The sequence below is a fragment of the Gymnodraco acuticeps genome, unplaced genomic scaffold (genome assembly GCF_902827175.1).
Source record: "Gymnodraco acuticeps unplaced genomic scaffold, fGymAcu1.1, whole genome shotgun sequence".
Lineage (NCBI taxonomy): Eukaryota > Metazoa > Chordata > Actinopteri > Perciformes > Bathydraconidae > Gymnodraco > Gymnodraco acuticeps.
The window spans coordinates 1-134,029 of NW_022991397.1; the positions used below are offsets into that span (position 1 = coordinate 1).

At 41.0% G+C, this 134,029-nt stretch overlaps 5 protein-coding genes across 5 annotated transcripts; 3 read left to right on the forward strand and 2 right to left on the reverse strand.

The window, feature by feature from the left end:
* Window positions 1-10,686: 10,686 nt before the first annotated feature.
* Window positions 10,687-26,082, reverse strand: LOC117563198 (cathepsin S-like). The gene is made up of 8 exons (XM_034241384.1): window positions 25,938-26,082; window positions 22,970-23,094; window positions 22,742-22,864; window positions 20,078-20,230; window positions 17,424-17,648; window positions 13,477-13,642; window positions 12,251-12,353; window positions 10,687-11,028 (listed from the first exon to the last, which is right to left on the reverse strand). The coding sequence occupies exons 1-8, from the start codon at window positions 25,954-25,956 to the stop codon at window positions 10,929-10,931; spliced, it is 1,014 nt and encodes a 337-aa protein (XP_034097275.1). The 5' UTR covers window positions 25,957-26,082; the 3' UTR covers window positions 10,687-10,928.
* Window positions 26,083-31,271: 5,189 nt separating this feature from the next.
* On the forward strand, window positions 31,272-56,712 carry LOC117563194 (NACHT, LRR and PYD domains-containing protein 12-like). The gene is made up of 9 exons (XM_034241379.1): window positions 31,272-31,351; window positions 37,246-37,401; window positions 44,331-44,417; window positions 50,225-50,398; window positions 51,819-51,992; window positions 52,547-52,720; window positions 53,684-53,860; window positions 56,032-56,149; window positions 56,707-56,712. Exons 2-9 carry the CDS (start codon window positions 37,277-37,279, stop codon window positions 56,710-56,712), a joined length of 1,035 nt encoding a protein of 344 aa, XP_034097270.1. The 5' UTR covers window positions 31,272-31,351; window positions 37,246-37,276.
* Window positions 56,713-56,763: 51 nt separating this feature from the next.
* LOC117563195 (NACHT, LRR and PYD domains-containing protein 12-like) lies at window positions 56,764-68,673 on the forward strand. The gene is made up of 6 exons (XM_034241380.1): window positions 56,764-56,954; window positions 63,432-63,605; window positions 64,380-64,553; window positions 65,107-65,280; window positions 66,244-66,420; window positions 68,649-68,673. The coding sequence occupies exons 1-6, from the start codon at window positions 56,764-56,766 to the stop codon at window positions 68,671-68,673; spliced, it is 915 nt and encodes a 304-aa protein (XP_034097271.1).
* Window positions 68,674-69,380: 707 nt separating this feature from the next.
* LOC117563196 (NACHT, LRR and PYD domains-containing protein 14-like) lies at window positions 69,381-83,017 on the forward strand (the record flags this gene model as incomplete). Its single annotated transcript, XM_034241381.1, has 6 exons — window positions 69,381-69,505; window positions 70,062-70,235; window positions 77,757-77,930; window positions 79,685-79,861; window positions 81,909-81,949; window positions 82,980-83,017. Coding segments are annotated over 6 exons (729 nt in total), but the record flags the coding sequence as incomplete, so codon positions are not given.
* Window positions 83,018-88,332: 5,315 nt separating this feature from the next.
* ctsk (cathepsin K) lies at window positions 88,333-106,272 on the reverse strand. The gene is made up of 8 exons (XM_034241385.1): window positions 106,112-106,272; window positions 104,030-104,153; window positions 99,188-99,310; window positions 95,789-95,944; window positions 91,807-92,025; window positions 90,745-90,910; window positions 89,240-89,348; window positions 88,333-89,037 (listed from the first exon to the last, which is right to left on the reverse strand). Exons 2-8 carry the CDS (start codon window positions 104,150-104,152, stop codon window positions 88,938-88,940), a joined length of 996 nt encoding a protein of 331 aa, XP_034097276.1. The 5' UTR covers window position 104,153; window positions 106,112-106,272; the 3' UTR covers window positions 88,333-88,937.
* Between the last annotated feature and the right edge of the window lie 27,757 nt (window positions 106,273-134,029).

Consider the following 134,029-nt stretch of genomic DNA (forward strand, 5'->3'; position numbering starts at 1 on the left):
ATGATGGCCGAAGCCCTTGACTAAAGGTCTAAATGAATAAGAAAGGTCAATGCGGTTTACGTGTCGGCTCAGTGCCTGCACCACCCCACAGTAATGAAAGCCACAGCGCTGCGTACAGTTCACATTCTCCCAGCGAGGCTCAAAGGTCAACGCCGATTCCATTTGCATATCGGGAACTGTAAACAGGCCTTAGCCGCGCAACACCTAACACAAACACGGTTGTTTTTTTGGTTGTGTTTTTGTTTATTTTATCTTGCTCTTGCAGCTCCCCCCACTCCGGCGCTGAAGGGGTTAACCAGCCTCTGTGGGTCGAGGAGTCTGAGCTGCACAGATTTAATCAATAATTTCTATCAGCCCCTGGCCCAAGAAATCAGCAGGGGGTGGGCTGGGGGCTGCGGGGTGGGGGCGTTGAGAGGGGGGGGGGGGGGTGGTGTTCTGGCTGGGAGGGGGGGTGTAGGTTTTAGACGCCGGGGGGTAGGGAAAGGGCTTTCGATCACGTTTCAGCAACACGAGGCAGGGGCATACATCATGATTAGGGGCTGTTCCCACGATCATAAGAAGCCTATAGGGGAATATTTATGTCTGCAGGAGTAGCCCCGGCGCAAAGGATTTATAGCATGGTAATTGTGAGCCTTTTACACATGATTACAGCATAAGGAAGCATTTACTTAATGGCCGGCGTTATGATCGTCAGGAAGGGAGAGAGCCGGGGATGGGATGGAGGCGAGGAGGAGGAGGAGGAGGAGGAGGAGGAGGACACCGCGACTCCAACAAGCCATAAATCCACGCTACAAGCAAGCTTTCCAGCACTATCATGTCATTCCTTTCATTACTACACGAGCTGAGAGTGCTCCACTGTATACCTCTTCCATAGATACCTCCCAACCCCCAGCCCAGAAATATTGATGTTGGGGATGGTGTAACGCCCGTGAAAAATGTAGCATTTGGAGTGAAAAATAATAATAATTTCACTTGTAGTGATATTGACATGCCGCTGACATCTGGGCCTGTTCAGATTTTAATGAGACAGGGTTCGATAACTCTCAGAAATGCAAACGAGCTACGGATGCCTTAAAAGCTAACAGGCACCTGTACATCTCGAGTTGACAAGGGTGCATCCCCGAGTCAAAACATTTCCTTCGGATAATGATTTCAGAGGAGGAAAGGGGAAATCACAGCGAGATTTATTCATGTCCATTCGATGTGCTTAAGTTTCAGAACTCGCTGGATGTCAGAGCAATCAAGGGTTGCAGGACACACCCACACACACCACACACAACACACACACACACACACACACCACACACACACCCACACACACACACTGCTGTTGTGATGGCACTCGTGTGGAAACAGAACGGCAGTAAGGTCACACTTATTTCTCAAGCGCTGTGCTAATGAGAGGAATTTGCAGCTGTGAGTTTGAGGAGTGAGGAGCGGTCATACAGTAAACATCGGCCCCTCGGCTGTGTGAGATGTTTCTCAATGGGAAGATTTAAGCCAAATCGAACGTGTGCAGCGCTGTTTGAGAGCAAAAGCAGCTTCTTACGGTTTATATAATGTACTGTTCTGTAGCGTGTGTGAGTGTGTGTGTGTGTGTGTGTGTGTGTTAGGGGTTTCGTATGTGGGAATTCAAGGTTATTGCTAGCTGATATTTGTATTTAATCAAGCCATTTCGGTTAATAATAGAGTACTATAGAGCTTGTTTACCAGTGAAGGAAATCTGCCAGTGCAGCAGGATTCCTATTTATTTCAAGGTCCAACACAAGATTGTTTCATGAGTATTCTTTGCAGCATTCTGCTTTATTTCTAAAGAAATACAAATCTAATTTGAGTAGAAAACAGGTGACATAATTTGATGTTCTTGCAGATGTTGTACATATTAGTCATTCTAGGACCTTTTTCAAAAACTAAAATGACTTCTAATGGATTATTATTATTATATTTATTTTTATATATTTATTTCATTACTAATTTTGTTTACGAGCACGTCTCCGGACCAGTGCTCAACCCACATTTGTATTATTCAAATGGTGTTAAACGTTCTAATACAGCAGGTAAATATACCACAATTTCAAATGTAACGTCCCAATTTAAATATACACCAAATAAAATAATCATTTTAATACTGAAAAAATAATAGTGCCAATCACATTAGTTAGCAATAAACGAAAGAAAGTGCATTTCTGTTTACAGGCTTAAAGGCCAGTACAGTCCAGCGTCTGCACCTATTTCTCCCTGAGTGTGTGTGTGTGTTTGAGTGTGTGTGTGTATTTGTGTTTGTCTGCACATACACCAATGCTTACACTTAGAAAAGCCATTTGATACCATCAGCAAACAGTCGCCTCAGCCGCACAGTGCTGATTGAAACCTCTTAAAAGTGTGCATTTAGGTAATTGCACGACTCCCCCCAAATATGTTTTAGTCCACTTAAGGCTTCTAAACACCGAGGGCAATGCCGACGCTGCTTGTTTCACTCACCCCTGACGTAACCCGCCTTTAATAGAAAATAAAATTAGTTCCCCCCTAAAGTGATTATTACTCACTCCCTGCCGCCCAATGTAAATGACTTTTAGAGAAACTAATGATGTTGAAGTGTCCACTAAGGGAAAGGGGCAGGAGACGGTAGTGGAAGGAGATGACACAGAAAGAGAGAAAGGGGGAGGAAGAGGAGGGGGAGTTGGCTCGGTACACAAAGGCAGAGGTTGGTGTTGTTGTTCCTGTAATACAGAATTACAGCGTGTTCGATGGTGGAGGGGTTCGCGACTGGATATGCAGAACGGGAAACAGCCATTCAAAATGCTGTCTGACTCTCAAAATGGATCCGAGCTAACCCACACACATCAGGCTGTTGCTTCTTCCTCACTGAACAAAACCGTCTTCTTTCAAAATAAATAATATTACAGACTTTTCATAAGGAACTATTGATCTATATAATTGGACGGGTTGCCGCAGCTACAGCGGTGTTTAACCCGGAGCCTGCGTTTTTTCTTTTGGAGGTTGGTGTAAGCAAGACTTTATCGCCCCTATCACCGCTTACAAAGCTTATAATATGGAAAGTGTTGACATTGAGCTTGATTTGTCCTCTGTGGTACAAAAGAAAATGCAGCAAATAAAGAAAGGCAGTGTCCGGGTAAAATGTGGCAAATATATCTAGGAAGTTTTAAGTGCAGTCACAAAATGTGGAAAAATCTAATGCATATGTTTTAATAGTGATGTTCTAGTCTTTCATTTTAATGTTTCCTTTTTAAAAAAATTGTTTTAGTCTGAGTAGCATTTTTCATTGTGCTTGTAAATCGCAGTTTAATATTTAAACCCAGCATCCATCAAGACTGTAATCGTTTTTAGGACACATTTGATTGTAGCAAAAGAAAAAAGATGACCTATAATGACCACGTGTCCTTTTGCAAAATAAGAGCTTAACTGTGCATAAAATGCATTATAAATGTTTTTGGAAGACCTTATTATGGATGAAAACACCAGATTTAGCTCTTGAGTGAAAAAAGAGCATAATGAAAAGCATGGAGAGCTTTGGCCTGGATGCACTTTCTCCCAGCAGCCCTTCAGCAGCTCACTGGCAACACCATGTGAGACATCTTCCTTTGCTGCACGATGGAACAAGTTGCTGATTCATCTCTTTTAACTAATCAAAGTTGCTTCGCTAATCTGTTTTCTTTCAACAAATCCACTTTCCCTCGGCTTAATCCATTTGTCCTAGTTAGCCATCCAATCTGTTAGCCACCCTCTGTTCCCCCTTTTCCCTTTATGTAATGTGTCTTTTTGTGTGCCTGCAGCCTGCAAGAGGAAGGAGCAGGAACAGAGCAAGCTGGAGCGAAACCAGGGCCCGAAACGCACCAGACTGGTTTTCACGGACCTGCAGCGGCGCACCCTGTTGGCCATCTTCAGGGAGAACCACCGGCCCACCAAAGAGCTGCAGATCACCATCTCCCAGCAGCTGGGCCTGGAGCTGACCACCGTCAGCAACTTCTTCATGAACGCCCGGCGACGCAACGTCAACAAGTGGGCCGAAGAGGGCCGTCCCTCCTCCACGGGTTCCTCGGGCTCCAGCGTTCCTCCTCCGCAGTTTCCTGCAGCACGGCATGATGACGGACCGCAGATTTTGGGGAAGGCGCCGAGGGAGCAAGGGGGCAATAGACTGGTCTAGGCAGAGATCAGCCGTCATAATGTCCTCCTCGTTATCAGAAGGAGCGACGGAGCCAGCTATTATAGATGATTTTATGAAGATGAAGCATTTTCCCAAAACCCAAAGTTGATCGCCCCTTGAAATAGTGAAAAGGGGGCCAGAGTGATATGATCGCGGGATGTGAGGTCCTGCTTGTACAGTCGAGGGTTGCAAGATGATTTGACTCAAAGAAGAGTCGCGCCCTTACATAGACACCATCTCATTGCATTATTTTGATTATCTAGATTAGAGATAATGAGGGTATTGCAAATCAGGAGGATGCATATGTTGGTGTACCTTCTAATCTATAGTCATCTCTCCAAACGTGAAGAATCAAGAGGTGCCGTTTTGCTCACATGTGGAGAGCTCCATTGTGTAATTTTCTTAATCAAAAGTGTTCACCACCATCCAAAGACGTTAATCCTCCCCCAATGTTCTTATGGTCCTGTTTTTTCCTCAAGAATCAAGGTGAACGAGGAAGAAAAAGGCTTTTTTTTTGTTACTTCCCATTTTTTTCTGAAGCACCTAATTCTCCTTTCTTAGCATGTGTTTCCATGGTGATGGTTCCCAGGACTGTATGGCATTGTTCCAAGTTCGGAGCCTGGATTTATCCGGAGGTTTCTGTAGCGTCCGCGACTCCCAGCTGTCAATCATTAACCATCCACAGGAGCCTTTTCCTGTACATTGTGAAGATGGTCCCGCCTTGAATGAATCAGAGTTTTCGAGGGGGGACGAGCGGTGCTTCTCGCCGTACGCCGGGGACAGAATCAATAAACACAAGTAGGACGCAGAAAGAGACTTGTTGGTGCAACTGTCTAGCTTTAAGACTCTCACTGAGCTTCCAGATGAAAGCTCAACAGCCATTTTTTCACTCGAAATCAAGCCAAAAAAATGAAAAACAACCTTTGAACACAAAGGCTCCACGGGAAGAGCTGCACCTGACACAATGTATAGTGACATTGTAGTATTTTGTTCCACTCATTACCAAACAACTGTACACACCTCTACTCCATTACGAAATCTTTTTTTTACAGATGTCTAGAAAATGGAGGAATGTGATTCTTTCAGCCCTTTTGTACAGATTTCAAGCACATCGCTCTATTATAGAAACACGATGGAGGAGTGGGGCGGTTTGTTTCAGCCCTGCTGACGTACAAGGTCATTTTTTTGGTCCACAAAGGAAAGGCTTTAACATGCCTCCTTATAGCCAATAGATAAATCAAACCAAGAACGTTTCAAATGCAATTTGCTGATCTGATCAATGTATTTATTACTGCATTGTGTATTTATTTGTTCCCTTTTTATTTCCTCTCTATTTATTGGTTATTTATTTATGCTATCTATATACTGTAAGTATTTATTTAACAATGCTCTGTATGTCTGTGTGAAACTGAAGACTTTTTCTGATGGGCACTTTTAGCTGTAGAATCCCATCGTAATACAAAGATTAACATTGCCTCCCTGAATGTACGGCCTGAATCCCTAAACCCTGTACCCCATCCCGTCCTGACCCCAACCCGATTCAGCCCGACCCACCCCAGTGATGTTGCGTATCTCTCTCTATCTTTAAGGCCAGGCCTTTGTTTTTGTTTTGTTTTGTAGAATAACGGGGGATTTCTTTACTCTTGCAAATGTCTCTGCGGTCAGCTCTTAACGCCAAGGCCAAAGCTTGTTTGAATGTTGTGATAATATTTATAATTATTAATACTATGAATAATAACAATAATGTTAATAATAACAATGATGTGGCATTCCCATTGGTTCACAGGTTGCTTGTAAAGTTGTGTTCAGACCAATGCCATCTGGCGGAGTGTGTAAAGTGTCTGGGGATCCACTTAAAGCGCCGTCTGAAAGCCTCATTGAGTGCAAGTCCTTCAGGGTCACATGCAAACATGCATACTGTGTGTCTGCCTGGGGAAATGCATGGTTGTGACCCCCCCACCTCCCCGACATCTCCCCCACTTGCCCCCCTCCCCGGTGCAGTGCAGACTCTCCTGTCCATATCCAACTCAGTGTGATCTCACCGTCCTCCACATGCCAAGCCCTTCTGCCAGTTGTCTCAGTTCCCAGACGGTACTTAGGGGTCCTTCCTGGACCTTTTTGGGTCTTTCAGGAGTGTTTCTTGTCTTCTAGGGATCGTGGGTTATATTCCCTGGGTTCCAAAGGTCTTAGGGTTCGTTACTTGACCTTTTGGGATCCTCAGGTGTGGTCCTTTTCTTCTGGGGATCTAGGGAGTCTGATTACCGGGGATCTTAAGATCTTAGGGTTCGTTCCTGGACATTTGAGTCCTTCGGGCGTATTCCTCTTCTTCTGGGGATCTTGGATGCTGGTTCCCTTGGTGTTCGAAAGGTCTTAGAGTGTGTTCCTGGTCTTCTAGGGTTGTTTTGGTTTGTTCCTTATTTCTTGGCATTCACCTTTGGATGTGAAGCCCTCTTAGTGCTTGTAAGATGTGTCCCTGGACCCTTATTGGCCTAAGAAGCCGGCCTAATCAGTGATTTTAGATTGTGTTGCAAGGCTTCTTAGAACCATCATCTGGGTTTTTTGTAGTTGGTTCCAGGTTTTCTAGGGTTGTTAGGGTCCCCCAGCAACTTGCACAGGCACAAGGGATTTGACTTTCCAGTATTGTATGTTGTGAATGATTAAATCAAGAAAAACACCAAAGATCTGACACCTGTGTAAATGCTGCCGTGCCAAAGAGTGGCTTGGCTTTTTCCACCTTTTCTCCCCCTCCCTCTTTCTGTCTTTAACGGTAGAAGGGGGCGGATTGCCGGGCCCCCTTCACAGCGTGCACTTGAAAGAGGCCATCGACTTTTTCACTGACTTCAAAGGGGAGGCTTTTTTCATCCCGTCTCCTCTCTGGGTATCTGGTCTGGGGTCCGCTCTTGGCCAGACCTGTGGGCCTTAGGGGGCATTCAAAGGGGGCGGGGGGAGATCAGAGAGGAGGCTGAATCATCCAGAATGAGGATGGTGGTACTGGTGTTTGTGTAGGAAAGGTGGGAGGGAGGATGTGTAGGAGGTGTTGGAGTAGTGGGGCATGGAGCTGAATTAAACTTTAATGAGCAACAATTGTAAGCATGCTGAGAGCGAAGGGGGGCGGTGGCAGGGGTGTCTGTACAGGTGGGGGGGGATACCAAAAAAAAGAGCTTTGAGGCTCCTCTGCCGACCCCTGCTCACTACTGTCATTGTATCAAAGCAGAGGTGACACCCTTTCAGGTTTCCCTTTGTCCGTGTGACTGAGAGCCTAAAATGGAGACAGAGCTGTTTGTATTGAGCCACCTTCTGCTTCGTGTCAAGCAGCCTCTTCCCTCTCTGTACAGATACAGGAGGGAGGAGGGAGGAGGGAGGGGGGAGGAGGGAGGGGAAGTGCTGCTGCAGGTGATCAGCTTTGCCCTTTTAGCCTGCGGCACCCCCTAGTGGCTTTTCTAGAAACTTGACCCTAAAGCAAGTCTGGCAGCCGAGGCCATTGCAGAGCAAGTCTGAGGAGAGCGTAAATAATGAAAAAGAAGAACTGAAAGCAAGTGCATACTTTCAAGAAAAAAAAAAAAAAAAAGGTAATTTTTTTGATAATGTTTAAACCAAAAAAACAACCAAAGATTGATGGGTAACTGCTGGATCATTATGTATCATGGGTAGTTTTAGCAGTTCCCTATCAGAGCTACCGTAGCACTCAGAGGATTCAAAAAGCACCAGTGGGGTTCCGCGTGCTGAATATTTATGTTGCATAAAACAGTATTATGTTGAGCTGGAACTGAGAAACTGACATGAGGCAGTGTCTTCAGATGGAAGTCTTTTGACTCTGTAAACCCCAGTGTCCCCCTGTCTGTCCTCCCCTCCTCCCCATGTGTGTACATGAAGACTTTACCCATCTACCTCAACTGTGTGAGATGTTGTGTGGCAAAGATATTCCTTAACCAAAGAATCCATCCTGTCAGGGTGTCTGTCTATCTATCTATCGATCTATCTATCTTGTCTGTCCATCCGTCTCTTCTTCATGCCTTTTACTCCAAACCAAATGTGCTGGAATCAATCCGTAACAGGAGCCGAACGCGGCCCCCGTCCAGCCAAAGCTTTAAGTATGCTAGTGTCCCATCGATCCATGTTCTGTATATAAATAAAATCATTCTCAAGACCAAAAAAGAAGGAGGTGACAATCCAAGCAAGGAGGATCTTGCTGTAATCAACGTTGCCTATTCCTTTTTTTCCCAAAAAACTAGTATCATGTGACTCGCTGTAACAGAAAAAGCCCAAGAATCAAGCGCTCATCCAAAAATAAAAAAGGTCGGAGGAGACAGAAGCTATTTTTCCACATTTGTAAGCCACCCCTCCCACCCCTGTTTTTTCCAAAATGTTTAGTGTAGTTGAAATACTGTTCGATCCCACTGTTGTAAGTAGGAATTAATGAAATCCATACAAAAGCTTTAAACGGGGACGAGCTGAGGGAAATATTATATTTGACTGAGTCTGAGTTTCCTCAGCTTGGACTCGACCCACCATGCTTTATCGTGCCATTCTTGTCCATGTGTTAGACTTACTGATGAATGTGGCTAACCAACCAAAGGCTTTAAAAAAAAAAAGATACACAACACTTTAAACGTCAATCATGGTGGGACATTTTGTATCAACAACTAAAGAAAATCCCTTTGAATACCTCATGTGAAAATTGTTTGTTGTGATGTTGCACTAAAAAAATAAAAATGACTCATTTGTAACCCAACCCTGTTTTCTGTTGACTTCATTCTGACCTTGCTGGACGTGTTAGCGGGCAATACTGACAATGATATTATATATATACTGTATTCTTGAATGAAATGTTAGCCATCCAATCAAACTGAAAGGAATAACCCTCATAAAACCTGGTATTGCCTTTAAAGTATGCATATATATTTAATACCTGCTTATTTTAGCCTTCTATGGTTCTCCATAAAACCTTTTTTTTCCCTCAGCATCAAAATGCAATTTCTTTTGGCTTTGTGGTTTAAAATGATCAAATGTACCCAAATTCAGCCTTACGTATTGGTATTCTTTGAAGGTTTTAGATGTTTTTGGGGTTTAAACAATGCTTGTCAACACTGTAGGTTTGTAAAATAGACTGTATATAAAAAATATACGTTTCTAGGATCACTATTGTACCCGGAGATATTCAGTTTATTGCTGAGAAGTCTGTATGCTAAATGTGAAGCTGCACCCAGAAGCAAGTTAGCTTAGCATAATGACTGCAACCCGGCCCTCTGCGTCGTAAAACTGCACTCTCTACAGTTGAGTTTTTTGTGTTACTTAATACCGTTAATGAAAAGAGACATGCCACGTAATCAGTAAGCATTTTCTAATGATAGATACATTTTGTTATCCTGGATTTAGCTTCAAGTTTAAACGACATTATGAGAGGTATGTATCTCCTTTTTAAATTCTAAAAAGCATATAAGCTTTAAATAGAAAACAGTTTCAACCGACTCCTTGGACTTGGCTAAGTGTTTGATGAGAGGGTGCACACACACACACACACACACACACACACACACACACACACACACACACACACACACACACACACACACACACACACACACACACACACACACACACACACACACACACACACACACACACACACACACACACACACACACACACACACACACACACACACACACACACAACACACACACACACACACACACACACACACACACACACACACACACACACACACACACACACACACACACACACACATCACTTCAGGGGACATTACATTGACTTGCATGCATTTCCTGGAGACTTATCCTAACCTTAACCATAACCAACACATGCCTAACCCTTAACCTAACCCTAACCTTACCCTAATCTTAAACCTAACCAAGTCTTCACCCTAAAATTAATGATTCCCCTCATGGGGACCTCCAATTTGTCTCCATAAGGGCGGCGAGTCCCCACACATGACTGTGTAAACAGATGTAGGTCCCCACAAGTATAGTAATGCTAGGCCACACACACACACACACACACACACACACACACACACACACACACACACACACACACACACACACACACACACACACACACACACACACACACACACACACACACACACACACACACACACACACACACACACACACACACACACACACACACACACACACACACACACACACACACACACACACACACACAAAACAACAACAACATATCAGAAAGCTGTTCTACTTCAAGACAATGTAACTTGCCAGCAGGCTGCATTATGTCATGCTATACCGTCAGCATGTGCACAGGACAGAGATTTTACCAGAGACACAGGTATTGATTTTGGCGTTCCTTCTGTCGTAACATGTGAAAGCTAAATTGACCAACAAGCCAATTTCCCAAAGAGTCAATGGAATCCTTTCAGGCAGTTTTCATGGCAGATTTAACAGAGTGAAAAGCCTGAAACAGCCGGTGTAAAATCAGATATTCGCTGTCATCACGTCTACGGCACAGAAGACAGATCTGAAAGGGCAAGATTACACAGTACATGTCTCTTTATTAAAGATTCAAGCACACAGTAAAGACAAGATCAATGATAAAACTGTAGTATTTAAAGATGTACTGTTCTTGGCTTTTCCCCTCAGACGGTGCATTACATGGAATTTCCCAAAACCAAATCTGAAGAAAACTGTTATGCTCATTATAAAACGTAACTTTAAAAATAGTGGATATATAAAACTGAAGGGGACGTTAATTATCCAGCCTGTTTCTTCTGCAGCTACATAACGGGGTAGCAGGCGTACAGAGCGATGCCACACTGGTTCTGCTTGTTGCGTGCCATCCGGATGTAGCCCTGTTCTCCGTAGGACGTTCCCCAGCTGGGCAGAAAGAGCAGAGACACAAGTTAATGCAAATACAATCATATTTATATCATTGATATCCTTATTGAGTGATTAGAACTAGACCAGAACAGTCATCCACATGCATTAAGTCGACCAATAGCGCCCCCATGCATGCACGATTTTCATTCTTGGACTTATAATGAGCTTGAAATTGAGAACATTGAGAACAAGCTAGAATAACAGCTACGTTTAATGACCTATTGGTTAATTTAAACACATCAGAAGTGCAGAATACAAACTCAGTGATGTAGCTCCAAATACATTGTTGGTGTCTTGATACTGACACACAAGTAAAGACACGGTTTTAATTAACTCCAGGAGTAACACATCCACCTTAGAGAAATGGAAGACCGAAAGTCTACTGGGTTCAAACAACACACGACATTTAGCCATGAGACGCATTCGTATCTCATGTTAAACCAAATGTTGAGATATTTTTCCGGGCGACATGTCATGTAATGTTACGTCACTGCGTAACAAGATATCTGCCGCTTATTCTAACAAAGCATGCTTGTTATTCAGAGCCAGACCAAGTGGCTTTGTTGCCTAAACCCAACCCCAACATCCGTGATTCTACATCAAAGATCCATGTGTTTCAACTTTAACAACACCTGAGTCAAGACACTGCACAAAAGGCTTTTCAAAATGTAATAGACAATAATCTACTGGGAAAACGTTGGCGTTACAGGTGTTTCATGGGTTGTCTCATTACTTAAACTCAAAATGAAACGACCAATCTCACGGTTTATACATCAAAATCATTTAGGAGGAATACATAAGTCACTGTGTGGCAGAGGCATATCAAGAGGATTAAAACAAGCTAAAACAGGTCTGATGGGATCATGTTTTTCACACAGTAATGAGAAAGGAAACTTCTTCTCTTTTACACACAAAGGATTTCCTGACGTCGTCTGATTAAGACCGTAACTGCAGTTTTGACTGAGAGGCAGCTGTTTGTGGACTTTTAAGTCAACCACTAAACTCGTGTCAGCAGAATACCCAAACCCTTTCTGCTTATTGAAACCGAGTACTTTCAGACACAGTATTGACTTCCCCGTTTCACTTCCCCTCCACCACACAGGGACTCAGATGGGGAAGGAACATACAGGAACTACTGTGCTAAGTAAGTCATAAATCGGTGTGTTTATATGAACTAAATGGGGATGTAGGGGAGATCAGGGCAGAGAGAAGGTCTCACCTGTTCTTCACCAGCCAGTAGTCTTGTCCGTTCAGAGAGCCGTAGCCCACAGCTAACACAGCGTGGTTAATTTTCTGGGTGCAGCTTGGGTCATCGTACACCCCTGAAACAGCAGGGCTCAGGGAATTATTGTGAAATATTGCGTTTAAATCAATTCTATGTATGCATAGCTGGTGAATCAATCAGTAGTTTCAATCTGACATTTGTTCATTTTTCTAGTATTACTGTTGCAGTTGTTTCAACAACAAAAAAACGAAATGCTTTACATTTTCCTCAGAGTCTAACATTTCACAGGAGACACACTTTGTTTTCCACGGCTACTTTAGTTGTTCTGCCATTTCTCCTAGAGGGGATATACAAATGTAAATGTATACTTTTTTAACTGAGGATAACTACTGATAGATACCTGGGGAACATCATTGTTTGTAGATCGAATTTCACGAGTCATTTAGGGAACCAATCTAAACTTCTATGTTGTATTTTGATATGTGTGTATGTGTGTATATGTATATGTGCATATATGTGTATGTATGTGTGTATGTACATATGTGTATATGTATATATGTCAATCAACAGGTAAAGCCGATTAATAATAATAACAACAATAATAATTAATAATAATTATTGCAGATTATAGATTATAAATAAATCATTTAGGGACAAGGGGGTGAGATTAAATACATTATACTTCTTCTCACTCCTTTTCAAACACTAGATGTGGCACTGTTTATGTTGCTAATGCTGTTGTTGTTGTAAATGTAATTTTTTGTTTTGATTTATCTTACATAACTATGCACTGCAACATTTGTTTTGTTTTGTAATTATTTATTTTAAATGTCAATTGCATTGTGCAATCAGCATTTTCTCAATGGAGATAAATTAAAGCAAACAGCTTGAAGAGTAACGTCAAAGCTGCATCTTGCTGTCCTCATTGGTAAACCTTTAGCTACGCTCAACAGTGATACATTGGGTCCTCGAGTACACCTGCACATGCAGCAAGGTGACACATTTACCCAGGTGTGCACAAACAAGACTTTTAGAGGGTGTTAACTTGACTTTTTTGCAAGTATAAGTGTTAAAAATCACTCTCCCTCTGTGACCTTTTGTCAGCAACCTTTTACGAGTCCACCGCCACCCTTCACTAAACACATCTGGATCTTTCTGCATCTATTTAAGTCATGTGAGTAAAGAAAAAGAGCCTGTGGAGCTCATGATGTGAAACGTACCGCTCCTGTAAAAGCGGAATGTGGGCCGCTCGGCGTCAATCGCCACTGAAATGGGTCCAATGTTGGCGATCGCCTCCTTCAAAGAGGCCTCGTTCCCCTCAGGCAGGAAGCTGTAGCTGGAGCAGTTAGCAGCGCGGAACGAAGGGTTGTACTGACACTGCTGGTCCTGAAGTCAGAGGACAAACTGGGGTTAAAAGTGCTGATTTATACTGGATGGAACATACCTGATGGGACTCGAAAAGCAACTCAACGTATAACTTGAAGTTGGCTTACCTCTGGTGTCGTCCATGTAGGTAAAAAGATAACCTCTTCATTTTCCTAAGCGCTAAATATATGCGTTTTCTATCCAGAGCCAGAAACGTTCAATCATTTTCTTTATTTTGTGGGTAAATCACGACCAAAACACCTCTGTGAGGCTGCAACAGTGTCCTTCCTCCTCCTCTTCCACACAAACAGATGCAGCCTGGAGGACAAACACGCTGTCCGCTCACATTCATTTATTGTTGCTCCAAAGAGACATTAACAGCGGACCACAGATGAGTGAAGCGAGTGTTGCCGTCTACAGCCTGCAGGGGTGAGCTCAACTTCTTCTACACCCACATTGTTTGCTCATACAGGAATGTGTTGACTATAAAGCTGAGCTTGCACTCCTAAATGCTTCCACCGAAAACACCACGTTCTAATTGTCTTTTAAAGTTCATTTCAGGCTGAGGTTTTGATCGAGTAGGGTCTACTCGATGAAGTAGGGTCTACTCGATGAAGTAGGGCCTACTCGATGAAGTAGGCCCTACTCGAAGAAGTAGGGTCTACTCGATGAAGTAGGTCCTACTCGATGAAGTAGGGCCTACTCGATGAAGTAGGGCCTACTCGATGAAGTAGGGTCTACTCGATGAAGTAGGTCCTACTCGATGAAGTAGGGCCTACTCGATGAAGTAGGGCCTACTCGATGAAGTAGGGCCTACTCGATGAAGTAGGGTCTACTCGATGAAGTAGGTCCTACTCGATGAAGTAGGGCCTACTCGATGAAGTAGGGCCTACTCGATGAAGTAGGGCCTACTCGATGAAGTAGGGTCTACTCGATGAAGTAGGGCCTACTCGATGAAGTAGGGTCTACTCGATGAAGTAGGGCCTACTCGATGAAGTAGGGTCTACTCGATGAAGTAGGTCCTACTCGATGAAGTAGGGCCTACTCGATGAAGTAGGGCCTACTCGATGAAGTAGGGCCTACTCGATGAAGTAGGGCCTACTCGATGAAGTAGGGCTTACTTCATCGAGTAGGGTCTACTCGATGAAGTAGGGCCTACTCGATGAAGTAGGGCCTACTCGATGTCTATAGCCCACTTGGGCTATAGACCCCTCCGGTGTCGAGGAAGTTCTGACTGATAAAGCTAATTGCAATACAAGTCACCTTTAATGCAGATCACAAGTTCCCTAAGTCTGAGGTCATGTCTATTTTTTGGAAACCAATATGCATTTAATTGTAACAGGTGTGTAGGAACACACATTTTCACATTTAAAAGTTGGAACATGTAAACTTTTAAAATGTTTGCTAAAAGAAACTATTAATTAAAACAATTTGTGTTTTAATTGAACTCAAACAGATTCAGTGTATCTGATATCTGACACTACATACTGATATACACCTGAGCATCAGCAGGAGAGGACTCTTTAAAGTAGAGACACTACATACTGATATACACCTGAACATCAGCAGGAGAGGACTCTTTAAAGTAGAGACACTACATACTGATATACACCTGAACATCTGCAGGAGAGGACTCTTTAAAGTAGAGACACTACATACTGATATACACCTGAACATCAGCAGGAGAGGACTCTTTAAAGTAGAGGCACTACATACTGATATACACCTGAACATCAGCAGGAGAGGACTCTTTAAAGTAGAGACACTACATACTGATAAACACCTGAACATCAGCAGGAGAGGACTCTTTAAAGTAGAGACACTACATACTGATATACACCTGAACATCAGCAGGAGAGGACTCTTTAAAGTAGAGACACTACATACTGATATACACCTGAACATCAACAGGAGAGGACTCTTTAAAGTAGAGACACTACATACTGATATACACCTGAACATCAGCAGGAGAGGACTCTTTAAAGTAGAGACACTACATACTGATATACACCTGATCATCAGCAGGAGAGGACTCTTTAAAGTAGAGACACTACATACTGATATACACCTGAACATCAGCAGGAGAGGACTCTTTTAAAGTAGAGACACTACATACTGATATACACCTGAACATCAGCAGGAGAGGACTCTTTAAAGTAGATACACTATATACTGATATACACCTGAACATCAGCAGGAGAGGACTCTTTAAAGTAGAGACACTACATACTGATATACACCTGAACATCAGCAGGAGAGGACTCTTTAAAGTAGATACACTACATACTGATATACACCTGAACATCAGCAGGAGAGGACTCTTTAAAGTAGAGACACTACATACTGATATACACCTGAACATCAGCAGGAGAGGACTCTTTAAAGTAGAGACACTACATACTGATATACACCTGAACATCAGCAGGAGAGGACTCTTTAAAGTAGAGACACTACATACTGATATACACCTGAACATCAGCAGGAGAGGACTCTTTAAAGTAGAGACACTACATACTGATATACACCTGAACATCAGCAGGAGAGGACTCTTTAAAGTAGAGACACTACATACTGATATACACCTGAGCATCAGCAGGAGAGGACTCTTTAAAGTAGAGACACTACATACTGATATACACCTGAGCATCAGCAGGAGAGGACTCTTTAAAGTCGAGACACTACATACTGATATACACCTGAACATCAGCAGGAGAGGACTCTTTAAAGTAGAGACACTACATACTGATATACACCTGAACATCAGCAGGAGAGGACTCTTTAAAGTAGAGACACTACATACTGATATACACCTGAACATCAGCAAGAGAGGACTCTTTAAAGTAGAGACACTACATACTGATATACACCTGAACATCAGCAGGAGAGGACTCTTTAAAGTAGAGACACTACATACTGATATACACCTGAACATCAACAGGAGAGGACTCTTTAAAGTAGAGACACTACATACTGATATACACCTGAACATCAGCAGGAGAGGACTCTTTAAAGTAGAGACACTACATACTGATATACACCTGAACATCAGCAGGAGAGGACTCTTTAAAGTAGAGACACTACATACTGATATACACCTGAACATCAGCAGGAGAGGACTCTTTAAAGTAGAGACACTACATACTGATATACATCTGAACATCAGCAGGAGAGGACTCTTTAAAGTAGAGACACTACATACTGATATACACCTGAACATCAGCAGGAGAGGACTCTTTAAAGTAGAGACACTACATACTGATATACACCTGAACATCAGCTGGAGAGGACTCTTTAAAGTAGAGACACTACATACTGATATACACCTGAATATCAGCAGGAGAGGACTCTTTAAAGTAGAGACACTTAATACTGATATACACCTGAACATCAGCAGGAGAGGACTCTTTAAAGTAGAGACACTACATACTGATATACACCTGAACATCAGCAGGAGAGGACTCTTTAAAGTAGAGACACTACATACTGATATACACCTGAACATCAGCAGGAGAGGACTCTTTAAAGTAGAGACACTACATACTGATATACACCTGAACATCAGCAGGAGAGGACTCTTTAAAGTAGAGACACTACATACTGATATACACCTGAACATCAGCAGGAGAGGACTCTTTAAAGTAGATACACTACATACTGATATACACCTGAACATCAGCAGGAGAGGACTCTTTAAAGTAGAGACACTTAATACTGATATACACCTGAACATCAGCAGGAGAGGACTCTTTAAAGTAGAGACACTACATACTGATATACACCTGAACATCAGCAGGATGCTCACCTGTCCTTTGTACGGGTACGACGCCTCAGAGTCGATCCCCTGGTTGTCGATGACGTACTTGAAGGCCTGGTTCATGAAGCCCCCGTTGCAGCCGCGGTTTCCGTATTTTCCAGAACAGTCCACCAGGTTTTGGGGACTCAGGTCCACCAGCTTCCCTGTGGTCCTGGCTAACTGGCCCTCCAAGGCCCCTGCAGCACTGAAGGCCCAGCAGGAGCCACAGGAACCCTGGGTGTTAAACAAGATCAAGATTCAAGATGCAAGGCTTTTAATGTCATGTGTGCATAGCTACAGTGTAGATCAGGGGTGCCCAATACGTCAATCGCAAAGGTAGTGTGGGGAGATCGCATTTTTTTTAAGTTAGCCTATCATCTATCCTTACTATGATAAATGGACTGTACTTATATAGCGCTTTATCCAGTCTTTAAGGATATATCAATGAAAATCTTAGGTCACAGGCTCCTCCAACAGCGCAACACAATAACATAGTGCAAGTAAATACAAAAATTGAATACACATAGTGCCATAAGAGTTTATATACAAGTATTTGGAATATGATATGTTAGATAAATAATGTGTAAGTAGCAAACAGATGAATGTTATGGATGTTCTTTCAAAAGTTCAGTGACTCAATGAACCCAGAATAGGAACAGAGAACTGTGTCTTAACAGTGAGGCAATAAACTGTCATCCTCCCACACCGTCCTCCTTTAATTCCTGTAAGCAGCTGTTGTTTTCTTTACAGGAAGTCGTCACCACAACTGCCAGTTTTGTAAGTTTTTTTGCCACATCCACTGGGTTGTTAGTGTGGAAGATGTGTCACATGCATTACCAAAACCAAATCTATAGCTCATCACCTGACCTGCATACATAAGCACATAAGCTGTAGAAAACATATCACATTTAGAACTATACAACTATTTTAAATGTATAAAAATAATTCACAACAAATGTAAATATAGAAAAAGAGTAAGTACATATATAATATTATATTAGGACAATATATATGAAGAATAACTGATGTGCTTCATATCAGAATTTAAAAGGGATGTCTGTGCAGTTTTATACCTTTGTACAAAATGTGCAAAATATACAGTTTTTTATGTTTGACCTAATTACTTTTAATTGGCCGCCGATAAAATAATAATAACTTTGATCTTCATTTGATTCTTTACTGTATCATACAACTAAAGTATGTCAATAATATGTGTGTCAAGTGAAGAGGAATAAGGGATGCAGATTAATATCATTCAACCAAACTCACAAGTATTGAAAGACTTCAGTTCTGTGCAACATGTTAGATATAATAGACAAACAAGGAAAGTGAGTTGTTAAACCTCTTAAACACCACAAATATCTTCTTCTTACACTATTTCTATTTTATTTGTATTTACTTGCACTATTTTGTCTGTTTTATTGTGTTGGAGGAGCCTGAGACCTAAGAGTTTCATTGATATATCTACACTGTAGCTATGTAAGCCTTGCATCTTGAATCTTGATAGAAATACATCCAAGATGGACACTCATGATGTACTGGAAACTACTGTTGGGTTGTGTGCAACAGCATTACATTGAAAAACTAAAGTGAAAGTCCTTCAAAATTGAACACTACTTGAGTAAGTCTACTTATGGCGCGTTTCCACTGCAGGCCTCGCTCGGCCTCGCTCGGTTTGGTTAGGCCTTATTAGGCCCGGGTCACTTTAATGCTGCGCTTCCATTACAGTTTAGGAACTGGGGTAGTTACTATAGTAACGCAGTGTAGGCGGGTAGGTTTTGTTTATTTAACTTTGGGAATTTTGTTTGTTTGTTATGAGTTTAAATAGATTTTGAAAGTGGAGGTAGAGAGAGAGAGAAGCAGCGCTGTCTGCTTAGTTGCAATACTGTAGCTTATGCAATTTAGGCCTATACATTGTTTATGTGCCAGTGGGTCCATGGTTTTGAGTCTGTGTGTGTGTTGAGCGCAGCGACGTCTGCTTTTTGCAGTACAGTAACTAAAGTAGGACTAAGCATACCGGTAGTTTCTGTGGACCTGTCTGCCCGTTTTGTGAGTGCATTGCGCACTTGAGTGGCATTGTTTGGGATGACCTAATTAAAATAAAGTAAACAAATCCCCACTACACCACTGTATATAACGTTAGCTTAGCCAAGCTACATTTAAGAAAACACGCATTTTAAAAAGGTTTTTCACCTGCCGTCTGTCTGCAGACTTGTCAAAGCATTAATTCATGGTTTTTACTAACCGGTATCAGTATGTTGTTACTTCGGCATCATTTTGAAACGTGTATTACAATTAAATCACGGTCAAATATGTTCATCTTGTTGTAGTTGTAGCCCCCTTGCCAGCGATTCTCTCTCTAGTTTAGCATACTCAGCCCGACTCAGCCTGGTTGTTCCTGGCCCTAGAACCACGATTTAGTCGGGCCAGAAAAAAGGTGAAAAAGTAGCCCCGGGCCAAAACTACGCCAAGTGGAAACGCAACCAAAAACGGGCCCCGCACGGCTCGGCACGCTTAAAGCGAGCTACCCGCTGCAGTGGAAACGCGCCATTAGTTACTTTACACCACTGACTAGAATACATCACTATGGGGAACCCTGGTTGTATGTAGAGCTATGTGCAAATGAGAATAAAAGCCTTGAATCCACTGGAGGTCCCCCTCACCTGCATCTTGACCCTGGTCACACAGCCCTTGTCTCTCCAGTCCATGGTGTCGGGGGCTTTAGCGCCTGAAGCCCCTCTGAAGGCTAACGGTGCCCTCTGGATGTCGTTGGGAGGAGTGAGCATGGCGTACGACTGCAGGATCTCCTCTGCTGTCTGTCAGGAAGAACAACAAATACAATTATATTAATATAGCCCAGTATCACAAACTACACATGTGTCTCAGGGGTCACGTTTGACCTTCGCCTGTGCTGTCTCTGTGTTGTGATGCAAGTAGAAAGTAGAAATAGTCAATAAGAAATATGTTTATTCTCATCACTGCCCAATTATTAATGAGATGAGATGCCAAGTATCTGAACTAGCATCACAGAGCAGCACACTGAGTTTACATGGATGTTTCCTTCTGCACTTTGTTTCTCACGACAACAGGACATGTTTGGTTTGTCCTTTGAGGGAAATAGTTTTGTTGAAGCTGTTGTTGGCCTGTGGAAAAATGTCATCATAAGAAATGACTCTGCAGATTTGATTATTTAATGTTGTTTTTATAGGCAATCATTTAAGCTTTGTTAGTTCCAGGTTTAATATGTGCAATAAGTTCATTTCAATAAGTTCTGCAATAAACATTGAACCAGTCCGGCCCTCGACTTGTACCCATTTCTAAATGTTGGCCCTCTGTGTATTTGAGTTTGACAGCCCTTGTTTAGAGTTACAATCGATGAAACTGTAATGTAAAAATGAATAATCTTGATTAGTTTTTCCCTTTTGCTCTCCGGGTTTCCTGTGTTCTTTGGAAAACATTTGAACAAAGGTTTGGAAAGTTAGAAGATTAATGTGGGTTTAGAATACAAACCCAAAAGCCTCTACATTGTAAACTAAAACATAGAGTAACGTTTTCACTGTGTGAGTGTGTGTGAGAGTTCAGTTCTCAGGAATAAGCTATGGTATAATTACTCCAATTCAGCTTGAATATCTCCAAAGACCCTCGGACACAGATTGAGGCGAGGCAGGTTAAAGGACGCAAACCAAACACCACGTAGTTAATATTCCAGTATGCAGCGTGGTTTCTTTAGACACTCATTATACACCCAGAACATACTGCAGGCTATTCTCCACATACAGTAAGTGCTGAATGCATCCTGCAGGAGCCGTGGATCAGTGGTCGAGCTGAGAGCAGAAACCATCTCATTACTCCAGTCTCAAAGGCTTGAACCAGAGGACGGGCCAAAGGGTGAAAAGACGAAGTCTAATGCTCAGCGTCCAAATATACAAATGTACATTCTGCCTGTGGGTATTTGTTTCCTGATTACAGGAACTTTCACGGGACTTCAGCTGAAATGATCAGTTAAAGCAGCTATGATCGATATTGTTAGAATAACAAAGTGTCAAATAAGTGAGAAACGTTTGTCAACAGGCTCAATGAGTTTTTAAAAGTACAATGGAAGCCAGAGCCTTTTCTTATCAAGCTCCACATTTGTGGAATCAGCTTCCAGTTTGTGTTCGGGCGGCAGACACCCTATCCGTTTTTAAGAGTGCGCTTAAGACCTTCCTTTTTGATAAAGCTTATAGTTAGGGCTGATTAGATTCAGCCCCTAGTTTTGCTGATATAGGCTTAGTTTGTCGGGGGACATCTTACTTCTTCCTTCTCTCTGTCTATACCTGTGTACTCTCATGTTCCGATTAACCCAGCTTCCCCAAATGTCTTTCCTTTTGGTGTCTATATACGCTGGGATCCGGAGACATGGCTGATCCTGAGTCCTGATCTGAGTCCTGGACTTCGTGTCGTGGCTGAACCTGTCTCTGCGGTCCTGCCTGACTCTCATCATACTACTTCCCTGATGGCTCCCACAGGATTGCTGACATCTTCGTGGATTCATCTTCTTATTATACAGACACATGCATTTCCTAACATTCGGTACTACTATGCTGTCAAATGTATTATCTCTTCGATTTACACACGGCATCTATTGCACGTCTGTCCGTCCTGGGAGAGGGATCCCTCCTCTGTTGCTCTCCCTGAGGTTTCTCCCATGTTTCCCTTTAAACTGTGGGTTTTCTCTGGAAGTGTTTCCTTGTACGATGTGAGGGTCTAAGGACAGAGGGTCTAAGGACAGAGGGTGTCGTATTGCCATACTGATATTCTGTACACACTGTGAAGACCACTGAGACAATGTAACATGTGTGATGTTGGGCTATATAAATAAACATTGATTGATTGATCAAAAGACCTGCAAATGAAGAAATATCTTCACCAACTCCTAATAGAAGTGTTTTGGGACGTTGTTGCGTGTTTGCACCTGTCGGCCAACGTAACATCCCGCTTATCCGAGTCGGGTTTGCGGAGGTAGCAGTTCTAGTTTTTCCCAACTCCTTACGCCCTAATTTGGTGCTTTCGTTCTCATTTCCATTGATAGAATGATTGCAACATACATACGGGCCTTCTTTTGAGATCCAGTTGCCATCTATTCATCCAACATATTTCAAAAAGTAATATATAACATTATTATAATGAATAACTGTTGAGAATCAAAGTTCAAAACCAATCATAAGCTGCATCTTTCTGACCTATAACCATTATAAAAACTGTTGTTAGATGAATGAATACATGTGCTTATCATAACAACAGTTCCCTAAACCTTTCCCTTCATTATACACGCTGTAGTTTCTCACCAAGTCTCCCATGTGGTTCATGCTCAGATCGTAGGTGTGCAGCCCCATGGAGGCCTCCAGGTTGTGCATGCTAATGAGCATCAAGTTTTTCTCCCACAATTCCCGGCGGTGCATATCCTCCACCTCAAAACAAAGATATACAGTAAGAGAGCGTAAGGTCAAAGACTGCTACATTATGGATTTTGCGCCTACAAATACATTTACATCCCTTTTTTATTTTTAGACTACCTCATTTCTGTACTTCTTCTCGTGCGTCTTCTTCCACAGCTCCCAGTGGCCGTCCAGCTGGCTTTCAAACATGGCCGCCGCGCCGACACACACGAAGACGAGCAGAAGGCTCCCCAACATCATACCTGCGCACACACACACACACACACCACACACACACACACACACACACACACACACACACACACACACACACACACACACCACCACACACAACACCACACACACACACACACACACCACACCACACACACACATCACCACACACACACACACACACACACACACACACACACACACACACACGGTCAGGATGTCGTGTGACCTTTTCTTGCAGAGAAAACAAAGCTTTGAGTCACAAACAGGCGAGCGGTGTTCGCTTCAAAACAACCACACGCAGAGGATCGTCGTGTGTTTCAGTTATTCTTCTCACAGCGGGGAAACACAACAATAGAAATAGAGCAGTAACAGAAAGTGCAAATGAAAGACAACAGTTAAAATATTGAACAAAATAGGCCAACACACTTTTAATACAATTAAATAAGTAACCAACCATGGTAGAAGTACAATAACTGTACATTCACTTTTTTATTTAAACAACTATTCAAAATGTACACTGCCCTGTACATTTTATTTTTGTATATATACCTTTCATATTCTATTAAAACACGTTTTATTTGTGTTTTATTGGCTTATTTCTGCTTTTAAATGCCTTAATGTCAATCCAAAAGTCAAAAGCTAACAACAAACATTGCGAAATAATGTTGTTTTTAAAATGTTATTTGTTTATTCAAGGCCTTGACTCATCACCTGTATACCTTTCACGAATAAGTGTATGTCATTTTAAGGTCAGACTTAAATTCTTACCTGTCCAACGCTTTGAATACAACTAGTTTAAGTGTTAATTGTGTCTATGTCATGCTATTCGTGTGTGACTCTCTGTAACACATATCCAGGAACTGTATATAGCATTTTGGCTTTTTAAATCTGGCACTTTTCAGCAATTAACAAGCAAGTTAACCAATAAATATTACTTGTTTTAAACGTATGTTTTGTGTGTTAACTTAAACACTATAAATTATAAATCTGATTAAGTTGATAACTAGCTTATTGTTCTACCTTATGCTTAAGTTTATACACTTATACAATCTAAGAAAACATCAAAGTGTGAAGCTCATGATGTTGAGCTTCTTCACCAATATGTGTGGCCGTGATAATGCTGATGTTGTATCAGGAGGTTTAAGACAATCTGATAATGCACACAGACTATTACCACACTTCTGCTTAAATGTATCTGACGTGTTTGTGGTGAAGATGTTTCGGCAGGTCAGCAGAAGTCTATGTATTACTTATCTTAATGTAAAGCTATTGAACTATAGCAGAACTGGAACTAATAAACAAGCAAGATATGTTTTCAAACGCAGTTGTTGTTGAATCAAAACCATGTAGAGAATGTTGTTCAGCAGCTTCAGATGATGGGAAGTGTGTGCAGCGAGAGCGATGATTCGGCAATTTAAAAAGGAACTAAAAAGCACTTAATATAATTCAATATTTGAATTAGTTTCAACCGGTCATGGTGTTCAGTATTGGTTCTTTTCATCTGATTTATGGAGAATGATGAACACTTTAAAATAAGTAGAGGATAACAATCTATTCTTAAGGTAGACAACAAGTGTCACCTGATACCTGACTGACGCACTTAACAACTAATAGTTATAAAAGCAAAACGTTATACAAACTCCCAGAACATCTGCGAATGGCTAGCAATTTAGAATCATTTAAATCAGGTCTAAAAACATTTCTTTTTAATATGGCTTTTCAAATTTAAATGTTCCAATTTTTGAACTGTTAAACATGGCTTTCTTTCTTTTAATTAATTGTGTTTTCTCTGTTTGATCCTGTAAAGCACTTTGAATTGCATTACTGTATGAATTGTGCTATACAAATAATTTGCCTTGCCTATAACTTTTAATCTACCCCTTCAATATTTGTGATCATTCACTTTAATCTGAACTGTAGACGTTCAAGCCGCTAACATTAAGCTCAAAAGAAGAATTATTCAAAAACATTTTATAATTAACTTAAGTCAAGTTCAAGTGTATTTACCAAGGACACTCCTTTTCTCATCAACTCATATAATGTATTACTTATTGGGACTAAATTGGCCCAATCGTTTGTACAACAATAAACTTCCAAGTATAGTTTGAGTGTAGGAGTAGAGTACACACATTGTATTACTTAACTGTGACTATATTATGAGTGAACTTCTTGGTATAATGTGTAGTAGTTGTTTACTTCTAGCTGTCTCTTACAAACAAAAGTACACTTTAAAGTTACTATTTAATAGTTTTGGTAGTGCTACTTTACTGCTATTTGTGTTTTCTATGGACTGGTACTTTTGTTTCCGAAATCGGGATCAATAAAGTACAATTGTATCTTATCTTATAAACACCTGAACACACTTAAAAACTAAAATATGTCATATATTTTGTGCAGATCAAGTCATTAATATAACTCTCAGTGAATTAGTAATTGTTATGTGAGTTTTAAGTGTATCCAAGTTACCCAAAGAAGGTTTCGTTGAATGGTCTCTTTTGTTTATCTTAAATTACTTCCAAAATTACTCTTTACAAAAATACATAATTCATGTTTAAAAGGGGAAACTGCAGCAAAAAGTACATCCATTTATAGTTGTCACCATAGAGAACAACCTGAGCTAAAGTCCTTTTAAATCACCACAGACTCACTAAACCACAGTTTAATAACCTTACAGATATGTAACTAATGGTTTGTTATTTATCGTCACTTTGATAACCTCACCTGCAGCATGAACACAAAGAAACTCCTCACAAACATAGAAACGAAAGTAGAAGCAAAGCCAAAGGGTTTTGATATCATTTTCATTCATATAAAACGCATTATGTTTTGATAAAAGCTTAAATTAAATGATGAGAAGTGTAAAACTCGCCTTGATCAGTGTGTCTCATCGCTGCTTCTCTGCTGAACACTGACAGGTTTTCCTGGTTTGTTAGTTATGAAGAAAGAGTCACATGATGAGTCGCTCTTCTTCCTCTTTAGAAACAGAAAGCTGCAACGCGACGATGTGTGAGGAAATCACCTGAGACTGAGCAGAGATAGAATAATACAAGAGAAACTAAAAGTATGAAGAAACAACAAGGAACATGTGATTTATGTATGTAGTTTGACCTGAAAGCCTCAACACGAGACGAGAAGAGATGGTTTGTTTTTATTCAGTGTCTAAATACATTAAACATGTGTAAAAAAAGTACGTTTTATAAAAAGTCTAATTATCAGCATCTAGTGGCGGTGATGTGAATTACACATCTCAATACAAACTGGTTGGAGACATTTTTTTTTCTCAAAATCCAAAGAACTGAGAGAGCAGTGAATATAAGAGAAACTAAATGTGAAGAAAAGGTGATTTAATGGTCTATTTTTAAAGCTTTGAAGACACAACCAGAGAGAGACTAGAAGAGAGAGTTATGTCATGTTGTGTCCAAACACATTCAAACAACAACATTTGTACAAAATAAAGTAAACACAAAAAAAGCTTCTAGTGGCAATGATGTGAATTACACCTTGTTGGATCAAAAATGATTAAAACATCCAAAGGTTTTACTGTTAGCAGTGCCGATTCTAGAGTCGGTGGGGGCTCTAGACAAACATTCACTGGGGGCCCCTCGAACCAGCTTTTCATCACCACGCACAGCCGACAGCACCCCCCCCCCCCACGTTTTGTAAAAAGTCTCATTAGCAGCATCTAGTGGCTGTTCTGTGAATTACACCTATTTATACAAATTTGTTGGATGAAACATGATAGCACAATTCTAAGGTTTTATTGTAATTTGCACAATAAATAGCTACAGTGTAGTTATAGGAAATTAAAATGTTAAGTCTTAGGCTCCTCCTACAGTGTAACATGCAATATACTTAACATAAAAGGTAAGAGAAATAAACTAATGCAATGAAATCAAAGTGCAAGTGGAGGGAAAATGTAGGAATCAGAAACTCAAATTTAATGTTCGGAAAAATGTAATGCAGTTAACACTAGCACTTATGTCACATGGCAATGTATTTTTAATTGTTCATTATTGCATGGTTTTTAAGTGTCTTTTATACCCTTTTTATTGTGTGCTTTTACTCTGAAATGTGTTTGCTTTTCAACTGGTTTTACTTCCTCCTGCATGCTTTTATTTTGAAATGTTTGGATCGGATTTGAACCCCTTCTGCCATGCCGATTGACAATACTCAATACTGATTCTCAATACTCAAATGTCCCCTCCTCGACTCCTCGGTCCTCTGGTAGTGACCCGGAAATGAATTTCAGCGTGCCATTTTGAAGGACGTCTAATTTCTCTAAATGCACACCGAGGACCGAGGATCGAGCGTCGAGGAGGCTCTCAGGAGGAGCTATAACCGAGGATACACTGATGGTTCCTCCACGGCTCCTCCGCGGATGCATTTCCGGGAACGGTGGAGGCATGACGCACGGCCGGACTTATCTCAGCCAATGACAGCTCTGCATGCATTCCCTGGATATTATTTTAGGAACTGCTTTCATCGTGTCGCGATGTTTCCAGAGAGAACAGCTGTGAGGTCCGTGCAGAAAGCAGAGCAGTGTGTATAATATATATCACTCAGTATAACAGGCCTACTCTCTTTATTTGCTTTAGTTTAGTAGATATCTAAAAACAAAGAGTCGATATTTTTCTAAGACCATTTAGTGCTTCACATAATAAAATACACAACGGCTGTAGCCTGATTATGCTTTAGGACAGTGTTTCTCAAACTTTTTCATACCAAGGACCACTTAACCAATAAAAAAACACTCGCGGACCACCTCACTCCACAAATATCCAAAATCACATCGTTTTTCTAGAACAGATTACAAATCGCCTGAAAATGGTACAAACAAGTACAACATGTCTGATGAAGGTGTTGCGCTGGGCTATTTCATACAATCAAAAGTGAAACTTACGCTCGCTCCATTGCGGAGATGTTCCCGCGAGAGTGCGGAGAGCTTAAATGTATTTATTTATTTCAAATGTGAAATGTTACCAATATACTCACGGACCGGGGGCGCTCACGGACCACCAGTGGTCCGCGGACCACACAATGCCTCTTTCACACCAGCGCTTTTTCAGCTCCGGCTCGGAGCTGGAGCCTGAAAAGCGCCGGTTTTTCCTGTTCACACCGCAGCGGCGCCGGCTCTTAGCTCCGGAATCTGGTTCACTTCCAGCTCCAAAAAATTGTCGGTCTAGACTCTAGAGGCAAGAGCTTCGGAGCTAAGAGGTGGCGTCGCTTACGTCTCTCTACGTCGAGGCGTGCAGGAAACTAAACCCACCTCCCCTGAACATGGGTCGACTGTCATGCCTGCCTACAAGCAGTAGTGCTTATAAACACACTTTATAAAGTCAGGCAACACTAACCAGGCTTCGTGTGATTCTGTTTATTTGTACCTTACTTTGACCATCCGTTCACTGTTATTGATCATTGTGGAGAGGGGCAGACGTGTTGCAAGTATTATAGCAGCTATCGGATGGAATCAATACATGGGCTGCACAGGTTGTCGTGTCCGACTATCACAAGTAGAATCATAATAAAAATACGCCGGTAAAATGTGCCTGTAGAAAACGGTTTATGCCACAATAGGATAGCAATAGCAAGTAGTCAGTTTAGCTTCGGTTGCTATGCTAACAGCACCCATTTTATACCAGAGAAACTTTCATAACAGCGTTGTGATACCAAACAGCGTCAATTCAGACTGACACACATTCACTTAGGCTAAGGGGAACTGGGGATATGTATCAGCTGCTTGTGTGAGTCGGACAGTGAATACTTTAGAGCGGCCGCTGCAGTGTGAGCTAACCGGGAGCTAACGGAGGAGAATAAACTCCCGTGGAAGAGCAGCCAACACTGCAGCGGTCGGTAAATGCTGCAGAAACACATTAATAAACAATGAACCACGGCACTCTGGAGCAAAGTATAAGGTTGGAGAAGTCGTTATTTAATTTAATCTGGCTTCATGTGATTAAAAGCAACACGATCATCAACCCGACGCAGTTGTTGTTGTTGTGAGCGCCGTAATGCCGTTGGGGAGCAAATCATCGATGTAAACGGTGACGTCATGACGCAGCAGCGGCAGCACCAGTCGGGCTCTGGGCGGTGTGAACAGAGCGGGAGCAGAAAAGGGAAACCGGAGCTGAACCAGAAAAGCTCTAGCTCGGAGCTAGAAAGGGAAAAGCGCTGGTGTGAAAGCCGCAAAAGAAGCACTGCTTTAGGAGCTGTAGGTGTGTGTGTGTGTGTGTGTGGCAGTGTGTAGGTGTGTGTGTTGTACAGTGCGTAGATGCGGCGGACAGACGGGTCTCAGTTGGTTTGGTGTCCTCTGCTTACTTTTAATACTTGTAAATACAACTTTTGGCCCGTAATTTCAATTCCCCATTTCAGCGACCAGAGAGAGGGGCGGATATATCCAGTCTCTGATTGTGTTACGTTATTATGAGAGTGCTCTCATACTTTAAATTGTATATATTATTTATATAAATATATTTATGTGTGTGTGTGTCCGCATCTGTAGCCCGTTTCTCAATCGCGAGGAAACTGGCTTCCAAGCCAATATTTCAAGGATACTACGTCATCGAGAGCCGCTGAAGGACTGTTCCAATCTCCAGCATACATGGAATTCCACCGAGGCCGCGCCCTTGGTTTGGGGGTAATTTCGAGGCTGCACATGGGTATACTTCGCGTCCTTAAAATCCCCACAATGCTTTGCGCACGGACCAATTTCCCCAAATCTATGGCGGAAAATGTAAGGCGGGGCCTCTCATATGACGCACACCTGCACACTTGCTCGCCTGTTCCACTCTTCGTTTTCCGAATGCCAGGAAGGATTCTTGCCTAGCTTCTGAAGGAAGTGACTCGGAAGACATGTGCTACCAAGCAAGCATCCTCGCGATTGAGATACGGCCCTCATTTCTCTAACTGCCTGCTGCTTCCCCTCCTCTCTCCTTGGTTCCGCTCCTCAGTCCTCCGCTCGCATCTCCTGTGGGCGGGACTAAGTCTCGAGGATAGGAGTCGAGGAGGGGACATTTAAGAATTGAGAAGCCTCTCTTGAGTTGCCACTCCTGGAGCCATTTGAATTGTTGTATTGTTTTCAGTGTATTTAATTATATTTATAAAATAGTTTCAGACTAGCTCTCTACCTGATTTAAAAGAATCCTTTCCCTCTCCATTAATTATACCCCTCCCCCTCCTTTTTTAGCTGCATGTCTTTTTCTATTTTACTGAAAATAATCCCTGTATGTGTTCCTGTTCAGCTGATACATTTGGTTATGCAAACAAGGGGATGAGCTGCTGCAGACAGGTGAGGACGTTAAAGGCAAAGTAGGAAGTCTGCCAGACTCCATTTTACAACTCGACAGAGCGGGAGGAAGGAAACAGGGTGAGTGTATTCATTATTTACTCTGTTATACTGGACGTCAGAACATTACTTCTTGATTAAAAATCGGTATCCTAGAGTCCAATGAGACTTCTGCAAATGCTGTAAACTGTGTTGATTAGATAGATACACACTCCTACCACAAGGTGTCGCCACATAGTTGTGACCTATGTTTAAATCCACATGTACGGTAAGGGACCCGAACAAGACCTCTTGATTAAACTTGGCTAACACTTTAGCATGGAGCACGAGTCAGTTCATTAATAGACCAACAAACAAAACATGGTACCAGGAGTAAATTATGAAGTAAAATAAAAACACATTAAGTGAGGAGTTGTGACAAGCGACATGGAAGGTAGCGCTACTGCTAACTATAGCAGGCCCACAGGCGATAGAAGTGTACAATACTTTTGTGTATGAAGAGCAGGCTGATAAAGACAAACTGGATAAAGTGCTCGAGAAATGTGATGCCCACTGCTCTCCCAGAAAGAACGAAACATACGAGAGATATGTATTCCGTTCAAGTGTGCAGCAGCATGAGCCTTTTGATAGCTTTCTGACTGACCTGAAGCTAAAAGCACAGTCATGCAACTTTGCTACGCTGAGGGACTCCATGATACGGGACCAGATCGTTTTTGGCGTGGAGGATAAAAAGGTCAGAGAAAGGCTGCTAAGGGAAACGGAGCTGACATGTGAAGCAGCTGTACAAATCTGCCATGCAAGCGAGCTGTCCCAAATGCACGTCAGGACTTTCAGCGAGATGGCGGGCGCGGCTAAGGTGAGTGATGGCGCAGCAGTTGGTACGGTCTCCAGCCAAGGCAAATGGCGCGCACAGACGCGGCCTACACAGCGGTCGGAAGAAGGAACATTCAGCTGTAAGCGCTGCGGCTCGAAGCACAAACCACGACAGGGTCCGGCATTTGGTAAGCAATGCTCTAATTGCCAGGGCCAGAACCATTTTGTTAAGCAGTGCTTCTCAAAAGGAAATGAAAGGAAGAAAGGAAAGTCTGTAAACATAGTGGAAGACGATGATTTAAGTGAGACATTTTTTGTTGGCATGGTGAACTGTGAAACTGAGCAAAAAGAGGTTAATGTAATCAGAGAAGACAAATGGATAGCTCCACTGATGATTAACGGGACAATAATAACTATGAAACTGGTGCAAAAGCAAACCTGATGAGCCTGTCTGACATCAAGGCAATGAAAGATAAGCCACACATTAAATAAAGAACACAGGCACTAAAAGATTATAATGGAAAGAAAATCAACAGTTTGGGTGTGTGCATATTAAAGGTAACCTCAAAAGGTAAAGTGCACCACCCACCTTTCTCTGTTGTCGCTGATGGACTTGATTCACTGCTGAGTGATAAAGCATGTGAAGATTTGGAACTTGTCAAGAGAGTGTATTGCATCAACACAACTGTGAGTACACCAAATGACTCAATTGATTGTATAGTACAGAGTTATGCAGATGTGTTTAAGGGTTTTGGTGTGTTGCCCTTCACAAAATCCAGCTCAAAGAAAATGCACAGCCAGTTGTGCATGCTGCAAGAAGAGTTCCAGCGCCACTCAGAGATCGCTTAAAGAAAGAGCTCGACAGAATGACAATGCTCGGAGTGATACAAAAAGTTGAGGAGCCAACAGACTGGGTTAACTCGATGGTCTGTGTAAAGAAGAAAAGTGGTGATTTAAGAGTGTGTATGGACCCAAAAGATCTTAATGAAAACATCAAGCGTGAACATTATCAGATACCCAAGCGTGAGGAAATCACAAGTGAAATGGCATGTGCCAGCTTCTTCACAAAGCTTGATGCGTCTCAAGGCTTTTGGCAGCTGAAACTGGATGAAAGCAGCACCAAATATTGCACCTTTAATACACCATTCAGCAGATATTGCTTCCTCAGACTGCCCTTTGGGATCATCTCAGCATCCGAAATATTTCACAGAGCGATGGAGCACATCATTGAGGGGCTGGACGGTGTTCGAGCATATGTTGATGACATCAGTGTGTGGGGCTCTACACTACAAGAACACAATGAGAGGCTGAACAAGGTGCTGGAGCGCATACACAAGTATGGACTCAAGCTTAACAAGAGCAAATGCGAGTTTGGAGTTCAAGAAGTTGTCTTTCACGGAGACAAGCTCTCTGCACAAGGTGTACAAGCTGACCAAGAAAAGATCAGAGCCATACAGGATATGCCAAGACCCACAGACAAGACAGGTGTACTTCGCATTATGGGGATGGTCAACTTCATAGGTACATTTATTCCAAACCTATCTGCAAAGACATCTTGCATCCGTGAGCTCCTGCACAAAGAAAATGAGTTTAAATGGACAGTCAAACATGAGCAAGAGTGGAAAACACTCAGACAGACACTCACAACTGCACCTGTATTGACATTCTTTGACCCAACAAAGAAGATTACAGTTTCAACAGATGCTTCAAAGGATGGAATAGGCGCAGTGCTCCTACAAGTTGAAGGCGAGCATTGGAAACCAGTGGCCTATGCATCCAGGTCAATGACACAGACTGAGTGCAGATATGCTCAAATAGAAAAAGAATGTCTGGGACTGGTTTATGGCTTGGAGAAGTTCCACAGCTACGTTTATGGCCTACCTTCATTCACAGTAGAGACAGATCATCGTCCACTTGTATCCATCATTACAAATAATTTAAGTGAAATGACACCAAGGATACAGCGTCTCATGATGAAGATGCAGAGATATGACTTTGAGCTGATCTACACACCTGGAAAGCACCTGATACTTGCTGACGCTCTCTCACGAGCACCTACAGTGGATTATGTGAGTACAACTGAAGAGGATGTGAAAAGTCATGTGAACATGGTGTCTGCTGCGCTTCCTGTATCAGACACAATGTCCAGACAGATAGCTGAAGAAACAGCAAAAGACACAGAGCTGCAGTGTGTCATTGCAAATATGTAAAATGGATGGCCTGTAGGTTCCTGTCCGCTCTTCTACCATCAGAGGTGAACTGAGTGTCTGAGTGGATGGACTATTACTGAAACAACACAGGATTGTCATTCCACGCGCATTGAGACAGGAAGTACTACAAAGAATACATGAAGGTCATCTGGGTTTTGAAAAATGCAAAAGACGGGCGAGAGACAGTGTTTTCTGGCCTGGAGTAAATAAAGACATGGAGAGACTGATGTGTGTGACACATGCCAGACACACAGAAACAAACAGACTAAAGAGCCCATGATAGTGACTGATATGCCAACAGCACCATGGGATAAAGTTGGAATGGATTTGTTTCATCTCAAAGGTAAAGACTATTTAGTGGTCATTGACTATTACTCAAACTTCTCCTGAAATGGCACTACTATCAAACTCATCATCAACATGTGTCATAACACATTCAAAATCAATTTTTGCAAGACATGGCATACCTAACACAGTAGTGAGTGACAACGGACCGTGTTTCAACAGCAGAGAGTGAAAGCAGAACAGTATGACTTTAAGCATGTGACCTCAAGTCCTCATTATCCACAGTCAAATGGGAAAGCTGAAAAGGGAGTTCACATTCTCAAGCAACTACTAAAGAAAGCTGATGAGAGTGGCTCAGACCCAAATCTTCAGACGCAATCGTCGCAGTCTTATGAAAACAAAAGAAGCTGGTCAACAGCTCAGTGAATCCATCATTGAGTCTGAGTTCACACCTTCACCACAGACAGACTGTGATACTAACACTCCAAGTGAACATGTGGTCAGAAGATCTACAAGGGAAATCAGAAAACCAGATAGACTGAATCTGTAATTGAGGGACTGATTTAATGGATGTTAAAATGGTGTAAATGTTTAGACAATTTCCAAGTTTGTGCTAGTTAGCATTCTGAGTACATTTAGACCAGATGTTTATTTGTTATGGCATGGTAGAGAAATCAAAATGTTTGGTTAAAATTGATGTTGCACTATTTGTTTATATTACCTTAAAGAAAGGGGGATGTGTTGATTAGATAGATAGATACACACTCCTACCACAAGGTGTCGCCACATAGTTGTGACCTATGTTTAAATCCACATGTACGGTAAGGGACCCGAACAAGACCTCTTGATTAAACTTGGCTAACACTTTAGCATGGAGCACGAGTCAGTTCATTAATAGACCAACAAACAAAACAACTTTTTTGATTTCCTGGTTTCTGATTCATCATATTTACAAAACATGCAACAGCCCAGCAGACAAAATGGAGAACGTTCTGACTGATTTGTTGTATTTTAACTATGCTCAGCTCCGATCAGGGTTTTTGGGGCCGATCACCGGAATCAGTATCGGCCGATACCGATCGCCGATCGGATCATAGGGTGGGTGGGGGCTACGGGGATCTTCCATTTAAAGTGATGTTTAAAACTCAGTTAATGGGGCTCATTTTTATATTGCATCAGTTTATAAATCGTAACTGATCGAAACGTTCAGATGAATTTTTCAAGAAATGATGCGCTTCGGCAAACAACAAACAACGTCATTATTACATTCAAAGGAAGTACATTATTCAAATTTACACTTTGGATAATAACGGGAGAAATGAGGAAGCTCTCTCTCTCTCTCTCTCTCTCTCTCTCTCTCTCTCTCTCTCTCGCTCTCGCTCTCTCTCTCTCGCTCTCGCTCTCTGTGTATAACTAGTTTAGCTTGTTCCAGAGGTAGTTAAACTAGCTAAGTGTGTTAGGTCTAACTCTTAGGGTCCTTCTCACTTCGGTTAAATGGATTCCTTGCGTCCCTCACTTGCGTCGTTTCCCTGTGACTAGTCCCTCCCACCAGGGAAGCATGGAGAGACGCAAGGAAACCAGGAGAAGCAGGGAAATGAGTTTTAAGAGCTATGGGACGTCCTTTCCTCCGGAGCGTCACGTGAAGCGACGTCCGTTTGTGATGACGCTGCACAGCTGATCGTCTGACAGCAGCTCTGTCCCCGTTATTTCCACAAACACCCCCGCCTCTGTTAGCACACACTTACTGACACAAACATTTGTATCATCTGTTGTAGACCCCAATAAATAAAATAAAATAAGAACTCATTCTCAAAAAAGATAAACGCCATTCTTAAAATGTATAAACGAACAATAGTTTGATTAATATTGATTAGTGCACAATAGAAATAAAATAATTGAGAGAAGAAAAAGAGATATGTTATCTATCAAAACCCAGTTAGATTAACATTCATTGGATTGCACACTTTGTTTGTTTGTGTGGATATGTAGCACATTAACATTTTAATAGCACTTAATGACTGACTGAATAGAAATGACAATAAAGGAAAATGTAAAACGAAAAAAGCGATCATGAAAATGTTTCCAAAAAATGAATAAAATGATTTTTGACCACTTTGTTGTTCAGATATAACACATATTTGTAACTAAATGATACATTAATTGAAACAAAACACGGTATAAACTGAGGAGTGACTCCCGTGAGGTTCATGCATTTTCTTCACTCCGCTGGGAAACTGCTCTCATGTCAAGAAGCATCAGATCAGAGCATGCACTGCCTCGTCCAATCAGTGAGCGATACACAGTAAGGGGGCGGGGCGAGTGTCTGAGGATTTCATCGGAGGATAGTCTGGTGGTTCCTCGGTTATAGCTCCTCCATTATCGCTCCTCGCTGCTCGGTCCTCCCGCAAAAATAAGGCCAAATAGGCACGCTACTCATGATGGCGCAGACAAATCAACTTCCGGTGAGACCGAGACCGAGGAGCCAGGAAATGAAAAATAAGAGAAGTGAGAAGGGCCCTTAGTGTGTGTTTTTCTACGCTCATCGGTCAGTCACAGCAGGATTTCTGCTTCACACACGTTGCATACCGCTATTTTATTGTCTTTTTCGGACACCTTAAAATACTGCCAGACTGGTGAAGCCATTTTGGCGAGCTTGTTTTGCCGCACACAGAGAAAAGTGTCATGTATTTTGCGTCATCTGGGGCCTCATTTATAAAGCCTTGCTTAGGATTCACGTGGGAAGGTTGCCTATGTAGGACAAAGCAAATAAATACGCACAGACATTTTCCGATTTATAAAACACTACACACGCACGTCCTATGCTGGTTTCCCTTTTATAAATCACAATCAACTCAAAATGCGACGCAAAGTATCGGGGGATCCCTGCGGAGTGGAGTCATTTGGAGTGGTTTGTGTTCCAGCTGTCAATGAGCTGTGCGCAGCGTCTCCACTGCAGCCTGTGCGTCTTAACCCCCCCCCCCCCCCGCAGCAACTCTGTATCCACCAGTTAAATAAAATAAAACAAATGTGTTGTGTTATATCCAACCTGATCTCACCAGAATGCGTGACTCCACCACGACTCCTTAACACCGCATGGTGGAGTCACGAACTTTGTTACATTTACGTGTCTGCACCACGCAAACAACCCCAATGTAAAGTGAATGAGGCTCCTTTGTCGTGGTGCACACACGCATTTCTACAACGTCCAGCAGTGAGCTTTTATTCTATAAAACGTTTTAAAATCTACTTTATAGCTTGTAGTAACTCACGGGAGGCTACTTTTATTTTATTTGTATTCATAATAATTTGTATTTTTCGTCAGAATGTATTATGGTGCATTAGTTACGAATTTGTGTTCTCAAAAAACAGTGCATTGTGTGTAATACAACTGTGATTTTTATTAAATTAGTTAGTGTTTAAGGAAGGCCAGAGCTTCAGCTGTGTCCAATAGATTGTTCCCTTTAGTTAACGTTTTTTAAAAGAACATTATATTCCGATGATTTGATTGGAGCATCCCTAATTTTGACCAAGTTTATTATTATGATGGTTTTGATTGAAACAAGTGTGTGTGTGTGTGTGTCTCCCAGTGTTAATGGTTGATCTCTCAGACTGGAGAAGATGAGTGATTTGAAAGAGGAGGAAGAGGACAAATCTTCAGTCTCCAGCTGTCAGTCTCTGAAGAGTGACCGGTCCATGAGTCCACTTCCAGACTTCAGTAATGAACCTGGACCCTCAGACAGGAAGTAAGAGTCTGTTTCTACTGTAATCTGACCTGAAGAGGATTCAGTTGTTATGTTATCTGATAATCTAAACCTTAAATGATCGCAGTTAAGAAACTTAGTAGAGTACAGTGACAACGTTTAATTGAAAAAAAAAAAAAAAGCTGACCACTACCATGAAAAGCACTCTGTTTTATTAGATTTCGTCAAGCATCTGACTCTTAATGGCAGTTTGTGATTTTGAGGCTATTTCAGTGAAACAAGGCTGTTTTGAACATTTGACAGATTTATGCTTAATTCTCTCAAAAGGTTACCGAAATATACACTTTTCTTTTTAAAAGCTGACCACTACCATGAAAGTACTGGAGACTGCCCCTGTATTGTCACATAGATTATACTATCTGTGTCATAGTAGAAAACTCTGTGCTGTAATTTCTCCAATTCACTGTACAGTTTCAGCCAGTTTGTGATTTTGAGGCTATTTCAATGAAACAAGGCTGTTTTGAACATTAGACAGATTTATGCTTATATTCTCTGAGAAAGTTACTGAAAGATACACTTTTGTGTTTAAAAGCTGACCACTACCATGAAGTACTCTGTTTGAGTAGATTTCGTTAGGATTCTGACTCTTAACGGCAGTTTGTGATTTTGAGGCTATTTCAGTGAAACAAGGCTGTTTTGAACATTTGACAGATTTATGCTTAATTCTCTCAAAAAGTGACTGAAAGATACACTTTTGTGTTTACAAGCTGAAATAGAAGTAGATAATGAAGTACTTTGTGTCAGTAGATTTTGTTAAGAATCTGACTAATGGCAAATTTCCACTGCAGCGGGGTATCCCCGTTTAAGCGTCCTCGCTCAGGCCTCGGGCTGCCTCGCTGGCCGTCCGAGGCCGTGGCGCATTTCCATTACAGTTTAGGACCTGGGGTAGCCACGCAGTGTAGGCGGGGCGATCGGCTTTGTTTTTGTTCACATTTCGAGTTGTTCCGTCGAGCTCCCGCTGGATTTGATCATCCCCAATGAGATGTAGGAACTTCGTCACCTCCTCGGTCGACCACGGTGTGCTTTTCTTTGACGTTGCCATTTTTGTAGCTCTTCCGTTTACAAAAATGCTGTCTATAAAAATGCTGCAAGCTTGCTTCTAGATATATATGCGACACTAGGGATGATATCTCGCGCGATCTTGTGACGATTCTCTCTGACCAATCAGCAGTCGAGAGTGTTGACATCACTAGTTCAGCCCTGGCCCTGGTCTGAGGGAACCACGATTTTATGGGGCCGGAAAAAGAGGTAAAAAGTACCCGCTAGCCGGGGCTACGCGATATGGAAAGGCCACCAAAAACTGGCCTAGCCGCTTGAGGACGGTTAAGGACGCTTAAACGGGGCTACCCGCTGCAGTGGAAATGCGCCATTAATGGCAGTTTGTGATTTTGAGGCTATTTCAGTGAAACAAGGCTGTTTTGAACATTTGACAGATTTATGTTTAATTCTCTCAGAAAGTTACTGAAAGATACACTTTTGTGTTTAAAAGCTGACCACTACCATGAAGTACTTTGTTTTAGTAGATTTAATTAGGATTCTGACTCTTAATGGCATTTTGTGATTTTGAGGCTATTTCAGTGAAACAAGGCTGTTTTGAGCATTTGACAGATTTATGCTTAATTCTCTGAGAAAGTTACTGAAAGATACACTTTTGTGTATAAAAGCTGACCACTACCATGAAGTACTCTGTTTGAGTAGATTTCGTTAGGATTCTGACTCTTAACGGCAGTTTGTGATTTTGAGGCTATTTTAGTGAAACAAGGCTGTTTTGAACATTTGACAGATTTATGCTTAAATTCTCTCAGAAAGTTACTGAAAGATACAATTTTGTGTTTAAAAGCTGACCACTACCATGAAGTACTCTGTTTGAGTAGATTTCGTTAGGATTCTGACTCTTAATAGCAGTTTGTGATTTTGAGGCTATTTCAGTAAAACAATGCTGTTTTGAACATTTGACAGATTTATGCTTAATTCTCTGAGAAAGTGACTGAAAGATACACTTTTGTGTATAAAAGCTGACCACTACCATGAAGTACTCTGTTTGAGTAGATTTCGTTAGGATTCTGACTCTTAACGGCAGTTTGTGATTTTGAGGCTATTTCAGTGAAATAAGGCTGTTTTGAACATTTGACAGATTTATGCTTAATTCTCTCAAAAAGTGACTGAAAGATACACTTTTGTATTTACAAGCTGAAATAGAAGTAGATAATGAAGTACTTTGTGTCAGTAGATTTTGTTAAGAATCTGACTAATGGCAAATTTCCACTGCAGCGGGGTAGCCCCGTTTAAGCGTCCCTAAGCGTCCTCGCTCTGGCCACGGGCTGCCTCGCTGGCCGTCCGAGGCCGTGGCGCATTTCCATTACAGTTTAGGACCTGGGGTAGCCACGCAGTGTAGGCGGGGCGATCGGCTTTGTTTTTGTTCACATTTCGAGTTGTTCCGTCGAGCTCCCGCTGGATTTGATCATCCCCAATGAGATGTAGGAACTTCGTCACCTCCTCGGTGGACCACGGTGTGCTTTTCTTTGACGTTGCCATTTTTGTAGCTCTTCCGTTTACAAAAATGCTGTCTATAAAAATGCTGCAAGCTTGCTTCTAGATATATATGCGACACTAGGGATGATATCTCGCGCGATCTTGTGACGATTCTCTCTGACCAATCAGCAGTTGAGAGTGTTGACGTCACTAGTTCAGCCCTGGCCCTGGTCTGAGGGAACCACGATTTTATGGGGCCGGAAAAAGAGGTAAAAAGTACCCGCTAGCCGGGGCTACGCGATATGGAAAGGCCACCTAAAACTGGCCTGGCCGCTTGAGGACGGTTAAGGACGCTTAAACGGGGCTACCCGCTGCAGTGGAAATGCGCCATTAATGGCAGTTTGTGATTTTGAGGCTATTTCAGTGAAACAAGGCTGTTTTGAACATTTGACAGATTTATGTTTAATTCTCTCAGAAAGTTATTGAAATATACACTTTTGTGTTTAAAAGCTGACCACTACCATGAAGTACTTTGTTTTAGTAGATTTAATTAGGATTCTGACTCTTAATGGCATTTTGTGATTTTGAGGCTATTTCAGTGAAACAAGGCTGTTTTGAGCATTTGACAGATTTATGCTTAATTCTCTGAGAAAGTGACTGAAAGATACACTTTTGTGTATAAAAGCTGACCACTACCATGAAGTACTCTGTTTGAGTAGATTTCGTTAGGATTCTGACTCTTAACGGCAGTTTGTGATTTTGAGGCTATTTCAGTGAAACAAGGCTGTTTTGAACATTTGACAGATTTATGCTTAATTCTCTCAAAAAGTGACTGAAAGATACACTTTTGTATTTACAAGCTGAAATAGAAGTAGATAATGAAGTACTTTGTGTCAGTAGATTTTGTTAAGAATCTGACTAATGGCAAATTTCCACTGCAGCGGGGTAGCCCCGTTTAAGCGTCCCTAAGCGTCCTCGCTCAGGCCTCGGGCTGCCTCGCTGGCCGTCCGAGGCCGTGGCGCATTTCCATTACAGTTTAGGACCTGGGGTAGCAACGCAGTGTAGGCGGGGCGATCGGCTTTGTTTTTGTTCACATTTCGAGTTGTTCCGTCGAGCTCCCGCTGGATTTGATCATCCCCAATGAGATGTAGGAACTTCGTCACCTCCTCGGTCGACCACGGTGTGCTTTTCTTTGACGTTGCCATTTTTGTAGCTCTTCCATTTACAAAAATGCTGTCTATAAAAATGCTGCAAGCTTGCTTCTAGATATATATGCGACACTAGGGATGATATCTCGCGCGATCTTGTGACGATTCTCTCTGACCAATCAGCAGTCGAGAGTGTTGACGTCACTAGTTCAGCCCTGGCCCTGGTCTGATAGAACCACGATTTTATGGGGCCGGAAAAAGAGGTAAAAAGTAAAAGGCCACCAAAAACTGGCCTGTCCGCTTGAGGACGATTAAGGACGCTTAAACGGGGCTACCGCTGCAGTGGAAATGCGCCATTAATGGCAGTTTGTGATTTTGAGGCTATTTCAGTGAAACAAGGCTGTTTTGAACATTTGACAGATTTATGTTTAATTCTCTCAGAAAGTTACTGAAAGATACACTTTTGTGTTTAAAAGCTGACCACTACCATGAAGTACTTTGTTTTAGTAGATTTAATTAGGATTCTGACTCTTAATGGCATTTTGTGATTTTGAGGCTATTTCAGTGAAACAAGGCTGTTTTGAACATTTGACAGATGTATGCTTAATTCTCTCAAAAAGTTACCGAAAGATACACTTTTCTTTTTAAAAGCTGACCACTACCATGAAAGTACTCTGTTTTATTAGATTTCGTAAAGCATCTGACTCTTAATGGCAGTTTGTGATTTTGAGGCTATTTCAGTGAAACAAGGCTGTTTTGAAACATTTGACAGATTTATGCTGAAATTCTCTGAGAAAGTTACTGAAAGATACACTTTTGTGTTTAAAATATGACCACTACCATGAAGTACTCTGAGTAGATTTCAGCACACAGGGTCTCTACTGTAAACAGAAAAAACATAACATTTTTAAGTATCTAATAATATACTATCCACATAATATACTAGTTTAACCCCTACCAACAAAAAAAACAACATTTAATAATTACATGATATTATAAAATAAAATAAAAAGTGCTTACCAGAGTTTTTCAAGATCGGATACAGGTCAAGAACATGCATAGAGGAGGTATGGTGCTGGCTCATTAGCCCCCTCACTCTTCTTAGAATGATCCTGTGCAACTTTTAAAAGTTGAACTCCTATCCCCTTATAAATCAAAATAACAATAGCCCTTAATTAACACTAACAGTAGACAACGCCTTGTATGTTTGTAAATTCATATTTTAATTTACCCTCACACTGTTGATTCTATGTATTTTAAGTGTTTACAGCTTTTCTTTGTTCACAAGCACTACAACTAAAGAGAACATCCTTAGTTATCACTATTACAACCTAAATAAGATCTTTTTAAAATTAATATGAATACCCTCTTTGCAAGCAGATACTTCCTTGTAGTTAACAGTTTCACAAAAACTTGAAAAGAAACATCCTTAGCAAGCACAAATCATTTAAAACAAACCCTGAATCAAATTTGGAGAGGACAATAACGTTTTTTAGGTGTCTTAGTGAGTGAAAATTAATGGCTGTTTTACTTAGTTTGATCGTATTTCTTTTTTTTAAAACTAACTCCACCCCCTTGCTTCTCACCTCACAGAGAGAAAGAGTGTCTTAATCAACATATAGATTAACATCCCAGGCTTATCTCAAACCCTCACACCGAAGGCCAACTCCAAACGTGTGTGTGTGTGTGTGTGTGTGTGTGGTGTGTGTGTGTGTGTTGTGTGTGTGTGTGTGTGTGTGTGTGTGTGTGTGTGTGTGTGTGTGTGTGTGTGTGTGTGTGTGTGTGTGTGTGTGTGTGTGTGTGTGTGTGTGTGTGTGTGTGTGTGTTAATTGTTCTTAAAGGTAGGGGGTAGATCATTTTGGAGAAACCATCTCGAGTGAGCTAGAATTTGAAAGTACACAACCGGGGGGGAAATCTGCCACTTCCTCACAGAGCCCCTCCTCCAACACACATGAACGTGCGCACATGACCAAAAGAGGGCACGAGATAAGTTTGTGCACAGATCTTCGGCTGTATGCGTCTGAACCCCGCACTGATGCTGCATTCGTTTCTTGACTGGCGCTCTGGACGGATGGCGGTAAGTTGTCACAGGCCTCTCGCTGATTAAAACCCCTATCGAGGTGTCTCTTGGCCATTTTTCTTTTTTAAAAGGTGACTTGGTAAGTGGAAATGACTGTCTTTTTATTTAGTTTGCGCATATTTCTATTTTCACCTAATTCCATCCCCCACTATCTGCTAGCGTCATAGCCACAGGAAGAGGTGGAGAAAAGGGGGGAGAGGCCTGGGCTGGGAGGGGGGCGGGAAGACAGTCTCACGCATAACTTCAAAGAGACACCTAGATTAACATCAAAGGCTTATAACACACCAGTGTGAAATCACACCTGCCTGTTATAACACCTCACACCAAAGGGCAAACATCAAAGGCTAATTAGATAAGTCAACTCTGAGGGGCAGGGGCCAGACAGCATAACTTCAAAGAGACTGCCTTAATCAACACCTAGATTAACATCAGAGGCTTATATCACACCTACCTGCTATAACACCTCACATCAAAGGACTAGACTACAAAGGGGTGTGAGGGGACAGGGGCCAGACAACATAACTTCTAAGAGACAGTCTAAGAGACTGCCTTAATCAACACATCAAAGAATTAGACAACAAAGGCACTACACAGGGGGGCTTTTCACAGCTGTTATAACACCCATCAAAGGATCTCGAACAAAGGGAGGCGGGACTTAGCGTATTAACATGATTGTACCCACTCACATCAAAGGATCTCGAACAATGGGAGGTGGGACTTAGCTCATTTGCATAATTGGGGGCGTGTTACCTGTCACTTTTTCATGCATACTAATGAGACGAAAGGGGTATGAATACTACTACTACAACGTTTTATTTAACACTTGTGCACCTTTGCACTATCTGCGATAGTGAATAATGTACTACAGTGAAATCATTCTCACACTCGACAAGTTGGACTTTGTGTTGGGTTCACCAAATAAAATACAAACATGTACCTCTAGTCCCATCTCACACCAAGATCAGAGGCACTACTAACATCTACCTAGGTCCGAATAGTGGTATGCCATGAATAACTTGTGGTAGAGTTAGATTATAGTTGAACATTTTACAATGTTATTGCCGGCAACATTCAACACAATTTACATTAGATTATGCCAACAATATGAAGAAAAAAAATAGAGCTGTTTAACATTCAAATAAAAGACAGAAGTCAAAAGCTGCTCTTTGAAGGAACTAATGATATTTGTAAAACATTGGTTGTTTCCACAGACGGAGAGCAGATTCTCCAGTCCCCAGTGACTGGTCTATGGATAAACCTCCAGACTTCAGTAAGGAACCTGGACCCTCAGACAGGAAGTAAGAGTCTGTTTCTACTGTAATCTGACCTGAAGAGGATTCAGTTTTTATGTAATCTGAAAATCTAAACCTTAAATGATCGCAGTTAAGAAACTTTGTAGAGTACAGTGACAACGTTTTATTTAACACTTGTGCACCTTTGCACTAATCGGTCAAATGCGGAATATCGGCCCCGATAATCCGATATTCCGCATTTGACCGATTATCGGTATCGGCCTTTTTTTATCAAATTGCCGATAAACTTTGGCTCTGATGCGGCCGTTTCTCTGGCTGAAGTCACCACTCTGTGTACACGAGCAATGTCCCGCCCACAGCGCTATCTGATAGGCTATTACTGAAGATTTTCCGGGAGGGAGCCAGCCAGAGAGGCGGGACCTTCTCAGATTACAGGCAGGTGCGAAAGAACGCAGACACAGACTGAAGCAAGCAGCAGCGCTGAGCGGCAGAGCCATACATGTGTTAAACCCATAAACTGTATATATAAATGGACGTAGGGTCCGTGACGTCACCCATAGGATTCTGCAGAGTTGCCGTGAAGCCCTTAGTAGGCGGAGTCGGCCACTAACGGCCCGACAGTGACGCCAGAGTTCAACTCCCGCCTTTTCCAGCCTGCTCCAAATAAGGGTAAAGAGGCGGAGCCGAGGCGGGACCTGCTGCCACCGAGCTGGAAGTTCCAGAGCTAGCTGAAGCTACCAAGCTAAGCTAACATGCTCCCCATCTGCACGCTGCCGTCGCATTTTACGTTTCTAAGGTAAGCGGACATGAAACTATTCAGCAAAACTATAAATAATAATCTAAGTTATTGAGCTTTTAGCATAATACTTCAGAATCTTAAAACCCCTTAACGTTTGTATGCAATTGTGCTAAATTCAACACTGGAATCAAGCAAATGTTAATATGTTTGCATGACATTAGTTATTTATATTTTGATATCACTTAACTATACGTTTAATACATTTAAGTCAAGCTAAGGTACATGTGATGGTAGCTAGTTAGTGCTCTTACCTGTGAGGCCTCCTCCAAACAGCATAATAACCAGACTGTATCATTAAAACTAAGTACCAGTTATAGATCCTTGACTTTAGACAAACAATTCAAAAGATACAATGTATTTAAAGACCAATCTTTATTTGAATGTGCCTCTTAACCTGAGATATTAGTTATACAGTAATAGTATTGACAATTTAAAAAAACTGAGCAACTCAACAGTCAACTTTATGTTTCTTATTGTCTAAAGCATTTATTATTTTCATTTTCCCAATCTCATATTCAGTGTGGACGGATTGAGACAGTCTGGTGTCCAGAGAGCTGCAGAGACTTCAGGGAGAAACCTCCGTGTGATGGTCCTGTCTCAAAGCTGATACCAACTGCACAGGCCTAGTCGGTCACTTTATTTGACTAAATGTGTTTAATACATTTAATAGGTTTACACCTTCTGTCCATATGTGCTTTTTATTTAAAACATTTGATTAACTTTTGGTTCACATTTCAATAAATTGTATTTGTATTTGCACTCCTTTTGTCCATTATTCTTACTGAAAATGTTAGATTACACATTCACATCTGACTGAAGATTGGCCCCATTTATTTGTGACGTTGCAAAACAAGGTACATGTTGTGAAGCTCATAAAGCGAGGCAAATAGAAATCATCAGCTGATGGAGTGTAGATGTGGAAATAGCTGCATTCGATCAGCTGACTGTTTTTACAATAAAAGTAGTTTCTTAGTGAATGTCCTGTACTGGTCTTAAAATCTCATAACATCAGCTTTTAATGTTCCTCTTGGATGTTCTTCTTGACCCTCAGAGCAGGAGAACATGTTGTGTCTTTCAGGCATGTCCTTTCCTAACAAAAATGACAGGAAACATAACACATATTATTGCAGAACAAGTGTGTTATTTATGAAAGCGGTGTGTTTGTGTGTTTAGGGGATGTAGATATAATTATTTTGTAATTGTAATGTTTTTTTTTTATTTCAACAATGAGCTACAAAGACAATCAGATTATGAATGAACAGTATGAAGTTCATCAACATTGAAATATATGTTATTATCAAAATAATATTGAACTGTTATCAAAACGTAGTGCAACTGTAGAAGCTTGCTCTGTTGTCTCACTGAAAGAATAACTTTTACCACGTTTTTTACAGACAATATTGAGAGATAAATAGTAGCAGTTCTCACTATGTGTTAAATATCTTTGCCTTCAATACATTAAATTAGAAAGCTGACAAAGTCATATTGCTAAATATCTAAATGTAACTTTTTGCATGGAAAAACCCCTCAACTTAACTGATGTGTAGGTGATCTAGTATTTAGTATTGTTTAATGGAATGTATATCAGTGTATTCAAGTCAATACTTCATTCATTTAAACCAATATCTTTCTTGATTCTTTGTACAGTATGAAAAAAGAGTCTTTGTACCTGAGCTGAAGTTCACTGCTGTGAGGAGTCCAGTTCTGTCTCTCACTCTCTGGTCCAGCCTGTCTGCATCACCTGAACACCTTAAACAAACAGATATATATGTAAAGTACCATGTGTACAAACAATATAACTGATTCTCTTCTGTTGAACATGTTGGATTGTGTATTGTCCGAGTCAGGGTCCTTTTTATTTTACTGTAACTTTGGAAGTTGTGTTACCAATGCTTACTGTTTATTTGATACCCATTTGGTAATACAATTAATAAAAACAACAAGGTTTGGGTTCGTTCTTCAGATGACTGTGACGTTAACGTGTAAGCTCGATAATGAACTCCAGCTCAACCAACCATATTGTAATATCTAAGTAATCATCTTGAAATATGACATTAATAATTGTAATATACACACATCTTATTGTGAGGTTGATTTCACATACACTACTTCGACATTAGCTTGTCTACATACTTGAGCATAGCCAATTTAAATTAACCTTAGATGCATACAGTTCTACCTACATAATAAAATATCTCTAAGTTACAAGGATGTAACCTTATTTTATCAACCTCAAACAGAAGCCGTTTGTTCAACAGTATTATCCCACTTAACACTTGTCTATTTCGTTGTAACCTTTATATACAGTCTATGATTTTAACTTGGAGGCTACGATTACAATCGTTAGCACCGATGTAGCTACCACTAGCTTACATGCTAACCCAAGCCTTACCATTCATTACGTAGCTGATTAAAATCATTAACACATAAATAAAGCACTAGAATTTCACTTACCGCAAAACCGCATTCATGCAGCGTCTGTTTTAACCGCAGAGCGAGTCACAATAGTCCGATATATAAGCATGAAGAACAAACAACCACGGCCGGCTACAAGTTGTGTTTCCTGGATGAACTGAGCAGGCAGAGTCCCTGTAGCTTCACGGAGCAGCTAGCAGAGAGACAAGAAGCTAACAGCGGCAGGCACTTGACAGAGCCGTCACTCAATGTGACCACGCCCTAATTTATGCACACACTTTAAGACCAAATATAAATAAAAGGGTGGCGTTAGAAAACAATTCACTCACAGATCCATAATCATGAAGGTGGAATCTAACTATATCGATAATAAAATGTATGGAGCCAGGGGTAGAAACATGTTTTTTTCTGCTGTAAAGTTGGGCATTTTAACATGGGGTCTATGGAAATTGCTCCTTTCTGCAGCCATCGCCTATTGGCCTATATATGAACTGCAGTGTGTGGCACTTCCGTATTGGCTTCCCGGCTCTACTCCACAGTTTTCCGCTTGGTTAAACCGAAGTTCAATAAACATCCCTATCCCCTATGCTGAAGTTTCAAAAACACCACGATCTTATGATCCAATTCTATCAGTTTCCCAGTTACACAGGGACGCGGGAAGTCAGTCAGAGTTGGGGGTGCGTGCAGCGTCTCGCAGCGGAGTAACTGTGGTGCGGAGGGGGGGGGGGGGGTTGATATGTGAAGCTCATTAGCTAGCCAACATGTATCTGTCGTGTTATTCAATAATACACGTGAGTTCAACTGTCACAATTACGTGTCTCTTTATTGGTAGCCCACATGCTAGCACACACCTAGCTCACATGCCCCGTTACCATAACATGTCCTCTGCCTATGACGTCAATCAACCATGCCCGTAAGGCTTCACTCCTATTGGCTAACACACACACATATACAATAACACCACAGTATCTAGCAAATGTTTAGCAACATATTAGAAGTGAGGCTAGACTAACGTTAGGTCTACTGTAATAGCCTCACTTTTAATAGTCTGCAAAACATTAGCTAGCACTAGTGTGTTGCAGTTGCTAGCAGTTTATTGGGATTTTATGCTAGATAGACAGATATAATAAATTAAGCATTATTGTTAGTTAAGCATGTCAGCCTGCAGCCCCACTTCTTGTCTCTCTCTCTGACTCATTGCAGATGACTGCACTAAAGAAAAGGGCACAGAGAGGAAACCAGTTGTAAGATGTTTAAAAGTTAAACATAATATATGCTTAAATGCATTTCAAAGAAGTTGTGTTGGAGTTTGTGTTATTCTACATTTTGACACCAAGATGTTCTGATTTTAACACATGTATGGCTCTGCCGCTCAGCGCTGCTGTTTGCTTCAGTCTGTGTCTGCGTTCTTTCGCACCTGCTTGTAATCTGAGAAGGTCCCGCCTCTCTGACTTGGTCCCGCCTCTCTGACTTGCTCCCGCCCGGAAAATCTTCAGTGTTGATTGACACTTCAGTAATAGGCTATCAGATAGCGCTGTGGGCGGGACATTGCTCGTGTACACAGAGTGGTGACTGCAGCCAGAGAAACCGCAGCATCAGAGCCAAAGTTTTATCGGCAATTTGATAAAACAAAGGCCGATACCGATAATCGGTCTGTTACGATGTGAGGTGCAGGTGAAAGAACGATACGTGGAGAGAGGGCTTTCTTGCAAAAAATAAACAGGCGTTTTATTCTTAGCCTTCCACATTATTCTACAGAAACACAAACTGCATGCCTGGTGCTGCATTCACCAGCAAGGAACAAACACAAAAACGAATCCCCTTCCCCTCTCTTCCCAACCACATTTATAGGAGACTGCCCGCCTTCCCACTCCAACCTGGCCAATCAGGTCATGGTTCTGAAAGCGGAGTGAAGGCTTAAATACAAAATTAAACACTGTTGTCTACCTTTAACAAAACCCTAAAGGCTTAAGTTATTATTGCATCGCCATAAATATTATATCTTCAAGAACAACAAAGTCTGCTTAAAACGGATAGTTTTTAACCTAATTGACACTCGTAAAATCACACATTTCCTGACCAATCGCGTCCAAGACGCCGCCTACTCATACGGCACATATAAGGAGTACTTTGGAGGCGTACTCCCCCTTTGAGCACTGGGACAAGATGGCCTCCAGGTCTGAACAAAGGAAATGGTGATTACTTGGTGCTTGTGTGTTTTACAGACTGACAAACGAATTTAGACGCATTTTATTAGTTTGTCTATGTAAACTGTTTTTATAACTTTAACTGAAATAAAGTCAACTCAGAAAAAACATGTACTACCTTTCTTAACAAACAAATAGTTAAGACCAACATGTTAGTGAGGGAGTCTGTGCGCTTCCTCACACGGTCAAATGCGGAATATCGGCCCCGATTATCGGTCGACCCCTACATTTCACCCCAAATTGCTCCTGTGGGGATTGTCCACAGTATTGAATGTATGTAAGTCGCTTTGGATAAAAGCGTCTAACAAGTTAAATGTAATGTAATCAATCTTGTATCTACATCATCGTTGACAATAAAACCTTCTTCAGCTCTAAACATTTAAGCAGGAACATTGTTTTCTAAACTAACTAATCATGTGTTCTTTATTCAGACTGGAGCGCTGCAGTTTGTCAGAGATCAGCTGTGCTGCTCTGATCTCAGCTCTGAAGTCCAACCCCTCCCATCTGACAGATCTGGACCTGAGTTACAACAAACTGCAGGATTCAGGAGTGAAGCTGCTGAGTGATCTTCTGGAGAGTCCAGACTGCAGACTGGAGACTCTCAGGTCAGTTCTCCATCTTCTACTTCTGTGCTGAGATTCATATGTGAGAGTTGTGTTGACTCTGAGCTGCAGACATCAGGCTGATATGATCCTGATCCTCACTGAGTATCTTAATGCTAACGTCTATTTTCTTCTTCTGTGGTTTAGTTAATTGACTGTGGCAGACAACTGTTTAGCTTTAAATGTAAATATAACAAGACGATTTATACACTGCATAATTCACTCTGAACCTCTTAAACACCTGGAATTCATCTTATATTCTCAATCAAGATGTATTATTTGATAAATGAAATAAAAATCACATTAATACAACGAATACATACGACAAATGAAACTATCAAACACTAAGAAATACATTCAGTATTTACTTTTTTGAACATTTTTATGTAGTTAAATGATGCTCATACATAATAGTTTAAACTGTATTGTAATTTCGTTGTACCTGTACAATGACAAATAAAGATCTATCTATCTAAACTGAAGATGCTTGGATTGTATGACTCCACTATTCCTAAAATAAACCTTTAGGATGTTTTCTTTCAAATTCCTTCAAAATTCATGAAGACACATTTGCCATCTTTGTTAACTTTTACCTCATTCACACCAACGGTGTTTCGGGGCCGGTTCGGAGCTGGAGCTTGAAAAGCACCGGGTTTTCCTGTTCACACTGCAGCGGAGCAGCCTCTTAGCTCCGGAATCCGGTTCGTTTCAAGCACCAAAAAATTATCCGGCCAGAGCAAAAGCACCACATACGTCACGCTTACATCGAGGTGGGGGCAGAGACAGATCAACTCCTGAACAACAACAAAAAGCCTGCGTTTTATCCAGTTTGTACACAACGATGGAGAAACTTAACAAGCAGCAGTGGTCCACTGAAGAGACCAGCTACCTGCTGGGAATCTGGTCTTCCGAAGAGGTACAGAGGAAGCTGGAGCACAATCGGCCATTGTTGTTGTTGTTGTTGTCGCTGTGAGGGGTTTCCGCGCGGTTTGGCTTTATGAAGCAGGCACGCAAACGGTTACGTCATGACGCAAACGATGACGCAATGACGCAGCACCAGTCGGACTCTGGGCGGTGTGAAAAGAGCCTCCGCTAAACCGAAGAACCGGTTCTGAACCTGAAAAGCTCTAGCATGGAGCTTGAACCGGAGTTGCGTTGGTGTGAATGAGGTATCAGTGATCTTGAGTTGAATCTGTTGCTGTGGGTTTGTATTTGTCTGGCTGCACATCATGAGTTTGAGTAGATGGAGCAGAGTTTTAGCCTTTTTCTCTTTTTGTATCTTGCAGTTTTTAACCTGTTTGGAGTGTCCACTTCATACACTTCTAGATTCTCTACTTCTCCAGCTAAAATCTGATTATTAAATCTTTAATATTTAAAGCAGGAACGTTGTTTTCTAAACTTACATCATGTGTTCTTTATTCAGACTGAGTGGCTGCAGGTTGTCAGAGAACAACTGTGCTGCTCTGATCTCAGCTCTGAAGTCCAACCCCTCCCATCTGAGAGTTCTGGACCTGAGTTACAACGATCTGAAGGATTCAGGAGTGAAGCTGCTGAGTGATTTTCTGGAGAGTCCAGACTGCAGACTGGAGACTCTCAGGTCAGTTCTCCATCTTTAACTTCTGTGCTGAGATTCATATGTGAGAGTTGTGTTGACTCTGAGCTGCAGACATCAGGCTGATATTATCCTGATCCTCACTGAGTATCTCAATGCTAAAGTCTATTTTCTTCTTCTGTGGTTTAGTTAATTGACTGTGGCAGAGCAATGTTGATGTTACATTTAAATATGACAAATATATCCTACACTGTGTACTTCACTGTGAGCCTACAACACCTGAAATGCATCTTTCTTTATCATGATTTATTTTAATGAATGATCTAAAGAACAAATGAATACATATTTCTATTAAAACTCTGAAACCCTTTAAATTATTTTCAGTATTCGCCTTTTCCAAAATGTTATGAAGCAACTTGATGCTTATACTGACTGAATAGTCTACAGATATGTTTGACTCCATTATACCTATGTTTTGTATCTTACAGTTTGGAATTTCCACTTTTTTTAACATTTACGTTCTCTATTTCTCCAGCTCTGAACAGATTATTAAACAAGAACATTGTTTTCTAAACGTACATCATGTGTTCTTTATTCAGACTGAGGTGCTGCAGTTTGTCAAAGATCAGCTGTGCTGCTCTGATCTCAGCTCTGAAGTCCAACCCCTCCCATCTGAGAGATCTGGACCTGAGTCACAACAAACTGAAGGATTCAGTAGTGAAGCTGCTGAGTGATCTTCTGGAGAGTCCAGACTGCAGACTGGAGAATCTCGGGTCAGTTCTCCATCTTTAACTTCTGTGCTGAGATTAATATGTGAGAGTTGTGTTGACTCTGAGCTGCGGACATCAGGCTGATATTATCCTCATCCTCACTGAGTATCTTAATGCTAAAGACTATTTTCTTCTTCTCTGGTTTAGTTCATTGACTATGGCAGAGCAATGTTAAGGAAAAATCTAAATGCCTAATTCACTCTGAACCTCTTAAAAACCTGAAATTCACCTTTCTTTTTCATGATTTATATTAATATATGATATAACGAACACATTTATAAAAGTAATACATATTTCTATTAAAACTATGAAACACTTAAAATTAGATTCAGTTTTCGCCTTTTCCAATCCAATCCAACTTTATTTATACAAGACTTTAAAACCTCCAGACCAAAGTGCTGTACAGAGATACATAAAATATAAAATCACACAGCTCAGCTCACAAAACATAAAAATAATACAATCACATAAAAGATACGAACACAAAACAAACCAGAATAAACGTAACAATTTAAAAAAAAACATAAAAACAACCCTATAGTAAAAACAATAGACTACTGAAAGCAAATAAAAGCAACAATCTACTTGTTTCTGAATGCTAAGGAGAAAAGGTGGGTTTTAGGATGGAATTTAAAAGCAGACAGTGTGGGAGCCTGTCTGATTAGCAAGGGCAGGTCGTTCCACAGTTTAGGGGCGGCAGCAGAGAAAGCACGGTCCCCTCTGCGCTTAGACTTGGTTTTTTGCAACATTTGTATGAAGCTATTTGATGCTTATACTGACCGAATAGTCTAACAATATGTTTGACTCCATTATACCTATGTTTTGTATTTTACAGTTTTAAACCTGTTTTGAATTTCCACTTTTTTAACTTTTATATTCTCTATTTCTCCAGCTCTGAACAGATTATTAAACCTTTTATAACAGGAACATTGTTTTCTAAACTTACATCATGTGTTCTTTATTCAGACTGAGGTGCTGCAGTCTGTCAGAGATCAGCTGTGCTGCTCTGATCTCAGCTCTGAAGTCCAACCCCTCCCATCTGAGAGATCTGGACCTGAGTTTCAACATCAACCTGAAGGATTCAGGAGTGAAGCTGCTGAGAGATCTTCTGCAGAGTCCAGACTGCAGACTGAAGACTCTCAGGTCAGTTCTCCATCTTTTACATCTGTGCTGAGATTAATATGTGAGAGTTGTGTTGACTCTGAGCTGCAGACATCAGGCTGATATTATCCTGATCCTCACTGAGTATCTTAATGCTAAAGACTATTTTCTTCTTCTGTGGTTTAGTTATTTGACTGTGGCAGAGCAATGTTGAGCTATAAATTTAAATATGACAAAACAAACTACACTGCATAAATCACTGTGAACCTATAACATCTGAAATGCATCCTTCTTTATCATGATTTATTTTAATGAATGATATAAAGAACAAATGAATACATATTTAAGATAAGATAAGATGAACCTTTATTAATCCCCGAGGGGAAATTCAGTTGTACAAAGCAGCAACAGGGTAAGTGTGAAAAAACAGGACAGCAAAGATTATTAAAACTTTGAAACCCTTAAAATTATTTTCAGTATTCGCCTTTTCCAAAAAATGTATGAAGCAACTTGATGCTTATACTGACTGAATAGTCTAAATATATGTTTGACTCCATTATACCTATTGTGGTGGCTTCTTGATCCTTGTCTACAATTTAATAGCCACCTCTATCGGGGTTGTGGGTTCTGACGCGCCTCTCTTTGTTTCCAAACAATTCAGCGGAGATCGTAGTTGAATCAGATGAGCTTGATTCATTGATCCACACGGCATATATCGGAGGACACATTTATTCGCTTCATAGTAACTAAACATTTATCATTTTCCAAAGTAACAAAAAGAACACGGTCAAAAGACTTTTCCGTTTCCCCGTCTCATCAACCCCAGCTGTGTCCTATCGACCTACCATATATAGCAGTGTTTCTCAAACTTGTTCATACCAAGGACCACTTAACTAATAAAAAAACACTCGCGGACCACCTAACTCCACAAATATCCAAAATCGCATCGTTTTTCTAGAACAGATTACAAATCGCCTGAATATGGTACAAACATGTGGCAGGAAGTGTAATGAAGGTGTTGTGCTGGGCTATATCATGCCATTGAAAGTGAAACTTTAGCTTGCTCCATTGCGGAGATATTCCCGCGAGAGTACGGAAAACTTAAATGTATTTATTTATTGCAAATGTGAAATGTTACCAATATACTCGCGGACCACTAGGGGGCGCTCACGGACCACCAGTGGTCCGCGGACCACACTTTGAGAAGCACTGATATATAGGTATAGCCATGCACTTGATACTGACGCACATAAAACAAATAATAAGTGAGCCTTAAATTAATACATTTGAAACCATAGTGTGACTCACAAAAATAGCCGATAATTTACAGTATAATCTAATTTATATTATTATTAAGCCTAACATTCAGACAATAATAACAAAAGGAAAAATGGCTCTAACACCTATGTTTTGTATCTTACAGTTTTAAACTTGTTTGGAATTTCCACTTTTTTTAACTTTTACATTCTCTATTTCTCCAGCTCTAAACAGATTATTAAAGGTCCCATGTCATGGCCATTTCTACTGATCATAATTCCATTGTTGAGGTCTACTAGAATAGATTTCCATTGTTCAATGTTCCAAACTCACATTGGTTTCTCATTCAGCATCTCTGTATAGTATGTGTATTCATTCTCTGTCCTACACGGCTCGTTGGAGCTCGTTGGAGCTCCTGCCCCCCCCCCCCTCCCTGTGAGCCCACTGTGCTCTGATTGGTCAGCTCGCCCAGTCTGTTCTGATGAGTCCACCACTGTTACAGCTGGGTCTGGCTCAGGCTGTGTGTGTGTGTGCGTGTGTGTGTGTGCGTGTGTGTGTGTGTGTGTGTGTGTGTGTGTGTGTGTGTGTGTGTGTGTGTGTGTGTGTGTTTGTGTGTGTGTGTGTGTGTGTGTGTGTGTGTGTGTGTGTGTGTGTGTGGAGCTCCGCAGATTGGTCAATTTGGATGTAGTGATTTCAACCTGTCCCGGAAGAAAAAAAATGGAAACAGACAAATCTACAACGAGGCGTTCTGGGGCAGCATAGACACGTATTTTCTGTGTTACTCGCTACAAGGTGTACTTTGAGGGTTTTTGACTCTACAGACCGTTTACATGCAGAAAAAGCTACATAACACACAAGGGGACGGGTAATAACCAAGAAAGCATATGATGGGACCTTTAAACCTTTTATAACAGGAACATTGTTTTCTAGACTTACATCATGTGTTCTTTATTCAGACTGAGGTGCTGCAGTCTGTCAGAGATCAGCTGGGCTGCTCTGGCATCAGCTCTGAAGTCCAACCCCTCCCATCTGAGAGATCTGGACCTGAGTTACAACGATCTGAAGGATTCAGGAGTGAAGCGGCTGAGAGATCTTCTGGAGAGTCCAGACTGCAGACTGGAGAAACTCATGTCAGTTCTCCATCTTTAACTTCTGTGCTGAGATTAATATGTGAGAGTTGTGTTGACTCTGAGCTGCAGACATCAGGCTGATATTATCCTCATCCTCACTGAGTACCTTAATGCTTACGTCTATTTTCTTCTTCTGTGGTTTAGTGGATTGACTGTGGCAGAGCAATGTTGATGTTACATTTAATATGACAAATATATCCTACACTGTGTACTTCACTGTGAACCTATAACACCTGAAATGCATCTTTCTTTATCATGATTTATTTTTAATAAATGATATAAAGAACAAATGAATACATATTTCTATTTAAACTCTGAAACCCTTTAAATTATTTTCAGTATTCGCCTTTTCCAACATTTGTATGAAGTAACTTGATGCTTATACTGACTGAATAGTCTAAAGATATGTTTGACTCCATTATACCTATGTTTTGTATCTTACAGTTTTAAACCAGTTTGGAACTCCCACTTTTTTAACTTTTACATTCTCTATTTCTCCAGCTCTGAACAGATTATTAAACCTTTTATAACAGGAACATTGTTTTCTAAACGTACATCATGTATTCTTTATTCAGACTGAGGTGCTGCAGTTTGTCAGAGATCAGCTGTGATACTCTGGTCTCAGCTCTGAAGTCCAACCCCTCCCATCTGAGAGATCTGGACCTGCGTAACAACAATCTGAAGGATTTAGGAGTGAAGCTGCTGAGAGATCTTCTGGAGAGTCCAGACTGCAGATTGGAGAAACTCAGGTCAGTAAGGGTTCACTCAGTCTCTGCTGGTTCAGCAGTATTGTAATACACACAGGGAGGTGGATGTGTTTCTCACACTGAGTAATCACAAACAAACAGTGATGTTACCCACTGCAGTTTCTTTCTTCTTTGAATTATTCTATAAACTATATAAGGCAAAGCTACACTTTAGTAAGTAATAGACAGACATGAATTGTACGGAATAATGGAAAAGGTAGTTTTTCTAAAGGACTAAAAAGGTCAGGTAACAGAAGGCGAGCTTTATTAAAAAAAAGCAGATGACAAATGAAAAAAGGAACAACTTAACATTACCAAAACCAGGGAGCACGAGGAAGGATCAGGACAAGAAAAAACCTCAGGAACAAATAAGCGTGACAGGACGGACAGGTAGCATGGACGAGGAGAGACGACGAACAGACATAGAGCACAGGGGAAGAAAAAACTAAATACACAGAAAGGTAATCACAAGACAAGACACAGCTGGGAAGGGGAGGCAGAAACAAAAGGGCAACAGGTGAACACAATCAGACAATCAGACACATCAGGGAAACTAAAGACAGGAAGGCAAACACAGGCAGTAGGACAAGACAAGGAATCCATGAAAAGTTTCAGTCTGGCTTCAAACCAATGCACAGCACTGAAACAGCCCTTTTAAGAGTTTTTAACGATCTGCTCCTAGCCGCCGACTCAGGTAGCCCAGCTGTCCTGGTGCTATTAGACCTAACAGCTGCCTTCGACACTGTGGACCATAGCATCCTGTTGTCAAGGCCCCTCTTACTTGTGGGGTTCCCCAAGGCTCTATCCTGGGCCCCATCCTATTTTTATTGTATATGCTGCCCCTAGGTTTAATCCTCACAAAACGTAACATTCCCTTCCACTGCTACGCTGACGATGTTCAGATTTATCTGCCTCTCAAAGGAAATGACAAACACTCACTACAGCAGTTGATGGATTGCCTGACAGAAATGAAGTCCTGGCTGAGCAGAAATGTTCTTAACCTTAACGAGAGCAAGACTGAGGTCATCTTTTTTGGACCCCAACCTCCAGCCTCTTCTGTTGACATTCTGGGTCCTCTTAAAACAAACATCCTCCCCTCTGTCATGAATCTTGGAGTGACCTTTACTAACACTTTTAAATTCGACAAGCAGGTCAGCAGCGTAGTGAAATCCTGCTTTTTAAATTAAGAGTATTGGCCAAAACCAAGTCTTTTTTATCTTTTAAAGACCTAGAGAGGGTTATCAACGCCTTTGTGACCTCAAGACTCGATTATTGCAACGCTCTATACGTGGGTATGGACCAGGCCTCAATTAAACGCCTGCAGCTAGTGCAGAACGCAGCGGCACGTCTCCTCACCGGCCACAAAAAGCGTGACCACATCACCCCAATTCTGGCCTCACTACACTGGCTTCCAATTCTGTTACGAATTGATTTTAAAATCCTTTTATTTGTTTTTAAAGCACTAAATGGGCTGGCTCCGGCCTATATAGCTGAACTCCTCCAGCGCTACACCCCAGCCAGAGCGTTAAGGTCTGCTGACCAGCTGCTACTGGTAGTGCCTAAAACCAGGCTAAAAACCAGAGGGCACCGAGCCTTCGCGGCGGCTGGCCCTAGGCTCTGGAACACTCTGCCCCTCCATGTGAGGTCGGCCCAGACCCTAGGGGTTTTTAAATCTAAACTAAAAACTTACTTATTCACCCTGGCCTTCTAATCAGAGCAGAGCACGACTCATGACACTTCCCTGTGTTTGATTTTTATATTTGATGTTGTAATTTATTGTCTTCTGTTTACATCGGTAGGAATGTGTTATTTATTATCTGCATGTGCAGCACTTTGGCTCGACCGAAAATCGTTTTTAAATGTGCTATAGAAATAAAATTTGATTTGATTTGAAGACAAGACACAAGAAAGGTTTCTAATTTCGCTAATTTCCCCTCCTCGACTCCTATCCTCGTGTCTTAGTCCCGCCCTCCATCTCAACAAGTGTCCATCTCAACAAGGTTCCATCTCAACAAGGTTCCATCTCAACAAGTGTCCATCTCAACAAGTGTCCATCTCAACAAGTGTCCATCTCAACAAGGTTCCATCTCAACAAGTGTCCATCTCAACAAGTGTCCATCTCAACAAGTGTCCATCTCAACAAGGTTCCATCTCAACAAGGTTCCATCTCAACAAGGTTCCATCTCAACAAGTGTCCATCTCAACAAGTGTCCATCTCAACAAGGTTCCATCTCAACAAGTGTCCATCTCAACAAGTGTCCATCTCAACAAGGTTCCATCTCAACAAGTGTCCATCTCAACAAGTGTCCATCTCAACAAGGTTCCATCTCAACAAGTGTCCATCTCAACAAGGTTCCATCTCAACAAGGTTCCATCTCAACAAGGTTCCATCTCAACAAGTTTCCATCTCAACAAGGTTCCATCTCAACAAGGTTCCATCTCAACAAGGTTCCATCTCAACAAGGTTCCATCTCAACAAGTGTCCATCTCAACAAGTGTCCATCTCAACAAGTGTCCATCTCAACAAGGTTCCATCTCAACAAGGTTCCATCTCAACAAGTGTCCATCTCAACAAGTGTCCATCTCAACAAGTGTCCATCTCAACAAGTGTGAAGGTTTTCGCTGGACTTTATGACAGAAGTTATTTAATACTTCAGTTTCATATAAGCATGTCTGCTTATTAATCTGTCATCCCACCCAGAACATACAATATGCAATGCAGCCAAACAATACTGTAATGTAAAGCGTCTTTGAGAACTCGGAAAAGCGCTGTATAAAATAAATGCAGGATTACCTTAATACTGGGATGAGCGGAAGCATCCAAATCCTCATTTCCCTCGTTTGTCACGCTGTGTTTCTGTTCACCTGGTTTGCAACTTTTTCTCATGAGAATCCATTTTTTCTCTACAAACACTTGCTAACTAGCATGAAATGGAGAAGATATTCGATCGTAGCCAAGCTAGCGAAAGTAAAAAAGTGCCAGGTTGGTCGTCCTCCAATTTAAATGCTCCAATTTAGCGATATAATTAATTTAAGTAAATGAGCATGGACATGATAACATATTTTTAAGGACCTTAAGTTTATTTTTTCTATACTATCCCACCATGTATCTTCCCGTCCAAGAGCACATTCGCCATGTAGCAGTTGTAGTCAAGTCACCACTCTTCGAGTCCAAGTCCGAGTCACCAAGGGAGAGTCGAGTTTGGCTACAATTCTTGTAATATGCTTATTACTAATATTAATATTATTATTAGGGTCTGAGACCAGAGGTCAGCGAAGACCCTATTGAAATATACCTGCGAAAAACACCCAAAACAGGGAAAAGGACCGGCAAAAGCACAGAAAAGGTTCGGAAATCATTACGGCTGATAGGCCGCTTGAGCCCTTTCCATAACAATGCATCCCTTGCCAAATAATTCCATGTTGTTGTAATTCAATGGAATATCGTCCAAACGGCCCCAGACTTCAGATAATGGCTAATGGTCCGGCCCTGAACAGCTCTATGTCAATTAGGGGATGTCATCATATGCCGTTGCCATGGCGACAGATCGCTCGCCATGAAACATGGTGTTGTCGTAATTCAATGGAAAATCGTCCAAACAGCACCAGACTTCAGACTATCATTAATGGTCCGGCCCTCAACAGCTCTATGTCAATTAAGGGATGTCCTCATATGCCGTTGCCATGGCAACGCGGGCCTCGCCATAAAACACAATGTTGTCCTAATTCAATGGAAAATGGTCCAAACTGTACCAGACTTCAGATGACAGTTAATGGTCCGGCCCTCAACAGCTCTACGCCAATTATGGGATGTCATCATATGCCGTTTCCATGGCAATGCGTCCCTCGCCAATAAACCTGGTGTTGTCGTAATTCAATGGAAAATCGTCCAAACGCCACCAGACTTCAGATGATGGCTAATGGTCCGGCCCTCAACACCTCAATATGACAATAGTGAGTTTTCCCCAAAAGCTGTTGCCATGGCAACACACCCCTCGCCGTTAAGCACGATATTGCTATAAGTCCTGTGTAAATGGTCAAAAACTGTTCAAACTGTACATGTGTGCTAACCGTCAAGCCCTCAACACATATATGTGTCCATTTTGAGATTGTCAAATGTCGTTGCTATGGTAACAAAATGGTCGCCGTGAAACACCGTTCTCTCAGAATTCCAGTTAACATGCTCCAAACTGCCCAAAACTTCACAGGTTTGATAACGATGCAGCCCTCAACACATCTAAGCATATTATGGGGTGTCATAAATTCCGTTGCCATGGCGACAGATCACTCTCCATCAAACACAATGTTTATGATACTGCTGTAACTCCCATGTACGTTGTCCGATCGACCTGAAACTTCCCACGTTTGCCAACGGCCGAGTCCTCGACACATCTGCCTGACGTTGACTTGCGGACAACAGCCTGCGGAGCGTCGAAAACCCGCTCAACGCTGCTTGCAGCTTTAATTATTTTTATTATTGTAAATTACCTTTAATATATCTAATAGGGGTGTAACGGTTCACAGAAGTCTATCAATAAAGATTAAGCCCCAGAAAGCACTTAGCATGCACAATGACGACATTCTGCATGTTAAGTAGCCATGTGCTTTCGTGTTATCGGCTAAATCTTTATTTATTTATTAGATCACGTTACTCTGATGATAGTGTTCAAGACAGCCTATATGTCTGAACTCGATCCTTAGAGTAATGTGTTACAGAGCTTTCTCTTCAATAGTGTTTCCACATAACGAGCATTTTGCGCTGCTCTTTTCCAATTTGGAACTAGAATGAGTGAAAGCATACAGCACGATGCGGGGTGTGTCTCTAGACATCTTTAGACTGGAATAGCGGGCCTAGTACCTAGTAATCCTTGGCTCACTTACATAGGGCCTTGCTGTCCGGATTGGTGGATCAATATTCTGCAAAGGCTGGACAGGCCAATCGGATAAGGAGGCAGGCCTGCTAATTTGAAGTAGATTGAATTTTCCATGTGGCTCAGCTTTTAGCAGGTGTGTCGAGGTTTCAACTTGTAGCCTTGGATTATCAGCACGCATTGCATAGGGATATTGTTGAACAGGGTCATAGTATACTTCTGAGTCCTGCCTTGACTTTGAAACCATGTCACTTCTTAATTGTTTCATCTGTTCAAAAAGTATTGCCTCAGTCTGCTTAGACCTTTGCACAAACTCTCTAATTTCTTCCATGAAGCTTACTGTAGAGAGTTCCTCACCCCCAGTATGGGCTGTAAACACTTTAGGGCAAACCACCAGCTCTTCCTCATCTTCTTCACTTTCAGCTGCCACGGCTCCCTCAAGTGGAGATTCTTCTTCCATTGTCCCTCGTCTTTTTTCTTCCTCCATGTCTGGCAAGGCTGTGGCCCTTGCCTGACGACCTCTTCCACGTCCACCTCTCATTTAGTCACTCTGTGCTCTAAGACTCCTCACAGGCGTTTAAATATTCCACCACTGCCACCAATTGTTACGATGTGAGGTGCAGGTGAAAGAACGATACGTGGAGAGAGGGCTTTCTTGCAAAAAATAAACAGGCGTTTTATTCTTAGCCTTCCACATTATTCTACAGAAACACAAACTGCATGCCTGGTGCTGCATTCACCAGCAAGGAACAAACACAAAAACGAATCCCCTTCCCCTCTCTTCCCAACCACATTTATAGGAGACTGCCCGCCTTCCCACTCCAACCTGGCCAATCAGGTCATGGTTCTGAAAGCGGAGTGAAGGCTTAAATACAAAATTAAACACTGTTGTCTACCTTTAATAAAACCCTAAAGGCTTAAGTAAATTCATTATTGCATCGCCATAAATATTATATCTTCAAGAACAACAAGGTCTGCTTAAAACGGATAGTTTTTAACCTAATTGACACTCGTAAAATCACACATTTCCTGACCAATCGCGTCCAAGACACCGCCTACTCATACGGCACATATAAGGAGTACTTTGGAGGCGTACTCCCCCTTTGAGCACTGGGACAAGATGGCCTCCAGGTCTGAACAAAGGAAATGGTGATTACTTGGTGCTTGTGTGTTTTACAGACTGACAAACGAATTTAGACGCATTGTATTAGTTTGTCTATGTAAACTGTTTTTATAACTTTAACTGAAATAAAGACAACTCAGAAAAAAACATGTACTATCTTTCTTAACAAACAAATAGTTAAGACCAACATGTTAGTGAGGGAGTGTGTGCGCTTCCTCACACGGTCAAATGCGGAATATCGGCCCCGATTATCGGCCAAGCCGATTATCGGTCGACCCCTACATTTCACCCCAAATTGCTCCTGTGGGGATTGTCCACAGTATTGAATGTATGTAAGTCGCTTTGGATAAAAGCGTCTAACAAGTTAAATGTAATGTAATCAATCTTGTATCTACATCATCGTTGACAATAAAACCTTCTTCAGCTCTAAACATTTAAGCAGGAACGTTGTTTTCTAAACTAACTAATCATGTGTTCTTTAATCAGACTGGAGCGCTGCAGGTTGTCAGAGATCAGCTGGGCTGCTCTGATCTCAGCTCTGAAGTCCAACCCCTCCCATCTGACAGATCTGGACCTGAGTTACAACAAACTGCAGGATTCAGTAGTGAAGCTGCTGAGTGATCTTCTGGAGAGTCCAGACTGCAGACTGGAGACTCTCAGGTCAGTTCTCCATCTTCTACTTCTGTGCTGAGATTCATATGTGAGAGTTGTGTTGACTCTGAGCTGCGGACATCAGGCTGATATTATCCTGATCCTCACTGAGTATCTTAATGCTAACGTCTATTTTCTTCTTCTGTGGTTTAGTTAATTGACTGTGGCAGACAACTGTTTAGCTTTAAATGTAAATATAACAAGACGATTTATACACTGCATAATTCACTCTGAACCTCCTAAACACCTGGAATTCATCTTATATTCTCAATCAAGATGTATTATTTGATAAATGAAATAAAAATCACATTAATACAACGAATACATACGACAAATGAAACTATCAAACACTAAGAAATACATTCAGTATTTACTTTTTTGAACATTTGTATGTAGTTAAATGATGCTCATACTGAGTGAATAGTTTAAACTGAAGATGCTTGGATTGTATGACTCCACTATTCCTAAAATAAACCTTTAGGATGTTTTCTTTCAAATTCCTTCAAAATTCATGAAGACACATTTGCCATCTTTGTTAACTTTGTGATCTTGAGTTGAATCTGTTTCTGTGGGTTTGTATTTGTCTGGCTGCACATCATGAGTTTGAGTAGATGGAGCAGAGTTTTTGCCTTTTTGTATCTTGCAGTTTTTAACCTGTTTGGAGTTTCCACTTCATACACTTCTAGATTCTCTACTTCTCCAGCTAAAATCTGATTATTAAACCTTTAAGATTTAAAGCAGGAACGTTGTTTTCTAAACTTACATCATGTATTCTTTATTCAGACTGACTGGCTGCAGGTTGTCAGAGATCAACTGTGCTGCTCTGATCTCAGCTCTGAAGTCCAACCCCTCCCATCTGAGAGTTCTGGACCTGAGGAACAACAACCTGAAGGATTCAGGAGTGAAGCGGCTCTGTGATCTTCTGAAGAGTCCAGACTGCAGACTGGAGAAACTCAGGTCAGTTCTCCATCTTTAACTTCTGTGCTGAGATTAATATGTGAGAGTTGTGTTGACTCTGAGCTGCAGACATCAGGCTGATATTATCCTCATCCTCACTGAGCATCTTAATGCTAACGTCTATTTTCTTCTACTGTGGTTTAGTTAATTGACTGTGGCAGAGCAATGTTGATGTTACATTTAAATATGACAAATATATCCTACACTGTGTACTTCACTGTGAGCCTACAACACCTGAAATGCATCTTTATTTATCATGATTTATTTTAATGAATGATCTAAAGAACAAATGAATACATATTTCTATTAAAACTCTGAAACCCTTTAAATTATTTTCAGTATTCGCCTTTTCCAAAATGTTATGAAGCAACTTGATGCTTATACTGACTGAATAGTCTAAATATATGTTTGACTCCATTATACCTATGTTTTGTATCTTACAGTTTGGAATTTCCACTTTTTTAACATTTACGTTCTCTATTTCTCCAGCTCTGAACAGATTATTAAACAGGAACATTGTTTTCTAAACGTACATCATGTGTTCTTTATTCAGACTGAGGTGCTGCAGTTTGTCAAAGATCAGCTGTGCTGCTCTGATCTCAGCTCTGAAGTCCAACCCCTCCCATCTGAGAGATCTGGACCTGAGTCACAACAAACTGAAGGATTCAGTAGTGAAGCTGCTGAGTGATCTTCTGGAGAGTCCAGACTGCAGACTGGAGAATCTCGGGTCAGTTCTCCATCTTTAACTTCTGTGCTGAGATTAATATGTGAGAGTTGTGTTGACTCTGAGCTGCAGACATCAGGCTGATATTATCCTCATCCTCACTGAGTATCTTAATGCTAAAGACTATTTTCTTCTTCTCTGGTTTAGTTCATTGACTATGGCAGAGCAATGTTAAGAAAAAATCTAAATGCCTAATTCACTCTGAACCTCTTAAAAACCTGAAATTCACCTTTCTTTTTCATGATTTATATTAATATATGATATAACGAACACATTTATAAAAGTAATACATATTTCTATTAAAACTATGAAACACTTAAAATTAGATTCAGTTTTCGCCTTTTCCAATCCAATCCAACTTTATTTATACAAGACTTTAAAACCTCCAGACCAAAGTGCTGTACAGAGATACATAAAATATAAAATCACACAGCTCAGCTCACAAAACATAAAAATAATACAATCACATAAAAGATACGAACACAAAACAAACCAGAATAAACGTAACAATTTAAAAAAAAACATAAAAACAACCATATAGTAAAAACAATAGACTACTGAAAGCAAATAAAAGCAACAATCTACTTGTTTCTGAATGCTAAGGAGAAAAGGTGGGTTTTAGGATGGAATTTAAAAGCAGACAGTGTGGGAGCCTGTCTGATTAGCAAGGGCAGGTCGTTCCACAGTTTAGGGGCGGCAGCAGAGAAAGCACGGTCCCCTCTGCGCTTAGACTTGGTTTTTTGCAACATTTGTATGAAGCTATTTGATGCTTATACTGACCGAATAGTCTAACAATATGTTTGACTCCATTATACCTATGTTTTGTATTTTACAGTTTTAAACCTGTTTTGAATTTCCACTTTTTTAACTTTTATATTCTCTATTTCTCCAGCTCTGAACAGATTATTAAACCTTTTATAACAGGAACATTGTTTTCTAAACTTACATCATGTGTTCTTTATTCAGACTGAGGAGCTGCAGTCTGTCAGAGATCAGCTGTGCTGCTCTGATCTCAGCTCTGAAGTCCAACCCCTCCCATCTGAGAGATCTGGACCTGAGTTTCAACATCAACCTGAAGGATTCAGGAGTGAAGCTGCTGAGTGATCTTCTGGAGAGTCCAGACTGCAGACTGGAGACTCTCAGGTCAGTTCTCCATATTTAACTTCTGTGCTGAGATTAATATGTGAGAGTTGTGTTGACTCTGAGCTGCAGACATCAGGCTGATATTATCCTGATCCTCACTGAGTATCTTAATGCTAAAGACTATTTTCTTCTTCTGTGGTTTAGTTATTTGACTGTGGCAGAGCAATGTTGATGTTACAATTAAATATGACAAAACAAACTACACTGCATAAATCACTGTGAACCTATAACATCTGAAATGCATCCTTCTTTATCATGATTTATTTTAATGAATGATATAAAGAACAAATGAATACATATTTAAGATAAGATAAGATGAACCTTTATTAATCCCCGAGGGGAAATTCAGTTGTACAAAGCAGCAACAGGGTAAGCGTGAAAAAACAGGACAGCAAAGATTATTAAAACTTTGAAACCCTTAAAATTATTTTCAGTATTCGCCTTTTCCAAAAAATGTATGAAGCAACTTGATGCTTATACTGACTGAATAGTCTAAATATATGTTTGACTCCATTATACCTATTGTGGTGGCGTCTTGATCCTTGTCTACAATTTAATAGCCACCTCTATCGGGGTTGTGGGTTCTGACGCGCCTCTCTTTGTTTCCAAACAATTCAGCGGAGATCGTAGTTGAATCAGATGAGCTTCATTCATTGATCCACACGGCATATATCGGAGGACACATTTCTTCGCTTCATAGTAACTAAAAGTTTATCATTTTCCAAAGTAACAAAAAGAACACGGTCAAAAGACTTTTCCGTTTCCCCGTCTCATCAACCCCAGCTGTGTCCTATCAATCTACCATATATAGGCATCAGCGACGTGCAGTCAGGGGAGGCAGGGGAGGCAGAGCCTCACCTGTCATACTCATAGACTGGCCATACTCCAATGTAACGGAAAAACAACTAAAGAAAAACTAAATAGTAATAATAATAAAATGTCTCCACTGATCTGTGTTGTAAATGTGATTTATGTTTGATTCCAATCGCTTTTTATAGTCAAAATCAGCAAATTTGCCGAGCTCCGCTACAACTACATGGGAGCGATGAGGAGTGAGGCAGGGACGAGCTCTGCCTCACGTAAGTCCGCAGTAACTTGCTGGAGCGCGGGCACTAATTTAGCGCGGGCACTTATTTTGTGAGCGCGCTCAAGCCAGTTACTGTGGGGTAAGGTGAGGCACAGATGAGCTCTGCCTCACCTCAAAATGCGTCACCCCACAGAAACTGGCTGGAAAGCGGGCCCTAAGCGCATGCCTGCACCATCTCACTGTATGTCACCAATGTAATGTTTGTAGATCCCTTTATTACATTTATCCTCGCCATCCATAGTCTCTAAATAACTTATTTCACGTATATATGATATTTAGGCTCGCCGTACAACGGCAATGAAAAAAGCACCAGGGGAGGCAGCCATAACCTCTGCCGCACTGAAGGGGGCGCACATGAGCCCACAGGTCCTTGTTGCTACGGTTATTCTACGCAGAGACGGTAGACGCAAACAACAAATTAGACTTTTGAAACTAGAGGAAGATACGGAGGACTTTTACAAAAAAGTAATAGAGATTGTTGTCCAGAAGGATAGCATGGACTTCATCTTCAAGTCAAGGTAAGACCACATTGGTAATGAAAATGGGATCTTACTAAGAAAGAACAATCCAATATTTAGATTGTGGGTATCCTTTTGTTGAACGGTCTGTTTAAAATGAATCGAAACATCAGACCAAAAAAGCTTTTGAAAATAACAGAATATTTCGATTAAGGTCAGAATATAATATTTGTAAATCTGACTCTGAAAGAGTCAGTGCCTCACCAGCCATGAACCTCACCGCACGTCACTGATAGGCATAACCATGCACGTGATACTGACGCACATAAAACAAATAATAAGTGAGCCTTAAATTAATACATTTGAAACCATAGTGTGACTCACAAAAATAGCCGATAATTTACAGTATAATCTAATTTATATTAATATTAAGCCTAACATTCAGACAATAATAACAAAAGGAAAAATGGCTCTAACACCTATGTTTTGTATCTTACAGTTTTAAACTTGTTTGGAATTTCCACTTTTTTTAACTTTTACATTCTCTATTTCTCCAGCTCTAAACAGATTATTAAAGGTCCCATGTCATGGCCATTTCTACTGATCATAATTCCATTGTTGAGGTCTACTAGAATAGATTTCCATTGTTCAATGTTCCAAACTCACATTGGTTTCTCATTCAGCATCTCTATTCACTCTCTGTCCTAAACGGCTCATTGGAGCTCCTGCCCCCCCCCCCTCCCTGTGAGCCCACTGTGCTCTGATTGGTCAGCTCGCCCACTCTGTTCTGATGAGTCCACCACTGTTACAGCTGGGTCTGACCGTGGGGCCTGAGCTCCGCATAGCTCAGTGTGTGTGTGTGTGTGTGTGTGTGTGTGTGTGTGTGTGTGTGTGTGTGTGTGTGTGTGTGTGTGTGTGTGGTGTGTGTGTGTGTGTGTGTGTGTGTGTGTGTGTGTGTGTGTGTGTGTGTGTGTGTGTGTGTGTGTGTGTGTGTGTGTGTGTGTGTGTGTGTGTGTGTGTGTGTGTGTGTGTGTGTGTGTGTGTGTGTGTGTGTGCGGAGCTCCGCAGATTGGTCCATTTGGACGTAGTGATTTCAACCTGCCCCGGAAGAAAAAAATGGAAACAGACAAATCTACAAAGAGGCGTTCTGGGGCAGCATAGACACGTATTTTCTGTGTTAGAGTTTTACTCGCTACAAGGTGTACTTTGAGGGTTTTTGACTCTACAGACCGTTTACATGCAGAAAAAGCTACATAACACACAAGGGGACGGGTAATAACCAAAAAAGCATATGATGGGACCTTTAAACCTTTTATAACAGGAACATTGTTTTCTAAACTTACATCATGTGTTCTTTATTCAGACTGAGTGGCTGCAGTCTGTCAGAGATCAGCTGGGCTGCTCTGATCTCAGCTCTGAAGTCCAACCCCTCCCATCTGAGAGATCTGGACCTGAGTTTCAACATCAACCTGAAGGATTCAGGAGTGAAGCGGCTGAGAGATCTTCTGGAGAGTCCAGACTGCAGACTGGAGACTCTCAGGTCAGTTCTCCATCTTTTACTTCTGTGCTGAGATTAATATGTGAGAGTTGTGTTGACTCTGAGCTGCAGACATCAGGCTGATATTATCCTCATCCTCACTGAGTATCTTAATGCTAAAGTCTATTTTCTTCTTCTGTGGTTTAGTGGATTGACTGTGGCAGAGCAATGTTAAGGAAAAAACGAACTCTGCATAATTCACTCTGAACCTTTTAAAAACCTGAAATTCATCTTTATTTATCATGATTTATTTTAATAAATGATATAACGAACAAATTAATCAAAGTAATATATATTTATATTAAAACTCTGAAACACTTTACATTTGATTCAGTATTCACTTTTTCCAACATTTGTATGAAGCAACTTGATGCTTATACTGACTGAATAGTCTAAAGATATGTTTGACTCCATTATACCTATGTTTTGTATCTTACAGTTTTAAACCAGTTTGGAATTTCCACTTTTTTAAATTTATATTCTCTATTTCTCCAGTTCTGAACAGATTATTAAACAGGAACATTGTTTTCTAGACTTACATCATGTGTTCTTTATTCAGACTGAGGTGCTGCAGTTTGTCAAAGATCAGCTGGGCTGCTCTGGCCTCAGCTCTGAAGTCCAACCCCTCCCATCTGAGAGATCTGGACCTGAGTTACAATGATCTGAAGGATTCAGGAGTGAAGCTGCTGAGAGATCTTCTGGAGAGTCCAGACTGCAGACTGGAGAAACTCAGGTCAGTTCTCCATCTTTTACTTCTGTGCTGAGATTAATATGTGAGAGTTGTGTTGACTCTGAGCTGCAGACATCAGGCTGATATTATCCTCATCCTCACTGAGTATCTTAAAGGGAAATGGAAACACTTTTCAAACTGCTTTCCATGCGACAATATTCCCAATAGGAAATGTATTTATCTAGTCTATTTCCAATGTAAACGATCGAGATACGCACATTTATTTTTTGAAATACGTGCCTAATGACCATGGGCGCTTCCATTGCTCCGGCACTTTCCCAGTGACGTCACTGAGTGGGTACGGCTTCCTGGGCCAAAGCTCAATAACAAACAACATGGCGTGCAATGCACCAGTAGTTTACATTAAAAGAAAACGGTCGTCGTCAGGAGTTTATTGTATTGCCCCAAGCTGCACAAATGGATTTTATACGAAGAAGGAAGAAGTACATTTCCATAGGCTGCCACTAACGGATGAGAAGCTGCTCAAAGCATGGGTTATTTCCATGAAACGGTCCGATCCGCCGCTGAATCAGTACGCACGTGTGTGCAGCGAACACTTTAAAAATGACGATTATGTCCACAAAATGAGGTTTGATGAGTCTGGATGACTGGTTCAATACAAAACATCGGATTTGAAGCCAGGATCTGTTCCCACAATATTCGATTTCTCAACGTATGCAGTCGGGAACACCGACCGTCCCAGCACGTCGGCCGCGCAAGACAATGACAGTGTCAACAAACGTGAAGTTCGAGCCACCAAACGAGTTGCTTCAGCTACCGAGAGAGAGGTAAATATTGCAGCACTACCAGATTACTAGCTCACACATGTATTTACTGACACAGTGTGACCTTATTAATTAACGCAATCGCGTCCAAACTAAATGGTAGCTATTATTATGACGTACAATGGAGAATTGGGGGTGTTCTATAGCTCAACTAATTAAACTGGCATACACACGCTCATCTGTCGAAAACAGCCCTAAAAAGGCTAGTATTGCTGGACTAGGTGTTCAATGGATGGTATTGCCAAGATGTATGAGGTGTTGGAAAATAATACAAAATATATGTCAACTGACCACTGAGACCGAGTCGGTACTGGAACTGGTGGTATCCCACTCGGCGAGTTCAGAACCGTCGGTACTTTCGGCGGATTCCGGATCGTATGCCACTCTAGTATTCGACCGAATCGGTTCATAAGCATAGGCCATGGGATGCCTGGTATCTGTTGTTTAGAGTCGGAGAGGTCCTGATAATTTATTCCGGTAAATTACTCTGACCTACTAATTGACCTGACCGAAGTTATTGAGTCTATGTAAGTTTACTGCTTGGCTCAGATCCACCAACGTCAGCAAGATCTCACCTCTATTAACTTCCCGAAGAACCAGGTTCAATTAACTGCTGTTTCAATTCAGTCAACTCTTTTTTAATCTGTTTAAGGGATCCCGAAGGATTTTGATATCGGTAAATGGAGTGTGCTCCTACCTAAGTGTATGTGGCAGGGTGCAATCTTACCTTTTAAGCAGGAGAGGAGAGCACAAGTGTCTTTTAAGTTATCCCAGTCCAAAAAGGTGGGATCAGTTTATTTGAAGAAAAATAGGTCCAAACTAATACAGAGTTTTTACCTTCTCTCTTTACAACATTATAATCATACTAAAAAAAATGGTGCTGTGATCATGTTCAAATATGAAACTTTAATTCACAGTCTTACATTTATTACCAAAATGTTTAATTTCAACTGCCCAATTCAGTTGTGACATTTTAAAATCTCCCGATAGAATTTAGAGGTATTTCCTCATAAAAAGACCGGTGACAATAAAAAGCGCATTCAACTTTTCATTCACCAAATCAATTCACATCAGTTTCATACCTTTTTTCCGACACAGACGGCGGGTACTAACATTCAAAAACACACACCTATCTCCCGCAGGTATTTCGGAGGAAGATCCTCACGGTGGCGGTTACTAATTACAAACACACTCCTATCCGACACAGATGGCGGGTACTAACATCCACAAACACATACCTATCTCCCGCAGGTATTTCGGAGGAAGATCCTCACGGTGGCCGTTCCTAATCACAACCACATCTCACAACCACATCTCCCATAAAATCATTCCACTCAGCATTCCAACCAAGAAATTCACTCAGCATTCAAAAAAATTCACTCAGCATTTCAACCAACACATTTCAGAGATATTTACCAAGTTTGAGAGAACCTTACCGAGAGCTATTAACCCAGCTCTGAAGGACAAAGCCTACTGGGAGAGAGTCTACCAGGGGAAACCCCCCTCTCTCTCGCGCTCTCTAAAAAAACCAGTCTCTTTATGCTCAAAAAACCGGATCGAAACCCCAAAAAACAAACACCTCCTCCACACCCAATTATGTGGAAAACTGGGCATGGCCTCTAATGTACAGGGCTGGACATGACCCGACATGTTCCATAGCTTATGGCATAAGACACACCTTCCCATGTTTGTGTAAAAAGGACATGACCCCTGTAGGATTTGAAAAATATTATTCTCGTTTATGACATCACCTTTTTGAGGCCTCTAATGTGTTTCTCCTTAAGCCAGGAGCCCCCCTCCCTGTGAACTGCTGTCAGAGGAGAGGGAGAAAACGGCCTACTCTCTTATCAGAGACACCCATAACTCTTATAGGCCTTACACTCAACTTAACAAACCACTTGGTTTTGTTTATACTGTAACTATAGAAACACCTAAAATATGAAGCATTTTCATTGTGGGTTATACAAGAATATAATTGATTATATTTGATTATAACTAACTTTCGTTTTAAGTATTAAACATACTATGAAAACTCTCAACACCCTCTTTTCAAAACGCAAAGTTATCAAATAGCAACAGATAAAATTGTAAGCATACATACATATTCAAAAACCATCAAGAAGCATTCTCATTATGGGTTTATACAAGAATATGATTGATCATATATGATTTATAATTAACTTTCGTTTTAAGTATTCACTTCATATGGAGATCTCAACACCCTCTTTTCAAAACGCAAAGTTATCAAATAGCAACAGATAAAATCGTAAAAACACATATTACATCCGTAAAACTTCAAGCATCAATATCATGAAAAGTTCTTCAGTATGTGTAATCAGGACGACCTTTTGATGAACCTGGTGTGAAAAACACCGAAAACATGGTACCTCAATGGAATGTTCTCGAGCGAGGGGCCCATCTGTTGTTCCAGTGTAGACTCCTAAATCCATGTTGCTATCTGATGTAAATCCTTGACCCTGACCATGGAGGGGTTGAGGTTCCTCCCTGGATGACACCTCCAAACGAAAGCCAGATAACTCGGTCGACAGTTGTTATGGATTTTTTAGACCTCGTCAATAATCGGTCATGACTTTGTGACAAGGTCAATGAGGCCCCACACAATGATAACAAACGAGAAACCAGAGGCATATGAAACAGCTTAGCTGGCACTCGCTCATGACATCCTGTGTGTGCAGTGTGGTGCTGGTGGTGACTTGGCACGTCACTTGTTGTCGTCTGCCGTTGGTGACTAGGACAGGTCACTTGTTGTCGTCTGTTTCTACCATCTCTCCTGGCCTGTGACTACGACCTTGCAGTGGCTGACATGGACCCACGTGGCTCTCTCTGTGACCTTGACCGCTGTCTGGGTGACGAGGAGCACCTGGTAGGGACCTTGCCAACGGTTGGATTTCCAGCTCTTTCTCCGGAAGTCCTTGACCAGCACGAAGTCGCCGGGTTGGAGATGGTGAAGTGGACCAGTGGCAGGGGGTAGGTAGGGCTGCTGCTACCTGGCGTCTGATATCTGACCATGCAGTTATCAGGTAGTCGTCATAATTACCGCTGGTGTCTTATTTTATTTTATTTAGTTTTCTAGCCCCTCATAAATCATGTGTATTTTCTCCATTCCTGTTCATGTGTCTTCTCGCAATTATCACTGGCCCTGTGTATCTCCTAATCGCTATAACCGGCCTGCTCTCGTCTATCCTACGTGCTCCACTGAGATCCAACATCTAGTTTCAGGTGGCCTGTGGAACTGCCAGTCAGCTGTTCCTAAGGCTGACTTCATCTCTGGCTACGCCTCCCTGCAGTCCCTGGATTTCCTTGCTCTCACTGAGACCTGGATTACTCCATCCAACACATCCACCCCAGCAGCTCTCTCCACAGCATATTCCTTCTCCCATACACCCAGACCCACTGGCAGAGGAGGTGGCACTGGTCTCCTGCTCTCTCCCAAATGGAGCTTTTCCCTCTTCAAGCTACCTAACTTCACTCCTTCCACCTTTAAATGCCATGCCGTCACAGTAACCCATCCTATACAGTTAACCATTGTTGTTCTCTACCGTCCACCAGGTGCCTTGGGGGACTTCTTGGAGGAATTAGATAATCTCCTCTCACACATCCCTGAAACTGGCCCTCCCGCTGTACTTCTCGGAGACTTCAACCTCCAGACAGGGAAGTTAGACGAACTAACATCTCTGTTAACCGCCTTTGCTTTCTCACTGTCTCCATCCCCACCGACTCATAAAGCTGGCAATGTCCTTGATCTCATATTCTCAAGGAACTGCGCTACTTCTAACCTCTCTGTAAACCCGCTCCACACATCCGATCGCTTCTTCATTTCATTCTCTCTACCCCTTTCCAAACATAACAAACTAATCTCTTCCCATCCTGCACCTGTCCGCCGTAACCTTCGTTCCCTCTCCCCCTCTACCTTTGCCTCATCGGTGCTCTCAGCAATCCCTTCCTCTGACTCGTTCCAACTCCTGCCTCCAAACTCTGCTGCAGAAACTCTGCTCTCTACTCTCTCATCCTCTCTGGACTCTCTCTGTCCTCTCACATCTCGGCAGGCTCATCAGTCCCCTCCTGCTCCCTGGCTAAATGATGCACTGCGTGCTAATAGAACCAACCTTAGGGCAGCAGAGCGGAAATGGTGGAAATCCAAACACCGTGACGACCTCCTAACCTATCAGGCTCTCCTCTCCTCTTTCTCTGCTTCGATCTCTCAGGCAAAAAGCACTTTCTTTCAAGATAAGTTCCAATCTTCCTATTCCAATCCCAAAAAACTATTTTCCATCTTCTCCACCCTCTTGGACCCTCCCAAAGCCCCTCCCCCCTCCTCACTTCTGTCAAGCGACTTTGTTATCCACTTTGAAAAAAAGGTTGATGATATTCGCTCTTCTTTTTCTGACTCACCTTTACTCACCGCTGGGTCACCAGACCCACCTTTCACCCACACACTAACCTCCTTTTCCCCTCTCTCTCCAAGTGAGGTTCTTACCCTCATTACCTCTGCCCGCCGTACCACCTGTCCTCTGGACCCCCTTCAAACCTCCTTCAGACTATCGCTCCTGATATTCTACCGTTTCTCTCCCATTTCATCAACACTTCTCTAACTTCTGGTCACTTTCCAAACAGTCTCAAGGAGGCAAGAGTAAACCCTCTCCTAAAGAAACCCACTCTCAACCCGTCTGATGTTATAAACTACAGGCTTGTCTCTCTCCTCCCGTTCCTGTCTAAAACACTTGAACGCGCTGTCTTTAAACAACTCTCCTGTTATCTCCATCAGAACAACCTTCTGGATCTGCACCAGTCTGGTTTCAAGGCAGGTCACTCCACAGAAACTGCCCTCCTTGCTGTCACTGAGGAACTGCACACTGCTAAAGCAGCATCCCTCTCCTCTGTCATCATACTGTTGGACCTGTCTGCTGCATTCGACATGGTGAACCATCAGATCCTCCTTCGCACTCTCAAAAAACTTGGCGTTTCAGGCTCTGCACTTTCCCTCCTCACCTCATACCTCAAAGACCGTACCTACAGGGTAACTTGGAGAGGGTCTGAGTCCGACCCTTGTCAATTAACTACAGGGGTCCCTCAGGGCTCTGTTCTTGGTCCCCTCCTCTTCTCCCTGTACACAAACTCGCTCGGATCAGTCATTAGCCCGCATGGTTTTTCATACCACTGCTACGCTGACGACACCCAATTAATTCTGTCCTTTCCCCGCTCAGAGACCCAGGTCGTCGCACGCATCTCTGCTTGTCTAGCTGACATCTCTCAGTGGATGTCTGCTCATCACCTCAAGCTCAACCTTGACAAGACTCAACTGCTTTTCCTTCCGGGAAAAGATTGTCCCACTCTTGACCTGACTATCAACATCGGCACCTGTGTTGTTTCCCCGACTCAGACTGCAAGGAATCTGGGTGTGATCCTAGATAACAACCTGTCCTTCACTGCAAACATCGCTGCTACAACCCGTTGCTGCAGATACACGCTTTACAACATCAGGAAGATACGTCCCCAGCTGACCCAGAAAGTGACGCAGGTTCTGGTCCAGGCTCTCGTCATCTCACGCCTAGACTACTGCAACTCCCTCCTGGCTGGTCTACCTGCATGTGCCATCCGACCTCTGCAGCTCATCCAGAATGCAGCGGCTCGTCTGGTCTTCAACTTTCCTAAATTTTCCCACACCACTCCGCTCCTCCGCTCCCTTCACTGGCTTCCGGTAACTACTAGAATCCACTTCAAGACAATGGTACTTGCGTACCATGCTGCGAATGGATCTGGCCCTTCCTACATCCAGGACATGGTTAAACCGTACACCCCAGCACGTGCACTACGCTCTGCATCAGCCAAACGACTCGCTGCACCCTTGCTGCGAGGGGGACCCAAGTTCCCATCAGCAAAAACACGTGGGTTTGCTATCCTGGCTCCAAAATGGTGGAATGAGCTCCCCATTGACATCAGGACAGCAGATAGCTTGCACATTTTCCGGCGCAGACTGAAAACTCATCTCTTTCGACTCCACTTCGAGCGATAGAATTATTAACAAAGCACTTATAAACTAATAAAGGACTGGCTTATCTATAGCCAGTTGAGTAGCACTTGAAATGTTTGGCTCTATGAAACCTGATGTACTTATATGATTCTGTTTTCTTCAAGGTCGTGTCTTCCTGGTCGAATGTACTTATTGTAAGTCGCTTTGGATAAAAGTGTCAGCTAAATGCAATGTAATGTAATGTAATGTGGAGGAAGTTACAGCGCCACGTACAGGCTCCTGCATATGTACTGCAGTTTCTCCAGCGGTCGGAGCTAAACGGAGCTGTCTCGTGTGGACAGACACTATCCGGATGACTATTGCGTGTGGACGGAAGCTTTTTTGCGTTTGCGTTAATCCTATGCGTTTAGCCGTTTTCGTCCTTGTGTGGCCGGGGCATGATTAGCAAGGGCAGGTCGTTCCACAGTTTAGGGGCGGCAGCAGAGAAAGCACGGTCCCCTCTGCGCTTAGACTTTGGTTTTTTGCAACATTTATATGAAGCTATTTGATGCTTATACTGACCGAATAGTCTAACAATATGTTTGACTCCATTATACCTATGTTTTGTATTTTACAGTTTTAAACCTGTTTTGAATTTCCACTTTTTTAACTTTTATATTCTCTATTTCTCCAGCTCTGAACAGATTATCAAACCTTTTATAACAGGAACATTGTTTTCTAAACTTACATCATGTGTTCTTAATTCAGTCTGGAGCATTGCAGTCTGTCAGAGATCAACTGTGATGCTCTGATCTCAGCTCTGAAGTCCAACCCCTCCCATCTGAGAGATCTGGATCTGAGTAACAACAAATTGAAGGATTCAGGAGTGAAGCTGCTGAGAGATCTTCTGCAGAGTCCAGACTGCAGACTGAAGACTCTCAGGTCAGTTCTCCATCTTTAACTTCTGTGCTGAGATTAATATGTGAGAGTTGTGTTGACTCTGAGCTGCAGACATCAGGCTGATATTATCCTGATCCTCACTGAGTATCTCAATGCTAACGTCTATTTTCTTCTTCTGTGGTTTAGTTATTTGACTGTGGCAGAGCAATGTTGATGTTACATTTAAATATGACAAAACAAACTACACTGCATAATTCACTGTGAACCTATAACATCTGAAATGCATCCTTCTTTATCATGATTTATTTTAATGAATGATATAAAGAACAAATTAATACATATTTAAGATAAGATAAGATGAACCTTTATTAATCCCCGAGGGGAAATTCAGTTGTACAAAGCAGCAACAGGGTAAGCGTGAAAAAACAGGACAGCAAAGATTATTAAAACTTTGAAACCCTTAAAATAATTTTCAGTATTCTTCTTTTCCAAAAAATGTATGAAGCAACTTGATGCTTACACTGACTGAATAGTCTAAAGATATGTTTGACTGCATTATACCTATTGTGGTGGCGTCTTGATCCTTGTCTACAATTTAATAGCCACCTCTATCGGGGTTGTGGGTTCTGACGCGCCTCTCTTTGTTTCCAAACAATTCAGCGGAGATCGTAGTTGAATCAGATGAGCTTCATTCATTGATCCACACGGCATATATCGGAGGACACATTTCTTCGCTTCATAGTAACTAAAAGTTTATCATTTTCCAAAGTAACAAAAAGAACACGGTCAAAATACTTTTCCGTTTCCCCGTCTCATCAACCCCAGCTGTGTCCTATCAATCTACCATATATAGGCATAGCCATGCACGTGATACTGACGCACATAAAACAAATAATAAGTGAGCCTTAAATTAATACATTTGAAACCATAGTGTGACTCACAAAAATAGCCGATAATTTACAGTATAATCTAATTTATATTAATATTAAGCCTAACATTCAGACAATAATAACAAAAGGAAAAATGGCTCTAACACCTATGTTTTGTGTCTTACAGTTTTAAACTTGTTTGGAATTTCCACTTTTTTTAACTTTTACATTCTCTATTTCTCCAGCTCTAAACAGATTATTAAAGGTCCCATGTCATGGCCATTTCTACTGATCATAATTCCATTGTTGAGGTCTACTAGAATAGATTTCCATTGTTCAATGTTCCAAACTCACATTGGTTTCTCATTCAGCATCTCTGTATAGTATTCACTCTCTGTCCTACACGGCTCGTTGGAGCTCCTGCCCCCTCCCCCCCTCCCCCCCTCCCTGTGAGCCCACTGTGCTCTGATTGGTCAGCTCGCCCACTCTGTTCTGATGAGTCCACCACTGTTACAGCTGGGTCTGACCGTGGGGCCTGAGCTCCGCGTAGCTCTGTGTGTGTGTGTGTGTGTGTGTGTGTGTGTGTGTGTGTGTGTGTGTGTGTGTGTCTGTGTGTGTGTGTGTGGAGAGAGCTCCGCGGATTGGTCAATTTGGACGTAGTGATTTCAACCTGCCCCGGAAGAAAAAAATGGAAACAGACAAATCTACAACGAGGCGTTCTGGGGCAGCATAGACACGTATTTTCTGTGTTACTCGCTACAAGGTGTACTTTGAGGGTTTTTGACTCTACAGACCGTTTACATGCAGAAAAAGCTACATAACACACAAGGGGACGGGTAATAACCAAAAAAGCATATGATGGGACCTTTAAACCTTTTATAACAGGAACATTGTTTTCTAAACTTACATCATGTGTTCTTTATTCAGACTGAGGTGCTGCAGTCTGTCAGAGATCAGCTGGGCTGCTCTGATCTCAGCTCTGAAGTCCAACCCCTCCCATCTGAGAGATCTGGATCTGAGTAACAACATCGACCTGAAGGATTCAGGAGTGAAGCTGCTGAGTGATCTTCTGCAGAGTCCAGACTGCAGACTGGAGACTCTCAGGTCAGTAAGGGTTCACTCAGTCTCTGCTGGTTCAGCAGGATTGTAATAAACCCAGGGAGGTGGATGTGTTTCTCACACTGAGTAATCACAACAAAACAGTGATGTTACCCACTGCAGTTTCTTTCTTCTTTGAATTATTCTATAAACTATATAAGGCAAGCTCAAAATGCAAAGCTACACTTTAGTACGTAATAGACAGACATGAATTGTACGGAAGAATGGAAAAGGTAGTTTTTCTAAAGGACTAAAAAGGACTAAAAAGGTCAGGTAACAGAAGGCGAGCTTTATTAAAAAAAAGCAGATGACAAATGAAAAAAGGAACAACTTAACATTACCAAAACCAGGGAGCACGAGGAAGGATCAGGACAAGAAAAAACCGTGACAGGACGGACAGGTAGCATGGACGAGGAGAGACGACGAACAGACATAGAGCACAGGGGAAGAAAAAACTAAATACACAGAAAGGTAATCACAAGACAAGACACAGCTGGGAAGGGGAGGCAGAAACAAAAGGGCAACAGGTGAACACAATCAGACAAATCAGGGAAACTAAAGACAGGAAGGCAAACACAGGCAGTAGGACAAGACAAGACACAAGAAAGGTTTCTAATTTCGCTAATTTCCCCTCCTCGACTCCTATCCTCATGTCTTAGTCCCGCCCCCAGGAGATGCGAGCGGAGGAGTCGAGGAGAGAGGAGGGGAGGCAGCAGGCGGTTAGAGAAATGAGAACTCCTCTCCTCTGAGCGGTCATTTTAAAGAGACGTCCATTAATGATGACAGGAGGCACAGCAGCCCTCTGTCTGATGGACAGATGTGTTCATGACCACTTATATATTTACTTTTAATTCATTCACAGTGCGGTATAATGAGACAATAACAGGCTACATATGCGGACATACACACACACATATATATATATATATATATATATAAATATATACAATTTCAGATTCAAACAAGTATGAGAGCACTCTCATAATAACGTAATTATTTAATTACGTATTAAAAGTAAGCATAGGACACCAAACCAACTGAGACCTGTCTGTCCACCGCATCTACGAACACACGCACGCGCACGTGCACACACACACACACACACACACACACACACACACACACACACACACACACACACACACACACACACACACACCACACACACACACACACACACACACACACACACACACACACACACACACACACACACACCTCTGTTATACTGAGTGATATATATTATACACACTGCTCTGCTTTCTGCACGGACCTCACAGTTGTTCGCACTGGAAACATCGCATCGCGATGAGAGCAGTTAATAAAATAATATCCAGGGTGCATGCAGAGCTGTCATTGGCTGAGATACGTCCGGCCGTGCGTCAAGACTCTTTGAAACATGACTGTTGCCGGAAATTCATCCATGGAGGATCCGCGGAAGATACATCAGTGTATCCTCGGTTAGAGCTGGCATGCTGTTTGATACTCATGGTACCTGTCACTAAAATAGAGTTTTGTAAACTGTACACTGTCATTTATGTTGTATGTCGTCCTTATTGTTGTTCTGTTGTTTTTATGTTACATGTGTAACCAATGTGCTGCAGGTCACCCTTGAAAAAGAGATCTTTTGATCTCAAGGGGCTTTCACCTGGTTAAATAAAGGCTACAAACAAAAGAGCTCCTCCAGAGAGCCTCCTCGATGCTCGATCTTCGATGTGCATTTAGAGAAATTAGATGTCCTTTAACATGGCGCGCTGAAATTCATTTCCAGGTCTCTACCGGAGGACCGAGGATTCAAGGAGTCGAGGAGGGGATATTAGAGAAATGAGAAACCTTCAAGGAGGAAAACATTTCAAAATAAAATGAAAACATAAATCCAAAACCATGATACTGTGGGCAGTCAGTCAGTCGTAGTGTTTGCAGAGAAGATATGATGTGATGTAAAGCATCAGATCAGTTGGCTCTTGTCAGGACTCTGAAGCTGATGAACTCAAAGAACAAACACTTATTTTAAACCTGATCCAAAACTGTTGGATTGTGTTCATCCCTACAGGATCAGAGGCAAGCCGATCACAGCCAAAATACAAAAGAAATGTGAGTATTGAAACCATATCAAGCTACTAATCAAGCTATTAAACTGTGATCTTTAAAGGAGCATGTCCTCATAGTAAAACAAAAACATTTTTAATTCAATTTATGTTTTATTATTATTATTGTGTGTGACACGTGAAGCGGCACATATACTTTTATCCTGCATAACTAGTCATCTTATTCTTAATTTTCCTCATAAAATTCCCCAAAATCGGGAATTGTGAACATTGGCCCATCCATTTTTATATAAATTGCGATAAACTAAGCACTTTTTTAACATAAGTGTGTTGCGTTGAATGCTTTGATCTTAAAACAGAGTGAAGGACAGCTCGTAATGTGGCTAAAATCTTTTTTTAGACTTACCATAATTCCCAAAACGTAAATAAAATGTGGTTAGGGTTACCTTTTTTAAATATGCCTATTAAGCGCTCTCAAGTGACCAAAACTTCTGAAGGCAGAGGTACTTTCTTTGTAACATCATTGAGATTTGTCTGGCCCTTACTATTAATTAGAATCTCTTTAGAGTTGCTTATTGTCAGCAGATACTATGGTGTAGTGGTTAGTGCATGTGTCTTGAAATCTGCAAACCTATATTAAAATCCTGGTGAGGGAAACATTTCACCATGTTTGCATTTTACTTCTAATTGGAACCAAATTACATGTGCAAGCTGATGGTCCAGCCCTGAATACATCTACAGGCCAATGGTGTGGTTTTCCCCACGCCACTTATCATAACCCTTTAACTATTTGTCGTAAAATCTTGAGAGATATCGTTTGACTCAAATGGACGTGGACACGGCCACTGGTGACCTCCCTCTAGTGGAAGGGTCCGTTTAACACTGCTCACAGCTTTATATTTTCATTTAATAACACACTATCTTAACCAAATTCAGAGATAGTAACAGTATCATTATTGGTATCTGCTTATCTATTGTATCAGACGCAATGTTTGCTTCGGTGCCAATCACTCACTCAAAATGACCTCGGAGTGGGATAAACTAGTTATTCCTGCTCTCTCACCTTCTCCTCTCAGGTGACTCCGATGTGGAACAGGATGTGAAGACAGACTGAGAGGTGAGAAGAGCAGTTGTACAGTGTTGAGGACAATCTGCAAGCTCAGGTTTTATTTGTTGTCAGTTTATTTATTACAGGGTGTGTTTGAGACGTAAAGAGGAGCATGGAGGCATTTCTGAAAATGATCAAGATGGCTGCTTTTTCTGTTAAAGCAGCCATCAATATGAAATGAACTGACGGTATATCTTTCATGAAAAGATGAAGATTTGAAAGACCATAATTGGTATATAACAAAAGTATTTTCCCTGTTTATATTTCAGATCCAAGAGGGTTAACTGTTGACCCGTGTCCATCTCAACAAGGTTCCATCTCAACAAGGTTCCATCTCAACAAGGTTCCATCTCAACAAGTGTCCATCTCAACAAGTGTCCATCTCAACAAGGTTCCATCTCAACAAGGTTCCATCTCAACAAGTGTCCATCTCAACAAGGTTCCATCTCAACAAGGTTCCATCTCAACAAGTGTCCATCTCAACAAGGTTCCATCTCAACAAGGTTCCATCTCAACAAGTGTCCATCTCAACAAGTGTCCATCTCAACAAGGTTCCATCTCAACAAGTGTCCATCTCAACAAGTGTCCATCTCAACAAGTGTCCATCTCAACAAGTGTCCATCTCAACAAGTGTCCATCTCAACAAGTGTCCATCTCAACAAGTGTCCATCTCAACAAGTGTCCATCTCAACAAGTGTCCATCTCAACAAGTGTCCATCTCAACAAGTGTCCATCTCAACAAGGTTCCATCTCAACAAGGTTCCATCTCAACAAGTGTCCATCTCAACAAGTGTCCATCTCAACAAGGTTCCATCTCAACAAGTGTCCATCTCAACAAGTGTCCATCTCAACAAGTGTGAAGGTTTTCGCTGGACTTTATGACAGAAGTTATTTAATACTTCAGTTTCATATAAGCATGTCTGCTTATTAATCTGTCATCCCACCCAGAACATACAATATGCAATGCAGCCAAACAATACTGTAATGTAAAGCGTCTTTGAGAACTCGGAAAAGCGCTGTATAAAATAAATGCAGGATTACCTTAATACTGGGATGAGCGGAAGCATCCAAATCCTCATTTCCCTCGTTTGTCACGCTGTGTTTCTGTTCACCTGGTTTGCAACCTTTTCTCATGAGAATCCATTTTTTCTCTACAAACACTTGCTAACTAGCATGAAATGGAGAAGATATTCGATCGTAGCCAAGCTAGCGAAAGTAAAAAAGTGCCAGGTTGGTCGTCCTCCAATTTAAATGCTCCAATTTAGCGATATAATTAATTTAAGTAAATGAGCATGCACATGATAACATATTTTTAAGGACCTTAAGTTTATTTTTTCTATACTATCCCACCATTTATCTTCCCGTCCAAGAGCACATTCGCCATGTAGCAGTTGTAGTCAAGTCACCACTCTTCGAGTCCGAGTCACCAAGGGAGTCGTAGTCGAGTTTGGCTACAATTCTTGTAATATGTTTATTACTAATACTAATATTATTATTAGGGTCTGAGACCAGAGGTCGGCGAAGACCCTATTGAAATCGGTCGCGCAGCGACCGATAAACCTGCGAAAAACACCCAAAACAGGGAAAAGGACCGGCAAAAGCACAGAAAAGGTTTGGAAATCATTACGGCTGATAGGCCGCTTGAGCCCTTTCCATAACAACGCATCCCTTGCCAAATAATTCCATGTTGTTGTAATTCAATGGAATATCGTCCAAACGGCCCCAGACTTCAGATAATGGCTAATGGTCCGGCCCTGAACAGCTCTGTCCATTAGGGGATGTCATCATATGCCGTTGCCATGGCGACAGATCGCTCGCCATGAAACATGGTGTTGTCGTAATTCAATGGAAAATCTTCCAAACGCCGCCAGACTTCAGACTATCATTAATAGTCCGGCCCTCAACAGCTCTATGTCAATTAAGGGATGTCATCATATGCCGTTGCCATGGCGACAGATCCCTCGCCATGAAACATGGTGTTGTCGTAATTCAATGGAAAATCGTCCAAACAGCACCAGACTTCAGACTATCATTAATGGTCCGGCCCTCAACAGCTCTATGTCAATTAGGGGATGTCCTCATATGCCGTTGCCATGGCAACGCGTGCCTCGCCATAAAACACAATGTTGTCCTAATTCAATGGAAAATGGTCCAAACTGCACCAGACTTCAGATGACAGTTAATGGTCCGGCCCTCAACAGCTCAATATGACAATAGTGAGTTTTCCCCAAAAGCTGTTGCCATGGCAACACACCCCTCGCCGTTAAGCACGATATTGCTATAAGTCCTGTGTAAATGGTCAAAAACTGTTCAAACTGTACATGTGTGCTAACGTCAATTCCTCAACACATATATGTGTCCATTTTGAGATTCCGTCAAATGTCGTTGCTATGGTAACAAAATGGTCGCCGTGAAACACCGTTCTCTCAGAATTCCAGTTAACATGCTCCAAACTGCCCAAAACTTCACAGGTTTGATAACGATGCAGCCCTCAACACATCTAAGCATATTATGGGGTGTCATAAAATTCCGTTGCCATGGCAACAGATCACTCGCCATCAAACACAATGTTTATGATACTGCTGTAACTCCCATGTACGTTGTCCGATCGACCTGAAACTTCCCACGTTTGCCAACGGCCGAGTCCTTGCGGACAACAGCCTGTGGAGCGTCGAAAACCCGCTCAACGCTGCTTGCAGCTTTAATTATTTGTATTATTGTAAATTACCTTTAATATATCTAATAGAGGTGTAACGGTTCACAGAAGTCTATCAATAAAGATTAAGCCCCAGAAAGCACTTAGCATGCACAATGACGACATTCTGCATGTTAAGTAGCCATGTGCTTTCGTGTTATCGGCTAAATCTTTATTTATTGATTAGATCACGTTACTCTGATGATAGTGTTCAAGACAGCCTACAGTATATGTCTGAACTCGATCCTTAGAGTAATGTGTTACGGAGCTTTCTCTTCAATAGTGTTTCCACATAACGAGCATTTTGCGCTGCTCTTTTCCAATGTGGAAGCAGAATGTGTGAAAGCATACAGCACGATGCGGGGTGTGTCTCTAGACATCTTTAGACTGGAATAGCGGGCCTAGTACATGAATTCGCCTTGCAGGTGCACACGCCAGGATAGAGGACATCAGACTCCAGAGAAAAGTCAGAGTCCAAGTCGGAGCCTCAATGTACAAGTCGAGTCCGAGTCATCGTGGGGAGAAAAATTCACGAGTCCGAGTCCAAGTCATCATGCGCGAGAATTCACGAGTCCAAGTCCGAGTCGCGTCAATCAGTGCGCGAGTCCGAGTCGAGTCCCGAAAATCGGCACTCGAGTCCAATCCAGGATTTGAGTACTCCATCTCTGCCATGTAGTGCTGGACAGACAGCCAGAACTGGCAACTCGGCAGTGAGTCAGTGTCGGGGGGGGGGGGCAAGTTTAAATATCTTCTTTCTTGTCTATTTTTGCATCTTTTATCAACTATTATTGTATATTATTTGTAGGCTAATAGAGCGAACAAGTTCAGTGTTTTAATGGGTTATATGTAAAAGCCCTGCTTGTTTTGAATGTTTTTATGTTTATGCACAAAATCATATATATCACCCCTTTATTTAGCCTACTGCCATGCGAGCCACCACCGGTTCCCTCGTCTCAGAGCCAATGGGATTTCTCCATAGGATTTTGGAAAATACCTGGAAATAAGGTCTGTGTTTGACACAAATTTAAGAGACGGGTCACATTTTGTTCTACGACATTAAATCCATCAGCAGTGACCCCACTGATGAGTTTTGAAGAGTTGACGTGTCTGAAAAACGATGGTTGTTAATAAGTGGCTGAATAGGACTACAGAAGTTGTCGAGGACGTTGAACGTCATTACGCCGAACACGTAAACACTCCCGCTAAGTTTGTTTGCCCCCGTTCTGCTTGAAAGCAAGTACCTGCCTCCTGCAAACTGTTAAAACAAACGCTTCAACTCGTACAATTTAGAATCTGTATTTCTGAATATGGATCCTAAATTGGCGTGAAGTTGAAGCAGCGACCCTGCTGTAGTCGGCTGTAGTTCCTTTATAGCATAACGTTAGCATTTTGCAATTAGATTTATGATTATAAAATTAGGGTAGACATGTGGAGATTATCCAGCTGAACAAAACGTGCATTTATCAAACAGGTTCGTTTTCCACAGACCTATTTCGAGCTATTTTCCAAAATCCTATGGATAAATCCCATTGCTTTTTTGTTAAGGGAATCCATGCGCAGTTTACTTCCAGCTAAATACTTCATCCCTGCACCACTCAACGAGGAACCCTGATTTACAGGATAAAACGTCCAGTTTTAAAAATGTTGAGCACCAAACATGAGAGTATATGATGTTCTGAGTGCAGAGGTGATATTTGTCCTTTAGGGTTGAAAATGGAAATGTACATCCTTCCAATGGGTATAATGAATAATAATAGTGTTTTAATGCAGCCGCTGGTTGCAGGAAGTGTATCTGTAGCAGAGAGGAGGTCAAGCGGTGGATTTGACCCGTGATGTTGGATGAAAGGTCAGCACACTGCGTGGCAAAGTGTTGAACTGACTAAACAGATGAACCACTACTGCTATGAAAGGCGATTTAATCTACAAGAATGAATGTAAAATGTTTAAATAAATTGCTTTGAATTCAAATCAACATCCAGTGTCATCCTATTATTTGTATTATGGCTATTTCCCCTGACATTTGGTACAAATTGTTTATTTTATTGTATTATAATTTGTACTGCATATTTATACTTCACATTATTTTAAACAACTCTTGCTACTGTAGTGTACATACGTTCATACACCAATTTAGGGTCTGTAATCATTTGAGACAAACCTAATATTGTTCATAATACAACCTATAATATGATTATTTTATTTTTTTAACCAGATATCTGATTTGTATTCAAAAGCTTTCAAAATGTGTATGTTATCACAGGGGGAAAATGCATGTTTAAAATTAGTTTCTTTGTTATGTTTATTTCTGGAATATGTGATGCACTATGAGACTGAAACTGTACCTATTCTTCAAATGATAAGGTGCAGCCTGCTTTATTTATGATTATATTAAAGTACTGTTGTGTGAACTAATACAGAGGTCTCAGTGTACTATAAATGTTATCTATCTGCTGACTCGATTAGCAACGTACTGTCATATTACAATAAATAAATGAAGCTCACGTCATAACACTTAAGCACACTTCATAATGTTAAACTACCATAGATTGCCATCTAGCTTTGCTAAACTTGCAGTGTTTGTCTTTTTCAGTCTCTTGGTATCAGCATAAGTAATCCAAACAATGCATTCAATTCAAAATGAAACCTTTATTCATAGAAAACATCAGTTTGATCTTTAGAAAGGTGCTGAACAGAACAACAACAAAAACAAAAAGTTTGTAACGATTATAAAGGAACCGACTCCCATCGCCCAGCAATGTTTCGTCCCTGTTTAGTTCTCACATGAACTGTAATTAAAATGTAAGGACTAAGACTGTCAAATACTACCAGACTGCCTCTGTGTTGGAAGTGCCTGATGTGTTTGAAGATTTAATTTGGAGGAAAACCAACATGTGTTAGGGTTCTTAACACGATGCCCTGAGGTACTAAATGTGATTGGAGGTCTGCTGGTTTGAAGATAAAACTAAAGGGGGTTCAAAGTGCTTCAAATGAGATAACCAAATCTCCTCAATAAATGATTTTAAGGACATTTGGATCTAAGACTTCACACAACATTTAGCCCTTTTTATCACTGTAGGTGAACATTTTGTATAAATCGAAAGTATTTTTAAAAACCCACATACAAACATGGACATCTTCTGTTATTTGTTTGCAGTGGTTGTGGACATGTTGGGCTAATCTCCTGCTTACATTTTCAAGTGTGTTTGTGTAGTGGTCTCCGATTCGTCCTCTTCACATGACGGGGTAGCTGGCGAGGTTGGCGATGCCACAGAGGTTATCGCGGTTTCGTGCCATCAAGATGTAACCCTGCTTTCCCCAGGTATCGCTCCAGCTGTCAGGATAAAAAAAGAAAATAAAGAAAATATGGTGAGGAAAGGAAAGACATGTGAGAGTCGTAAACATCGCCAGTAGTCATTTCAGATCATCAGTTTGTCACCAACTCGGATGGACGACAGGAGGCATCAAATCAGCGCTAAGGAAAAATGGTTTCATTTTGGGGCCTTTATGAGCCACCTGATGCCGTTGTGTCCCACCTGTTCTTCACGATCCAGAATTTCTTCCCCTTGCTGTTCACTCCGAAGCCCACTGCCAGCACGGCGTGATTGACGTCGTCTTTGTTACAGTTGCGGTCGTAGTAAATTCCTGGGAACATGTCGGAGAGGAAGAGTAAAGAGGGATGAGAGGTGAGCTGGAAGGGCATCGGTGAAAATACATTCATACATTAATCTCAAGTCGTAATGTTTAAAATGTCATGAAAGGGAATATTTAATGCTGCTTAAGATCTGCATTTTTTTTCTGCAAAAGCTATTTAATGTAGGTTTACTGTATACTGAGAAGTTAGTTATCTCGTAAATACAAATCTTTATTGGCAGTATCCACAATTTCCACTCTGGTTTAATATTTGTCGAGACATGACCATCATCGTCTATCAGAAATACATCTATCAATCAACACAACAACGGTCATGTTAGTCTTTTTTGGTTTCTTCCCTTCATCATTTTGAAACCTGTCAGGGAGTGATGGAGGAAGAAGGAGCTGCTACAGCGATCTGTTAGAGGAAGAGCTGCAGGCGACCAGCTGCCCACCTCCTCCATCCATCATCCATAACACCATTTTCCAAAACACACTTATTTAAAACAACACAAGGTAAAGCATTGTGATTCGTACACCATAACCTCTATGTGTATAAAGCACCATAATAATCTATATGTGTAGAAAACATTATAACCTCTATGTGTATACAACACCATAACCTCTATGTGTATACAACACCATAACCTCTATGTGTATACAACACCATAACCTCTATGTGTATACAACACCATAACCTCTATGTGTATACAACACCATAACCTCTATGTGTATACAACACCCTAATAATCTATATGTATAGAAAACATTATAACCTCTATGTGTATACAACACCATAACCCAGGGGTGTCCAAACTTTTTTCACCGAGGGCCACATACAGAAAAACATGAAGACCTGGGCCCCTCACTCGAGGTATATTGCCTCATAAGTTAAGTTATAAGTTAGCAAAATTAATCAAATGTATGTCAATTATGCTTAATACTTGAGCCTACATCCCAGCTCTCCAGAGGGTTTCATGTATCTTGTTAGCAGCTCATTCCTTAAAACAGAAGCCTCAGATTGATTATCATAAGAGGAAATAGGAAGGGTTTATTTCAAGTGTGTTATAAAAATAAGTTATTGGGCTTTTTTCTTATCAACTTAGATTTTACAGAAACATTTTTCAACTTTAACCGACTGAATTTCTTTGAAAAGTGGGCTTCGTAACACATGAATATACTGTGTAATATCTGTTTTCATCTATGTTTAAGAAGTACAATACAAGACAATCACAAGTTTCCTCTGTGGGCCATACTCCATTATACTTTTTTAATTTGCTGAGGGCCGATTTAAATTGGCCTGCGGGCCGTAGTTTGGACGCCCCTGCCATAACCTCTGTGTACAAAACAACGGTTGGATAATTGAACGTCTGTTGACAGAAAACAGCTGTCAGAGCCGCTTACTGACCTCTCTGGTAGAACTGGAAGGTGCCGAGCCCGGCGTCGATGCCCACAGAGATGGGTCCGGCTTTAAAGAGAGCCACAGCCAGCGCCCGCTCATCGCCCACAGGAACCTCCTTATAACCTTTAATCTGGGCGACCATACCGGAGGAATTGTAGCGGCAAGGCTGGTCCTAAAGGCAAGACAAGGAGGAGGAAAAACCCAGAACATATTAGATTTAGATATCTGTGTTCTCGTTGGAAAAACATCAGTCAAATATAAATGTATTTTGGACTTTTGCATGGTCAAAACAAGACATTTGATGGTAAAACATTTGGGAATTCTCCTGTTTTGTTGTGGAGAAGGAAGTAATTCGTTTTTGGCAGCGTGTGCATCGTACCTTGTGACTTTACTGTCACATGCACACTTTACATGACGTGCCAGATCACAGGTGCATCGTTCAGTAGCCAAACAATGAGGAACCAGTTGTCTTTAATCAACAACAAGCTGCTGAACTTCCATATAGAAACAATAAATGACTTAAGAGGAAACTATGTTTGCTCAGTGAGACAAAGGGAGAGTTTTCTTCTCATCATTTCTGCTACACCACATCCCTTCAGTCAAATGCCTGTGGTGCATAGAGGTCAAAATGAAAAAGGGAATGATGTTTTTTTTGTATTATTCCTTGATTGCTAAACATGACAGCCAGCAGAGGAACTATTGACCAGTTTGGTTTCAGTTTGTCTGGAGGATTTCCAAAAGTTGTCGTCAAATAAAACCAGCATGTTGACAGTAAACTTCAACCTTTGAGAAAATTAAGCTGGATTATCCCAAACTGTTTATTTGAAAGCAGACACATTATAAAGTACATCCGATTCATATACATGTTGTTAAGCTAATTAATGTGCCTTTTACCAATTGAAGTAATTCACTTAAGTTGGTTTAGCTATTTCATTTTTCTCGGTAAGATACAAAAATAAATACCATTCTCATGTGTGTACATTAAATACAAAGGTGTATAAAAACGTGTATCTATATATACACAATCAGCAGACACCTCTCTTATTATTATTATTATAATTGTCTTACCTCTCCGAGGTACGGGTAGGCCTCCTCAGAGTCGATGCCTCCGTTATCCTCCACGTACGTGAAGGCGTTGGTCATGTACCCTCCTCCACAGCCGGAGTTCTCTGTGACGCAGTCCACCAGGTTTTGGGGACTCAGGTCTATCAGCTTCCCTGTGGTTTTGGCCAGCTGACCCTCGATGGCCCCGGCCGAGCTGAAGGCCCAGCAGGATCCACAGGAACCCTGTCCGGAGAGAATAGGAGAGGAGGGTTTGTTTTGTTTTAATTGATAATTCCAATATGCACAAAGCCCCCTGTTAGAGGTCACCTATTATGCAAAATCCACTTGTTCATGTCTTTTCTAATGAACACAGCATTTTAAAACGGTGTTAATATCTCATCAGCCTGAAAATCAAACGCTTGTTTTCTGCAGTCCGTCCACTGGGGGGCAGACTGTGACAACTTTAATTCAAACAATGTTTCTGTTCTGGCAGCTAGAGTGATACATAACATTGTGTTTCATTTACTCAGCCATTAATAGTGCTATGGAGCTGCTGTCTCACTCTTTATCTCATGAAGTTGACACTCTTAAAATCACTATCTGACTATAAACTCTTGCCTGCATCATGGCTTCCAGTTAAAACACCTCTGCGTTTTCTCCTCAAGGAAAACACAGCTCTAATTAAAAACCTTGTGAATGTGTTTCCACATCATTTTACTGGAGGATGTTCTGAAAAGCTGCTTTGTGAAATGTGCTTGGAACAAAACAGAACATCCAAACACAATGCAGTCATCTCGAGGGGAAGTGAGGAGGAAGCAGCAGAGGTGTTAGTATGCAGAGAGTGAAGCCAGTGTGCTGCATTATTCATGAAGGAGAGAAGAAGAGGAGCAACTCAATAAATCCTGTGCATAGCTGCAGTGTCACCTCCATCCCCCAGAGGGCGACGACATCATAGACATTGTATTTACACAGGTTATAATAATTATTATTATAATATCAGTAGTAGTAATACTAATAATAATTTATTTTAAAGAATAAAAGGCACGTTTAATTTATTTTGGCTATGAAACCATCTGAAAATAGTGTTTTTCAAATGTTTGAATTTGTGATATATATATTTTTTAAATCTTATTTGTGTATTTTTATAATTTAGATAAGCTCTTATTTATTGTTCCTAATTTAGGACCTCTATTTTGTCCCATCAGCATGTAAAAAGTCATTGCACATCAATTACAGATAATAAAATAGACAATTAACAACAGTAAATGTATCTCAACAGTGTATCTAATAACTACTATATTATTATTATTATCCTATTTATATTATAATAATTAATTTGTATTTATTATTAATTATATGGAACTGCTACCTCCGCGAACCGACCACGGATAAGCGGGAGAAGATGGATTGATTAATTATATATTTTTAATTTCTCATCTTTTTTCTTTTTTAAGGATGATATTAATAATACATTTCCAGACGTCTTGGTCCTTATTTGAATGAACTAAATGTGCAAAAATAATGCATGTATTTGCGTAACTATGAACTTAAAACACTAAAACTAGACCTCAAAGTCAATAAATCCAAATCAAAACAATGTGGGTAAGAACAAAGTGAAAAATAAAATGAAATATGAACCCGGTGCTTCAGTTCACGGCTTCGTTAGATAACATCACTCCGCTGCTAATCTGCCGCTAGCACAAAGAGCAGATGTACGCCATATTGTCAATCCATCCACTTCCTTTGTTTACATAAATGTTGTTTACATAAATAATATCCGGCTGTCCCATCCACTCATAATGACTAATTACATGTAATAAGCCATTCGTGTGTGTGTGTCCATTAGCAGTAAGAGCAGGCTGCAGGTCATGTGATCGCACACTAACCGCCATTGTTCACTTTTCACCAGAGAGGAACGCTTTTTTTCACCACATGCTAAACATCTCATTGTTTTTGAGGTCACATGAGAGCCTCTGGAGAGTGCCTCTGCTCCAGATGTTGGAGGATGTTTTTGTATTCATATTAGGGCTAAATACAATGTCACTGAACTCATCTTATTACATTTGTAAAGGTGTTTGTAAGCCAGAAGAATAAAAGCACGGAAGAGGAAGGCAGAACATGTGGAGCTCCAATGTCTCAATTCAACAGATTTATCGATTTTTAACCATTTTGCATAATTGTTTTAATATGTTCTCCAATTGCCATGCAGATGTCTCATATATTGAGGTACATACTTGCTTAAAATGCACACTGTACTGCTTCTATAATATATCAAGCTGCCTTTTTTATTGTGGCTTCTGCAACAACAGCCACATTTCCCTTCAGAAATCAATGAAGTCTTGTGTTTCTCCTTTTGCCTTAAACAGCCTGAGGAAATCCGTCTTCTTGGTTTCCCACAAGTCCACAAAAACAACATCACACAACTTCTATCTGTAGATTTCTATCTTGCTATTAATTAACTACTGAAACAGTAATAAAACATAAGTACAATGACTTCCTCCACGGTTGGAAACGGGCTGTTCCTGTTTTGATTCTCACAAACTATGACACTTTAATTAAGAGTTGAATCTGCTGTCCCGGTTTGTTTTCTGTGCTTACTGAGGTGTAACATTTTGATAATAGGATATCTGGATCACGTTGAAAGTTTTTATTTCTCCAGCTCTGCCCTTAGATCGCCTTTGTTCCTGAAAGTTACATTTCTCAATAAACCAGGTGTGGCGGGTTTCTCCCACTTCTTTGGAAACCTAATCACTTTACCTTCACTTTCACAATGTGTTGAGGATTCAACAGAGCAAGAGTCAACATTTGCAGCGTCATCGTAATCAAACTGCATCCATTGGTGAAGACACTTCTGTTTATGAATATTATGGCTCATGCTCAGCCATTTCTCCTTTTAATTGACTGTCTAAAAGCTACACGAGGGAATGACACGGATGTGCATTTACCGAATCAACACGAGCTCTAAAATGTGGTTTATTAGAAAGGATTTCAAATGGTATGTTTAATTTTTACTGCACAAACGAAGGATTTAAAGATCCTAAAGACAAAAAACTATAATGTTCGTTGCAGAGATGGGGTCGTTACTCAAAAAAGTAATATATTACATATTAAATTAAATCAAGTTTTATTTATATAGCACATTTATAAGCGATTTTTGGTCGAGCCAAAGTGCTGTACATATAATAAAAAGAGCCTACAGTTGAGACACTTTACAGCAAATACAACAGCACAGATTGTTCAGAATATCAGTATGAGAAAAAACGACAACCTCTATCCTTATATTACTTATTACTTTAAAAAAAAGTAATATATTACTTTACTTCGTTACTCTCTACATAAAGTAACTCGTTACTTTACTCGTTACTTTACTCGTTACTTTACTCGTTACTTTACTCGTTACTTTACTCGCAGGGCCGCCCCTCCCGACAGGCAGATCACGCAGACTGCGTAGGGTGCTTCACTCTAGATTCGGAGGTCCTCCTTAGCTCTTAGCTTCACGTTAGCATGTGTTCTTTGCAGGTGCTTGTTGAGGTTTGACGTTGTGTTCGCAGCAGTGGATAACAGCTTCTGGCCTGGACACAGTTTGCACCTCACCGTCACATTCCTGTCCTTTCTTCGGACAAACTCAAAATAGTGGGCATACCTCCTCCACCGCTCGAAAGTTATCGCTGTTGACTCAGCCATGTTTATGCACTGCATGTCGCGCAAATGTTACGTAAATATAAACCTGCGGCGGCGGAATTCCCTCTTGTCTGTCAAAGGGAGAATCTAGTAATTATTTATGTTAGTATGCTAACTGTATTGTGATTATTGATTTTTATAAAAGTAACGAAGTAACGCATGTCGGGCAATGTTAGTACACGTTACCGACAAAAGTAATATTATTACAGTAACTCTGTCCTTGTGGGTTTTCCCCAGAGAGCTGCCCAAATAACTTTTAAGCTTTAATGAACTGGATATTTGATAAGCTGAGTTATTATTGAAACACTTTGTGCAGACTTCTGACCTGGTTCTTCACTGGAGTCACCATGCCCTTCTTGCGGTAGTCCAGAGATTTGGGGAGTTTTGGCAGCTTGTCGTCGAAAGCCATGGTGAAGCTGCGCCGGCCGTTGGTTGGCGGCAGCAGCAGGCCGGTCATCTTCTCGTTCACTTCCTCTGACGTCTGCACGCACAGAGACACACAGTTTAGATTGTACATGGGGTTTCAGGGATGTATCTCACACTGTCATTCAGGAAAAAGTGCAACAGCAGGTAGATGTTCATATTGAAACACATAACAGGAAACAAAGAGTGCAAACTAGGAGTTACAGGTTGCACAACTCTTACAGTAAATGCTATGAAACTTCCCTTAGTTCCAGAAATAATCACGTGAGAAAGAAATGTTGTTGGACATGAACAAGTTAGGAGAAGCAGAGACAATTTACTTTTAGGCTTTAGACAAGTGACAGAAAAATAAATACATCAAGGAGAGGATTTGATTCGGCAGGGTGACGGAGGGTGAAGTGTGTTTGCTCTTTCCGGATGTCCACATTTGACACCAGAGGGGCGAAAAGTGCAATGAACAAAGCTACAAAACAGTTAAAGAAGAAGCAGATGGAGGCTAAGAAGAGGAAAAGAGGATTTAAACAAGTGACAAATAAACTACTGGATGTCTTTATGCTACTGTATACTATACCACTACACTTTAGAGGCACTTATCGTACTTTTTTACACAGGAGACTGGAGGAAACTTTGTGATTTTAGCTTTTGAAGAATATTTACATGCACCGAAACCTATATGACACACTACAGGAAAGGTAACGCCCAAAAAGCATAATAGGGCCTCTTTAAGAAACATTTTAAAGTGGACCTATCATGCTACATTTGAATAATATATTGTAGGGCCATACCTTTATAAAACATGTCTGGGCAGTTTTTTTTTCAAAATACCAAACAGATCCTGCATTTTAGCCATGCCTCAATTTGCTCTATTTGCTCTTTTCCAGCCCTGTCTTCACAAGGGCTGATTCTGTGGCAAATGAGCTGCAGCTGACCACGCCCCCCTGCAAAGGAGGGGGGCGAGGCACGAGCGTCATGTTACCATGCTGTTACCATGCTGTTACCATGCCACGCAACCTCTCATTCCCCTGATATGTGGAGAGTTGCCCATATAGGCGGAGCTTCCCGTTTCTGACGTCAGAGATAATAATAATAATAATAAATGATATTTATATAGCGCCTTTCAAGGGACCCAAGGTCGCTGTACATGGTGGACAAACAAAACAAACAGACAATCAACGGGCAAACCAAAGAAATAAATAAAGGAAGCCAGGGGACCAGAGAAGGGCTCGGGCCCGAAGGCCAGGTGTGTTTTTAGTGATGCTTTGAAGATGTCCAGGGAGGCAGCATTACGGATCTCGGCAGGAAGTGCATTCCAGAGGGTGGGGGCCGCAACACTTAATGCCCTGTCACCAACAGATATTTCAAATCTGGATCAGTCTGTATCAGATCCGTTGCAGCCCCGTTTTTAGAGATTTGGGTATGGAGGAAAAGAGAGAGGGTTGTGTTTTCTGACACTTGGTGAGTTCCCTGACGCACCGGGGACACATATTCATGTATAAAAGACGTACAAAAGTGCATTTTGCATGATAGGTCCCCTTTAAGTTCAGGAGTTGGAGTAAAAGTTTCAACATTTGACACCAGAGGGGCGTGACTGTGCACAAAGCTGCAAGGTTTTACAAAACAATGAAGTAGAAGAAGAAGCAGGGAAGGAAGAGCGACTCGGAAAGTGATGCTTATATTTTACAATCTCATCATTGAGGATGATCAGAACGCTCTCATCGCAGCTCAGTCTGCAGGCGGAGAGATCATTAACAGAAGGAGTGAAAGCCATCTGGTAATTTCTTTCTTTTCACTTCCAGTCAGGATGAAAATGCCTTTATACACACGGCCACCTGTTTCTGCACCAACGTGAACGGGCCATTCATCCAGAATCTGGATGTGTAGTACATGTTCCTGTCTCTAATAAAAGAGCTGTCGGCTTTCATTCTGCTTTTCCCGCTGATGTATTGCTTGTTATAGCCGGCATCTTGATCACAGCCATCAGTCTTGATCACAGCCATCAGTCATGACCCGCGCTGACGTCACTGCAGACAGCTGATTCAAGGACAGCAAATCTCATTTTGTTTCAGCTCGACGCTCTGCATCAGTGACGGCAGCCGATAAAACCAAGGAGAGGGAAATATGGAGCTCTGACACTGAGCTGCTTTCCCATGACTCTCACTACCAACAGGATTCTCACTATTGAATGCACTCGGCAGTGAGATCGATTTTCACTTTACTACAGTTGCTAATGGCGGCTATAACTCAGACTGTGGGTCAACGCTGATTGATTTCTACAGCAGCAATGATTGGAGCATTGACAGGAAATGAATTGCCAACTATTTTTTAGAATGAAGTCATTTCTTCATTGAGTTCTTCTTCCAGGATTTTATGTTTTTCTTGTCGTACCTGATAGAAAACTCTTATCTCTTTAGGTAGCGGTGAAACAAATAAAGTGTATGTGTGAGTGTCACTATGGGCTTAGCAAACTTACAAATTCACTATAAATTAACTAATCAATTGGTAATAAGAACAATTGTTTGATGAAGCCTTATTGTTTTTTTCCATCCGATAAGATCAGATCCTGAGGCAGTTGCTATTTCTTTACTTCATTAATCTGAAATAACTGGCTGTTGTTGAAATCACAGCAGCTGAGCAGAGCCAGTGATATCATGGTGATGTTAGACGTAATAAATGAGTGACAGAAGTCAGAAATATGCTAGGGTTAGGGTTAGGGTAACTCGGTGTTTCTCAAAGTGGGGGACACACTTTTTTGCCAAATATCAGCATTTTCTTTCTTTTCATTTTTTTGCACAGATGGCAAAGTATTATAACTTATTGTTCTAGCAAAGGGATTGCACAATTGTATTATGTATTTATTTGTTTGACCACACAGACTTATGGAGCATTGTTTTATTATCACCGTTCTAGCAAAGTGATTTTTTTGAAAGGAATGCTCACATTCATATTGATGTATTTTAATAAATGCTAACACGGCCCATTACGTGACTATTTGTGTTGGGGGGGCCCGACATTTTTTCTTCTCCAAAGGGGGGGGGGGCCTGACAGATAGAGTTTGAGAACCATTGACTACTTTGATAGAATTTGCAGTCATTTTATTCGCCATGCTCTATCATTTGAATATCTTTAAGGACATTCACTTTGTATAATAATATACATACAGTCTATGGTCCAAACCGACACGGATTAAAACACCACAATGGCTTTGATGAAAAAGATTATTCATATACCCCGTTTAGAATATTCTCATTCATTCTGAGCATGTCATTTTCCAGGCCTGAGGCTCAGGGCTGATTAGACTCACCATGTCTCCCAGGTGGTTCATCCCCAGCTCGAAGGAGTGGATTCCCAGCGCTGCCTCCTGGTTATGGGCTTCGATCATCAGCATGTTCTTCTCCCAGATGGCCCGGCGGATCCCCTCCTCGCCCTGAGACAAACAACAGCATGTGTCATTTAGCGTAACAAACGGACACAAACGAATTGGCGTAAACACGACTATGTTCTCCAATTTCAGACGATTCAAGTTTTAATTTCTCACCTACATTTGAAGAGAGCTTTAAAACTTTTGAATGCACTTTAATACAGGGGTATCTTCTCTTGCACTGTTTGTATCGATGCTGCTATATTGTATTGCCATGTCATACTTGGGTATTCTACTCTTACTCTTGCACTTTTCTTGCATTTTATGTTTGCAATTTTCATTTTCTTAATGTTTTATTTGAGGGACTGCGGATGGAAAGTAGCTCAAAGCTAAATCCGGCACATTTATACTTGGCATATTTCATGTTTGAAGTGTTCATTAATGTGCACTGCCAAATAAACAAATACAATAGGAAACAAGTGGTGGAAAGTCCATTAACTCAAATAGACGTAATAATAATATTTGAAGTATTTACTTGAGTTTTTTCTCTCTGTGCTATTTTACACTTCCACTCATTATATTTCAAAGGGAAATATTGTGCTTTTTATTTCACTATATTTATTTTACTGCTTTAGTTTCTTTAAAAATGTAGATTTTACACTTATCTCATACTTTTTCTCTCATGCTGGGGTCGGGGTGGGGGTGGGGGTATATTTGATCTGCTTTCTGGCAGTCTGGTTTAAATGTGCACTGTTGCATCTACAGTATGTATTTGACTGCTCAATGACATTCTGTATGATTTTTCTTTGTAATGAAAACTTTCAAAAAAAGTGTTACAAAAATAAATAAAAATGTAGATTTTAAATGTTCAAATGTATAATTTAAAAAAAAATATATGATGTATTGATATAGATAAAATTAATGAACATTATATTTAATTATCTCAAACAATAAGTGGGTTGACAGATATTTAATTAGCAAACATCTACAGATTTCTTGTATTTTTTGTGTACATTTGATCAATTTATTTAATAGTTGTTTACATACTTTTACCCCAAATACTTTAAATACATTTTCCTGATGACACTTAAACACTTACTTAAGTACCATTATCAGTGCATCACTTTTAATGTATGGAGTATTTTAACAGTGTATTAGTACTGGTAACTTAAGGACTTAAATACTTCTTCCACCACTGATTATGACCTGAAATATGAAGTCACCAGTCTCTACCTGATGGTCTTCATAATGAGGTCAGATTCTTGAGTCACCTTCCCCATTCCTATACGCTGCTTCCCTCCCTTTCTTCCTGCGTTAACTCCTGACAGCTCAGAGAATGTAATCACGGTAAATAGGGCACATCTACAATTGAATTAGCAGTGAGAGGAGGCTTGTCTGTGTTACAGCCCCATTTCATTAATTAGCCCAATTAAAGCAGTGCACACTCACAGGGCAACCTTCCATGGGACAGTAAATGCAGCAACATATCTGTGCAGTTGAGTGGTCATTTCTATTAAAATATTGCTTTAACCTTTACTTTTTATAAACATGTATCTCACCAGCACTCTAAGTGTCCATTATGTGCTGTAAAAGAAAGTCATTAGCATTTCGTCCATCACAAAAAGGGAACAAGATGCAGCTAAGTGCTGTGTTGGTTAACTGAAAACACATGCTCTACTTCGTAGTCATGGTCAAAACAACCATTAGCATAACTGTGATCATTATTTCCATCTTGATATCTGTTCCGGTAATGGAAAATGCAAATGTTGCCGGGACACTTTGATTCTCTAACAGCTCGAGGAGGGCTAGAAGAATTGTTGGAGAAACACAGGGTCTCTCCAGCTGACTACACAAGAATGTAAATAATACATCATATAATGAACACACACACCAACACATGAATGAACACACAGATACATAACATAAAACACACTTAGCTACTGTGCATGAACCTAAGCACACACACTTGCATCTTTGCATCTGTGCATCTGCACACACACACACACACACACACACACACACACACACACACACACACACACACACACACACACACACACACACACACACACACACACACACACACACACACACACACACACACACACACACACACACACACACACACACACACACACACACACACACACACACACACACACACACACACACACACACACACACACACACACACACACACACACACACACACACACACACACACACTCAGGAAGTACATCTGGAGTCTGCTCTGGTCTAACACCGACTAACCTACATTCTCTTACTTCCTTACGGCCACAAGCTAGAATAAAATAATAATAAACAATCGATGGCAGGGAATTGTTGCCAAGAGAAAACTGAGAGACGAGCGTAACTTAAAAAGCCACAGGTGTGCTGGGGGAAATATAATTAAGTACAATGTTGATGTACTTGTACTTTACTCTCATTTCATGTTACTTTATATACTTCTACTCCACTCAACTCTTCTTTAGTTACTTCACAGGTTATTTGATAAAACTACATTTAAATCAACATATTAATAAACATTGACATAAAGAGTTAATCCTGTAATGTGATATATATTCTGAATCCCGAAATGGTTCATTATACACAGTGAGTACTTTAACTTTTGGTACTTTAAGTCCATTTGATGCCTATACTTTTATACTGAAGTTAGATTATACATGCAAGGACTCACTAACAGAGTTTAACCATTTAATATTGCAAAATTCGCTGCAAGTAGAATATCTAAGTAAGTCATCAGCGTGGCAGGTGAGACAAGTTTCCACAGTTTTCATTGTGTTTTTTTCTCCGAGTTTCCACTGCTCACCTTGCGGAGGGGGCCTCAACTTGCTGAGGGGGCCTCACCTCGCTGAGGGGGCCTCACCTCACTGAGGGGGCCTCATCTTGCTGAGGGGGCCTCACCTCACTGAGGGGGCCTCAACTTGCTGAGGGGGCCTCAACTTGCTGAGGGGGCCTCACCTCGCTGAGGGGGCCTCACCTCACTGAGGGGGCCTCAACTTGCTGAGGGGGCCTCACCTCACTGAGGGGGCCTCAACTTGCTGAGGGGGCCTCACCTCGCGGAGGGGGCCTCACCTTGCTGAGGGGGCCTCAACTTGCTGAGGGGGCCTCAACTTGCTGAGGGGGCCTCACCTCGCTGAGGGGGCCTCACCTCGCTGAGGGGGCCTTAACTGAGCCGAAAATGTGGCGCACCTACAGTATGCGCTTAAGCAGCGCAATTAGTGTGGCGCGGCTCGGTTTTGTCGCTGCGAGGCTCCACTAGCAACCCCCCCCCCCCCGGTCGACGCTCGCGAAACTGAGGGGCTCATCATATAACTTTGCGTGGGGCCTCATGTTGGATGAGAGTTTATTGTTTTTTGGTCCATTTGGTCTTAGTTAATTATCAAGGGTTAACCGGGTAAATACAGGTCTGGTTAAAACTATTTTTAAGAACAAAGGTTTTGTTCTCATGTGTAAAAGCTACACTGAGTTGTTGTCAATGAACATCTCAAGTCTCTCCAGCATTGTAACACACACTACTTAAGGTCTGAAGAAAAATACATTAATAGTGCAAGTGACAACTAAAAGGCAGGAATACGTACACAATAGTACAAGATGAACATAAAGTAAAGTAGGACGTCCTAGATCAAACTACGAACCACGAGAGGTTGTGAGAAGTGAGTCTACACACTTTTAAAATATCTTAATCACTGGCTATGCTTGAGGAAGATAAAGCGACTGTAAATGATCTTTGTGCACATGCTTTCCTTTTGCTTCTGTTTTATAACTCAATCTTTCTGGCCAGAACGAGGAAGTAGAGCAACCAGCAAACTCACATTCCTGGTTTGATTTCCAGCAGTCTGTTGTTTTCAGGTCATCAGAGTTATTGTCAGGTAACACTCTGACATTTAACGAGACACATCTGTCAGCATTGAGTCTTGTTTTGACGGAGAGGAGGTTTCTCTTGAATTCTCTAAGTTATTAATGAAGGAATATTTTCATAATCACCATACTCGTCATTTCATTTTAATCATATCTCATCATATTGGTCGGGATTTTTTAAAAAGCCGATAGTTCTAGCAGAGCATAACACATACAATAACCATTAACATAATAACAACAGGTTTAAGTAACATCTGTTGTACACTATTGATCAACTCTCATGTGACAGATTTGCACAACTGTATACAACGATATTTCTATCACACTGAAGACGTATGAAACTATTGTATGGTTACTTTTAGGGACAAAACCATTCGGATACGAGAACGAGAAAGCAGCTGACACTTACAAAATAAACATTCTGGTAAACATGAAAAGAATTTCCCAGAATCTAAACTGTGTTGTACTTTTTGTCGAGAAAATATGATAACGCAAGTGTGAAGTTCCCCCTGTCCGTCCATGACTCAGCATTTCTTTATCAAACCAAAGCAGCTTGATGCAATCGCTGAGGAATTTGCAGCTCTGAAGTTCAGAGTCAGATTTGTTTCTCCGCATTTTAACTTTCATGCCAAGCTTTAAGGACAATCTAGTTTGGGCTGTTAATAAATGACGAAGCTTCACCACGAAAGAACGCAGAGTCATTGAAGTACGCAGCTCATAAATAAACACACGTCTCTGACCTATCCTTTTCTCTGCCAAGCAGGAAGTTCTGCAACACGTTTTCTCCAGTGGAGGCAAACCCAAGTCAGAAGAGACTGTCCTCACCAAGAAATGATTGTGTGTTTTCTTGCATTTTCTTTAGGCAGTCTTACACCGTACACAGTACCAACGAAGGACACTCACCAGGCCGTTGTATTCCCTCCTGTGTGTGCTCCTCCAGTCTTCCCATTGGCTGTCCAGAGCGGCTTCATCCAGGTGGCTCAGAGCGGAGGCCGCCAGCAGCAACACACACACACACTGCAACATCCTGCAACAACAACACACACACAATGTTTTAAGACACATCTGGGCTTGAATAAACACATGAGACCTGTGTTAGACACTTTCTTTGTGAGAGTCGAAGGCGCGACAGGATCAACAATGTACTTTGTGTGTGTTTTTGGGCTCATTCCTATAAGAGTAGTTCATCAAAATACAAGGAATCGGTTAATACATGATAATCAATTGAACTCTAAATGAAAAAAGTGATTTAAGGGAATTAAATGTAATGAAAAAAAATCTAAATGAGAATTAGAATCATATCTGTGACGCAAGATTGGAAACATGGGTGAGGTATACAACACAAAACATGACAATTAATGTACTCATGATAAGTAGACTATAACTATATACTATAAGTTGATTTTTTTACTGTTTTATAGTCTTAACTATATTTTCTTTTGACGTGTATGCCCCGTGACAATATCATTTCTTGAGAATAAAAAAACTGCATGGGTTTCTGCACTGATGTCAATGTCACATGATGGGTTTTGCCTAATGTACTATCTAGGACTAGAAACCTGTTGCTTTTTCTTTTCTAGGAAACCCTCCAGCAGCTGACATTAGAGATACAACCTGCTTCCTGTCCAGAGGTTAGAGGTAGAAAAACAGAAATCTGCTGATGTGAGAGCTTTTTCTAGTCTGGGGATAACCGCTGAATATTTCTGCTTTGTAGGCAAATTGTGTTGAAAAATGGTTTGGGGCATGAGGACTCGTTCAACATATGTTTTAGGAAATGTAAAAGGTGTGTTTGAATGAGTTACTTAATTACAGACGGTCTGGAAAACATGCATAGCATCAAAGGCTAAAAATATTGTTATTTACACAATTAACGGTCATATGCCTCATTAAAATATGACTTTTGTGTGATTGAATAATTGGTAGCCTTGGGTTTCCTTTTGTCTTTTCGAGCTTACTTTGTTAGACAACGACAATTGTTTCTTCTATATTGACATTGTCTGCTGTCTAATTGTCAAATCAGCTATTTAAAAAAGTGGTGGGGATGTCCCCAGTGTAAATTACATCATATGTTTAAAGACATTGTGTGTCAGGAGCTTCATACCAATGACTACCAGCCACTATAAAGAACACAACTAAATACGTTAAGTTCTTCTTGTTAAAAAAGTTTGCTTCTCTCTTTAAGGATTTTAAATCACCGTCTGAATTTCCGTCGCCACCTTTGCTTCCCTATTTTTTCTTCCCATCTGTGATTTATCAGTGTCTCTTTTGTTCTTGTTTTAGCACCTCCTGCTTCTAATCTGCATTTGTGTTCACCGTTTCCATCGACCTGTCGAGGTTAACCAAACTAAAGGCAGAAAGTAAACAGTATTTCTGTAACGCTCAGGCTGCTGTCTGCTTCCAACACACATTGATTGTGTCTGCAGTCTGGCTTCCCCCCGGTGTGGTCTGATGGAAATGCCAGGATTGAAATAGTAAGGTTTCATGATCTATGCAAATCATTTACAGTTAATCTTAAAGCAAACATGCACTCTGTGGATGTATTAGTCATTAGAGTTATCTTAACGGCGTCACGAATGAATTCATATACTTCACACAAAGAATCACTTGTTTTAAATGGTGACATAACAGCTCGCAGTTAAGGCTGCAGCTCTGATTCACAAAATGTGTTTTTTAAGGAGCAACTGGGTCAGAAATCATTCTCTAATCCTAATCCTATTAACACTAATTACTTTCTTATAGCTGGCAAACATACTTATGAATTTATCCGAGCAGAAAGGAAGGGATCTAAGAGTCTTTAGTGGGAAATTAGTTCCTGTAATAAAGATTATTCTCTAATTCAGCTCAGTTACACAAAAGTTCGTTTTGTTTAGCGCAAAACATTCCTCAGTTTGAATCCCTTTGAAAATTGTTTTTACAAACCTTAAAACTAATCCTGCACAAGAGAAAGATAGCAGAATACTGAAAGCATTACTTAAGAAACTTTACCTTGATTCCAAAAGTCAGAGAGTTTGTCGAAGTTCAGTGAGTGTGAGCCCGTCGTCTTCTACTGTTAAAGTGTCAGTGTGTGAGTTTATAACGGCTGGGTTTTGAGGAACTTCAACGGGAGCTCCAGGTCTGGGGAGGAGTTTCTTTTCTTTTCCAGGAAGGGAGACTACATCTGGTTTCATTCAAATAGCCCATATCCCTAAAACAGATGATGTCAGGTGTCGAGTTACACACTCGTGCCTGAACAACTTCACAGAGGCGCACTGCTGCATTCTGGGACACTGCTTTAAAAATTAAGAAGGCTCTTGGATTTTTTATAAAGATTAATTTGTATTATTTTCCTTACCTCAAACATAACGTGTATTATTTACCTAAGAGGCACTCATTTACTAAAATATCAACAATATGAGGTGCTTAGTTAGATGGAGAAGAATCATTATGATATAAAAGCAAGGACTTTTAACTTTTAGTAATAATTAAATCTGCTTTAAGTTGATCTGAAATCCCTTTAGAGAATATATTTCTGTAATTGATATAAAGGAATGGCTGAACCTTGCAAACCCTTTTATCAAGCGAGCATTTTTCACATACCTAATGTTGAAGTAAAAACTTGTAAAGGCATGTTTTTTTGGGAGCTGCACATAATGTTCAACTAGAGGAAATATAAAAAGATATTGAAGGCACTTGAGAGGTGCAATGTTGTGGAAAGGCTTGGTTTATGTGTCATATTTAAAAGGTCCCAAAGCCATGTCAATTATAATTCTGCAGGGTTTTAAATAGTTGATTTCCAATTCTTTCTCCTTACCTGCTACATGTTTGGGTAAGATAGCAGCATACAATGGCACAGACAACAACAATAACCACAATAAAACATACAATTCATTCATTTATTTGTCAATTTATTCGAGATAAATGTGCACAATACCAACTGATACATTTATGATTCTTAGTAAGAGCTCTTACGAGAGAGCAATGTATTAAGTCTTTTTGAAGGCCATTTGCAGTGAGGGGAACACAGCTTACAATATTGACTTTCTTTTAACAACCTGACAAATCAGCAGACGTAACTCATTTTATATTTTTCAAATCCTGAGTCTTAAACATGATACATGGAAACACTAGGATTGTGCACCTTCCAACTAGAGGTATATCATGGTATAGGGTTTAAAGGACATCTAAAAACAAAGAACTATGTGATAGTGTTTGCATATTGAGATATTTGAGCAAACACAAGGACATTTTAATACAATGCAGACAGAAGTTGGAGAGGAAAAGCTGGAAAAGGAACATCAGTGTCAGACCTCGATGAGTCAGACCTCGATGTGTCAGACGCTGATCGTAAAAAAACTGCACAAATCGGCTTAAAGCAGTAAGGTAGTCTTCAAGTACACAGGAGAAGCATATATCAAGATCTAAGACCTGGGGGGCGCATTTGAGGCCATATATCATATCTAGACTTTTTATTTTTAATTTTTGTACATATAATTGTAACGCAATACATGATTGTCGCTAAAAGCCTTGTCTCTACATTACAATCAAATATAAAAAATAATAGATTAATTAATTTGAATACAAATTCAAGTTAGTAGGCAATATAGGCATAAAAAGACAGAAATGTATAATTCTTTCTTTAATATAAATGTTTCTTCTGCCCGTAAAGTGTCCAAACCAGGCTTGTCTGGATAAGCGCATTTTTAAAACATAGTCATTGTCCATGCCGGTTTCAGTTGGATTATTCGTCACAGTTGCTCCGATCAGATCGGTCTCCTCCATTTTGTAGATTATTTACGACTTTTGAATCCACATAAACACATCGGCAAAGTCCGGTTTACTTTGAGCATGTGTTTTAAACAGTTTAATCCCTTTGTGAATTGTTTCCACTTTGCGCCGTCCTTTAATTTCTTCATTCAGCGAGAATCCAAATGAATTAATCCTGAGTCCAATAACCATCAAAGTCACTCCAATAGTGCTCCTTGATTACGCTTTCCTCCTCCTTTAACAAAATACTTCACATTCATCCAGTTTGTGACAGTAGTTGTAGCATTTTTGAGACTTTGAAACTTTAATTACCGCTGTTGCGCCCCCCCCCCCCCCCACACACACACACAAGGGGAGGGCGCAACTTCCAACAGGAGTCATTTGGGGGGGCTCTTGGGAAAAAAGGTTGGGAACCCCTGCTCTAAGGGATTATGCAAACATTAATTCATGTTTGAGAATGTGTCTGTGAAGTCTTGTTTTAGGTAGTCTTCTCTAACACATGCACATTTATACTGATTGTGTTTCTGATTGAAAGCAATGGGAGGATGACATTCAAACATGTTGCAGAGAAGAGTTTATCTTTAATAGTGCATGACATATCAGACCGGATCACAAGCCCTAACTAATTCAAAATGCTCTTCCCACGACAGAGCCAAAATAGACCCTTAAAATATTGATTCATTCAGCTGCGTCGTCTAGTTTTTGGAAATGTACTTCCTCATGCTGTTAGTCAACAGTCGTGTGTCTGTGTGTAAATATGAACATGTCGTGTGACTCCTATAGTCACACAGCAGTCTAGCAGATGTGGTCACCATCTAAATATAAGAACATCCCGTGTACCTCATATGTCCAATGAGACATGGCTGTGTTGCAAGGGGTTAATCATACATGCAATAATGTCTGAATAAGCAAAATCAGCAGTTTGTATGGAAAAGGTTAAGTTGTACTAAAGAGCGTTGTAGTACTGATTATACTTTTACAAGAGCCACTACAACACTGCGCATAATCTAATCACAATGGGCCCTACAGTAGATGCTTGTATGTGAAGTGCTGGGCATAGACTGTATATTTAAAAATTGATGTCCTAGTGAAGTCAACCATTGGTTTGTGTACTGCGGTTTTGAAGTTTAGTAGATTACAATCGAACGCTTAACAAATGTCTTTGCCGACCAAAATATATAGTAAAGTCACCTTTAATGTCAATGTTGCTGTGTGTTTGTACAGACAGAGATCGAAACAACTCATACTGAAAACACTGTAAAAGTTGTTAAAGAAAAACACTGTTAACAACCAGAATAGACACAATGATAGTGACCTGTCACTCATGAGGTATTCATACCCAAAAGCATACCTTCATTATCGTTTATTTTACTGTAAACAGGACCATAATTTCATGCTGTATTCAAAAGTATTTGAGAAGAGTGATTGAATCCTTAAATGTGTCAGGAATGTCCCTCCCCGATCTGCACCCCTGCCCGATCTGCACTGCGCATGTGCGAGATGGTCCGCCATGCATATTGGACAACTATACGGCAACTCTAATAGGACATTTGACGTCTAGACGGCTGCCCGATTTGCATCGTGCGCGAGTCATAAACGTCTCAAATATCTATATACAAATCTTTTGTTATTTTATTTGAAATAAAATTAAGGACATTCACAGTTAATGTAATTAGATATAATTATGAATGCCATAGATATTGCATACATTCACAGTCAATGTTTCTTCAGTATGTATGATAGCTGTCTAACAGAAGTTAAATCCATTTCTCACTTATTCTGACAATGTACTTAACCCAATAAAATGACTCAATAAAAGGAATTGTTAAATAATATTGAAGTCACATTGTAACAACAATAATTATTTTTCTGCTTTGCTAAACGCCACTGTGTCAAGTGTCCTATTAGAGTTGCCGTATGTAGTTGGCAAATATGGCGGACCATCTCGCACATGCGCAGTGCAGATAGGGCAGGGCTGCAGATCGGGTAGTGACAAGGAAAATGCTTTCTTAAGGTAGTAAATCAAGCGGAAGGTATGGGTCATTTTCTCATAGACTTCTATTCAACCGGACTTTAATTTGAACCCATTGGAGTCGCCCCCTGCTGGCCATTAGAAATAATGCGAGTTTAAGCCAATCCTGCCTTGACTTCTCTGTTCAGACACACAGGTGGCCAATCCTTGACCATTCACCAAATGGTTGTCAAAATCATCGTTTGATAATATTGTAATCTTTTAGTCTATATTACATCTATCGTCCCTTAAATGTGTAAAACATGTCGTTGTAAATGTAGGTGTGATGATACAACTTTAAAGAACTTTACTGACAGTAAAAGTGAGCCAGTGGCTGAAACAACACGAGTTAATGAGAATAATATATAAAAGCTTCTGTCCATCTTTAAGGTCAACAGGTCGGTGCCCTTTATACTCGATGCTACATAATTTACAAAATGTACGTCATACTGTATTGAAAGAGAGTTAACAATTGAAACTATAAACAGGTCAGGAAAATGTTTACAGACTTAATTAATTAAGTAAGAATATGGTCATCTTCTCATAGACTTCTATCAATTCAGACTTATGCATGTTGTATATAGTTTTGTAATCAGTAGGGTTTTAATGCAGGTCTTCATTGACATATTTGTGTTTAAACTATTCTACCTGAAACGTATAATATAACACTTTGTTGTAAGTGTACAATGTGATGATACCAGCTGCAAAGAACTTTAAGAGGCAGTCAGTGCCTCCATGAGTTGATGAGAATTTCATATAAAAACATCTATCTTTCTCTGAGTCAGCAGCTTCAGCGCCACTCAAAGTCACAAGCAATCTGTGCTGCTGTGTTAAGATCTCTTCGTGTGTTAAGATATCTTTGTGTGTTAAGATATCTGTCGTGTTAAGATATCTTTGTGTGTTAAGATCTCTGTCGTGTTAAGATATCTTTGTGTGTTAAGACATCTGTCGTGTTAAGATATATTTGTGTGTTAAGACATCTGTCGTGTTAAGATATCTTTGTGTGTTAAGATCTCTGTCGTGTTAAGATATCTTTGTGTGTTAAGACATCTGTCGTGTTAAGATATCTTTGTGTGTTAAGACATCTGTCGTGTTAAGATATCTTTGTGTGTTAAGATCTCTGTCGTGTTAAGATATCTTTATGTGTTAAGACATCTGTCGTGTTAAGATATCTTTGTGTGTTAAGATCTCTGTCGTGTTAAGATATCTTTGTGTGTTAAGACATCTGTCGTGTTAAGATATATTTGTGTGTTAAGATCTTTGTGTGTTAAGATCTCTGTCGTGTTAAGATATCTTTGTGTGTTAAGACATCTGTCGTGTTAAGATATCTTTGTGTGTTAAGACATCTGTCGTGTTAAGATATCTTTGTGTGTTAAGATCTCTGTCGTGTTAAGATATATTTGTGTGTTAAGATATCTTTGTGTGTTAAGATATCTTTGTGTGTTAAGACATCTGTCGTGTTAAGATATCTTTGTGTGTTAAGATCTCTGTCGTGTTAAGATATCTTTGTGTGTTAAGACATCTGTCGTGTTAAGATATCTTTGTGTGTTAAGATCTTTGTGTGTTAAGATCTCTGTCGTGTTAAGATATCTTTGTGTGTTAAGACATCTGTCGTGTTAAGATATATTTGTGTGTTAAGACATCTGTCGTGTTAAGATATCTTTGTGTGTTAAGATCTCTGTCGTGTTAAGATATATTTGTGTGTTAAGACATCTGTCGTGTTAAGATATCTTTGTGTATTAAGATCTCTGTCGTGTTAAGATATCTTTGTGTGTTAAGACATCTGTCGTGTTAAGATCTCTGTCGTGTTAAGGTCTCTGTCGTGTTAAGATATCTTTGTGTGTTAAGATCTCTGTCGTGTTAAGATCTCTGTCGTGTTAAGGTCTCTGTCGTGTTAAGATATATTTGTGTGTTAAGATCTCTGTCGTGTTAAGATCTCTGTCGTGTTAAGATCTCTGTCGTGTTAAGATATCTTTGTGTGTTAAAATCTCTGTCGTGTTAAGGTCTCTGTCGTGTTAAGTGCAGTGCAGTAGCGTCTGCAGGCTCTTTCTCTCATTACTGACAGCTCACTACCGATCTGATTGAATGGGGTTTCTTCTTCTTCCTTTGTGGAGCAGCAGTGTGAGTTTTAAGCTCCTATCTTCTCCAGGTTCCCCTATGGCCACTTTAGATAATGAGACTCACGGACGATAGAGTCTCGATTGATCTATCACCCAGGACCCAACCCCCCCCCCCCCCCCTCAGCACCAACGAACTGACAGGAGGTCATGACCTGTGTGTAAATGTGTGTGTAGGGCGGTTTGAAAGGAGAAATGTCTGCAAGCAGTGATAGATTTATAATCCAATATTCCATACTAAGGTGGTTACCAAGCGGTCGATGGCTCTATTTTTATCTGCAGTGTTAGAAAATCTATTAATAGTATTCTATAAAGCTTACGTTGAGAATGCATTTATATAATCCAAATGTGCACCGTGGGAGACATTATCCTAATGTTGTGATTTTCTACTCTGACTCTTTATTGTGTTCACTGGAAGGTCATCTGAGGCCCAGTTTCACAGCGCGTTCTTCCACCCTTCTCACAGCTGTTTCCCGTTTTGCCAAAACCAACCACAAACTGCTCAGCTCCCAAGATGCTTTGCTCCCGTCATTTGATCGACACGCTGACTCAGCCCATCACAGGATGTCCTTTTCTTGCTATTAAAAACTGTAACGGCAAGAAGCAATCTTACATCACTGCAGAGAAACAACATCCCATTTTCTATATGCAGCATCCCAGATCCATACGAGTCCCTATAGGACAGATTACGTAACCCTAATGCCGTTCCCCGTTGAATTACACAGCGTTAGAGCACTGGAAAACATGGTTGAGATTCTTCTGCCCTTGCCAATCTACTGAGAGGCTTTAAATCCTGATCTGAACTGTGTGCACTTTTCACTGACCAGTTCAGAGATTAGAGCAGCAGACACAAAAGAGGTTTTAAAGGCTTGTTTTGATTCCAACCGATCAGACTGTGTTGTCTTTTTTCCCCCAATCCACGCTCAGATTGTTCCGTCGAGGGAGAAATACAAAGTGTATTTGTAAAGTTGTTGTTTTTAGCCACACCTGTGAATCTCATTTGATCTGATGTGTCCACTTTTTGGAAAGTGAAAAAGATTCTGTTCATCTGCTGCTGTCTATATTAATTTGATAGTTTATAAATAAAGACAGATAAGGCCCGGATACACGGTAACAGATTTGTTTCTAAGTGTTACTTGTCTGTGATTTCACATTCATACTAATTTGTCTTTTCCTTGTTGCCAACTTTGCATATTTATCTGCCAGTTCATTTCCCTCCACCACAGGCCCGGTTCCAGAACAAAATGACTCAGGGTGCATCTGAGATTAGAGAGGGTGCAGGGGTAAAGTGCTATTTTTACAAGTGGGGAGTGGACCTAACACCCTCTAGGGGGGTCCTCACCTCCTCTAGGGGGGTCCAGGGGCATGCTCCCCCGGGAAGATTTTTTTTTTAAATATTGAAGTTAAAAGCATCAATCTGGTGCAATTTGAGAGCAACATGAAGAGATCTATAGATACATCTCTCAACACTCATATGAAACAGAACTGTAAACAGATTTACTTTTTCTTTATGGATATTTTAAAAATCACTCCCCTTTTGAGACTGAAATGTCTACATGCATAGCAGAAGATGGCATCTTTTTTACAAGAGTATTCCAGCCAATCTCTGTTTTGAAACCATGAGCTGCAAAATGAGCTCCTTACCCCACGGTACAGGCTAGTTGGGTACTTTTTTAAATATACCTGGGCAGGCTCTGTTTTGCCGAGGTCCTCTGGCACTTGCGGGCCGCTGAGGGGTGGCGGTGTTTGGGACAACGAAGACGGCTGCGGCTGCTCCGCCTCCGTGGGCAAGGCGGGCAAAGCCAGCGAGTCGGGCGGGAGGACGTTAGTGTCCACGACAGTGGCCGCGGGTAACGTCATGTCCCCATGATCTGAACTGTTATTACCTGCAGTAGATGCAGTGTTACTGCTGGCTGTAAGGGCTGGTTGTTTTAACCATTTTCTGATGTCCATCATTGACTGCTGTGTAAGCACCTTGCAGATGCCATAATAACGTTACTTACCGTTTAAATTGACCAAATAAATGCAGCAGACAATGTTATTTAACCACCATTTATTTTATTTCAACTATATTCTTCTTCTTATTATTATTATTACTCCTATTATTATTATTGTTATTATATATCACTTTTCATTTATTTATTTTTTTTCACTTTTCATTTTTGAAATGAGGGTGCATAACGACTCAACTGAGGGTGCAATGCACCCTTATGCACCCCCGTAGAACCGGGCCTGCTCCACCAGAAAGCTACTCCTTCTCCTCCTGCCTTCCTCTATACGGTGATTAGCTGAGATCATGGACACCTGGAAAGAGGCGGAGCAGGAGCAGATCAGGTGCACCTTTTCAGTAACGAAAAGCACGTAACACAAGCCGTTATATCTGATATTGGCTAAATGTAAAAAGATATATAAAAAACAAGATGGAAGAGGATGATGCTTTAGAGGAGGTGAGGATGCATCAGGTCGTAGAAAATCAAATAAATGTTTTATCTCAGACACTCTTTAACAACAGAACGCAACCACAATAACAAACATCGGATTACTTTTGAAAATGACTGTTTGTTCTGTCCTGTGATCAGTTCAGAAAAGAGCAGAAGAACATCAGAAAAGCCTTTCATCCAAAACAGATTAAATGAACTTTGAAAATGTGATTACAAACTGAGACTGTGTACAAAAATATCCTTTATCTATTCTGGATGAAAATGAGTTAGTAGGGAAAACAATGCATCAGGAGACTTATTCCAGAAAGCCAAGGAAAACTGTGGCCTGATATTTTATTATTCAGACAGACTGAGGTCAGCACTGCCATCAGGGGGGTATACTACGAAGCAGGATTTTCGCTTAGCGGCTAAATTCAGGGAAAACTCCGGCTTTCCGGTCCTACGAAGCATGTTCTCTTTTTAGCAGGCTAGATCTCCATGGTAACTTATGCTTAGCAGCTAACCTGGTCGGGACCAGGTTAGGTTGCAGGCTAAGAGCTCAACTCAGTGAAAGCACCGCCTGCTGACCAATCAGAGCTCAGTGTGCGGAGTTTAAAGCGATCAAGTCATATTACAGGAGAAAGGAAATACAGAAAAGCTGCCGTTGCAGGAAAGACGGCCGGCAAAAATCACCGACTGTGTGAACGTGAACATTAATAGAATATCACCTCCATCTTCAGAGCAATCTGACTATTATAGCATTAGCGTTAAGAAAGCTTACTTAAATATCTGCCACAACATAAGTACACTGAGTGCAGACGTCGATGTGTCCCATTATCATTCATATCACATAGTTATAGCATGCGGTTTAAGTGATCATTATATGATATTCTGTACCCGCAAAAAGCTAAAACAAAGGGCCGGCTGTCACAAAACAGTCATATCTAGAGACCTCAAAAACTACTCTAGCGAGGCCTTTAACCTAGAACTGGAGAGCCTGGACTGGTCAGATGAGCTCAGTGGTACACAAGTTGAAGAAACATGGCTTGGTTTCAAAAACAAATTCTCTGCAATACTCAATGATTTGGCCCCCCTAAGAACAACCAGGGTAAAAAATCGCGCTGAGCCGTGGATGCACTCCGGCATACTGACCGCCATGAAAACCAGAGACAAAAAAATGCTCTGAGTTTCATAAAAGTCAGTCAATGCTTTCCAAAAGCACGAGCAGTGAACTCCAGGCCCACGTGACTGAACTCAAAATTGAAAGAAACAGACTAAGAAATGACGTAAGCTCCATGATCAGAACTGCCAAAAAGAATTTCATCAATGTCAAAACTGAGGAAAACAAAAATAAACCCCGCGAACTTTGGAAATTACTCAATAACCAGCTTGGCTGCAGTAAAAAACTCAAAACGAGATTTTCTAACTTAAACATAAAGACAGATAACAGGCTCATCACAGACAAACTGGCTGTGGCCAAGTACTTGAACATTGTTTTCACAAACATAGCCACAACTCTTGTAAATAAATTACCCTCCCACTCAGGGCTTTTTGGAGTAGATCACATCATGACCTACTACAAAAACCTAGGGGTACGCAAAGATGATTTCAGTCTAGCAAGGGTAACAACAGCAGAGGTACTCATTAAACTGAGCGCCCTCCAACCTAACAAGGCCACTGGCCACGACAATATCCCCTCCAAATTCCTCAGAGACTCAGCAACCGCCATCTCACCAGTCATAGCTCACATAATTAACCTCTCCATAAAACAGGGAAAAGTACCCAAAGACTTCAAAATTGCAAGAGTAACCCCCCTGCACAAAAAGGGCAGCAAATTGGACCCAGGCAACTACCGCCCTGTTTCTATACTTACCTCCATCTCGAAAGTCATGGAAAAAATAGTATATGAACAGGTCGAAAAGTACCTCGCGGAAAAGAAACTAATCTATGAATTTCAATCTGGCTTTAGAACATCCCACTCCACTGACACATGCCTTCTTTATTTGAGCGACCCACATCAAACAAGAGGTGGACGAGGGCAAGTACTGCGGCATGGTGATGCTGGACCTACAAAAGGCTTTCGACACTGTCAATCACCCCATTCTGATTGACAAGCTAAAAGCAATTGGTTTTGATAAACTATCGGTGAGCTGGATGCAATCCTACCTGGAGGGGAGAGAACAGATGGTGGAGGTAAACAGTACTCTGTCCCCCCCCCCCTCCCAGTGAGCTGTGGTGTTCCACAAGGAAGCATATTAGGTCCGTTACTGTTCCTAATTTATGTAAATGACATGTCATCAGCATGTGACTGCAACTTGTTCCTGTTCGCGGACGACTCAGCCCTGCTGGTCTCTGACAGGAACAGGTTGCAGGTTGAAAAAACCCTCAGCTCCGAGCTCGGCAGAATCTGCACCTGGCTCGCCGATAATAAATTATCATTACACCTGGGTAAAACAGAGTCCATTCTCTTCGGTTCGAAACATAATCTCAGCAAATCCGACGATTTCTCAGTTGCAGTGGGCGACATTATTGTCACAAGTAAGAAGGAAATGACATACCTAGGATCTATTCTTGAGGCAAACCTCTCCTGTGACAAAATGGCATCCAATGTAATAAAAAAAGTCAATCAAAGAACTAGATTCCTATACCGGATCTCCTCTCTGGTAAACAAAAACACCCTGCAAACTCTGGCAGGAGCACTCATTCAAGGGTACTATGACTATGCTTGCACGTCATGGTACCATAGCACCTCCAAGGCGCTAAAAATAAAACTTCAAACATCGCAAAATAAACTGGTCAGACTACTGCTTGACCTTTCATCTAGAACCCACCTCACCTCTGCCCACTTTGACAACCTAGGATGGCTTAGAGTAGACGACAGAGTACAGCTACTTGCAATGGGCCTGGTCTACAAGATCCACTACACCTCTATGGTACCCATGTACATGTCAAAATTCTTCCCAAAGGTCAAGGAATACCATGATCATAACACCAGAGGGAGCTCCACAAATCATGTGAAACCCAGATTTGGCTCAAAAAAGGGGGAATACACGTTTCGCAATTATGCCACATCAAGGTGGAACGCTCTTCCCACAACTGTAAAGGAAAATAAAACTATACTTACCTTCAAAACCTCTCTTAAAGAGCACCTTCGGGGGAGAGCATTGCAAAACTGGCCCCGGTAATGGTACAAATCTCAACCTGTCGTTCAATGGACAGCTTCCCCCCCCCCCTATCTATGTATATACTCGCATTTTAGACTCTGTTACTAACTGTATATCTGTAGACTTGGTATGTCTTAAATGTCCGGTTAGGATGTATTAGAACGAAATCTAAAATGAAAATTGTAAACAAGCAATCTGTATGTAAAAAACCACCTGTATGTAAATTGTAAATAAGCCATCTGTATGTCAAATGTGTCTTATATGTCTTAAATGATATGATGAATTGGAAATGGGGGACCCTGATGTAAACAAGACGAAAGTCTTTCTCTGGTCTGCATCCCCTTAACAATTGTATGTTTTGAGCTGTACTGTACTGTACCCAATATACTAGCTGTTAATAAACTTTTCAATCAATCAATCAATCACTTCATAATGTATCATATATCTCCTTATCTGAGTCAGCTGAGCCGTATCTGGCCGTGCAACACTCACAGTGTCACATACTGTATGCAGGAGTATTATTTTAAGCAACACATTAAGTTGACGAAACACTCGAGACAAATGTAATGAAAGTCAGATCGTGTTTTAGACGGGGCAGTGATATCATAAACCTGTTAATGTACGCATTCAAACACTTGTTCTTTTGCCAGCTGTATTCACCTTGCAGGTGCAGCTCTGTGGCTTTGATCCTGGATCAAGTGTTTAAGTCATGGATGTTTAAAGTTTAACTTCTTCATTTTTGACTAGTATTAAAGTTAACTTTTCATTCAGGAAGTATGACGCTGCGCTGTCAGTACGCTTGTCCATGTTTGTGATTGGTCGAATGCTCCAGATACCACCCCTCTCATGTGAACGCGCACCTAACTAGATAGGACACGACTGGCTTGAGCGATCCACTTGATAACCCGCGTCGTAGGACAGTTTATCCAGGTTAGGTTGAACCAGCTTCGTAGTATAGGCCCCTGGTGAAACACAGTCCAACAATATAAATGTATGCGTTTATATAATCGAGGTTAAGAGGGTTAAGATAACTTTACCAGAATAAAATGAGGTTGAACTAATGACATTGTGTTCAATAGGCTCATTAGAGGCAGCTGCACCAGCCTGGAGGATGTCCATGAGAAGTAATTGTTGGACAAAAAATAGTACAAACAACACATACACAAATGTTCCTGAATATATTAGTTGGGATTTCATTTTTTTTTACGCTTATTTGGATAATATTCGGGTTTTATTTGAAGTTCAAAGTCAACTTTATTGTCAATCTTTCAGTTTGTGTGTACAGAGAGATCGAAATACCGTTTACCACAATCCCGAATACAAAAATACAAATATATATAAAAATATGTATATCCTATATATACACAATAAACAGACATGTATACATATGCACACATTAAGACATACATGAATGCTATTTGAAAAGTTATTTGAAAAGGCACTATTATGCTTCTTTGGCTTTCCCCTTACCTGTAGTGTGTTATAGGTTTTTGTGCATGTGGTCTGCAAAAGCTAACATCCTGCTTTATTCTGTAACATAATGACATCACTATGGAGCTAAGGGGCGGGACATCTTTAAGCGGTTGACCAATCACGTCAGAGCCTGAAACATATCATAATGGAGTTGATCTTGATTGCACAATCTAATGACTAATGGGCACATGGTGTCGGCTATAGATCTGTTGACTGCTTTGAATATCTCCCCTAGTTTTTCCCATAGGACAAGCTAAATGTGTTGCTACAAGTATGACCAAAATGGAAACAATCCGGTTGTGTTTACGACAGCAGTGCCGTCCTGGAAACACTAGGGAGGAATTACTGTGAGTTGTAATACAGTACGGGGTCACTTACATGGAGAATACTCGGCCAACTCTGCAGCTCTCCGGAGGTTTTTATCCTCTTTAAGCTTATGGTTTGATACGTTTGCGTTATGGTTCAGTTTCACATGCCGTCAGCAAACCCATCCTGCTGCTGCAGCATCAAATACATCAGATTAACCCACTGAGCACCATCTGTGTCCATGACAGAGAAAAATACTTCTGAAAGTAGATGGGGAGGGGAGAAGTAAAGTGATACTGAACAAAAATTGAAATTGTGAAATCAATTGTAATATTTTGCCTATCTATTTTTTGTTGGGTTGTTATTTCTAGAAAAATATACTCCAACAATCACTGCTGGCCATTTGGCGATAACATATTTTAAAGGGCCCATGTCATGCTTTTCCGGTTATTACCCTTGTGTGTTATGAAGGTTTTTCTGCATGTAAACGGTCTGCAGAGTCACAAACCCTCAAAGTACACCATGTAGCGAGTACTGTCTATGCTGCCCCAGAACGCCTCGTTGGAGATCTCTCATTTTTTTCTTCCTGAGTATAGTGACGTAATCTTACCGAGGTCCATCCGTGGAGCTCCTCACACACACACACACACACACACACACACACACACACACACACACACACACACACACACACACACACACACACACACACACACACACACACACACACACACACACACACACACACACACACACACACACACACACACACACACACACACACACACACACACACACACACACACACACACACACACACACTCACTCACTCAAGCCTTATCTTTTCTCAGCCGTGATACTCCGCAGAGTTTCGCCGGCACACTCAGCCGCAGCTGCGTGGATCTCCACTCACGTGTGTGAGTTCAGGCTGAGTTCTGCTGTGTCTCGCAGACCCCACGCGGCAACCAGGAAACGACACCAGTAATCCAGCTCACACTGTCGGCTCCTGGAGCCTCAAAGGGCGCAGCAGCGAGCCCCGCAACGTCCCGCCAACACGGCACCCAGACCCCACGCAGCATTCTCATCTGTTTGTCATTACTGGTGTCATTTTCTGGTTAATAACGAACGCCATTGTAACACACACATCAGAGCACAGTGGGCTCACAGAGAGGGGGGGGGGGGGGAGGAGCTCCAACAAGCCGTGTAGGACAGAGAGTGAATACACAGACTATACAGAGATGCTGTGAGAAACCAATGTGAGTTTGGAACATTGAACAATGTAAATCTATTCTAGTAGACCAACAATGGAATTATGATCAGTAGAAATGGGACCTTTAACGAAAATCATGCTCCCCAGAGGATGCACTGTATACCATTTGGATGTTACCGCTTTGCTCTAGCAGCATTCTCAAATGTCAACGTTTCTAGTTCGTTTTTTCGCAGTTTACTACAAAATCCAGTAACCACAGCTATCAGCGGGCCCTGCAAGGCAACAACACAACCTGGTTTGGATAAATAAAAGATCATGGATTGTCTTCAAATAATTATGTTTGTAAATCTTGATTTAGGCAACACACTTGCTTGATTAAGTCAAAGAAAAGACTGTTATTTGGGTTATAACAACTGAGGAAGTGTCTTTATTTGGAAGTTATGCAACAAATAGGTCATCTGGTTTCGCAGCGGACCATAAATCTACCCTGACTTCCTCCAAAAGTTAACATTGACGTTATTTACATAGCGCCACCTTTCCTAGATCACCATAACATTGGTAACGCAATGTTATGCCAATGAGAAGCAATGCAAATAATAGTGCATCAGTATTTAATCACTCTTCCTTTCAAATAACGAATGCTTTTATCCAAAATGACTTTCAAAAAGTGCATTCATCCATAAAAAACAAGCTTCAGCAAGCAAGAATCCTGAAAGTACGTTAGCTATCCATGTTTCCAAACCATTGAAATGCTACATTGTCTTTAATGGCCAGGATGAGAACAAAGCATGTAAGTCAACAACCTGAATATATCTACATTGAGCACAGTAAGGAGGATACAAAGAGCAGCATGTGAGTGTTTTACGGTGTGCACATTGATTATAAAAGTGTGTTCCTCCTTATGATCCACACCTCAGGTCAATATATTCAGGATGTGCATCCACTTTGGTTTGGTCTTGATCTACGACGCCATTAATCCGTGTCTCCTTCCTTTCTGGGTTTGCTTTGGGCCGAAATGAAAAACATTCACACAGTGATTCCATCCATTCATCTTCTCCCGCTTATCCGTGGTCGGGTCGCGGGGTTAGCAGTTCCAGCAGAGAGCCCCATACTTTCTTTTCCCTGGCGACATCAACCAGCTCTGACTGGGGGATCCCAAGGCGCTCCCAGGCCAGCGAAGAGATATAATCCCTCCACCTGGTCCTAGGTCTACCCCTTGGTCTCTTCACAGCTGGACGTGCCTGGAACACCTCCCTAGGGAGGCGCCCAGGTGGCATCCTAACTAGGTGCCGAACCACCTCAACTAGCTCCTTTCGACGCGAAGGAGGAGCGGCTCAACTCCGAGTCCCTCCCGGATGACTGAACTTCTCACCTTATCCCTAAGGGAGACACCAGCCACCCTGCGGAGAAAACCCATGTCGGCCGTTTGTATCCGTCAGTATCAGTGATTCCTCTTCTTAGAAAGGGTGCTGGGGGGGGGCATTGTTCAAAACTTTAAAATTGAATAAATGGTCACTTGGTGAACTATTGGTCTTCATTACATTATATTACATTGCATTTAGCTGACGCTTTTCTCCAAAGCGACTTACAATTAGTGCGTTCGACCAACAAGATACAAACTTGAAGAAAACAGAATCATATAAGTACATCAGGCTTCATAGAGCAAAAACATTTCAAGTGCTACTCATTATCAACTGGCTTTAGGTAAGCCATTCCTTTGTTATAAGTGCTTTGTTAATAGTTCTATCGCTCGAAGTGGAGTCAAAAGAGATGAGTTTTCAGTCTGGAAGATGTGTAAACTATCTGCTGTCCTGATGTCAATGGGGAGCTCATTCCACCATTTTGGAGCCAGGATAGCAAACCCACGTGTTTTTGCTGATGGGAACTTCATTATAATAATATATAAAAAACAATAATCTTAATTTTTAGAGCACTTTTAAAAATATACGATACAAAGCACTTCCCTGTTAAATGAGTCAGGCGGTCATCACGTTCAACAACAACAGATATTTAGTTTAAAACCCTTGAAAAATGAAGAATACGACAATAAACCCCTTTTCAATTAAACTAATCTTTCATGTCAGGTCTGAGTATGAAAATGTAATTTATATAGAATACAGACAGTCAGTTTATAGTTGCTAGATAAATAATTGGTATGCCTTTTGGGATTTCTAAGCAAGTCTGTCTTCAATACTTTTACACCCCCAATATGTCAGTGTGCGCTGTGTTTTGATAAAGGGCATGCTGGTGAAACTGTGCCTTAACAGGAGCCAATTCTCTGTGCAATAATTGCCTCTGGACTTTGGCAAGTGTTTCCAATTTCATGATAGTTCATTTGTTATTGCACTCAAATTCTTTAATATAACTCTGGCCTGGGGAGGCTCCAGTATTCTTATTTTTTTGAATGCATAAATGGGATGAAAAAAAAAACATTTGTATCAGGAGTTCTGTCTTTTCCACCTCTTTATAGCGGAATTAAATTCAGACCATGTGCATTGAATGGAAGCAAACACAAGAAAAATGAATGTTTGATTATACTTTATGGTTATGTAATTAAGTCCATCTGTAGATAAGTAAATATATGTGATATTAGCATCACAATTACAATCACCAGCCAAAAGAAACCCCAGCTGTGACAACCCAGTCTCATAAAAAACGTGTAATAACTACGTTGGTCCACAACGTAGGACGTAGTATTTCTACAAAAACGCCTCTGAAATTGTAAAATCCCTACGTTTTTTTTCACCATTCATTCCAATGGCTGGCGTCTATGTCACGTGATCTTCACATTTCTCCCTGCAGAAAAAAAAAACATGGCCGACCTTCGTTTTATTCTCGGTGGAAAATGCCTATTTTAAAGTTAGTTTGGCCATTAAAATGCCTTTTGATGTCATTTGATGCGAGAAATATGAGTTGTTATTTCAGATTATGTGTGCAGTGGATGTACATGATCTTTAGTTTGCTAGTTATTACGAAGATTACTTCAGGAAATTGTGTCGATACAACGTTTTCATTGTTACCAAGGTGGTTGCTAGGGACGCTGCTATCGATATTATTTCTGTTATGTTGTGTAACTGTTTAATGGTGTAATCTTTATTGCTACCCCCTTCCCCGTCAATGTATAGTGTTGGTCCACAGCACAAACGTATTAGTTTAACAAAATCCGCGTCTAAAATTGTGGCATAGATACAGTATTTTCCCCTCAAGATCAAGTTCATTCTGTTTTGTTTACTTTTGTATCTTCATCATCGACGTTCAGAAAATTATCAATGAATCAGAAACCTGCGCAGTCATTCACGATTCCCGGGATATAATCTCTTTACACGGTCTGCTCTCATATGTAGGCTACATCTGTGCCTTCAGTCGATGCTATGGGATTAGCATTTATCTCCGAGCACAGATTGAGAAACCCCCCCCCCTTATCACTGAAATTAAAACCTTATTCACAAACAGAAGCTTCCGGCACACATTCACAATTTCTCCGAAGGTTGATCCGTCACGTGCCGATCTCTCAGGTTTGTCTTCAGGGATTAGTCGTTGACGTGATATTTTAAAGTGCCTCCACTTTTTGCCCTTCAATTAATATTTTTAGATATCAGAAATTGCTGACGCTCAAAATGTAAATGAGCTCAAGGCTTGTAGCTCAAATGACACTCTCTTGTTTATAGCGGTGCCAACATTTTAACCCTAAAGAAAAACGCTCGGCATCAGCTGGACTCTCATTAGAGGAGGCAACAGCTGAGACCGCACCATGGGTTTAAGAGCTAAAAGGTTTAGTTTGTTCATGTATGCTTTTGTCTGTGGGATGGCATTAGAGTGACCTTTGAAACCAGTTTAGAGTCCACCACAGCTTCCATTCATAAAGACAGAGATTTACATCCGTGGATTTACGGAGGTTTAATTGTCAGGAGCTTCAAGGCTTTGGACGATAGCCATGTTGGAAAACAATGGGATTAAAAAAAATGAACCGCCATCCTTTATGGTGTGTTTCTGCTCACAGTTAGTTGCTTGTTGCAGGTCTTGTATGCAGATGATTGGAAGTATACGATAATATAATGGTAAGGAACAAGTAGCATTGTTTTACCTATGATTCCCAAGAATAGCCCGTATTCGTCCAAAAAGTGCCCCATTATGCAATCTCTCCATTATACATTTCTTTTGCATCACCATCTGTTTGAGGGAAGTGGCTGGCTGTCGTTTGTTTTCTCTCCAACTCATTACAAAAAACATTAGGCCGGATGCTTAAAAAGGAATAATCCCTGCATACTATTCTAGTTATGAGAACAGGCCCATTCTGTGGATGGCAGCAGGATGACCAGATGTCTCTGGCAGCCATTACAAAAGGAAGAGGACTTGAGTAGCCCCCCTTTTCTCCCCCCTCGACCACATGTAAGCACTTTCTATTGGCTCACTGTGCAGAGGTGTATGCTGGGCAGAAGCTAGTTTTGCTTTAATGATTCAGACATTCAATTAACTTTTATATCAGCCAGTGACACCTGTACCTTAATACACAAAGTGGGTCAGCCTACCTTAGTGGGTTTCAGTGTTTCAGAGTTTTAGTCTCTCGTTATGTTTTAAATTCAGAGTCCTAAAACCCATGTTCACATGCAACTTAACTGCTTATTGTAAAATACTTTTCTAAACATTTTGTCCGGTATGTCGGTTGTTTTTGTCGTATTACAGAAACGAGAATGCAGATAACCTTATAAACGTTTTTTTATTTTGTAGATTTTCTATTGTGGCATGAAAGTTATGTGACAACTTGTTACGAACTCAGACACTTCGGAGGTAGGACCCAATTGCACGACCCGGGAGACAGAGGTCAAGTATTTGTAAGAGACTTTATTTTTTCAAGAACAGCAAAAATGATCAACAAAAAATGGTCTCTACAAAAATGCAGAACAAAATGAAAACGCTCACGTAGTGAGGATCAAAACTTTCACAAGAGCACTTAGAGAGCATAGACCTGACTGTGGCAAAAGGCAAGAGCAAAGATCTGACCATGACCATAGACAAAAACGAACTGACACTGAACACTGGGAGACAGGGGAATTTAAACACAGGGTAACAAGACACAGGTGGGAACAATCAGGGGCGGGGCTGACACTGATGAGCACAGGAGACACAGAAGGGGTGACAGGTGAAAACAATCAGGAAATTAGACACACCAGGGAAACTAACGACAGACAGGAAAACACAGGGAGAAGGACCAGACAATACACAGGGAGGAAAACATGACAAGGAGAACAGCAAAAACACCCACTACCAGACACACAAAACTAAAAACGTGACACAACACAAGAATCGTGACACAACTAAGAGTTTTATTTTCTATTTTTGACATTACAATGGTCGAATTTTAAACCACAATCCTTACATCGAATGCAAAGAAAGGGTTCCCTCCAGCAAAACATATCGAAACACAACGATGGAAGCTACTAAACGACATAAATGTTCTTTTGAAATGTCAATAATATTCGTGTTGTTTAGGGAATAAAAGCTACACCATGAAGTACAGCATTAGTAGGTAATGTGATGAAGAACCACTTGTATTGGCTGATGGCAACAACTTTTTTACTATGCTTGATAATCATTGGCTTATACACAAGAGAAGGCTTAATTATGAACTATCGACACTATCACTGATATAAACATGAAGTGATTGCTAAAGTTATTACAATGCTTCTCGAGGGAAGCAAAAAATTAATTTTACCGCATTTTATGAAAACCAAATATGATCAAATACAAGCTAAAGATTGTGTTGTGTGTGTGAACCCCCTCTGTGTTTCTTTCTTACTCTGTGCCATCAAATCAAGCAGAAAAGTAATTGAAAGTTTGATGTTTCAAGACACAAAACCTCCCCAACAGAAGTGAAAACAGAAGAGGGCACTCGAGGGGAACCAACCTGCAAATTATTCTCCGCACACACATATGGACACGACGGAAGTCAGCTGTTGATTTTTGTCGAGCAAAGCGGCCACATGCTGTTGAGAATCTGCTCACGTTTCTGCCTAGTCATGCAGAAAATGCTCTCTGTAAATTACACTAATTTAAAGGAGTGTACATGGAAGCGAATTAGGTTCACATTGTAATGCCAAGGAACTGATACCATTTCACAAGTGACATTTAGAATATGATTCCCTTTAGAGCAGGGGTGTCGAACTCAAGGCCTGTGGGCCAAATCCGTCCCGCGACCTCATTTTAAGCGGCCGCAAGAACTTGCAAAGGATATAATATACAATACAAGTGGTGTACTTGTTGAATATTTGCTTTCAATTATTTGCCCTAGACTTCTGCTTTCAGACGTAGTTATTTATGAAGTTATTACCAGAACTGATGATAATCCAATGCAGAGCCAATCGTGTAATATAATACATTATTTAATATATATTATATATGTATATGTATATAGAGAAGGCAAGAGTGTGCAAAGCTGTCATCAAGGCAAAAGCGGGCTCATTTGAATAATCTAAAATATAAATCATATTCTGGATTGTTCATCACTTTTTTGTTTACTAGATCATTCCATATGTGTTCTTTTACAGTGTTGATGTCTTCAGTGTTCATCTACAATGTAGACAATTATTTAAATAAAAACCTTCGAATGAGAAGGTGTGTACCAGTCAAAAGTTTGACTGGTACTATAATGATATAGTTACAACCGGCCCTTTGAGCGCTGATGTGACCCGCGATGAAATTGAGTTTGACTAACCTGCTTTAGAGGTAGGTGTATATAAAGTAAACAGCCATAACTTGTGTTGTTTTTGTCAGTTCTGCTGTTACTTTTAGGATGTTGACAGGAAGCCCTCCCAAGGGACAAAGGTCAGGCTTCATGAATCCTTTCTCCTAATTAGCTTTTCCATTCTTTTATTTAGCAGTGCCGACCCTTCCAAAATGAACCAAATCTAATTAAACCCCTCCGGATTTATCGAGTGTACTCCCAAGAAACTGACTGGTGCAGTTTCATATTGTCAGTTTTCCTTCAGGCAACGCTGTCCTGTTCAGCTCCTGATGAGATGTCTGCACCCTGCTCTCTCCAGGGTCCGAACAACTTTAAAATTCAGCCCCTAATTTGCTGTGTGCTGACTGTTGTAAAACTCAATAACCTTTTGCACTTTCCTGTGCATCCACCCCAGCCTCCATCCTCTCGTCCGTCAAGAGCGGCTTCCTTCCTGGCAGATGCTCCATGTTCTGCTTCAGGGAAGAGAGGAAGTGCAAGGCTGCAGCTCTAATCAGAGAACCACAGGCGAATGAGGATTAATTAAAATGGAAAGTGAGGTTGAGCCCCAACGCAGCGTCGCCTACTGGGAGCCAAGACGCAGAACTCAAAGCATCCAGAACATCTGCTTACGGTCTGAGAAAACAATCAGCGTAGTCAGGTAAATCCCTGATTGCATAAACCTTTTGTAATGCTACTGAGTGGATACTTTATCAAAGTGTTCGCTACAGTTGTTTACAATGTAAGAATCGGTTGCAAAAGTAACTTTAACATCCTAGATTTTGTTCCGACAGGTGATTGGTTTGGAGCTCAAAGTTTTAAACGTATACAAAGAACAACATCCCAGCTTTTGGACCAGAAGACTACATTGTTTATAATAACAGGTGTTTTATGGAATAACAATATACTGGATATCATTCTTAGTGCCATACAAATGTGTCCTAAAATGTAAAGTATGTCCAGAAGGTGGTGCTTTAGGACAGGTCGTAGAGAGTCCAAAGTCCAACTTGCCAACATTGTCAACTCTGAGAGCAATGACCTCTTTAAAAGTGTCTGGTGTCAAAGAAGGACACCAACTCCAGCTTCTTTAAGAAATCACCATATTCTGGTGCGATGTGTTCACTTTCCCAAACAAATGTTGTATACTTACAAAAATGGTTCTCTCGTCCAAGTGGAAGTTTCTGAAAACAAATCTTAACCAAGCACACCAGAAGAACTCTTGGCGGTTGATAAAAGCATGAAAAGCTGCATGTGAAATTGCTTTGTTTATACTTTAACACCGTCTGCCATAGCATAGATCAAGGGTTGCTGTTTTCTCCTTTTTGCTTTCTAGTTCCTCTTTGAAAATAATTGGCTATGTGGAAGTGTTTTGCTCAGAGGTTATCAGAGCACTAAAGTTAATCTGACCTTTGCTGCTAAAGTTAGAGGACAGTTTCCTCACATCAACAAAAGTCAGTAGGTTTTGTGAGACAACAGACTGACATTTTTCTGGTAAGTCTTCGAAATTCCCACCTGATAAAACAACTTTAAGAATGGCTTAAGTGGATTTAGTTTAAAGGTCACCTATTATGCAAAATCCACTTCTCCATGTCTCTTCTACATCAACATGTGTCCCCTCTTCTTCATGTCTCTTCTACATCAACATGTGTCCCCTCTTCTTCATGTCTCTTCTACATCAACATGTGTCCCCTCTTCTTCATGTCTCTTCTACATCAACATGTGTCCCCTCTTCTTCATGTCTCTTCTACATCAACATGTGTCCCCTCTTCTTCATGTCTCTTCTACATCAACATGTGTCCCCTCTTCTTCATGTCTCTTCTACATCAACATGTGTCCCCTCTTCTTCATGTCTCTTCTTCATCAACATGTGTCCCCTCTTCTCCATGTCTCTTCTTCATCAACATGTGTCCCCTCTTCTTCATGTCTCTTCTACATCAACATGTGTCCCCTCTTCTCCATGTCTCTTCTTCATCAACATGTGTCCCCTCTTCTTCATGTCTCTTCTTCATCAACATGTGTCCCCTCTTCTCCATGTCTCTTCTTCATCAACATGTGTCCCCTCTTCTTCATGTCTCTTCTTCATCAACATGTGTCCCCTCTTCTTCATGTCTCTTCTACATCAACATGTGTCCCCTCTTCTTCATGTCTCTTCTACATCAACATGTGTCCCCTCTTCTTCATGTCTCTTCTACATCAACATGTGTCCCCTCTTCTTCATGTCTCTTCTACATCAACATGTGTCCCCTCTTCTTCATGTCTCTTCTACATCAACATGTGTCCCCTCTGTGGAAAGAGATTCTGAAAGTTTCAGGAACAAAGATTCTCTCTCTTTTTGATCCATTTCTATAAAAACCTGTCTGAAAATGAGCTGATCAGATTTTGACCACTTTATGATGTCATAACGATGTGTTGTCTTGTGTAACCATTAGCCAATCAGCAACCAAGGTAACCCCCCCCCCCCCCCTTATCACCTGAATCTCCTCCTAGAGCACCATTGAGTTCTTTGTAACCAAATGTCTCTCAGAGGGGCGTGGGGAGGGGCTCCTTATTTTCATCTAAAGTAACAGACAGAGAATCAGCACTTTGGAAACAGGGCTGAAACAGAGGGGATTATGGGTAATGCTGCAGTGATCTGTTTGGTGTTTCAGCCAATCAGAGACAGGCTCTGGATATATCTGAGACCTGTGATATATTGATGGAAAACAGTATAACAGGGGACCTTTAAAGCTGTCTTTCTTCACAGGCAGTCTTGGTTTTAGATGCTGCCCTCACTTTCCCTCTATGTTTGCCTTCCTTAAGGTGAACTCGTCTGTTCCTGCCTGACAGGCACACGCTTAAATCCAGAGGGAAGGTCTCTTTGGATGGGTGACTTTGCATTTCAGGGCTGAGATGCATTCACTGTGAAAGTGCCTCTGCATCCGTTTGCAACAGTTGAATGCTTGAATAGTTTCTCTTCAGCCTTTGAGGTGTGTTTGCTCCCATTTGGTGGGTATGTTGAAAACCAACGCAGCTGTGACAGAAACCCACCCGAGCAGCGATGTTTGAAGACACAATGTACGGATAGATCTTTATTCTACATGGGGTATTTTAATGTTATAAAAAACAGATTTCCACTTGGACAAATATACTGTAGCGACTAGTTTGAAAAAATTCCTCATTCATTTAAAGGGGTCCTTATTCTTCTCATGTGTAGGTTCCTATCAGTATTTATTAGTGTGTCTACTGGGACATGTCTCCAGGCTTTAATGTTCAAAAAGCTCTTTATTTTTCTCATACTGCCTGTGCTGCAGCACCTCTTTTCACCCTCTGTCTGAAACCAGAGCCAAGTCTACTCTGATTGGTTAAATCAGGGGTGTCCAAACTACGGCCCGGGGGCCAAATGCGCCCATTTTGAAACGTCCCTATAAAGCATAATGAAATATGGCCCACAAATGAAACTTGTGCATGTCATACTTCTTAAATATATATGTACAACTATATTACACACTATTCATGTGTTAAAAGGCCCAAGAATAATTGACCTACATTGGATTGATTTTCAAACTTATAACTGAACTTATGAGGTAATATACCTCTAGTGAGCGGCCCAGCCCTTCGTATATGTTTCTGTATGTGACCCTCGGTGAAAAAAGTGTGGACACCCCTGGGTTAAATGATTTGGTATTTTGCTACAAGAGTCACAAAAAAAATACTGCTAATCATACATAAAAAATAGAAATCCACAATTTGTACAGCTTTTGGTTTCTATTCAGTCTCTCTGATTTCCTTTGGCCATTCAGAAAAACCATACTTTCATGTTAGGCTTTGTCTGACAACACCACACAGTCCTCACAAGTACAATATGAATGTGTGTGTGAGTTTGTTTATGTGCAACGTGAGGTCCATGTAAAACAGGTGAGTTCCCAGCCAGCAGTTAAAAGTGTCTGTGTTGTTTGTCTGGGGGAGAAAAGGTCAGTCCACCGGGTGGAAGCTAAACTAGACGCTGATGAGAAAGAGTCATTTTGTTCGGAGCAATATTATTTTCCCTAACAGCAGCTGTACACGGCTCGCTCACTGGATTGTCACCAAGGGCACTGAGGTTTAAAAAACAACTTTTAATATATTTACTTACTTTGGAGGCTTCATTAACATAAGTGTGTTAGTGTTTCTTGCCAAGGAAGGGGGTAGTCCGCACCTCTACTCCAGAGTTGTATCCTACTCATCTATATTGTTCCCAGCTGTTGTTCAATCCAGAGATTTGGCTTAACTGCACATATCTGCCTCTCTGCCCCTCCAAGCTGTGGTAGTAATGTACTGTCCTGGAAACATGCCAGCACTCACTCAGTGTGGCGGATAACAAAAAATCACAAATCCCCTCAGAGCTCACAGCCTGGGGATTTTGCCACCCCATATCATTATTATTATGTGCACGTCTCCAGCACCCTGGGCAATGGCGGCTGGTGGAACATATTTTTGGTGGGGCTGTTGATATAGTGAGTAAAAAAATGTTTTTGGGGAGAAATGACCCCTTAAATTAGGACTTCTGGTGATGTAATGGCGCGTTTCCAGTGCAGCGTGGAGCCCGCTTTAATGCTGCGTTCAGACCGGACGCGATGCGAATATTCGCTCCTATCGCATCGCTCTAGTCGCTCGAGTTTCACCGCGGCTGCCAGCTGTGTTTACTCGCATCATTCAAACAAGACGCGCTGTGACGATAAGTCACAAGGAAACATGTGACTTATCAGTAACTTTAGACATCGTAACACAATTTTAAACGAGATTGTATTGTATATTATACATTGTACTGATACCAATTGTATGATATTTACCTTGTTCATTAAAAATAAAAATATAAAATATATATTTTTTTTAAATATATATGTTTTTAAATTATTATTTTTTTGTATGTTGGAAGAGGTGGGGCGGCGCCCCTAGCGCCCCTATGGGCCGAGCGTAAGAGTAACTTTGTTGACAAAAAGCTGCTGTTTTGTGCTTCTGCCATTGCTTTGAGGCCCACGGTGAAGCACTTTTCTGTAGCAATGCACTCTTGGCTTAATGACCTTCTTTCACAAAAACATGTTAATCACAACTGAAGTCCTATTTTCATAGCTTTGACCATCATTATTGGTCATTGTAACATGTTGCACAGCAGATTCATGGCTTACACCTGGGGAAATGGCAACAAATGCTAAAAATATGATGGTTCAATGCAAGCATCATTTGAACGATTGTGTGAACTGAGTAATAATGTGAGTATGCAAGGAACGTGGAAAAAACAAAGAATTGTCCACTAGCCTAATTGAGAGTTGTGCTTTTAACTATTGCTGAATGGAGGAAACATGTAATGACATTAAATACTCTTACTGTAAGTATCAAATATAAACACAGTCATTCTTAATTGTGTGTTTTAAGTGTACACACTGAATTATTTCTAAAATGTTCAGAGATTCATAGACCCATAGACATTTTATTTTGAATGTTTGCAGTCTGTGTGTATTTGAAGATGTGATCCCCTACAGTACTATACAAATGAATGCAATAACAAAACGAAATATTTCATTAATAATTGAATAATCTGTAGTATTGTCTGATAACAATAAACAACAAAGCTTTAGCTAAGTACACGTCCGAAAAGGGGTCAGAAGAAGTTCACACTTATTTAATCCGACCCCTTCTCCCTTTTTTTAATTTAAAAAAAAATTTTTTACATCTTAATATATGTTAACATACAATATCAATGTATACTTTAACCTTGACTAATTTATATAATCATTCATATACAGTAATATATACAGGCAAGTTAGGAGAATGGTCTCTATATATTTATATTTATATTTATATATACACACATATACATACACAAATTCATACAAACACAAATTCATAAATAGAACACAAAACAGGAATATAAACAGTTATGGTTTAGCAGTGTCCTCCCTGTACCTTGTGAGAATTGTGTCTGTATACCTCTTTTTGAATAGTTTGATGTTTGGACATCCCTTTAGCTCCTCACTCAAATTATGAGGAGCTAAAGGGATGTCCAAACATCAAACTATTGTGTATGTCATTTACACTTTACCATAACATTGCGTTATTTAGTTATTCAGGTGTTTTCAGAGTGCTCTCGTGTACGACTTAAGGATAAGGGTGTGATATGTGATGTTAACCTGTTGCCATTGGAAAATGAGAAAGAACCATAGTATATTGGACTCAATGACATTTTGACAGAAGTTGTCAGAGATCTCTTTTTTTTTTTTAAATGGTAGATTACAAGAACATCACATTTAAAAATGTTTTTGCAAACTGCTGCACATTTTGTCAGCTGGTTGACTGAATGTAATTATGCATTAAATACATTAACCAATCGTTTATCAATGTAATGCACATGCTTCTAGTGAAAAAGTGAGTTTTATAGATGTTGGACTTGAAAACATCCACACTTTGACTCTCATGGTACATGAATAATTCTGTATAGCAATCATGTATTCTGTGGTAATAACGACTCACTGCTGACTTCATGGCATGCATTGATCCTCATGTATTATTATGCATCACTAAACTAACCTGTTTATTGGATCTCCTTAAAGTGTAAAGAAGGGAAAAAGCGAGTAAAAACAGTGTTTTTCAATCAATATAAAGAAATCCTGCAAACTGCGTAACTACAGTAACTACGAAAAATATGAGCGGCATGTTTTTTCGTCAGTGTTCATACATTACACTTTAATCAATCTTACTTATTAATTCAGCCTCTTATTAGGCAAA

What these genes read in the sequence shown, in the direction of transcription:
- LOC117563198 (XM_034241384.1), bottom strand. An exon ending in AGAAGAAGTACAGAAATGAG is followed by an intron (nt 22,865 to 22,969) that starts GTAGTCTAAAAA and finishes CTTTGTTTTGAG; the next exon opens with GTGGAGGATATGCACCGCCG. An exon ending in CGTACCCGTACAAAGGACAG is followed by an intron (nt 13,643 to 17,423) that starts GTGAGCATCCTG and finishes CTCTGACTTCAG; the next exon opens with GACCAGCAGTGTCAGTACAA.
- LOC117563194 (XM_034241379.1), top strand. Translation starts at nt 37,277, where the DNA reads ATGAGTGATTTGAAAGAGGAGGAAGAGGACAAATCTTCAGTCTCCAGC. An exon ending in TGCAGACTGGAGACTCTCAG is followed by an intron (nt 51,993 to 52,546) that starts GTCAGTTCTCCA and finishes TTCTTTATTCAG; the next exon opens with ACTGAGGTGCTGCAGTTTGT. An exon ending in TGCAGACTGAAGACTCTCAG is followed by an intron (nt 53,861 to 56,031) that starts GTCAGTTCTCCA and finishes TTCTTTATTCAG; the next exon opens with ACTGAGGTGCTGCAGTCTGT.
- LOC117563195 (XM_034241380.1), top strand. Translation starts at nt 56,764, where the DNA reads ATGTATTCTTTATTCAGACTGAGGTGCTGCAGTTTGTCAGAGATCAGC. An exon ending in TGCAGACTGGAGACTCTCAG is followed by an intron (nt 63,606 to 64,379) that starts GTCAGTTCTCCA and finishes TTCTTTATTCAG; the next exon opens with ACTGACTGGCTGCAGGTTGT. An exon ending in TGCAGACTGGAGAATCTCGG is followed by an intron (nt 65,281 to 66,243) that starts GTCAGTTCTCCA and finishes TTCTTTATTCAG; the next exon opens with ACTGAGGAGCTGCAGTCTGT.
- ctsk (XM_034241385.1), bottom strand. Translation starts at nt 104,152, where the DNA reads ATGTTGCAGTGTGTGTGTGTGTTGCTGCTGGCGGCCTCCGCTCTGAGC. An exon ending in TGACTCCAGTGAAGAACCAG is followed by an intron (nt 92,026 to 95,788) that starts GTCAGAAGTCTG and finishes CTCTCCGGACAG; the next exon opens with GGTTCCTGTGGATCCTGCTG. An exon ending in CTTCCAGTTCTACCAGAGAG is followed by an intron (nt 89,349 to 90,744) that starts GTCAGTAAGCGG and finishes ACATGTTCCCAG; the next exon opens with GAATTTACTACGACCGCAAC.